Source organism: Nesoenas mayeri (assembly GCF_963082525.1).
Source record: "Nesoenas mayeri genome assembly, chromosome: 1".
Taxonomy (NCBI): domain Eukaryota; kingdom Metazoa; phylum Chordata; class Aves; order Columbiformes; family Columbidae; genus Nesoenas; species Nesoenas mayeri.
Genome location: NC_137541.1, coordinates 46,270,691 through 46,414,869, shown reverse-complemented (window position 1 = coordinate 46,414,869; position 144,179 = coordinate 46,270,691). Strand labels below are relative to the sequence as shown.

Here is a 144,179-nt window from a genome sequence, read left to right as displayed (position 1 = left end):
TTTGAACAGTTTGTCAAGCCAGTAAAAATTCTGGTGGGTCATCGATGACTCAAGAATGACTTCTTCGTATTTGAATGATTCTGGATTTCAATCCACATAAGTTTTTGCAAGCCGAGGGCTTTGGTTCTGAGCCACTCACTGAGCCACAGCATATTGCAGAAGGAAGGGTTTATAATTAAAAATCAGTGTTCGGGGAGCTCTTCTGCAGTTCCGTGACCCAGTTTCTATGTCATCATTTTTGCAGTCTGTACTTTCAGTGTTTTCCATTTGTTTCTGCAGGAAAGGTGAGTTTCTGCTGCATTTTTAAATTTGGGCTATTTATAAGTAGGGCAGTGAAACAAAGTGTTGTTACAAAGCTAAATGGTAACCGCTCTCCTGCTCCTTTCCCTGCAGCTGGGATTAAATAAAACAGTTAATGATTGTATGAGAAGTTCAGAAATACCTGTACAGAAATACATCCTCCCTACTGTGCCCCTACCACAACACCCTAATTAACTAGCTAATTAGCTAACATATTAGCCAACATACCAGCTGACGGTGAGATTGCCAGCACAGTATGGAATTTCTAGTAGTCAAAAGAAGTAGAAAAATATTGATGTTTCTGCAGAGCGGGCATTCAGAAAGGGTTTCCCAGAAAAACCCAAGGAGGAAAAAGTTAATCAAGGAAGAAAAAAAGAAAAATCAGGCCATCAGAGCCATGTAATTAAAACATGACATATATTCCAACATGGCAGGAATCTTTCCTGTCAATTTCTTATTAAAACTATTGATGTCAAAAGAAATTTGACTCTTTTTTTGTGTGCTTTCAGGCAGGAGCGCTCCAAGAATATACCAAGGACAATAGGCTTGATAGAAGTAACTCAGTGCTGGATCCAGCAGAGATGCGCCTTCAGGCCTTTGGCAACATCATTGTCCGTTTTCACGTCCATAAAATGAAGACAGACATCACTCCTTTCTGCCTTACATGGCTACAGAGCTCAAGCAGATACCAGATTACCCTCTACCAGTGTAACACAGCAAATACACTCTTTTCCTAGGGGTAGAAAAACTCCTAGAAGGGGCTGGGGTAGAACAAGGTGGAGCACCTACAAAAACCTTTCACTCTGCATGTACCACTGCAGGCTCCCCAAGCCAGGGAAGGAGGAAAGCCACACACCCCCGCTTGCCTCCACTGGGGAGATAAACCAAGTGCCATGTACAATAAAAAGTAGAGGTGAAGCCAAATTTCCATCTTTAAGATTAACACTCCCCACCAGAGAGATCCCAAAAGCTTGCTTAATATACATAAAGTATAAATATATGTAATATTATTTTTAAAATAATTAGGATAATGAAGACTCCTATCCTGTATGATAAAGGTGAGGAGAAACCTTTTGTACTGCTTTTGTATTTGCCAGGCTGGTGATGACAATCACATTTAGCTTTTCAGCTCATAGCACAAGAACACTCCGTACAGTAGCATACCCACCTTGCAGATGCCTCACACCAGTTTGAAACAGCAGGTAAATACTAAATATAACAGCAACTTTACAAATATGGCAGCAGGGGAATGAAGAAGTTAAGGAACTCAGTTCTGTTTCTTTTTCTGTAAGTCACTGGCAGACACACACAGAACAAAGCTTTCCCAAATTCACTTCCAGCCCAAGGTTAACCAACAAGCTGCACGCATCTGCCATGGTATGTACAGGTTCCTCGTGGAAGTTAGATGACTCACATATGGCCACTGAACCACACTGTAGCGGGACTTAAAACAAAATGCATATTTTCAGTTCCATACACTAATAGACCAGGACTGGTCAAGAGATCAAGAGTCTACCATAGCAGGATAGTAATTTGTTTCTCTTTTGAAAGGAAATGTCAAGGAAAGGTTTAGCAGAAATGGACAAGTATTTGTCTTTTGGAAAATAAAAATTAAATAAGAAAATGTTTTTCTTTTCCTTCATATAAAGTGCAGCTTGAAGATTTTTTTGTGTGTGTTGCAGCAACACTAAGTTTCATGCACAAAGCAAAATGATGAGATTTCTGAGATATTATATACCAGTCAATGCCAGCTAACTGAAACAACGATGTGACTCTTTGTGCATGTCCATGTCTGTCTGACCATTCGGCAAAATTTTGCTTGCACAAGGGCCACAACATTCTGAAAGACAAAAAGCTCTGCTCCTGGCTGGCAAACCGGGAGCAGTTCTATGTAGCAATGGGACTTTTGCTTATCTTTTAGCTCTGTGCACACAGAAGCATGATCCTTTCCACATATTAACAGCTACAACTTTTCACAAAAAAAGCTTTTCATAAGCTTAATTTGAACTTTCACTACTCTTTTTATCAGCAAAGCATTTAGGAGAAGAGTGGTTTGCTCTTTAGGAACTCAGATGATCTTCTGATTTCAGGTTATAACTTTAGAAGATGTGCTACTATATTCCAGGCAATCCGAATGTGTGCGATACTGTACATGAAAGTGTTAGTCGTACAACTGGATGGGCACCAGGCCAGCCAAATTCATCCATCAGGCTGTCAACACCTTACTCTTTTTCTGCGGTGACCTATGTGGAAAATTTTCCTGCAAACAGCTGTTCAGATCGTAGGCAGACAACAGGTTGTCTTAAACTTGCTTTCAAGTCTGCATAAAGGTTGGTGGATTTCTAGTTTTATCTGCAAGATAAACAAGGACAGGAGGTTCTTTTGATTTACATCTACCATTTGTTTTACATTTTCTATTTGCAGGAATTCTTTTGGACCTCCTAGCTCCATCGCCAAAAAAACCCAGACTTTTAGTTCACTGTCCTTTTCCATCTGATGGAAAAAAAAAAAAAAAATATATATATATAAATAAATAAATAAATAAATAAATAAATAAATATAAATAAATAAATATATATATATATTTGAATACTGCAGACAGAACTGAATTTTCTTCCCTTCTTGTCCTTTTCTTTTTCTTAAAGGTTTATCACCAGTTGTGAAAAGATGGCCCAGAATCATGAGACAAAAGCTCAGCAATGCATAGTGTTAATGTGATGAAAATCTATCTGTCACAAAACGGAAGTGTTGTTTTATTATCTAAAGCAGCAGCTTTTCCAACAGCACTGAAAATAAATATTCTGAAAGTGCCAGAGTGACTTAGGACCCTAATCCTTTGGACTTTCAAGAAGACTTAGACCTTAGGCTACAGGCCAGATTATTTAAACATTCCCTGACTCCTTTGCATAACATTTACTTCTGGACAAATCTAGGCTTTGAGAGGTGCAAAAAGAAATAACTGATGGACAGCTGTAGGTAGAACTTAGACCTTCTGAATAAAGCCCTAGATTGCCATGAGTAGAATTCATCATGCTAGATTAGATGTCTGAAGAAAAGACCTGAGCTGGTCAGCAAAGACACACTTGACCTGTTATGGATGTTGCCTTCAGGATGAAACAAAACACCCACTTCTCCCCAGATTCAGAGGTAGCTCATTTCTAGGTATCAACACTTCATTAAATAAATCCTCCTTTCAACTCAATTTTGAAAATAGGATTTAAGTCCCTAAATCTTTTTTAAAATTCATCCTGTAGTTTTTTTGTAGTCTAATACACACTCTTAACACCATATCTAGCTAAGCTGGCATACAGGCAATTTTACTAAATGCAACACCTAGGTGTCATTCAGTATTGTGTCCTTAGTTCTCTAAAAACTTCACCAGAATTATCATCGTTGCTTTATAAAGATGAAACCAGAGAAGGAGATGTACTCTTTACACTATTTGGCAGTAATATTTGGATATCTGTCTGATGAAAAAGAAGAACTCTTCTGGGGGCAATTTAGAGCAGTGTCTTAACTTCACCGTATTTGATCACATTTTGCTAGAAGGTATTGATTGTGGAATTAACTGTGCATGCAGACAGCCTTGGGAGACTACTGCATTTGGCTTAACAGAGCTCTAGCAGCCCCTGGGTTAGCTTGCATCACATATGGATGTTTGATGATCTTTATTAACTTTTTGTTTACTGACTTTTTACTTCTCACTTTTCCTCCAAGAGACATCCTCTTCAGACTTTTATCCATGCACAGAGACAAGAGAACATTTTTTTAAAAACAAAAAGTACATTCAGTAATTCATACTGCTTACTCTTCTTTGCCATTGCATGTGATTCCTGTGACTGTACTTGATAACGGTGTTTCTAGTGCACAGAACATTCCTGAACAAAATGTGGGGGCTGGTTTTATTTGTTTATCCTTTCCTTTACACATTTCCAGAATGTCAACTCTGACATTCTGTATTTTTGCTGAAATTCTTCTTTGTGGTCTCAGAATTATGGATTGCAAGCTTAGTCAGAGCTATAATTGAGGGTGAAGTTAATCAAATACAAATGTTTAGAAACAAGAAGTTTAAATGCTGTGAACAAAAACATCTTTCCACTTTTCTTCAGAGCTCGTTCTGTTCTGTATAAACACATTGCTATGGTTGATTCTTCAGCCGTAGAAAGCTTTTCTGAGTCTTCTTGATGTAAAGGTGTAGCCCAATGCTGGTGGGAAGAAGGTTCAGTTGTGGGTGACTTCACGAAGTCACAGTCTGCCCAGGTTTCAACTCTTCTGAGGACATTATGAGGATGTACTCTCCAGAAGCTGCCTTTCACTCTTGTCCATACTGATTGCACAGAAAACCACTGTCAAAAGGATTGATCTCAACAGACACAATGCTGTGAAATCAATTTAAAAAGCTACTGTTTCAGCATGAGCTGATGTTCATATAATTCAAAACAGACACAGCTCCATGAAGGGAGTGAGAGTAAGGCAACCAGAAAGACCAAACCAGCTACTCATCTAACATGTGAGCCACAGAGATGAGAATATTTTTTTAAATGTAATAAATATTCTAGAATAACTGACACTGCATGTATCAATTAATAGCAGCCCTCTGTTTCATCACGGTCCTGTTCAAAAAGTCCTACAGTCTAAAGAATAAAAAAAACCACATATATCCCTATCACAATAAATCTATTGTTTAGATCAAAAGTAAAATTGTCATTTGCTGTGCAAACAAAAGAAGAGCAACTTCTGGCTGCTTCTGCAACAGTTTTGCCACTCAAAACTGCTATAACTATAAAGCATGGCTCTCCATATGTATACACTACATCTATTTAAAGGCCAAGAAAAACTCAATATGCAATATTTCATTATAATGAAATTAAAATCACAGGCACCTATGAGCAGGGTTTTTTTGTATGCCTTGCATTTATAGAATTGGCCAAGTTGTGGATAATAAAAAATAAACAAAACATTCCTTTCAAGTTCACCCAGAACATTTTACTTATTCTAAAAACCAGTATTTTGTTTCATCTCTAGGCTGACAGGTTTCCTATTAAAATCATAAAAAAGAAGACAACTTCCAAATCAAAACACCATTTCAAAAACCAAATTTTGAACTTACAAAGTTACAAAATGAAATATGCTAGCTTCTCGGGTTTTTTTCTTTTTTTTTATGGAAAAATCTTTGAGTATACAACCTCAAAATTATTAGTTTCACCCCTCCTAAAACTGCATTTTTGGGCAGTTTTGCTATTCACAAAAAAATAGTCATCAGTCTGATGTACACACTATCACTTAGAGCATAATAATTGTTCCATAGAAGCATTCAAAACTCTGGAGCATTATGCTGTGACAAGTGATGCTTCTGTTCAAAGACTGGAGCATTTACTGTGGTTGTTGTAGAAATGCGTGTATTAGTTTTGCATTTGTGGTTCTGACACAGTTTGCTTCCACTAGCGATACATAGGGTTTGTGGGAAGATTGTTTCTGATGATGAGTTTGGTGAGGCTGGGGAAAGATGGGAGTTATTTGGTGCCTTGCAGTGAGTGGGCTGGAGAGATTTTCTTTCATATTATGATCTTGTGATAAACAATCCAGTAAAACTGGAAAGAGATAAATTAAGGCCCGAACACATCAGTCAAGAGTTTATCAGCTAAGCCACAAAACAAATACACTCTCAGTCTTTAGTAAAACAACATTATTCACTGCCTGTTAAAATTAATTTGTTGATAGAAAAGGGCACATCGGTGACCACCACCTTTCAGCAGACCTGCAGAAGTTTGGGCCTGGTCTCCTCTTTCTGACTCCTTATGAGAACCGAACACCTGGCCAGAGAAAGCCCCACAGATTAAAACTGAGACTAATGGTGAGACCACTGTCACTCACACGTGCCCTTTACTTAAGGATAGTAACTTTGGTGCAGATTTTCACAGGAAAAAGAATGAAGCATGGATGCCTTCAGCAAGACTCCAGAACAGTGCTGGCTCACTGGCATGACAACACATGGGTTTCCAGTTCGGGCTGCCAGATTCATATGAGCTAATCTTTCAAATACACAGAGGATCTCTTGTGTTGGGGAAAAATATACTGTTTGAGTATGCTATGCTAATTCAGGTAGGCTTTTGTGGAATGCTGTGGAAATAATTGTATAGTCCTTGTTAAGAGCATTGCTTGTGCTTGTTTGCAGTACTAATTGCACAAATGTTTATGTACAACAGCCAATTTGTTCAGTGTTTTCAATATCTAAGAACCATGTTAAGAATAAACACTAATGACATATTTTGCAAGATACATAATCTGTTTGTTTATGTGACTCAATATCTCTAAAGAGATTTTGATTATTTTAGTACAGTCCTGTGGTGGTTATTGTTGACTTTCCAATAGGCAAATGGACAGTCCATCAGCCAAACACTTGAAGAGGTTCCATATTTAAATATCTCCAAGAGCTGTAATTTTCCACATCCATTTGATATTACATTTGGGTTAAGGCACATAATAATCCAAGTGATATGGTGGTCAAAGCAATATCTTAGTTTGTTAACACGTAGAGGAGCAGCTGGAAAAATAATGATGTATTCTCAACATGAACTTGTACTTGGTCAATGCAAAATAAAACCCTCGCAAATGTTAACAAAACATAAACCTAAGTACTTCTGTAATTAAATTTCTTTCCTGTGAACCTCCCATCTCTCTACAAAAGCAAACAAACAACTAACACAGATGCAATATCTTACTATTTTACAATATACTTCAAAAAGATCACATCTCTTCAGATGACAGGACTTTTCCAATTAATGTTCGCTTTTGAAAAACTTAGCATTTTTACAGTTGGTTAAAATTACAGCCATGCTATCTCATCTTTCCCCCTCTCTAGCGTAACAATACCAGCCTATAAGCCAAGATCCCATACACAAGATCATCACAGCCTACTCTAGCACCCAGAAAAATGAAAACAGCTGCCTAACCTTTCACTCAAACATAATAATATCTGGTATAGCAGGAAAAAAATACCATGTGTGTGTTATTTCTTCACATCTATCCCAAAATAAGTACTTGTAAAGAATTAATATGTTATTAGGAAATGTTATGTATTATGCTTTTATTAAATGCCGATAATGAAAAGGGTTGCTCAGTGAAATTTTTAGTGAAGTTTTACTAACTGGGATTTACATAGCTTCTTCACCTAAATAAAAATATAATACAAGCAGAGCAACCAATGAAATTATAGCATGAAATAGTGCAGGAGTACCCGTAAACTTGAAATTGTTTGTCATGTTCTTTGGGAATAAGAACTTTATGGGAAAAACCTCCAGCTTTATTGTCAATGAGTTTGGATTACTTTGCAGCACCGTGTCTGCAATGCTGGGGGTTTTGGTACAGTTGGTGCTATATCCTGCAAAAATGCAGCCCATGTGTTGAAGCGATGGGAAAGTAATGTCCACATTACTTAAGACCTTGTCTTGTTCCTTGCTAAAGTTAACCCAGTGTACTATCATTTAGGAAAAAAAGCCCCTTCAGTGCCTAATAAACAACAGTGAGTTTTAAGAAAAATATCATAACTTTCAATTTGAGGCTGCATTTTTAACTGCTTTGTGAGAAAGAACTCATCTTGGTTGTTTCTTCAGCTGCACTGTGGATTGGTATTTAAATAACTATAGGAAAGGACAAGATTGGAGTAATTAGTAGGCAGAATATGGGAAGGTTGCACCCATCCATACACAGAAATTACAACTCCTCTCAAAAAAGGGTGTGTTTTTTCCTCTCACACTACAAGAAGCTCAGTAATTAGCATGCTGTTGGCACCAGCTGTCATGTTAACTTGGAGTTTTAAAATTAGACCAGATAGAAAACCAAACCTGAGGTAAAGAAGATATCTTGAAATTGCAAGGTGATGTGGACTCTGTGAGGTACCCAATGTTAATGATTGAAGGGACCTATAATTAACAATGAGAGCACTGCAAAGGATTTGAGTGTTCTATTGCTGCAAGACATGTCACAGACACCAAGTATTAGTCATGACTTTTTTAATTCTTCTGTCCTCAGTGACCCATTCAAGTGTCACTGAGGAGGGCAAGTCTGAGGGTGTCCTCACCCTCATGTGCTCAGTCTCACAGAACTCATTGGCATGATTTCCTTCCTACAGCGATGTTCAATTTGTTTTTCCAAGCTGCCTCTTCTCAGTTTGCAGTGACAAGCCTTGCCCTGAGTAATTTTGTTTGCTGGATATGCTCTCTCCAGGACAGTTTTGGCTAGGAAACTTTCCAAGGATGTGTCACCCTGAGTTTGCCTTGTATTCGGATCTTAGGTAACTATTAAAATCATACCACCAGAGCTGCTGCTTCCTGTATCTAATTAATGAATGCTGTGCACCCTTATCAGAGGACTATCAGTTCAAAGGGAAAGAGAACCTGATCAACAACAAGGTAATCATAAAGCAGCATTCCCTTCAGGGTTACGAAAGGTCATTAGAAGCAAGATGATCAATGCTTTTAACTAAGCAATGAGGAAAGAATTTGAACAATCAGTATGACTAGAGCACCAGTTTCAAACCCACATAGGCAAACTGGTACAAGCTTCTCCATGAATATCAGTGAGTGATTCAAACCTGCCTCACAGAGGAAGATGTAAAGTACAAGATTGCCTTCCCACAAAAGTGTACTGTTTTAATAAACTAAGACAGTTTTAAACTGCATCTTTCATTTAAAGGGCAGTTCTATTCAGATTTTCACCTACAACCAAACCAATAATGTGCTTTATCCTTGGCCGACTGTTTTTCTGCTTATTTGTGCTGTGCAACTACCTATGTAGAACTGATGTTTAACACAATATCAGTTCAACTGTCAGAACTTAAAATAAGGAATTGGGAATGGCTTTTTAACATGAATCATTTCACTGAACAATTTACAGACAGCCTCACGCAGCCTCCAACAGCACAAATGAAAAATAGAGTGAACAGCAGCACAAGAACAGGGACGAGTGGTTCCCCACTCAGATGAGAGCTGAAGGTGGATAAACAAGTTACTTTCCTAGTTCTCTGGCTGTAGGCTAATTACAAAAGTGCTTCAGTGACACAACCAAGCAAACCCAGCTTGTGTGACCCCACAGTGAAGCTCTGTGGGGTCACATTGAGCAGCAGATCAAAGAGCTGATCCACGTTAGGAGCAACACCTTCCTCTGGCAGGGGTTTTAGCACCACCAGGAAGACTGGGCAGTCCCATAAACCTGTGTTTCCATCAACACCCCTGTCTCACCAAATCATGTCCTCATGGTGAATTTCTGTGTATCAACGTAGTTTTATGCAAATCGTGGCTGGTCACGTGTCAGTGTTTAATAGGTATTGTATATAATCAGAACTGAACATTACAGTAAACATGGCTGAGGAATGACATTCTCTATCCACAAAACAAGTTTAATGTCTCCTGTAGACATGTCCAGTCTTTAGCTTCTTCACGAAATCACTGATACAAATACTGATCATAAATGGGCTGTGATAATGTCAGAGGTGGCAGTGAGCTTATTTAGACTCTGTCCTCGAGAACCAGATTAAAGAAAGCTACATGTTCACATTGAGCAACATCGAGCAGATACAAGCTACCCATGGCATTTTAGCTATTATCTTAAACTGGTCTTTGTTAACCTCAGAATTTAATGCTTGCATCTTACTAACAATCTGCTGTGTCTCCAGGACTGAAGAAGTCCTAGTTACATCCACATTCAGTTCTATTGTACTATGTGCAGTTTGCTTCCTCTAATTAAACAGCCATGACTGTAATGAGAAAGAAATTAAGTTTGCTGAAGTACTATGAATTTAAATCATGAGCTGGTCCATTGGTGATAGTCCCTAGGGGGCAAACACATCATCAGAGCCAGAAGTACAAGATCTACATGCAGAATGTGTGTACTCAAAATCCAGCCAGGGCTGTTTGGCTACCAGTCTGTGATGTGATCTGGAATTTGCTACTGAAATCAGAAATAAATTATTTTCCAGGCAATTATAAGACAGAGTATCACTTTATAAGCAAATCTAAATTTTATCTTTCCACTGATTAGCTTTGTTTTTAAAGGGGGAAAATCTTCATTTACTTTACAGTCTCCATTTGTTATTCTATACTCAGCTCTACATTTCTTTAAAATTCCTACCACTAGTTTCAAATAAAGCACTTCAGCTTCTAAGCACTAAGTCTTCTCCAGACCATTTATCTCCTAATTTTTACTGTCTGAATCAGAAAGGCATGGGTTGCCCTTCTGTCTCATGCTGACACTGCAGTTTCATGATAACTGGGGATTTTGGCAACAGAATTCTCCTTTACCCTCTCTGCCAGTCACTTGTTTTGCTCAGCACCAGAGCTCTCTCCTGCCCCACATGGAATGATGCAATTATTTGCACAGGATTTCCAGAGGTGCACTAAGCTAAACTAATAGCTCCCAGAAACTCTGAGCAGGAGGTCATGCTTCTGCAGTTTATCTCCTACTAGCTCTGGTACTCACCATGCTCTCCTTTGAGCTAATTTAATGTGCTAAAATGGCAGAGCAAAACCCATGGTTGGATAGTTTTTTGCTGTTATATCTAGTGAGTTAAATCACCTCACAGAAGGGCCTGACAAATATTGAAGCAGTTGTCCAGGAGGGGGAGAGATCCAGAGCAAAGCTCAGCTCAGCTCAGCAAAGCTCAGCAAGGAAGAAGTGCAAAACCTCCCCCCTTCCACAGAAGTAAGCTGGTACCTTCTCCTGCCCTCTTTTTGTTTGCATTATTTTTAACCTTATCTGGTTCCCTGATCCAGTTCACAATCCCCTAACAGTTGTGTCAACAACTGAGTTAGTTTCTCTCTGAAGGCCACATGTTGTCTGAGTAGTATTTGCTTCAGAAATGTCTATTAAGTTCATTTAAATAAGACCACGTTTGGAGGTGTCACAAGGCATGGAATATGAGGTATCTGGTGCATTCAGCTTTTATCAGGGTTCTGTTAGTCCACCGCATTCTCTGCTCTAACAGAAGAAGAAAAATAACATTAGGTATGATGGGCGGCTGTGGTATATTCCACAAACACCACTGTTCTCATGTTCATCTTCTTACTTAGCAGGTTTAGTCTCTACATAAACTAGAGATAAGCTTGAATTCCTCTTTATCACCAATAAAGTTTTGCAATTACTCATTATAGATGTAAACCATTTGCACTACAGCTGCTAGGACAATTCAGAGTTTTATCTTACAAATCAGTCCAGAAAAAGGCAAATCTGAACAGCAATAAATTTATCAATAGGCTTATTTGTCAATAGGCTGGCTTCTCTACTTGTTCCGAGATGCATTTCAGAGAAGCACTTTCAACTATCAGAAACTTATATAGACTTGCATTTCCTAAGTAGCAAGTTAAGTTTAACACCTTAATTTAGTTGACTGTCAAGGCTGCAGAAATATAACAGGGGTGTACTTACTTGACTAGGATCTCCTGTACCTACAAGAGTTCAGAAGAGGAAGCTTCAGGCAAAGTAGAGTTGAGTTTGGGTGGCCACTCAACTGACATTTAGGAAAATCCCTCAAAGACCAGTCATGAGAACCTAAGCTGTACATTCTGCAAAACCTTTCTCTTCACTGGATTTGTCAACCCCATGGGCTGGTCAGACAAAGATGATCATAACTTCACACTGACATGCAGTGGTCCACATGTCTGGAGAAAAGGCTTATGAGTTTTGCAAGACTCAAAGAAGGTGTCAGGTTTACAGCTGTGAAATCTTTCCAAGCAACTAAGGAAGTTTCCTAAATGTTGGAATAATTTCTTGCTTCCTTTCAAGCCCTTGGGAACTCATATTTTCTCTCTCTCACTCTGAGTGGAAATGCCCTTATATTTGACAAATAAGTCTGCCGCAAACCCTATTCCCCTACATCAGGTGCCAGGAATTACGTACCTCTCCTCACACCTCAGTTAATCATTAGAGTCCTCTCTGTGACATTTATTCATCTGTTTCCAAATGCAACAGAGTTTCTTGGGTGCATTTTACCTCATCAATAAACCTTGCCCAATGTTAGGAGAAATTTCAGGTTAGTCTAGGAAACACTGGGCACTTGCATTTGACAGGGAGTGAAACCAGTCATTCCAAGGATCATGGACCCAGTGAGTTCAGCAGAACCAAATGTCTCCACTCAGCACTTCCTAACTGCCCATCTTCCACCGAGCTCCAACACGCTGACATGGTGGCAACCAGAATTTTCTTCCTTCATAAGCAGCAACACAGCAGGCAGAAGATCCCTACAGATCTCATTGCAGTGGGTTGCTTTGTCTTCACTCTGTGAAAGTAGAGCAAAACTAGATATATACAGAAGAAGCCATCTTCTCTAAAAAATCTCAATGCACTACAAGATCACTAAATCTTTCTTAATACAAAGCCAGTAATGTAATTTATTTTAAGTGTTCCCACTTAAATGTTTATTGACACAATGGTGAAGATCTAGGTGAGATTAATGTGAATATCATTTTTGAAAAGAATAACTAATGGCCTGAGCCTGAGATTGTCAAGTAGAGTCAATGTTTCAACTAGGTTCTGTTTTTACATTTCTCCCATTTGATTTTCTCTGATCTGTAAAACTTAAGTATACCTGGATCCACAACTGGTCAAAATCAGCTGGCAAGTCTGGCCCCATATCTGACAGAGACACTGTATGTTCAAAATGATCCTTTGTAATGCAAGCTGAAGACTAGTAATACTGGGTGGTTTGGCTACTTATAAATTCTCAAGCAAGTCTGATTGCTCCAAAAATTTCAGAAAAAAGCTAGCAAAAAGTTTGATAAATAAACTGAAAAATTTGAGAAGCAGCACAACACACAGTCATCCCTATCTCTGACTGCCCAGCCCAGAGGGCACAGTGGCAGCTGAGGTACAGCTGTCACTCAACACAGCGATCAAAATGCAGATTGATTATCAGACCTTATGTGACATTTACACTTTATCCTTTCAGTGTTTCTCTGATTTTAATGCTTGTGTGTGTGTGATTTCTGAGTAGCTGAGAAAATTATTTGATATTGATTCAAAATGGGATATATATGCCTATATGCTTTATCTTTTGGGGGGCAGTGCTGGTCCTTCCCATTCCTGTCTTTATCCCACCCCTGCTTTGCCCCCTTTAAGCAGTAAGACCAATCCATAAGCCTCCTTTCTGCTTTGCGCTTCTGTGAACTTTTTAGTTGGACTTGCAAACGTTGCTAAACATGATCCTTGGCTCTCATAAGACTTCTCCTCACTAAATTACCACCATCCACCCAGCTGACTTCTTCTTCAGCAGAACTGTAATACATCCATAGTAGTCAGTGGTCGTGAGAAAACAGCAGCAAACCATTCCGCGAAGCAGTATAAAACACTCAGTCGCAGCCACTCAGACAAAAAAAAGAGCGTGACCACAATGATATAGCAAACAAGCAGACTAACATCCACATAATAACAATTGTAAGGTATGGTATCTAGAAGAAAGAAAATAAGTGGGCCGTAGGTCAGACATCTATGTGCCTAACATATGAGGAATCAAGAAAGCATTTTTTATTATTTAGCCCAAACTAGAAAAGAATATCCCTAAGAGCATACTTGTTTTTTTCCACTCTTTCATTCTACAACCAGCATCCAGCATGAAGATGGAGTTAAAAAGGTGTGGCTGTTGTTCTCCTCTAATGCCTCCATTTGCAATATTCTGGTGTTGGCAAGCATGATGCTCAGAGGGAGGAGCAGAGGCTGGATACCAAAAAAGTTTAAGATTTTACAGTTTTTCCCTATCAGTGGTTTAAAAAGACTCAGAAAAGGGTGTGGGTTTTTTGTTATTGTCATCTATCAACAAACTCTATTTCTTCATCATATAATGAATTCAATATCTCAGTGGTAACCTCAGAAAAAAATTCATAGTTGTTCTCAGGGTAAATGCATTTGTTTTCTTTGATTTAGGTAGCCACTGAAATGAACCAGGCATGTACTGGATCTGTTTATCTATTTGCCACTGAAGGATTAGCAATCATACATGTAAGGATTGTCATACATTTTTAGCACAGGCTTCAGTTTTGCTTTGTCAGAGACTTGCAAAACTCGTGCTAAAATCATGTTACTCCTGCTGTGACTGGATATAATGATGTTTTCACATGGGTAAAGTTCAGCTAGACAAAGAGATAAAAATATAAGGTCAATTCAGTGAAGCAATCTGAGCTGGAGTGTACCTTCTGAATGAACAAATCTGTAGAGTTTGTACAAGGCTTTCCTATCAGCTCCGCATGGCACTTCCAACAGAATATCAGCCTGGTGACTGAAGCACAGACCACAGAGTCAGCTTTTATTTTTGGCCTGGATACAGATTTGTTGTGTGACCTTCGTCAACTAGTTTAGCCTCTGTGTTTCCTTATTTGTAAACAAGAATAATCACCATCACTTACCTCATAGGTTTAATTCATGAATACTTGTAAAGAGCCTTGAGATTCTTGGCTGAATGTTGCTATAGAAACGAGCAGCATAACTACAATATGATCCTGTATGATACTTTTATGACCCAAGTCACTGTAGTACTCAAGTACTTCAGCCTTTCTTTTTAACATGCAGTGGTATCGTCATTGAGAGTGAAATAGCAGCAAGGTCCTATTTCCTAAATTTTTGGAGGTGAGGAACTGAAGTACAGATGTCACAGCTACACAATAATTATAGCTCAAAACTGTGCTTTGGTTTAACTTTCAAATTCAGTCACATACATGAGGAAGATAAAGGGAAGATATAGGGAAGACTGAGGAAAGAAAATTCAGACCTACATTTCCCTTAACACGAATCCAAGTGTACACATATACAGATCATATGGGCAGGGCTGCCCAGACCATGACCATGCTGCACTTGTCTGGCCATCAACAGTTTTCCCATCTGCACTTCTTGCAAGACAGCTGCTAAGTGCTTAAGATAATTCAGACATCATACATTGTAAAAGCAGACGATGGGAGTGTTAGACAGCCTAGGAAACCCACACACACTCAGCAAAAGGTATCTAGTGGGTAACAACATGGCTTCACAGAAACGGGTGAGGGATCAAACCAGTGTCAGGTTTCTCAGTTGTCCAGCCCACTTGGGCACAGCATAGGTACAAGTATGGAGACTCTGCTGAAGTCAGTGACATAATCCACACTGACACCAGTCAGAGAAGATTCAGCAGCTAAATGACCAACTCAGAATCAAAGGAAACCTGCAGCAGGTCTCCTACATCTCACATTAGTCCTCTGCCCAACGAGTCCCATCCTTCTCCAGCACATGTGGAACTGCCAGTGATGTCCCTGGGACATTCAGAAGAGACTAGTAAAACTGAGACCACCGTGATCCAGAGAGATACTGCTGCGTAGAGCAAGTGCTTGTACATGCCATTCATGCACCAAAGTCAGTCTGTGCAGCAACCGTGGAACTCATTTTGTTTCAGAAACACGTATTAAATACTTGGAAATGACAGCTAAACAGAATTATTGCTTGTTGCTGTTCCTCAAAATTTGATACTGTTTCATATAGTTTGAACTATAAATAGTCATAATTAATCCTTGCGAATTAACACATGCAATTTAATGTCACATCTGCTTTTACATGTTGACATTTGTGATAACATTTCTATTAATAAAGTTTGTTTACTGACAGGCTTTTTGCTGCTTCTTCCCCAGCCACCAACACTGCAGGCAGCCACTTTAACCATAACACGGCTAGCTGTGAAGTGGTGAAGTATCTCTGCTATAAGCCTGCTTTACTATCTACTAATAGTTTATGGGGTTAAATCATCATATGCCTTAATTTATTGACATAAAAGCCAGTATAGAATCTATAGGGTGAAAGAGTACTTGAGCATGAAATAATGTATACAGCAAATCATTTCAACTGATGCAGGTTCAGCCCCTCGAAGATGCACACGACTGCGTCTGCTGCAGCAGGAGTGAAGTTTGAAGGGACAGTCCAAGTCATTAGGTTGTACCACAGCCAGCAAGTGTTCCCTCTGGCTGAAAAAGTTCCCGAGTCAAGATCATCATGAAGTAATAGATTCTGAAGTTAAACCTCATCATATGCCTATATTTTCTTACAATATTCATAGAAAAGTTTTGAATTATTTTAAATTATATTTTTGAAAAACAGCAACTGTGGATTAAACCTCCTACATGAAGCCTGCATAAATATTTTTTTCTACAGTGCTGTAACATAAGCATTTGACCTAATGCTCCTTTTTCTTAGATTAGACCAACAAAACCTTGGCAGCAGTTTCTGGACATTAGTATGAACAGCTGGGTTCCCTGTGGGCCCAAAGATACACTCTAAAAAAAAGAGTCCACTGTAGATAATTTTCTTCCAGACACTCATCAAAAATATTCATCCTGATTATCCCACTGATGACAGTCCATACACATTAGATGTGCCTTACAAAAAGGCCTTTCTGGAGATCCATCTTATAATAGTTTGCTATGGCCAGCTTTTGGTATTATTTTGTCTGTCTGCCAACACTGAGGTTTGCACACAATGATGACCTTCAGTCCCTTTGCTAAGGAGCAGTGCAAACGACATGTTAGCAGCCAACCCCTGCTGATTAGCATGAGACTTCAGCGAGTTTAGCTGGCAGCTGGTGCTAGTTTGGTTAACACATATGGGGTACTGTTTGAGTTCTCTGTGCTATAGAGTAGCATTTGTATGAATCAGCAAACACAGGGAAATATCTGTATAGATGCGGTATGTATAGAAGTCAATATTGGTTATTTTTTTTATCAGGCAGTATATCTTTGTTTTCGTTTGTGGTTTGAGTTAGACTAATCCACAAGCCTGGATTAAAAAGAATAAGAAAACACTGTTCCTTTAGTTAGCTACTGTTGATTGCTTTCCTTCTACAATGGGAAAAGCATGGCAGAATCAGAGATTGGATCATTCTCATTTGCTCCTACATAAGAAAGGAGAAAAAGGGTAAGTGAGAAGAGGCTATGAGCTCTACCTGTTGAAATTTTGACAAGTGTTTCTCACACATCACCAGTTAACAGAAGGACTAATGCCCAGAAATTTCATAGCCTGGCTCCCACTACTCCTGCCTTTAAAACCTTCTCATTACCACCACAGAGGTTGCCTGTAAGTGACTGACCCTGCACTTTTAGCGTGGGAGGGAACTTCCTCTTTTCCATTGTTTTTCAGGTCATTTCTGGCCAAAGCTGGGTCCTTGGTCTCTTTGGGTGTTTTCTTTTACAGTTTTAAAGGATATTTTTCAGAGGCACCTGCTTTCTGTTAGGGATAGTGGAGGAGGGTCCTCATCTGTCAGCGTTCCATTTCTGCTAAAAAATCTCTGCAGGCTGGTGTAATACTGCTAGTTCAGAAACCAACAATATGCCAACAAGAGCTTACTGGACTGAATCAAGGCACTACGATGAACTCAAGACACAACAATATGAACACAAATGAAAAAAGTCTATGTTTCTTATACATGTCCAGGGCCAAAAGATTGCTGCAAATCTAATGCATCTGTTCCTTACACTTTGTTTATCATATAAACCAGCAAAATGTGGATACAGATTGCTGTAGTTCTAGCCAGGAAAAGTGCAGAGGTAGGGTCAGACCTTTACAGTTTGTTAACTCAAGCATCAATAGGGACAGCCTTGGAGACATTTCCCCAGTCGCTTATGAGAGAGGTTCAATATGTGCAGTGCAGAGTTAGTGTTATGAAAAAGGATGTAAAGTATCTGCTGTATGAAGACATTTAACTGCTAGATGCAAAAGAAGTAGAATCATGGAATCATTTTGGTTGGAAGAGACCCTCAAGATCATCGAGTCCAACCATTAACCTCACACTGTCAAGTCCACCTCTAAACCATGTCCCTAAGAACCTCATCTACGCATCTTTTTAAACCCCTCCAGGGATGGTGACTCCACCACTTCCCTGGGCAGCCTGTTCCAATGCCTGACAACCCTTTCCATGAACAAATTTTTCCCAATATTCAATCTACACCTCCCCTGTCACAACTTGAGGCCATTGCCTCTTGTCCTATCACTTGTTACTTGGGAGAAGAGACCAACCCCCTCCATGCTACAACCTCCTTTCAGGTAGTTGTAGACAGCAGTAAGGTCTCCCCTCAGCCTCATTTTCAAGCTCTTCTCTGTCTAGCTCTGCCTTCTTTCTCACTGCAGAAGGAAAAGTGGTAGTATTACCATTAGCTGTGTAAGGGTGCATTAGCCACTTCAAAAAGTGCAAACTAGTATGTAAAACTGTAGTAACATTTCACATCAGCCTAACTTGAACTGAAAAAGCAAACAGAGATGTCACCTTACAAAAGCAGCTGATCATGACCCATGTAGGAAAGCTACAATATATAATATGACATTACCTGTTCTTTTCAAATGTTTCAACTATGCCATGTTGATGCTCCTAGAGAACTTCTAGTCACTAGAGAAAGAGTTTGACCCCACTTTCAGCTATTCTTTGGCCTTTGAGACTGCTATTTAGTCCACCAGTTCCATTTACAGTATGTCAGCTGTAGGCTAGAATAAAAGCAACAACTTATTATAGAAAGGACCTATAAAAAACATTAAGTGCTAATGCCCTCAGATTATCTCAGCTTTTAGATGTTTAGAAGGTGGAAGTCTCCATCTCTCCTACCTTGGCCTGCCCTACTGCCCTTCTTCCTTCTTTGGGCTTTCTATGCTTGGACTCAAGTTCACATTTTTAAAGATTTCATGAAAGCTGCTGTATTATCACATACTTCACTAGAAAAGCTGAAAAAACTAGCAAAGCTGTGATTATCATCCCTCGTATAGTTATGATGCAATAGCAGTGCAAATAGCAAAGAGAGGAAATGCTTTAAAGAAAAATTTTGTCCGTTAAAACTTGACTTAAAATAAACCAGGCTTTACACTACTTTAGGAACAGCTGCTGAGAACGGCAGTGTCTTCATGTTTTCCAACAAAGTTAGTGAGTTCATTGGGTAGGTGAGGAAGGAAGAGGAAGGGCTGGTGGAGTCATGGCAGCGCACAGCAACCCTCAGGGGAAGGAAAGGCAAGTGGCACTCCAGCCCTCCCGGTGTGCAAACACCTTTTCCCCTTTGGAAATCCAGAGAGAACACAAGCTGTTCCTGCTCCCTGCTCTAGAACCTTTGCTCCTTTTAGCTGACTGGCACAGCTCTTGCTTTTAACTCTGGCAAGAGGTCAGTCAAAACGTAAGTGCTTCTGAGTGTATTAATTACTTTGTTCACATGGCCACTGTGTCTTATTGCCCAATTATTTCACAACTGAGTGCTATGCACTGCACCAGATCCACGCACACAGCTCTCACTGACTTCAAGGGCTCCCCCTCCACTCATAGTTCTGTTGGAATCTACGTTTTTTGTAACTTTATTTACCTGACCTGGAGAACATAATGGTGCTTTTGAAGGTTTGCTTATTTGCCTTGTCTACGCATTGAAGCTGTACTTACACATGTATCTCCTGCAGAATTCATTCATGAGGAAAACCATACAAGTTTACAAGTTAATAATTTTCCTGAATGTCAAAAGCCAGGGCAGATCAGGATGTGCGTCGTGTTGGCAGAGCTGCAAACCAGGCTGCTTTAGTAAACTTCCTGGCCTCAGTAAGACTTTTAATAGTTTTTGCAGCAGGTTAACAAGTAGCCATGGATGTTTGCCATAAGTAATTGTGAAGCACAGGAAAAAAGCATAATTATTAAGAAAAATGTGGTTTGAGTTTTCAATTAAATAGAAAAGGAAAGCATCCAGTGCTTTCTTTTAGCTTTCAGCTTCAGAGTAAAACAGATATTCTGCCTTCATAAGAAAGAGCAGGGATATCAAGAATCCACTCATCAGCACATTTTATATCTCAAATGTTCCAAACCAACATCCAGTAAGATTTTGTTATGGCTGCTGGCTGTAGAACGTGCCTGAGTAGCTCACACTACTTAAGTTCAAGCTTCAGCTACAGGATCAATGAGGCCAAAAAGGCAACACTCAGCTGCATAGAGCAGTGTGGCAAAGTACACTTTAGCTGCTCCACCTTACCATCTGGTAAATAAACAAAACCCACCTTGTGAACCAGACTGTTGACTGGGATGGCTGGCACACTGACACACATTCTGCCATCCTTGTTTTAGGGATAGCAACATTTGGCAAGGGGAACATGAACATCTGAGAAAAAGCTTTTCTCAGAATGCAGACTGTTTTTTCTATCCACCTTAGGAAAATAAAAAGCAGTGAGGTCCTTACAATGACTCTTCAGAGATAGCCACTGCCACAGAAGCCACCGGTGACAGCCAAGAGAAAGGAATTACTCTCCTGGGCCTATGTTTCCTCAGACACTAGTATTCTTTCATCATCCCCCCTCACTCGTTTTCTTTTGGCCATAAATTATTATATTTGAAGAATGATGAGATACAATGTGTGTGTAAGCCACTTAACATTCTGCCTCTCTGGTCTGCCCCTTCTTCTGTCATCCCCAAATCTGCTTCTTGTGGTTCCTTACAGAGTGCAAGTAGAAAGTAGGTCAGACAGACAGGCACTGTCAGATGACTAGTTCCAATTTATGAACATGTTTTTGTCTCTGTAGTACCATAGCAAGTTGTTGTTACAAATCCTTTAAAGTTTGTTTTAGCCTGAAAGGCTATTAGACTTACTCAACTGGCAAAGGAAAAGGCTTTCTGCAGGAATTTCATCTGGTTATGTCAACAGAGCTCTGCCTGCAGAGCACAGCTTCCAAACATGAGGCTTCATTTTGTATAAGTAATTCTTCACCTTTCTCTGTTTACAATGAAAACACTAGTAAATGCCTAAACAACTTAACAACTGGGTTTTATTTTCCATTCTCCCCTCAGCTTTGCCCAAACACTCCAATCCCAAAGTCTCAATCAGTCATTTTAGTTTTCAGTCATAACCAGCACCGCGTGCACGTGCTTCACATATTGATACGCTTCATCCATCCACGTGACAATGTCCCGTCATGCGATGAGGAGTGCACACCACACTGGGCAGTGCTAATGGCAGGGGAGGGGAGTGGGATTTATAGCTCTTTTAACTCCCCGATAAAGCCACCACCAGTCCCTTACAGGGGCAAATGAAATACTTTGAAAGAAGCATGACTGAAGTCAACAGTGGTCCTCCGAACTTCAGCAGAGTTTCCAACAGTGTTCACAGTTCTGGTGAATTAACGGCGAGGCAAACAGTATCTGCTCAATTAGTTCTGTGTCTCCTAAGGCCAGAATAACAGTTTTAATGGTTTGATGTCCAATCATCTGTCAGAACAACTGCCCATTGCCTCTAGACTCCTGGTACATGTGTGAAACATGGTACGGTAAATAACCGTAGGCTGGTACTTTGTTAGACCATATTGTTACATATTACAGCAACAACCTCAAGCAGTGCTTTAACTCTAGTCACAACAAAACCCTATTCAGATTTATTGGCTTAAACAAAGGAGTAGCCACTTCTTCTTGTTCTCTAAAAATAAAATGATAGAGCAGGGCAGAAGTGCAAAGAAAAGAAAGTTCAGGGTGGCCGTCAACATATCAGAGGTAAAATCTTAATACCACTAAAATCCAGTTTTTCTGCTGCATTCAGCAAGACCAAAACTTATCTTCCCATGTTTGGGTTTGGGTTGCTCAGGGAAACTAATAGAACAGACAGTGGTCATCATTCCTCCCACCCATATGGAAGCCCCTAAGTGGTGACAGGCCAACAAATAGGATTATTAAATAGGGATCAGAAGTGGGTACATGTCAAAGTATAGATTTCTCCAATAACCTGACCCATTCCCTTTGGAAAATGTCTCTAAGGAACTGTTTCAACTGTCAGAATACAGAGTAGCCTTTAAATTGGATGAAATTTACAGGGAATGGAAAACTGGACTCCTCCCCATCTATATTCCACACATTGTGCCTAATGTAAAGGCTTACATTTCCCAGTGCTTATTTCCTGTAGATATATTCAAAACACCTACATTTGAACAAATTGTAAAATCTTGCCCTAAGAAATAGGATCTGTCCAATTTTTGAGAGGACACTGAAATTCCTGCAGTGGCTATTACTTAGAATTTCTTACTGTAAAATAAATACTACTTTAACTACTAGGAGTGGGATCCACTTGTCCTGATGAATCTGTCTACCCAGGTGTAAGTTAGGTGTCCATTCTCAACAGCGGCATAGACACTCTGTACTAAGGGAAGAAGTTCTGAGGCTTCAATGGGATAATTCCTCCTATATTAAAATAGGCGTCAAAGAGGAATGACACTTCTGGAGGGCAATTCAGTCCACTTACTTTACACTATTTGCTATAAAGGGGGCACTAAGATTTTTCTTCTAAATGCCTAAAATTATATGAGAATTATCTCATCTTAAGATGTTTAGAACATAGATGATCCAGGGTCTTTTCCCTTAAACTTCTTTTAGAAAATATCTTCTAAGCAAATGTTTCTGTGACTAATCTCATTAACTCTTGGATTCAAGTAACTCATGGATCCAAGTAAGGCCATGAAAATTAGTGCATTATTACCGTGTCCAAGAAAAACAGTTCTAATACTATTAAGCTGCAACTGGTTTCCTTTGCAACAGCAATTTATAAATGTTCTGCCTCACAAACTCATGGCCCACAATAGCTTTTGCATCTTAGGCTCTATCATGACACACAGATATTTGTAGTTCACTGTATCTGTAAGCGTTCAGTGTGAAAGCTTCAACAGTGCTTGGGGGTATTCTCAATAATTCCTTGGTTATCTCAGAGCACTCCATTCAGAAAACAGCGTTAAGTGTAGAAGTCAGCAAGAGACTTTCCAATTTCATAAGGTGATCATAGACAGTTAGTTTAGACTGTCAGTCGTGTGCCTTCAGCAGTTATTAAGCTTTTGACTGATAGTTTTTCAATACTGTCCATTTAGTGTGTTCTTTCTGAACACAAGTATTTTCACTATTCCAAGGCAACAAATTTATAGCCAGATCTCTTTAGAAAGTATATTGCTAGTGGCAAGAAATCCAATGAGTGCCACAGTCTTATAGTTAATAGTCTATTTATTTTGCAGCAGCCACTGGTTCTATACACGTATCTCAAAACTTTGTCCCAACCTGCTGTTTCTAATCACTAACGTTAGTGGCATGCCTTTGCTTATATATTCAAAACTTAATTACAGTCTTCATCTAGTTTTACACCATTGAAACTTGGACTTCCTTCCATAAAATTCCAGACACAATCACAAAATATATCAGCTATATTAAGTATCTCAAAGTTAGAGTAAAAGACTGTAACCATGAGAGAAACCCATTCTGCTTGGTGTTATATAGTCTAATACGGCACACCTACATTTCCAGCAAGGTATGACTGCATCGTATGAAGGTATATTTAAACATACAGACTGCAAGCAGCATATCACTGAAGCTACAGAACTTGGCACAGACTGCAAAGCCTGCCTGAAAAGAAAATTCAGAAAGCTTATCTGTGCTGAATTCTTTGCTGCTGAATCTATATGGACAGCAGTATTTGACTGATGTTAATTAACTTAAGACTAACAAGTATTTCTATGTAAGATGGAGTCATAATGTGATTGTTTTGTAAATATCTTTGTAGTAAGATATGGTACTTTCCTGTGGTTGCCAGAATTAAAGAAAGGTAATGTCAGGAGAGAATGAAAACAGAGTGAAGCCGGGTGGCTTCCTTAATTTCCTGCTAAAAGTGGCATCCACCTACTGATACAAACTGCCTGGCATAAGCTAGAGTGAATGCGTACAGAAACAGATAATTTCTAAACTTCAGTTTCTACATATCTCAGAATCAGTATCTGGGGCTAAGACAGCCCAACATACCTCATTTTCCTTTATCAGTACAGTGTTGACTTCTGTCAACTTCTTGTCAACTTCGCTTCCCAAATTCACCCTCCCATTTCCTCAATCTGAAAAACAATAACAGCAATTTAAAAGTCAGGAGAAGCAAGGGTGGCAATAGCAATAATGATGGATATTTATCATATTATCAACTCAGTACATACAAGAGTTATTTCTCTAAAAGTTCCACTTCCTAATCTTTTGTCTCTACTGCCAGTTACAGCTCCCCTCACATACCTGCAGTGCTGATTGCATAAGTCACTTGGAAGATGAAATCAGAGCTTCAGCATCAGAAAGCGGTGGCATTAAGCAATAGCTGACCACTAGGTTCAAATATATACAAAAGGTCTCTGTCACACTGTTGCTGTTATACAGCCCTCTGAACTTCCGATTTCCAAGTGGAATCCTCTGATACAGTTAACATCAATATACAGCGGTGGGTTATTCAGCTCAATCTGGGGAATTAGACAGAAAACGAAGAAAACAAACTTGTAAAAACACAGTCAATTTAAAAATGCAGCTTTTGAGGCTCTTTTGCTTCTTGACTTTTTTGTCAAGTCTTTCAACTAACTCAAAAAGTGACAACCACTGACACTGTCAGCAGACTCTACAGCTGAAATATTGTCACCTCATATTTGAAAAAGGAACCATGGAAAAGCAAAGCTGAAAATATTTTTTAAAGACATATTAAAAATAACTATTTTGACAGGAAGTTCACAAACAGAACTCAGAAAGAAAAGAAAGTAAAAGAGAACAGACAGGAAAAGATCAGAAAACCATGTTATATAATGTTTCAATTTAACAGTAGCTTGGCTAAATCTAGCACATATAAATCTGAATTTTCCAAGCTTTAAGATTTGAAAAAGTCACAGTCTTTCCTCAGTACTGTCATGAAATGTCCTTTCAATTAGTCCCTTCTTCACAGAAACAAGTTGAAAATACATTTTCGTGCCTATGTCCAATGCTATTCTGTTGATGGAGGTACTCAGGAAGAGCAAGCACAAGGATATCAAATTCCTTTATCAGGCAGAATAGAGAAATTCAGACAAGTATGTATTAAACTCAGTGCCCTAGGGACTAGTGAGGCTTTGCACTGGTTACTGGGTTCTGAATGGTATGATAAACTCTTGGGCAGGTCTTATAGAGTGAAAACGTGATATTCAATGTTCGAACATACATTTTCATGTTTAGGTCTATAAACGAGATGTAAACTTCGCATCCAAGGGAGCTCAAATCTGGGAAGCTCATAATCAGATACTGTTTTAAAATTGCACATAGTAAAGTCTTTGAAAACTTATTATACAATCTCCTTGTAGAGATTCCCCTGTCTTGCCACAGTAACTCAGGAGGGTGTTGGGGAAGAAAAGGCCTTATTTGGTCATTAAGGTATCAGACTCGCTCCTATGGCCATAGCCCTAATTCCCACTGGCTTCTGCTTGGAACTGAAACTGGTTCAAAGCCCCTAAATATCAGGTATAATACGGCTCAGCCATGAATGGAGTGGCTGTGTTCAACTCCCTTGGTGAAAATGTTGGAGTAATCTAACACCAGATGACCAAGTCACATAATTTCAAAATAAATATTGGGTGTTTTTAAGTTATTTTGTCATTTGAAGTCCTCAGTGGCAGCAGAAAGGAAGCATGACAGAAGATGGTGATATTGTTAAGATTAACATTCCAAAACAATGAACTTACACCAAAATCCCATGACTGCTAGAGAAGTTGAGAGCTTTTTAAAATATATTTATGGTTTTGTTGCCTTCTGGTTCAATCTTTCAGGTTTGCACCTTCTACAAATACAAGTGCGTGAAACTTTCCATCTTAAATATCTAATTCCAGGAGCCAAGGCTTTAGAAACACACATAATAGTCTGAGATTGGGCATAATGCACATTATTGCAATTGCCATCACTGCAACTTCTTCCTGCAGGGAACTTCTGTGCCTCTACTACTATCCAACAGTAGGTTTCTTCCCAGGTCTATCCAGCCACTGCAATGGAAATGTAGAGGTAGAATGACACCTTTCATACATTACATGGACAACTGAATCCACAAAAAAGGCATTCCATAGCATATTAATTAATTTTGATAGAGGAGTCTTACAGTGTCCCTTCTGCAATTGTAACAAACCTGCTGAGGACTTTGAGCTCAAGTCTGTGATATTCTGCTGAGCACCAGAGAGCCTCAGAGTTTCCACCAGCAACTGGAAGATATGCTTTCCCCTCCTTAGCACTAATGACACCAAGTCCCTACCTGACCCACATACCTTCTCCAGGAGTACCCACTGATGCTCTTTGAATCTGCTGGAGAATGGACTAGTGAGGTAACTGAAAAAGTATCAAAGTTACCTTACCCTTGGTACTTCATCTAAAGAGCTGAAAGCTTGCTCAGGTGTAGTCACATGCAAAGACTACCCATATAACAATCTGACAGACATCATGGGTCCAACTGAAAACATGGGTCCTTTTTTCTGGGTACTGGACAAACTTTATCAAAGGCTTTATCTTCATGACTGAAGGCCACAAAACAATTCTGGCTTGGAGACAATATCACAGTTTGTCATTTGTTTTTATACTGTGCGCAAATGAAACCCACTTCACGGTAGCTCACAGTTGGCCAAAGGCTAAGTAGAAATTCCTATGACATGGGGTAGACAGCAAGTAGAAAAAGACAGAACTCTGAAATCCTACACAAGTGCCATGGCCACTACTCTATAATTGAAATGACATCTTGTACATGCAAATACGGAATCAGACACCTTCTGAAGCTACTGAAGAGAAAAGATACCTTTTATTGACAGTCAAGACAAGGCTCCACTACAGGCTACTGCTTGGCCCAAACAAATGAAACTGTTTTAAGGAGGAGCACAATGTAAATTTGTAACATGAATTTAAGCTTGTGATACAGTTCCTTGGTCTATTTCACTTTATTGCTTTCTCCAAAGCACATTTACAAGTAGTCTTGATCCCTGTTGACTGAGTTTGCTCACACCTATGTGCACCTTACAATGCCACTCTGAAAAAATACACAGGATGCCTTCAAGAAGTGAAATCCAATGCTTCAGAAACTAATTAGAGCACAGTGTAGCTGTTCAAATCCCAGAAACAGAGATGATCAGCCCGTAGCATCTTTACCAAAAATACCTACTGTGCATCTGACAGCATGAAGTCCACTTTTCTAATAAGCTCAAAAAAACCTCAGGAAGACAGACTGAAATGCTGAAAACTTTAGGCATGGATGAATTTGACACTTTATCCAGGAACAGTCATTAGACAATAAAGAACTCTTAACCAGGAAAAATAACTTTCAGCCAGGACAAGTCAGTGTGCATTCCTGCTCTGCTTCCAGTCCCCCTGAGAACACCAAAGGGGCAAAAAGCTGGGAACGTTAAACCAGTTGCCCCAAGCAAGGGAAGTTCTCTCTTGGCTTGTTGCCATTGCAGTAAAAGGCAACCTATTGCAACCAGCTTTAGCCAGCTACAGCACAGGCGTTTAGAGCTGAAAGAGTCACCTCAGGCCTCCTACAAAACCAATGGAGAAAACAAGCATTTAACAAGTGATTCATCTGATTTATTTTAGATAGTAACACTGGGATGAGATAAATTGTGCTGCAAAATGAAGAAAAAATCAAGTCCTAGGAATGCCTTTTTCCCTCCATACACAATAAATGAAGTCCAGATGAGGAATTATCTGGTTTTGGTAAGATGGATCCTGCCCAGTAAGCCTGTGGCATACATTCACTCCTTCCAGAAAACTTTTGTTATAGCTGTTACTGTTTCCATCACTTCCAGACTGTAGGGCAACCAGGCTCCCTCCACAAGAGCTCTTGATAGACCGTGGAGTCACGGGATATTCCAAGGTATCAGATCCTACTGTGTGGACTGACATGGACGTGGAAGGTACATCTTACCATGTAGAATATTCCATATGGTAAATGGGAAAGAAACGGATCAGACAAGATCTTTTCTGAATTGGCAACACAAACTCCCTCCCATTGCAGAGTCATATAACAGAAAATGAATGACTGAAAACGGCACTAGTATATTTCTAAAGAAAAAAAAAAAAAACTGCATTGGTACATTTAAAAAAAAAAAAAAAAAAAAGGATACTAAGCTGCATTCTTGATCAGAAAACTAAAATACTAGCAACCCAGAATCCACAACGCAGCATGAAAAATAATCCCCTTTAGTTGAGGGCCTACAGTACTTTCCCTGCTCCATTGGATAGCAGCATTGAATACCAATGGATGAGAAGGTGTGCTACACATCTTCTTATTTAGAAGCAGCTATAAATGCCAGGGCCAATACTTATACTGACCATACTATAAATCAAGTTTAATAAGGGTCTATTTTCTGAAAATCCGGGTTTATGTTACTTTGTATTAGATGGAAAGCCCCTAAAATTAATTGCTAAAACAATTTCTGTATGTGTGATTAAAAAATCAATTAGGCTGGTTAGGGCATACCATCTGTCATGGTTTAACCCAAGCTAGCAATACAACCACGATAGCTGCACACTCACCCCCTCCTCATTCCCCCAAATAGGGGAGAGAATCAAAAGGGAAGGGAGAAACTTGGGTTGAGATAAACACAGTTTAATAAAGTAACAAAATACTAATGCACTATCAGTGTGTGTATGTGTGTGTGAATATATATATATTAGAAATAGAATATAAAATAGAAGATACTCAATGCAATTCCTCACGAATTCCATCCACACCAAGCAGCCAGTCCCAGGATGCAGCACCTGGTCCTAAACAGCTGATCCCAGAGAGAGAAGAGAGAGAAAGGCAGAAAGGCCCAGCAGCCTCTGCAAAGGGTGGGATGGCAAAAGGGTGAAATGAATGCCCCAAACAGAACTCCTTGGGCTCCAACAAAAAGAGCGAAGAAGACGAAGAAGCGAGAGAGAGACCGGAAGATCCAGACTCTCCTTAAATATGAAGCATGACACTAATGGGATGGAATAATCTTACAGATCAGTCTGGATGTCAGTCGAGCTCTGCCCCATCCATGCCCCCCTTCCTTGATGCCTCACACCTGTGGGCAGAGCACTCAGAATGTCCTTGGCTCTCAGACCAGAGCAATTAAAAACATTAACTCTGTGCGGGGGTGTTATCTCCTGTTCTCAAACTAAGTCAAATAATGGCCATGCTAGCTATGAAATAGAAAGGTTTCTAACTCCATGAAGAAAATTAACTCACTTCCAGTCAAGCCAGCATACCGTCACAGTGCTCTCCTTTATGCTCCCACAATTTGTACACACGGCATGCGGAACCAGCATTTCTCTGACTTCAAAGTTAGTAGAAACAGCTTATTTCTCCACCTGAACAAGCCCACAAGTGACATTATAGTTGCAAAAGTTAGGTAGTATACAATATGTGGTATCACTATTTCACCTATTAAAAAACAAACTTCTCATTAGACAAGGTTATTCTTTGGTGATCACTCATTCTGGGCACCTTGGTTCTGCTTATACAACAAAGTTTTGCCCATCTTACACCAGACAAGATTCCTCCACTTGTTAGGACAGCTTTGCTATTTTATTGATGGCTTTCAGTACCATGTTCAGTTTTGGCCTTCTCATCACAAGAAAGACATTAATGTACTGGTATGAGTCCAACAGAAGGCTACTGAGACGACTGGCAGCTGAAGTACATGGCATACATAGAGATGATAGAATAATTTGCTTTGTTCAGTCCTTAGAAGAAAGGGCTCAGATGAGACCTTATTGACGCCTACAACTATCTCACTGGAGGATATAAGGAAGAAGGAGCCAGACTGTTCTCAGAAACTCACAGTGACAGAACAAGAGGCAATAGACACAAGCTGGACAGGGGAAATGCCAGGTAGATATAAGAAAAAAAAAATGTTTTACTGTGAGAGTAATCAAAAAACCTTGTTGTCCAGAGAGGTTGTAGAGTCTGTGTCCTTGAAGGTGGTCAAGACTCAGGCAGACAGGGCCTTGAGAAACCTGATCCTGTCAAACCTGATTTGTCCAGGAGACAGGACTAGGTGACCTTCCAGAGGTCCCTCTGGTGGGAATGGGAAAAGGTGTGGAGAACACTAACTACAGTCTCGAGGAAGCAGTTTCTGTGGCTTTAATGCACTGCTCCCTCATTTTCTTGAAGGGTACTCACTCAGCATTCTACAATATTCAAAAGCAGCCTCACCTAGTTGCATGCCAAATAAGGGCACATTAATATATTTGGCTCTACAAATAGACACCTCAGACTGCCCATAAACCCCATCACCCTTCACAGCAAGTGATGACACATCTGTCCTAAGGACATGGAACCATCTTATCTGCACAGACACCTGAATCAGTCAGGCACGCAGCCTATCCACATAGCAGTAAGGACACTCTTGAACGAGCTATAAAACTCTAACACTACTAATTATTTTTTCCTGCTGGAAAATTACTGTTTTCATATGTCCCCAGATTCAGCAATAATGACGCCCTAACAAGTGCAGAAGGAATAGTTAGCACATTTGGCTTCAAGATGAGAACAACACAGCACTACAGACACAGTTACCAAGATCCTCTTCCATGCTACATGTATTTTGCCAATACAATCTGAATCCATGAAGAAATATATTGCCAACAGAAGGAGCCAAATGTGAATCCACTCTGCCAAAAGAACATGCTAGCTGCACTATGCCAACAGCCTGTTCACCAGCCAGATCTCCTCATGCAGAGAAGGCCATGGATTTCCACTGTCTTTCAGAACTTCTGTCAGATTCCAGTATTAAATGGATGGATTAACATTTTGCAACCAACAAGGTGACACTGGTTATCTTCATAACTGTTTTTAGTCACTAGTCAATACTAGTCAGCATGTCCATTTACACCATCATCCATACTGAACTTGTAAATACCGAGCAGAAAATATCTGGAAGTGCCAAGTAAAATGATGTTAAACTCTATAAATGTGGACTTGCTTGAGAATTCTGTGAGGTTTCATATGCTGCAACAGACATTACAGCCTTAGTGCTCCAGCTGGTACACCCAGCAGATACCACCCTGAAGTTGCGTTAGACGCCGTGCATTAGGACAAATCAAAAGGACAGATATACTGTGCTACCAAAAATGATAAGCCACTGCTTATGTTTCACACCACAATTTTGCCTTTTGCCCAACAATAAAACCACCTTGCTGGAAAACTAAGTGGGTATTTGAAAGTTCTTTTAAAATAAGTTTACTAAGGCAATGAATAAGGAACTTTACAGGAATGTATGGATCCTGTTTAAACTTTTTTTGAAGGGTTTGAAAGTCTAACAAGAAAGAAAATCAGAGAGATTAACCTAAGAACAATCTGGTGCTCAACCACATAAAAGACTCAGATGAGGCATCTGATTTGCCATTTTCCCACAACATTTAATGTTCAACCTTTAATTTAACAGAAATGTTTTGTGTTTTCAGCTTCTTTTACCTTCAATAGAAAGCTAAGTATTAGAAAGTACTCTACATTTTTTGTTTCTTAAGAGGGATTTTATTAATGAAAGTTATGGGAGAGAAGAAGATGTAATTACTGTCAAACTAACAAGTTAGCACAAGGAAGCTACAGTTACACTGGAATCCTCCCTACAGAAGCTATAGTACATTAATGAATCTATAGTATATTAATGAATCTGTGACAATTTTGGCTAACCCTCCTTTAACACATTCATAGCAAGACATTTACAGCAAAACAAACAAACCAACCTTCTGTCAAATGAAACACTCTAGCAGATCATCTTCACCCCCTAAGGAGAAGATGAGATCAGGTACAGGACAGAAGTGTAGCCAGATGACCCAATGGAGGATAGGAACACACTCAAATACTGTGATGATATATACAGACTAAAGTGTGGGCTCTGTTGAAATAACAGAAGAGTCAATGCCCGCCTTGCCTTAAGGTAGCTATGGGATTTATATGCAAAGAAAAATAAGAAACTAATCAATTATCCATCCCATTTCTTGTGCTTGTACAAGGACACAAAAAAAATGCAAACATTTCCGTGATGTCCACCAGAAATATTGTAGCAATGTCATAGAAAAGTTGACCTTGTAAGTCACATGAGCAAAATTAATCATTTGTTCTCTGTGGTAAATACTATACAGTATTTACAATTAGCATTAATACAGACTTATGAGAACTTCTGGTATGTGGTAAAACTGATACTGGACAGACATACTCAATAGTGAAATGGTTCTGTCCAGCTGAGTTACAGCGAACGATTCCTACTGTAACGAACTCCACTTACATGTTCTCAGCTCAGGATCCTAAAGCTAGGAAAGCTCTCACCTTCCTAAATTCGTTCTGATTCAGGTCCTATTAGTAACTTAAACAAGTTGATCAAGACCATTAGGAGAAGAAAGAGACATGAAAACAAGGGCTGACTTAGAGAAACTACAGTCTGCCACCTCTGAGGTAGCAAGATGTTTCAGAGATCCACCTTCATTATGTGGCAAAAGAAATTCTGCACATTTTAGGAGAAAAGCTGAAAGAACATATTTCCACGGTGTACTGGCTAGAGCTCAAAATGAGATGGATTTACTAGAGCAGCAAGCTTGTCAAAAACTTGGGTGAACTTCATGATTGCTTTGAAGTCATTCAGTAACTGGTTAGGAAATATGAGGTATCCATCACCAAACTGCCTAGAGAGACCATTTACACATATTAAATTTCTGAAGGTAAAAATATACTCTGTAGCCCTGAAAGATGAAGTAACTTCTGTAAAATCTATTCTATTTTTAAAGGGATAATTCAAACTTAATAAGGAAATTTAACAAATACCACTTGCCTTCTGCAGGTCTCAGTCTTTGAGAGGGTTCAGCATAAGAAAACAAACTTTAAGTTTCTCTCCAGGTTTCAAGTTGCAACAAACTAGCATGTTGAAGAAAGCTTCCTATTCCTACTATCCAATATTCTTCTTTAAAATGCTTGTACAGGTTATAAGGCAAACTATTGCAAAGGCCTTAGGTAATTAGCAAACATGTTTATGGAAATATTAAAATGTAAATTGAGTCATGTTTCTAATTTAAAGCCTTTCAGAAATCCTCTTTAACCACCTCATTTTACAAGTTAGTGAGAGTTTGGCTTTTGACTTGAGTGGTTACAGAATTGGCTCATCCTGACATGAGTTAAGACATCCATTTTTAAGGAATGTGTTAAATGACTCATGGTCAGTAGGACTTGCACCTTCGCTGAAATAATTTTCCTTTAAAAAGCAGTTATCACACAGTCATATGGAGCACAAAAAAATACCATAAAAGTAAGTACAATGTAAGCCAGCCCTCTGGCTCTTCAAATCTTTGAGCTTTGGTGTAGTTCCGGTTGAAAAAATGTAGCTATTCAAGTTTTATGTTGTTCAGATCAACAGAGATGGATATTTTTCCCACCTACTTATTCTTCCCACTTTAACACTGTTGTGAGGAGGTATTTCTGATACCACCTACGCCAGAAAGAATCTGGTCTGCAGCCCTTTTAAATCTCAGTAATCCAAGAGACATTTTCAGATAATTGTTATAGGCAAATCTTTTTTGCAATACCTGCTGTTCGTGGTTTTACCTATGCACCACCACCAGGTCAGTTCTGAAAATCACCACTCTAACCGGTACTTCTAGGACACCTTCTCAGATTTTAGGATAAACGCTAAGACCATGCTCCAGCCAGGTCTAGCTATAGGCTAGCTGGGTAACACAGGAGTTCAGCTAGGAATTCAGATATTTTTGTTTGTTGAGCTTACTTCTTTAAAGCAGGTGGTTCAAACTAAAGAATTAATGGAATGACTCAGCAGACTAGAATTCAATCAGATCAATTTAAAAAAATGGTATTCCTGTGGTACATAACACATATAAAATAAACATTGTCTCTCTTGAGTGTTAGAAATGGCTGGTATATTAAATGGAACGCAATCTAAAACTGTTATTTTGGCTGCAGGAAGCAGTTTTCCCATTATGGCCTTATTAAATTCCAAATAGGAAATGTAGGATGGATGGAAAAAGGATATTTTAGAAGACTTCTTGGGGTTAATGTTACTTTAAAGCTCCACCCCCTCTCAAATGCCATTTAGGGCACAAACCAAGCAGGTGCAGGTTACGATGAGATTGAGACAACCAGTGTGATATTCCTTCAGCGTGTTTTCTGGCCTGGGGTGGGGTAAATCTTGGTGGATGTTTCCTTGCTGAATAGTACATGCAGAAACTGTAAGTCCTATTAGCATTGTCTTGAGCAGACAGCTCTTTTTACAAGAACTTTGATAATCAAAGCTAAGCTTATCATCTGGGTAATTATCTGGTTTTTTTCCCCTTTAATTAGTGGCATTTCTGGAATTGTGATGGTGGGGTATCACTTCTCATTTATGCCTCTGGTGACTGAGACAGGCTAAGGGCTAACTCTGGGTTAATGAATGCTTTATGTGCTGTTCTCTGAGTGCCGACTGCAAGCTTTCTCAGTCTACAGGCTTCCTCTCTTGTAAGCTTTTCAGGGAACAACCATGTTTTAATACATATCTGCACTGCTGTCAACTAAAAGCCTGTTTAGGCCTCAAGACCTCAAGCTCAGGATGATGAAATTTTAGCATCACAACAGCCTGAAATGGATTTGTAAGCATTTTTTCCTTCTGCTTATAAGGAGTGTCTGAGACTGGCTTTTCTTCAAATATTAAGGACCTCAGCTGGAAGGACCTATTTTTACTAAAGAATAGTCTGTGTGTCTGAGAACGACTAAAATTGTTTTCTAGCTTTAAAAAGAGCATCTATGTAAACTTCACTAAAACTGCACGTGTTAAAAAGAAACGCTTAGAAAGTCATTTGAGAAGCTGCTTGTCTTATGATACAATAGAGTAAGCTTGAAACACATTTTAATTTATGCAGAAAGCCTGCTTTAAAATGGCATACTGCACACAGCTGTGCCGCTTTAATTTTGCTCTGGAAAGATGAACAGTGTTGTTAACACCTGTTCACGCCTTGTAGTATGGTATCTGAAACTGGCAGTGCTAGGTTCTCTAAAAAGTCAAACTCCATTTTGTTTTTTAATTAAAACGCTTTGGTGTAACTTAAAATGTTTGTATCATCTACTAACTTTGATCCACACCGTTTCTGACAGAAAAGGATTAAATATGCTTATTGTAGAGTGATTACATTCTCTTTAATTAAGATACTACTTTATTTGGTATTCTAGAATACCATCATGCATACGGGCATAAATGTATGCTTAAACACTTAAACCTGGAAATCTGACTTTAGTGTCATCAGTAGATCACAGTTAACACAGGAGTACAGGACATTCATGCCCTAAGGCTGTTTTTGAGCCGCCTGCAGAATCAAATATAACTCTGCGTTATTGGTCTGCTCCCTTTGACCTCACTACAATCGTTCCTTCTTATCATGCGATTTCTTTTCCTGTAATTTAAATATCCAGGAATCCTGTTTCCAAAAGTCAGCTTTATCCATTGGGCAGATAGAGCGTTCTTTTACGGTGCAAATGGCAGCACAGACAGCATACCAAAAATAGCTCAGAAAAGGGCACTGATTTTTTTTAATTTTTCACCACGCTCCACTGCTGGAAACAGCCCAATACCAATAACGGTGATCAACTTTTTGTATATACTAAAAGTAATTTGTTGCAACTGTAATATATAATTTTATTAATTCTATTCTATATATTTCTATAACAACAACTTTCAAGGCAACAACTGTTGGTGTACAAGCTGTTATACAAAGTACAGTAGCTAATTTGTGGATGTCTGTTCAGTTCTTGCTCTGAAAAGCATAAGGATCTTTACTTTTACCTTTACCAGGGTTTTATTTCTGGTTGCCACATCTCTCCTACCCTTGCTACTTTTCTTATGTTACTCCACTTTGTCTAAGTGCTATTAACAGCCATTTCTTGGCAACTTATTGAAACTTTTTGCAGTCTTAACTTTCACAAGGCCTTTGACACTGTCTCTGTTTCACATCCTCACAGACAAGCTGACGAATGTTTGGGGTAGATCAGTGGACAGTGAGGTGGATTGAAAACAAGAATGTTCAGGCCAGAAGGCTTGTGAACGGTGGCACCAAGCCCAGCTGGAGGCAGGTCACTGGTGGTGTACCCCAGGGGTACGTACTAGGGCCAGTGCTGTCTAACACTCTCATTAACACCTTATATGAAGGGATAGAGTTACCCCCAGCAATTTCCCCGATAATAAAAAATTGGATGGAGTGGCTAATACACCAGGTGGGTGCACTGCTTTCCAGAGGGACCTCAGCAGGAAGGAGAAATGGGCAGATCAAAACCTCATGAAGTTCAGAAAAGGGAAATGCAAAGTCCTGCACCTGGGTATGAATAATCCCACACTCTAGTACGGGCTGGGGGCCAACCGGTTGGAAAGCAGCTCTGCAGAGAAGGACTTTGGGGTCTTTCCACCCAACATGTTGACCATGAGCCAGCAACGTGCCCTTGTGGCAAGGAAGGCCAAGAGCCTCCTGGGCTGCATTAGGAACAGCGTTGCCAACAGGTCATGGTATGCGATCCTTCCCCTGTGTTCAGCCCTGGTGATGGAGTGCTGGGTCCACTGCTGGGCTCCCCAGTGCGAGAGAGGCACTTACAGGGGTGAGTCCAGCAAAGGGCAATGTAGATGATTAAGGGGCTGGAGCATCTGACATGAGAGGCTGAGGGAACTGCAAGTGTTCAGCCCAGAGAAGAAACGGCTCAGGGGGATGCTATCCATGTGTATAAATAACAGACAGAAGGGAACGAAGAAGAGGGACCCAGACTCTTCTCAGTAGTGCCCAGTGACAGCATAACAAGCAATGGGCACAAATTAAAACACATGAAATTCCATCTGAAGGAAAAAAAAACCCATTTTTGTACTCTGTGAGGGTGATCAAACCGTGGACCAGGTTGCCAAGAGATGTTGTGGAGTCTCTATCCTCGGACATACTCAAAACACAGCTGGACATGGCCTTAAGCAACCTACTCTAGCTGACTCTGCTTGAATAAGGGTTGGACCAGACAATCCTCAGAGGTTCTTTCCAACATCAGCCATTTTCTGAGTTCTAAAACAGAGATAGCACTAACAGTTTTTTTTACCATTTCTCCTTGTAAAGCTACGTGGGGCCAGGATGGAAAAGAATCACCTCAATTGCCAGGTTGTAATCTTCTCAATGTTAAAGTGTTGCTTTCTTAAACTAATCAGTCCTAAATGAAGTTAGGGCTCCCATTCTCACACCTCCTACTTGAAGGTTATGTGGTTTTAAAGACCTTACTCTAACTTATTTTAGCCTAGTTCACACCCACATGTTCTTATCCCCACATTGTTCTTCAGTATATTTTCCTCTCCCATATATTTATAGAGATGTGGGCTTATTTAGCCATGAAAACAAAGCTTTTATGGGCTCTCATAATATGCTGCCTATTCCAGTGATCACCCTTATAGCCTTTCCCTGCACCTGTTCCAGTTTTAATTCATCCTTCATGAACACAGAGGAGCAGAATGGTATACGTCATTCCACAAAAAATGATATTCATGCCTTCCTCTCTGTACCATCTATTCCTCACTCTTCGTAGGTAACAGATTGTTTGATTACTTCTGTCAGACTAAACAGGAGAAATTAATACAATGGAAGACTCAGGTGCTTCCCAGCACTGTGCTTACAGTCCATGCTACTGTGGGTAATAGATGTGAGGCATCTTTCTGCATCCTCATGACAATTGTCATCACAATTACAGGGCTATATCATGCTGGCTGCAGCCATTTCATTAAGATCTTGCTTCTAAGCAAAAATTAAGTCTTCTTATTATGGGTGTATTACCACCCATGTGCATTATCTGATGCTGCAGACTGCTTTTTTCAGGAAATCTTCTGTAGTCTCTGTAAGATGTTCTAAGAAGTAGAAAGATCTTATCCATGCAAGGATCTGATTCAAGTTAGTCCAGCACATACCGAACTACTCAGCAGAGAGTAGGTGGATTTGGCTTTCTTTAAACAAACAGTAAACCTGCATTTAAAATCACACCTATGAGAAAAATTTTCAAACTTGTTCTCTGCTTGTACCTCGTTCTCTAAGGAAAGTGTCCGGGTTAAAATTTTCAAAAGTAGCAGAAGTGACTTAGGCTCATCAGTCACTTATGAAAATGGGACTTCAGGGCTTTGAAATTTCCGTTCTAAGTAAGTTTCTAAATTGGAGAAGAAACTGAAACAGAGCTTCAGCAGTACAGCAAGCCATTTGATAAGCCAAAAATATCCATTAGCAAATCAAACATAACTCTAAAGAGCTGTAATCTATTTAGAAGAACTTTGGAAGGTAGGAAGTGATGGAAGGAGGGGAAAAGCTAATGCAGGGATCACTTATAACTTATGACATAAATGAAATATGATCCCGTGACATCTTGAAGTTTGGGATATATTTATTCATGAGATACAAGCTCATCATCTTCTATATAGAGTTAGGACAGCCTTGTAATACTACATTTTTCTGCCTACCCTCTCTAAAATTTTGAAAGACAGTGAGATAAGACAGTTATAAAACAAGTGAGAGAAATTACTCTCAAACTGAGCAATCCACTGGTGTTTTTTTGCTCTTTACTTCTATTTGCAGATACATTGTTTTCAATAAGACTTTCTTTCTTTCTTGGTATTTATTATGGCATCCCAGCCACTAATATGTGGAAGCCTATTTTCAAACCCCTATCACTATTATTCCTCCTATCTTCCATTTCTTGGAGTGAACACACAATGTGAAGAATGGTGGGAGGTGGTATTTTTTGTTTGAAAGTAATAAAGTCTACATACCTAAAATAAGCTGAAAAAATTATTCCCATTTTCTGTCATTTGTAACCACAATTCCACCCTCAAATATTTTGCTACTTAGAGTGATTATGTATGTTCATAGGAAGGAAGCAAATGGCAATCAGGTAGACTTACCATAGCTAAAATTACAGAATTAATATCAGTTCACTGAGAACTTACCCTCGATTTATTAGCAAATCTTATTCTCAGTATATTGATATATATACACTGGTACACATTCTGCTCATTTTCAGCAAAGTGGATTTGCCTCCTTTCTCGAGTATGAGTTTTCATTGGCACTCCATTACAAATACAGTCACTCTCAAGAAAGGGACGCTTACCCTTTACTTGAGATTATATTTTTAGAGTGTCAGTTATAAAGATATACTAAAGCAGTAGATCCCTTTTACTTGATAATAAACATAGCCCAACAGCTGAAAAGATATATTTACAATCTTCCACCAGAATCCTCCCAACCCCGTACTGCTAAGAAAAACAAGTGGGCCACTGCAGCATGTCCCAGAACTATTTTGGTACTGAGGGAAGTGCAAGTTCCAAAGCAGTGTGGAAAAATGCCCTGCCAGCTGCTCCCCTCTCTTACAAATGTAAGCTTAGGTGTCTTTCCTCATCAACTAGCAGATGAAAGAACTTTCAGATAAGTTGCTTCTACATCACTAGTGCCACATCCATAGAGATTTTTAGGTGTCCGAAAGCTCAAAGGTTCAAATGAATTGCTGGAAGCTAATCAAGTATCACACCTCAGCTGAACTACAGTAATTTACTTTGCAAGTCAACAAAAAAAATGGAAGGTAACTCACAGCAGCTCAGCTCCCTTCACTATGGACTATGCTCACTCAAATTGCTTGTGCCTGCCGCATGTGAAGAGCACAGAGCATACAGACCTACTGAGGCACAGCAGCTTGTCACCTCATGCCAACTGGCTCTGCTCCGAGTAACATTTGTATTTATAAATATAAATCTGCTTCCAAACCTCTGGCACCTGAAAAGTCATTGGTGCTCTAACTCTCACCAGTGACGTTAGCCGAGTGCTGGATGTTTTGCTACTCTGCACTCCAACATTTTGGGTCAGCTGAGCATGTCAAGGGTCCACCTCATGCCTACAGATCATGGGCTACCAGGCCTGCACTTTGCTGACCAACCCAACAGACAGGCCTGTAGAACAACTGCCACACCAAGACCAGATTAAAACTCTGGGTATAACACACACTTTCACTTAGAAGCACGACAAAGCAGAAGGTGACATCCCCCACCTTTTAAATGACTGTCTAGAAGCTCAGGGAAGTATTCAGCTGAGGGGATTCAAACCCAGATTCTTACATCGTTCTTGGAAGCATGAAGACACTGGCATTTTTAAAACGGATTTATAAAGGACGTCATGCTTCTAAAGAAAACTTTAAAAATGTGAATCTCCAATGAGTGAAAACCTTGGGAAGCAAAGAGAAGTCAGGTGTATGTGGATTTTTTCTACATCTCGTGAGCTCCTGGAACCTGATTCATATATGTGGCATTAATGACAACAATAAGTACAATTATGACAATAACAATAGCTGACACAAAGTATGCTGAAACTAGTTTAGTCTGGAGATGAAAAAGACAAAGAAAACAGTTGGATGGTCTATATGAACTGCATATAAACACAGCTTATTGGTCAAGCTGAGACCAAAACCCAGACAGACATGATCTGGTTGCTGATGCTGCAACATTAGTGCTTCCCTGTGAAGAAAGCACTCGTAAGATCAAGCAAGTAGTCATAAGATGCAACATCAGCTCTTTCATTTTGACTGGTTTCTTTCTTCAAATAAATCCCTTTCATTAGTATTAGTATCTCCTCTTTCTTCACAATGAGTTGCACGCTGCTTCTAAGTTGCAGTCAAAGGTAGGACTGAAGCTGACTTACACCAAAACCCATTAGCTATAAGCAAAGTGCCACTGCAGAAGCTTTTGTTACCACATGGTACCAGGATACTGCCCAGATTTGTAAAGCTGAAGCCAGCCTCAATGCTCCTGTAACTTGACTGCCGTTGCCTAGGCTAGCTAGATCAATATTTGCAAAGCAATATCTCTACGTGTTGCTGTCACGCCTTTAACTGTAATGTAGATGCAGTCACAGGTAGTTGTCATTAATTGTCATTAGTGCTCTGAATTCAGACACCAAAATTGGCAATCTGCTTTCTCAACTGTTTGAGACACTAAATTTTTGTGAGTAGGCTAGGTTTTATAAGAAGCTATGGATCAGAGTTGGAAGGGCATTGCAAAGGAGTAAATGACATGAAAAAGCAGAGAAGCAGAACAGGAATTTTACCTATCTCAGTGCAAAACTGTGCCAAACTTCCAACACACCCTGAAGACCGCGACTTCAAAATGAAGGGATGCTAGACATTCACTACAGCACATTCTGATTGCCTAACCTAATGCTCCTATGAACTCACATTATATCAACATTTGAGGGGAAGCAGTTAAGCCACGAGAAACTTCTATTAGTCTGCTAAGATAAATTTTTCCTTTTGACCTTTTTCTGAAAGCAATATACCATTGTAACAATGTGTAATTTTACTTTGCAGTGCAGGTATAAAGTCCAGGTAAACGATAACATTTTATACACACATGCAGCCTCACCGATAAATTGTTTTTAAAAAAAATACTTTGGTGATCCAAGCATTCAGGAGAGAACCAAGGTTAACAAAATGCTGAAACTTAAAAGTGTATTAGAATTTCTGGGAATTTTATGCTCTATTCAGTTTCAGCCCTGATGTTTTTGGAAGCAATAATCAAGAGGCCATGCTCCAGATGGAGAGGGAAGAAGTTACAAAATACTACAGCCACCTTCCTATCACCTAACCCTGAGCACACATCCCATGCAGAATGGCCCTGTTGGAAGAGCTACTGACTCCAAACCACCTTCCATACACCCCCATTCATCATAACACAAATTTGTTTTAAGCGTATCCAGGCTGTTCTCAATGGTTTGGGGGTTTTAATCTGCCAATAAGCAAATTCTATCTTTAGTTTCCACCCCAGGATCGAAAGTAAAAGCTGGGAGCTTGTGCTACAATTTCCATCTGCAGTGCCTCTTGTGGGGGCAGCACCACTAGAAACTTCAAGGCAGTCTGCAGCTGAGACATTGATGGCTACATTTGCACAATGTGGTGACAGTAGATATAAACATTGAGCATATTTTACGTTTAATTTCAGAGCATGTGAGCTGTGGGTATCGAGAAGATGGGACACAAATATCAGAGAGGAAGACGAGGAAGACCTAGAGTCAGTGACTGTCACCTCACCTTTGCAACAACTGTACCTACAAAATATGTTACTACACAAATTCGGGATTAAAATTTCTCTCCTTTTTGTTTTTTCTTTTCATAGGGGGCAGGGGGGGCATTTAATTGCACACAAATAGAAAACAAACAAAAGAACTCAAGAATCAAGCAGCTTTCTGAAGTATGGAATCTTTCCCTTTCTTAAATACAAATATACCCTACTGGTTGCAGAAAGGACTATCTTTTTAAGTTAAAAAGTGAGAAACAACATGCATCTTGCACTGAGACATCTGTGGCTGATGCAGGAATCAAAATAAGGAAAGACAACACACAGAAACTAAGGAGTCTTTGCTGTGGGCTACTGTCAATTGAAAGCTCAACTTGACTGTCACAAAGAACAAGCTGTCGGCAAACTCATCACTGATGGTGGTCCGAGGGCTGCCTGGCACTGTTTAAACAATGGGCAGGACCAACATGAGAATGGAAGAGGAACCCAAATCATGCTGGTTGATCCCATCCCATCTGTGGTTCCTCCCAATAACATTGTTATGCAGGCTCGCTAGAAGTCAGACCCACAGGCACCCAATTCTTATTGATTTCAATGGGAATCAGGCTCTGAAACGCATTTGCCAGCCTCAGTTTTGCTGCCTCTGCCCTCCAACAGCAGGGAGAGGCTTTTGTACTGCACTGTTTCTGCCTCAATACCTTTCCAGAAGAAAAGCAGAAAAATACATGCATTTCTTAGGCGCAATTCACCTTTGTTATGCAAGAAAAGAGACACACAGCCAGCACAAATAGACATATAGAGAGGTATATCATTATGTGTGGCTTTTAATAGTAGGTGACAGCACTGGCTGGTTACCACTATATTATCATAAGTCCTTCAGAAACTCTGACAGCATAGTCCAATATTAAGTAAATTCCTATTCTCTCTCTCTTTCCTTCAGACATCTTTGATGGAACATGGTTTAATGCTAGAGTTAGGTTAGCTTATGCTTGGATTAGATGACCTGAGGGTTTCTTCCAACGGAAATGATTCTATGATTCTATGAAACTAGCTTTTTTATTGCATTTAACAGCTATTTTATACGCAAAATGTATTTGTGTATAAGCTACCTTGGCTGTCAAGAAGTTTGATTGTATCAGTTTATAACAACACAATGGAATGTATCTAAGGTACATTAGAATTATGTTCTGTTAGTGTTCAACCTCCTTTATGAGAGACAATTGAAGAAAAGGGAAAAATAGCATATGGCAGCTATTAGCAAAATAAACAAAGACTAGATCTTATTCTGAAACCCTGCATGCTATTCAAGTGCTATGCAAGTTACTTTAAGAGTAAAAAGAGGTTTATTTTGTTTTGTTAAAAAAAGGCGTCAGTTCCTCCTGGGACTTGTGGGGGTTTTTTTTGCCTGGCAATGGGACATCCTTGCTGGCATTACCAAGATCTGATACGCATTTAAAAAAAAAAAAAGGCAAAAAATCAACTGTGCTAGAAATCATGAATGTCAAAGAAAAGTGAGAATATTAGCACATGCTGAGTCTTTTTCCCCACCACATTCGCAGAGACACTTTCCAAAAACAGGTCTTATCCCAATCAACTCTAATTCAGAGGAGACGTTCTTCTTTTTACAGAAACAGAGAGAAATGTGCAAAATTACAGTCAGTACTTATATTTCATTCAGTCCTTAAAGTCTTAAATGGTTTATGGCCATACCCCCACAGGCACCACTTATTTTTGCATGCCACAGTGTCATCACAGATCTTCAGCAGTGGCAGCTGACTGACAATTTATCTCCTTTTGCATAAATGAGACACAGCTACTGGTCAGACTACTGTGCTGCCATGGGCTACAAGTCAGGACAAACATCCTTCTTTCTAGGCCAGGGACTTGAAAAAGTGGGACTTAAAATGTCTGTTAGGGTTTATGCTATATTTTGGCATTTTGAGTCTGTATCTAAAATAGCCTATATCAGAATGACTAAAAGATATGAGTGAAAGCAAACCTCCCCCATCCCAGAAGAGGTTTCCACCCTGCAAACTAATTATGGAAAAAAATATGAAGGGTGATACTCTAGGAGTCGCACTTGAATTACATGGTCTGATCTGTGGGAGGTTACTGTACGCTGCAGTGTTGTGCCTTGAAAGCGATGCTTTGGGTTTGTGAATTCCTGAACACAGGAACACCCATGTCCACCAGCCTTGACATTGCTTACAACCATTTGGTATACTGTTGTCCTGGGTTTGTTAAAAACAAGTTTCTCTTTTAGTGAATTTGCCTGTCAGCTAAAGCCTTCATATTAGCTGCATTTTCCTGGAGAACCAGACACATGTTTTGGTAAACATAGCAATGGAATGCAAACTTATTGATAAGGACAGATGGACATCTCGTGAGAGGGGCAACGAGAAACCGGTGACCAAGAAACTGACCAACGGTGTATGACATTCCATTCATGTGAATATTTCATATAAAAGTGGGAGATCACGAGGATCTTGTCCCTTTTCCCTTCTGCTTATGGCCGACATTAGGAGAGGACCTTGCTAGTCATCCCTGCGAACTGAGGCCTAGGGAGAGACTGAATCCAGCTCCAGTTGGCTGCAGAGTGCAATCCAGGGCTTCGGGTGCCAACTCTGCAGTTGCTGAGACTTTCAAGATTGGTTTTGTATATTTTGTATTATTTTCTCTATTCTTATTAGCAGCATTAGTAAAACATCTTTAATTTTTCCCACTCTCTTCCCTCTGTCCTTCTTTCCCTCCCGATCGCCTGTCCTGAGTGGGAAGCGGGGAGAGGGAGGGGCAAAAGGGGGAAGTGGGGAGGAGAGGAGGTTAACAATACATCTGCCAGGGTTTTATTGTCACCCCGCAATCTAAACCCTCGACTACTGTACACAAATCAGAACCATTAATAACAACTGACTGATAAAACAATTCAGAAAAATACCTGCTTTACCTTCTGCATCTATTAGAAACATTGTACCCAAGTACGGACATCATTAGACACACGAACTGACATGCCCAGCTTGCAGGCAAGCAAATATTCCTTTCTCACCAAGGAATAATAGCAATTAAAGTTTAATCTACCAGGTGATAAGTGCCATCTAAGTAATCAGATGCTTCATGTTCCTCCTGAAGACAATGTGATTTAAAGCCTGTTTATGTACAATGTGTGGAATTAACTTGTTTGCCTTCTGAAGAGATTCATATTTTCTTACTGCAACTCTATGGATTACTTCTGTGTAATAAAAAAACCCAGAAAGTAAAAAAAAAAATTAAGAACTGAGTACATTTTCTGAGGCGTTCTCCTGAGTAGTCATCACTACGAACAAAATGTTGGCTCTTTGTTAAGGAGGAAATATCACAAATACTATATGCAAGAAGATTCCCAAAATGGTAGCTGGCAGCAGCAGGAAACATGCTTTAACTGATGGAAAGACCAAAAATCTTAATCTAGATAGGCACATGAAATACCGTTTTTACTATCTGCAGCTAGTATGCACCATAAAAGTATCTTTGTGCTCTTTTTTTTTTTTGCTATTCATGTCAGCCTTTCCCTTCCATCATACCTGATTTTCCTTTATATTCCATTCTTTTTCTTGATGCTTGCTCTTGTTATTTTAGTGTTCAGAAATTCTTTCTGTAGTTCCACTTTACCTTACTTTCAGATCAGCCTGGAGCTCTCTGCCCACCTGCTGTTCTCAAACCACCACCATTATGTTCTAGAAAACAGCTGAGCCACAGCTTAAAACAAACAAACACACACAACAAACAAACACCACACACAGGGAACAGTTAACTTGCAACTATTTATTTCAGTCCTCTTTTGCACAGCAGCAGGCAATTTGAGGTATTTCCACTGCTAGAAGAGCTGGGGGGTGGCACACTTTTTAAAGGAAAGTTTCAAATTTTTGTATAGTATTTCAAATCAAAGTAAAAATGGTCAGTTTTACTAACATTGCAACATAGTTGATTAGGATTTACACGGGCCAGTCTGGCCTGGGTTACTGTTTGAAAGTATTCCTTACTAGTAAAATCAGTATCATGGCTAATGTGAGTCTACATGATCTACTTAAGTCATTTAATAGTTCATTTCTGCACAAGATTACCATTAAAGTCATAGAAATAATGCTCCTAGATAAGCCAGTGATCCTGTTGTTTCCATGACCACTTGTAAAAAAATCCTTCAAAGGAGGTTATAAGAAGCCCTGAAGCGACAAGTTCTAGAACTTGACCATATGGGAATTTTCTTTTTAATTACAGAGAATATTTTTATTTTTACATTGAATTCTCAGACTTGATTTCAGTTATTGCAGGTTTCTTCAACTACATCCACATTACAAGACATATTATCGAAGACAGATGTGAGAAAATTGAAAATGAAAGACTTCCTTTTATTTGAAGTTTTATAAGATACCCACGTTTACTTTACTGAGTAAAAGCTCTTCCAAAATACAGATACAGAAACAATTTGGGTAATATAAAACAGTACAAAAATGTGAGAAAACCACCATGGGCCTAATCCTCCAGGTTTTCCTTTATGACAATGAAAAATACAAGAATAGGACTGGTTATTTTGTAGTAGGAGGTGGGGAGGGGAAAAGTGTTACCAAATATTGATCACTTTTAGGTGCGGTGAGATACAAATTATGCTTATACAACATCTCTAGCTACATCCATTTAGTTTAGCTTTCTATTCCCCTTAAAAAACACATACAGAATATATTACTGCACAATACTACCAAATAAGTATTTTACCCAGCAGGAAAAAAAAAAACACAACAAACCATCATGGTCATCAAATTATAAAGGTCATCAATACACATAATAAGAGATGAAGGCAGAAAGTGGATCCTACTTCCAGTCTCTAGACTGCACACACAATGAAAAATTAGCCTGGCTAAAATTTTTAGTAGGAAGCATTAAGGCAATAGAGGTATACAAAGCTATACAGCTCATCAGAATGAGTTACAGAAGAAAGAAAATAACCATCTGACCACTTCTGCCTTTTTTCATCTAGAATTCAAGCTCCAGTTTTCCCTCCCAAGCTCTGCAACATCCTTGCACTATCCACTAAAAACAGGTCTTGAAAGATCTCCTGAAGGGGAAGGAACAGCATTAACACTGGTGACCCACGCTGTGTTGTTAGCAAAGGATTGATGTGGCTTTCGTAGGTGACATAGGTGACCGTCCTGTGTGCTTTTCCACATCCAAGTCACAGAGACATAATATCGTATTTCAAGAGAGTTGCAGAAGACTTAGTATCTATGTAAAAGAAAAAGAAAACCTTGTACATCTTTTCCAAGCTGCGCATTTTTATAGGGAAGCGTCCAAAGATGTGTATTTGATGTATACCAAAAGGATGAATACCCTTTCAGGCTATTCAGAGAAGCTGTCTGGAACAAGAGGGAGAGCAATGAAGCATTAAAATAAATGAAAAGTAAATGAAATACAAATGAAACATTAAAAATGTCAGTCAATCAGCAGCTTCCTGGGTTTTTGTTACTGTTGTCTGTTGAAGTACAACCAACTATGAAAAAAGTTAAAGTAATCTTTGAACAGTCCAGCACTTCCACACAGTGAATCAGGGATAATTATCCTTCTATTAGCAATGGTTATGCCTCATATCACTTCCTTACTGCCAGTATAACTTGATCAACTACAGAAAGCAGCAGGTATAAAGGGAAGAAAGAAAAAGCAGAAAGGAAATCAAGAGATACAGAACTTTTTAAAAGTAAGGTGACTCAACGTATATTCTATATGTTTTCTCCCAGTCTCAAGCTTTTAACATATTTATGTCCTGCATGAAGTAGAATCTTTTCTTCCTTTTCAGAAATAAAGTTCCAAGCTTCAACAGAAACCAGGCCCCGACCAGTGCCCAGCTCCCCAGGAGTCCTTCCTTGCTTGCAGATCTCGCTACTGGTCTTGTTCTGTTCTCCGCTACTCTTTTCTGTCCAGCTGTTGTGCATCCTTTTAGCTTTGCAGGAGTTAACTCTGTACCTCAGCAGTCCTCACCTTCATTGCCCTCTTTGCTTTGATCCTGGCCCTTGTGTGAGTTCTGCAGTTTTCTCCCAGCCTTAGAATCTCAGTGAGGAGCTGCTCTTTGTTAGCACTGTGTAGGGTAATCCAGCTACCTACTGCTCCTTCTCAAATTAAGTTTTTAACTTATTTTTGTGCTCCTGCATGGTGACAATTTATTCACACAAATCCTATTCACACTCCTATGCCAAAACATTCAGCTCCATCTCTCTTTGCCCTTAAAATATACATATTAACCTCACTGAATTCTCAGGAAGACTCATTCATTCCCTGCCACAACCTTATATACCTACACACCCAGGCTGACTCCACACATTGCCTTGCATGTGCTGTTTCTGAGCACGTTCTTTTCCCCACATTCACTCAGTCACACCCTCTTCTTCCTCTAGTATTGTTCGACTTTTAAAAGTACAAATATATCACTCTCAAGGCTGGAGTTTCAAAGTTTTGCTAGATGTGAATGTTATAAAACAAAAATGTGGAAGTTCAGTGTGTTTTCTTGTGGCCACAGAAAGAAAAGGTAAAGTGGAAATGTGCATTACTGTGCGGTTTATGCGGTAGAATCATAGGATGGTTCACCCAAAAAGAGAAACATGGAAGGACATCCTGTTTGAGTTTATATCATATCCACATTTAACAGGTACTTCACAGTATCATTACAATGAAATAATATTATCTAAGGAGTTGGATTCCCATTCTGCTTGTATCTTCCAAGTGAAATGAGTTTAGGAGTTTATTTCCTAATTCATGTAAAAGAGAATTAAAAATATGTCAGCCTTGGTTTTTTTTTTCGGAAATACCACAAACGTAGTTTGCAGCACACTGGCTGTACAGGAGGAAAAGGCTGCTGACTATGATGCAAGTTTTGCTCCCAGCTTAGTGAGTTGTCTTGATGTACGTCAAAATCTTACTTCTATTGTTGACTTATGCTGAACTTCACCTGTAGAGGAGTATCCTTCTGTTCACTTTTCTCCTAAATATTTATTTCATAAAGCATTACTCAAAAATAAAATATCTGAAAGCAATTTTTTTATATCATTTTATATTTCAAATTGCCTTTAGTATTTTAAGTCTGTTCATTCATAAGTATAATGAGGTAACACAATGTCCACCAAGTTAAAGCTCAATAAGATTAATGCTCAATAGCTATAGACATGTAAGATCTCTTCAGATATCTGCCAAGAGAGCCATTTTATGGCTTCATCTGTAGAAGGATACACAAGCACAAATTTTATAGTACCTTAGGAGATGAGACTACTGAAACTGCTTCTGTGCATCAAGCAGAATCATTGTAGCAGGGAAGTTGGCAAAATAACTAATGCTACCTTAAAATAAACTAACATCTCTGTATAATGCATACAAATTGTATTTTAAAACTGTTTAGGACATATATTGTCATCATTAATTTTAAATCTGTGTAGTAAAGCACTTGTACTACACGTTCATTCTTTGTATTTTAGACTTTATTATATAAGAGGTCTGTATATTGAGTTCAACTCAGGACAAATCAAGTGACAGACATTACTTCATAGTTAAATGGGACTGTTCCACTGCTGTTGAACTAGGAAGGCATACAACTGGAGTCCACATAATACAATTAGTATGCTATTTTGCAATGTTCCAGAAAGAAATGGCCTTATGATCTCTAATACTGGGGCAATGCTTACGGATCAAGCTCACAGCACTCTTACCAGGCATAATCCCAATTCCACAATGGGATCTATTCAGGGCACTTTCACATGTTTCAGGTCCCAAAGGACTTTAGCAGACCTTTGTGAAAGTCCATCTGGCAGCACCCTATGTATGAATATGACACAAAACTGATACAATGGGGATAATGCTGCTCAAGGCAAAAAAAAAAAATATATATATATACATATATATTTTATATATATATATATAAAAGGAAATGTCATTAGGATAATCAAAGAAAATCAGAAAAGGAAGGAGTAGTAGAGGCTAAAAAGCACACACTCAGAATTTATATCATGGAGTTTTAATTCAGATGTTCAGTTTTCATTGATGTTACTGGATTCTGGTGCTACTAACAATGAATGTCTAGATATTATCTGCACTTACAATTTTGGTCTTACTATCAGGGGAAAACTAGTACCCAATTGCAAAGTCCAATTATCCAGTTGCAAAATCTGGTTCAAGCCACATTCCAAAACAAGTATCTTTAACAGATTATTTCAAAAGACGTCATCACTTCGAACAGCAACAAATTTGCAGTTGCAAATACAACTGATCTTTTAGCATTTACATAATCAGGATATGAACTGTGAAACCTACGCCTTCTAACCACCCAAACTTGATTCATCCTCAGTGAAATTCTAAACCCTATTCAAAATTTAATTCGGACCATTATATCCTCATTTCTTTTACAACTCAAAATGACAAGATCTGTAGTAAAGCACTGCCCTAGGTGTGTCTTTCTTATAAGTTTCCTGCCAATTCTAGCAATCCATGGGATCCTTGGTCTCTACCCAGGATGAGTGTCTCCATTATTCAAGCAGAAGGAAAGTGTGGTAAACAATGAACCACAGAAATCCGCTCCATAATTGCCAGCAGAAAAAAAAAGAAGCTGTTTGTGACACATTGTGTATTTCCAGTGAGGCATTGCTACTGTCAGAATTGTCTCTAATATACATATAAAGATGGCTTATCTAAACTCTAAAAATAGTTACAGTAAGGCTCAGGAAATAACATAACAAAAAAAAAAAATCAAAAGAGGTCTCATCCTTTTACAACTTTGGCCTTTTATATACCATGAGAAATGTTAAAACTGACTACACAAAATAAAATAAGAAAAAAGGTGTTCTCTAAACTCTTGTCCCAGAGTTGTACCATAGTATATAATTTGCACAAATGTAGCTAAAGGACCAAGAGACACTGTCTTTTAAAAAAACTTTTTTCCACCTACCCTTTGTAGACAGTGAAAATATGAAGCACTCATTCAGAAGAATCAATTTTTATTTAATCAGAAATGCTACTCATTTATGACTCATTTATCTCAATAAAAGCACTATTTAAATCTATATTAAATGGAAAATGAAGCTTTTAAAACAGAATTTTAGTACTGATAACATGCATAACACTGTTGACACTTTGTAAGTTCTCTATGCTCCTACTTGATCTCTTCAGAATGAGTTGGACTCAGCACCATCCCTGAAAATTCACATGCATGCTCACACAAATAAGGAAGCCTTGAGATAAAGTTGAAAACAATCTTTGGAAACCATATGATAAATATAGAGCCACAATGTCATGATATAAATCAACTAAGATTACATGAACAGTTGTATCTAATTTGGTCAGTCAGGTAAAGCTATAAAGCTTACACAATTATGGTGAATGTTTGAAAATTGTTGCGTTAATTATTTAATTTGGTAAGACAACAAAGGAAGTAACATAGCAAAAGTGAAAAGAAAGCAACCTTCAGATGACTGAAGAGACAATTGCAATAAGATGACATAGCCACAAGCTGAAGAGACACAGTATATCTATACTAGCAACAGACAGACCAGGTAAATCCTAAAATGATAACAAGACTTTGCTCTTCTTCCTAAGAAAGACTTAATCACTGCAGTAGAGAACTCTTTTTTTTTGTGGAGGAGTCCGAAATAGCTGGATCTGTTCCCAAATTCAGGAAATTGAGAACTTTAATAAAACAATGGACAAACTAACTCCCACTGTGGTTCAACTTTACAAGCAGTAACAAGGCAAAAGGTAATAATTCACAGCATACTTAGATTAAACATCACTCCCATCAATATTTTAACAGTTGTCATCAAGGGAATAGTAAAACTGGAGCCTTATTACTCTGAAAGATATGAAGCTGTTAACACACATCTCAATAAGGAGTTGTATTTCAGAATCAAACACCCCCAGGCTTTGATTTGAAATTGTCCACATTTGTTGTCTCTCAGGACACAGTTCAGCAATGATTGATTTGGCTTCTATTGAGAATTAGCAGTAGTTATGACAATGTGGTAACTAACACCTGATTTACTAACTTTGGGAGGAACTCCACGAGGAAAACTTGGTTTTATTCTGTGTAACTGCATTTCTTTTTCATTTATCTTCCTAAAATTTGGGAGAGATGTTTTAAATTACTGTTACGAAAAGCTATAGTGCTAGTGAATGCATTCTCAAGACTACCTGCATGCATGTACTGGACTTCCCTCATACTAGTTGTGTGAAGGGAAAAAAAACCAAATCTTTACGAAAGGTAAACAGTCAAGTTTCAACAAATACTTATCAAAACATGCAATTTAAATAATCAAAATTTAAATAATAAATATGGATTGTGACATAAGGAAAAGCATTCACTCAGAGCACTAGTTAGAGAAACAACTAGAAGTTTACTTCTTGGCAGTTCCTAATTTGGAGCTTACTGGGTCTCAATGCTCCAACCATCTGTCCACTCCAATCTTTCTCAAGTACAAATTCTGCCTCAGAGGACCTGGAAAGTTTTCCAGAGACAGTTTGTCAAAATAAATATAATTCCTCAGCAAAAACTTATTTTCTAGGAAAAAAGAACTTGGATAAGTCCTAGCTAGGTCTAATAACACATGTTTGTTTGACTCCATTCCCCATATCAATGCCATTTTATTGTAACCATACACAGAAAACATCCTCTACCTGCTCAGAAGCTGAGCAACCAAACTCCAAGCACATGGAAATCACTAGGCTAAAATCCAGAGCCACCACAGTGATTTCCTACTGCTATCGACATGTAAGTTTACATGCAAATCTTCTGATTGCCCACAAACTGTCCTTGCACGATTCTCTATATGCAAAACCAGAACAGGGACACATCTGTGCCTTTGACTCCAGCAGACTCTTATGCACAGCCAAAATTCTACCTTCTTCTGGCCCTCTTAACTCTAGGAGGTTCAACTGTTAAATTAAAAACCAACTGTGATGCATATATTTAGCAACAGTATCTAAACCACAGCCTGAAACAAAAGCACTGAAATAAAAGTGATAATACCAGACCCCACTGTAATTTGGCTGCAAAGCTGGTAAAACATTCAGTCACCATCCTTAAAAACAGAGCAATAATCAGCTGCATGTCCAGGTGTTTTCAGGTAGCCCATAGTCAATCTTACACTCTTGTAATAGGTTATAGAGATGATCATGACTAATTGTGATTAAAAATTGGTGTGGTACCTATTATGAGTCTACCCCACCCATATCAACCTGTAGATTTGATCTTTTTTAAAGGTTGCTTTGTGTAAGAAAGGTTAAGCCTGACTAAACACACCAGGGTCAAAAGTTAACATTTTGGAATGAAGCCTTCAGACGAACACAGTGGAGAGGAACATACAGGGTTTTTTATTGCTTTTTCTGCCACCACACCTTTGCAGTAATCACTTTTTCCAGTAAGTTGGTTGAAGCCTGCAACACAACAGCACTCAAAATATTGTACAGATATTTCAGAAGTCGCTAAGGTCTACTACCAGGATTTACCTTTGAAATTCACCCATATATAAGATCAAAGTTTAATCACTGTTTATTTCTCAGACAGAATTACCTTCAGTAATTATCTCAAGTATTTCTTGAACTCACAACTATGCAAAATAGTTTGCACTCCTATTTATTATATTAATAGCATGGTTCCTCATAAAGCATAGCTTGGCCAAGCCTCCAGTGTTTTTCTGCCACAAATTACTATGTTTTTCTACACGGTCAAAAAAGATGTGCATCATCTTCTACTAGATTTATATAGCGCCATATCAGAAATAGACAGGAGTAAATAGTATCCTGGCTACTCAAACATACCAAAACAAACATAATAAATACATTACCTGTTCTGAGGGACTTGATGCCAAGCCTAGCCAAGCAGACTTCCATTAGATTAGGAAAGAAGATTGCTTAAATGCCAGTCTGTCCTTCCATTTTTGATGTATCTGTTAATAATACAATGCAACTACCATTTTATTATTAACCTGGCTTCTAAGAGAGGAGGTCTGCCAGAAAGAACTGCATGGTTTTGAGGTAATCCCACTATCAACTCTTTCCCTCACCTCATTGCTGGAAAACACATTCCACAGTAGATTTAACTAAACCAAACTTGTGCCCATCTCTTGGCAACCCAATTCACAGTCTCATTTCCTCTCTACTTTAAACTAGGACTCTGGAACAGTTGATATTGGGTACAAGATGGCTGCTGCTTCGATGGGATTGATAACATCTTAACCACAGGTAGACTTCCAAAATAATTCAGGTGTTTTCTCAGTTTTGAGTCAATGAAGTCCTATTTTCCCAAGAAGTCCAGCTCCTCGAAACCAAGACATATTTTACCCTATTTTATTCAGGAAACTAAGAGAGGATCAAGGAAGAGCCTACTCATACTGCTACAGTCTTCATGGAGCCACATTTGTAATTTTTAAATGTTTTCAGGTAAAGCAGGATTTCCCTGTAATCACTGGAAGCCATAACTTTATCACTGAACAAGCCTAGTAACTCGTATAGTCTCTCCAAACTACATCCACTTCCATAAAAAATAAATAGTCTACCAGAATTAACTCAAAACTTGAATAACAAGAGTATTATGGCAGTGAATTAGTAACTAGGGAGGAGAAAATACTAAGGACCAAATTGTGAAATGGATTGTTCACTGCGAGAATATTTATGAACATAAAACTAAACAATAGGACATCACACTAACAAAGCCCTACAGGCTAAGGAGCTTAAACCCAAGCTTAAGATGACATAATGTCAGAGAACATCTGAAATACACAACGATGTTCTTAATTCATACTTACTTATTTCATGAAGTCTAGCAAAATCCTTGGGGTTTTAGCTTGTGTCTAAGATAAAGATAAAATAATTATGCATTACTTAAAATCTTCTTCAGGTACTTCTAACAAAGTTGAGTATCATCAGTCTAGCTTTATTGTAGAAGCCAAATAAAATACACTAAACATTTATGTAAAATATGACTTTTGCTATTTTGCTAAAAGAAGCTCAGTTTAAGCAAATCCAAAACAATCACAATCCACTGAACCCAAAAAAGCAAACAAAAGCATACAATTAACATATAAAAATAAGTATGCTCAGACACCTACATTCAAATAAACATAGCTCTATTTAATTGATATCCCCCTTTTCATTCACTGGTAACCATTGTTTATCCTCATTTGGAAGGACTTAATGCAAAATCCAATCTTTACTGGGAGTATCAAAGGAATGCTAACTATACTCTTTCATAAAAGGCAACATTATAAAGCTGGGTTGGCAGATAGTAATAGTATGATTGCATACAGTTCATAGAAGTTGTTCAGTGACAATGAACCAAAGGAAAACTATTTGCTGGCAGCTGTAGTGGTGCTCTAGATTCACCTGAAAATAAGGGAGCCCTGTGGATGGGGAATGCAGCCCTTATCATAGCGAGCATGGATGTGTATTCTTTTTAAAGTGCATTTTACATCAGATTCAGGTGAAGATCTGGCTCTAAGGGAAAAGACAACGTGGGACTTACTATATAAAAGCTGCTTTATGCAGAAGCGTGATTTAGAAATAAATAAGTGTTCCATTTTTTAAAGTTAGTTCTCTCTGTTCAGTGTTTACCAGAAGAGCGTGTGTATATGATTTGGCAAGCCTTTTGCATATTTTTTTACACTTAAAGGTATTTTAAGATAAATGCTGGCATTTTCATAACTGCTACCTCATTAGAAAGATGACATTTTAAGTTTGCAGGGAAGTTAGCTTGGCTGAGCTCTCATTTGCTTCCTTACAGCTCACCAGAAAGTGGTATAAAATCTCAGAAGAATCACTGCTCCCTCCTATTGTATCTTGGGGGATTAAATCCCCTTAAATAAGAACTAACCGGACAAGTACTTACCCTTTCCTTATACCAAACCTTCTTATATTCAACTATGCTTCAGATTTTTTCGTAGGTTTGGGAAAGGTAACAACCAGGCTGGTTGTCAGGTTAACCTTGCCAGGCTCAACACTACAGTTATTGTAAATTCTGCTGAAACGATGACTGGGCCAAGAACTGCAGGCAGCCTTTCACCGGGCTACAATGCAGCCGAATGAGGATTTACTGTTCCAAAAGCCCACACAATGCAGCACTAGAGGGATACATTCCCAATACGCTGTTCACTCCAGAACTTTTGGATTTCTGTGCTGGTTTAACTGCTGAATACTGAAGAAATGTTATAACCGTGACACAACAAATGATCTTCTAGAATTATGATAACTAAAGACACTGGTTTCCCTAACAGAAAGTAATTAATTTTATGTGCTCTTTGCAGAGGTGAGAAAAAAAAAAAAATCTAAATATCTATTACTCTTTAGACTGAAAGTATGTCCAAAGCAAATATTTCATTTTTATTAACCATAGTAAACTAAGAGTAGAAAAGAAAGTTGCATAAAACTTGCCAGAACACAGTTATTGAACACTGCAGTTTCTAATCTCAGCAATAAATGAAGGTTAAGGGAACCAGAAAATCTAATTACTCTGTAAATTTTTTAATGTGTTCTCAAGAAAAAGAAAATTGTTCCCCTGCGTTTAAGTAGACTTCACCCAAAGCGTAGCTACAGGTAGGTGGAAAGTTAGTTTTGTCTGAATGTAAAGGTTTTTGAACTTCCTTCAAAAGTCTTTGCATCCTGCATTGTTTACTCAGCACTGGTTCACACTTGTACTCAAGGCATCAACAGTTACTTCACAATTACTATTGCTGTAGTGCAAAATCCAGTGACACTCTTCCAAAAAAAAACAAACAAAAAACCCCACCTCTGAATAATATAGATCTTTGGTACCACACTGTAGCAGTTCCTTTCAGTAATACATCCCATGTTATCATAATTTGATACCCAGTATTCATACACTACATTAACAAAATATGAAACAACACATCATTACAGAACTACTGCAAATATGAGTATGTTATAGCGTTGTAAATGTTAATTATTTACTGATGATTTCACTGTTTCACATACAGTTGTTGCTGCATTCTGTGTACAGACAGACTACACAATTTACAAGATCGAATACTTAAAAAAAAAAATACAAAAACCTTGAAGATTCAAGCCTCTGGATGATTCTAAAAATGAAGGGCCATTTAAGAATCACATCTTCAAACAAAAAAAAAAAACAACCAGGCATTAAAGATTAATTCCTAGCACAACAAATCTCCACTTTTCTCAAAAAAAAAAAAGGCAGCACCTCTCAAAACAAAACCCTTCAAGGTCCAAAACCCACAACACCCTACCACCTCACTCTTTAGGATTCATCTGTCATTATTTTTAATATGTTTCTATATTTACAAAGTTGGGATTCTTCTAGTTTGTAAAATAAAAGCCTAATTACATATAGGCAGAAGTTCAGGCTTTCACAAAAACAAAGAGAGCCCCAATGAATTTACAAATCATTGGAGTTGTTACTGTGTTTTGAGGATACGTGGACTAGCAAACGTAACTATAGCCAGTGTAATGACTGGCTCGTTTCACAGACCTCAGTCTTCCAGCTCCTACTCCAGTGATACGTGATGAAGAAACCATCGAGTTTCCCAACAGAGATAGGATTTGTGTGTTATGTTCTGATTTGGCAGTCAAATGTTTGGTTTGTTTTTTGGGGGTGGGATGGGCGAGTTGTACAAAAGTGGAAAATCTGGCCTAAGCTCAGCTGATCTTTGGACACTGAGCTCGTTAAGTATAAATCCTACTTTTGAATTTCCTCCAATTGCGTAAGAGGTGAAGCATCCCAAACCAAAAAAAAAAAAAAAAAAGAAAAAAAAAGAAAAAAAAAATTCAGAAAGAGCCATATTGAAGACTTAAAATGTGTTTATCTTAAAAGGTAAACCCTGAAATAGTAGTTCAAGGAACACTCCAAAGCAAAATGAGTTCTGTCATAATGGTCTATTATATAAAGCAAACCAATGGCAAGACTTTTTTTACTATATGCATTATATGAATGCTCAACTGTGCTGTTTGTAAAGATGTACCTTTAAAACTACACAGGAATACAGCAACGACAGCAAGGTTGAACATGTAAAATCTAAGAAATGTTGGTGCAATGACTAACTGCAATCTTAGTTTGTAGCTCTTGAGTTTTATTACACCATACCTCACGCCCTTTTCTATATCATGGACAAGTTTATCAATACAGGCATCAAAACCATGTTTTTATTCCTCAGCATTCTCAAAGGTTTCACACCTCAACCCTTCAAACTTTGAACTAAAAATTTCAGATACTATATGGGTATTGGTCTTTCCCTCACCAAAAAAAAACAAACCAAAACAAAAAACAAACAAAAAAAAAATCTAACTATGAATCCATTAAATACCTACTAAAGTTATATGTAGCCTGAGGCCCAACTGGTGACAGGTAGTAACAAAAATATACAAGTAATCAATGTGTAAAAGCAAATTAAACTTGTAGTTTCTCAATCTTTGAGTGTTTGACTTTACTGCTTATTATAACTTAAACGAATTAATATAATTGAATACAATTGTGCTTTGCTTCCTTTAGCTTCTATGGTTTTCAAGTGTGATATTGCACTGACTCATTGCACTTAGTTCATGCTCTGAAGAACAGAAGGTCTAAATTTCACTAAGAACCAGCAATGATGAACCAAGCTACTTTCAGTGCATACCACAAAAAGCATATTAAAAGTTCGACTTGCTACAGATAAACAAAATTGTTTAAAAAAAAATTCAGACAGAAAAATATGTTCTGGAACAAGAAACAAGTAGAAGTTTAACACACATTGGTCGGCACTAAAAGCACAAAGGAGCTTACCAAACATCAGTAAGATTCGGATGAAAGAAGCAGTTTCTGAAAGAGTTTGGATAGGTGAATTCTACAAGTGTGTAAGTGCACACTACCTCCCACCTGCCAACATAAATATGCAGTCTCCATGCACAAGCAGTGCGTGCTTTCATGACTCCTTGAAATCGACAGCTTCCAGGGGCATCAAAAAGAGTAGCATTTGCTTGTTTTGCTTTTGGAGGATTTTTTTATTATAATGAAAACAACCTGGGCTTTCATCTTGCTAAATCATAATAAAGGTATGTGGATAGTAGAGTTTTTGTTTTGGTTTGTTGGTGTGTGTTTGTTTTTTTTTCCTGGCCTGTCATCAGTATTGGGAAGGTCGTTGGTCCATCTTTTACTCCTAAATAACGTTATTAAATTTAAAAAAATATATATATAATAATAATAAAACAACTTGGGCTGCCTGCTCTCCCAGCCGGCATACACCAGCACCTTGCAAAAAGAAGCGATTTCGAAAATCGAATTAACTTGCGTTGTCAAAGCTCCGCTTCTACTACGCTACGGGAGCCACATGCATCCTCTCCCGACCCGCTCCCGGCAGCGCAGCGCCGCCCCGCACGCCCCCGCCGGGCCCACCGGGTGGCACAAGCCCGTGGGGCAGGCCCACCCCACCACACCTTCCCCCACCCCCGGCTCGGCGGGGCAACCGCGGCCGGTTGGACACTGGGGTGCCTCCCAAGCCGCCCCCTGGGCCGGTTCCTGTCAGCCCACGGCTCTGTGCGGGCGGGACCAGCCTCGCACCGCCTCACGTCAGAGGCTCCTCCTCCGCCCGCTCCCCTCATGGGCAGGCACAGCCCCCACCCCCCGCGGACCCCGCCGGTGACTAAGCACGCCCGCCGCGGCGCCGTGACCGGCCTTTTACCTCCCGCCCGCTCGCCGGGCCCCGCCTGCCGCCGCCTCCGCCGCGTCCCGTCCCGCCTCTCCGCGCCCCCACCCCGCCCGGCGCCTGCGCGGTGCGGCGCGGCGCGCGCAGGAATGTGCGTTACAGTTAAATAGTGGGCGCAGGGGCGGCCGCCGCGGCGCTCAGGGCCGGCGGGCGGGCACGGCGGCTCAGGGACGAGCCGGGCCGGGGCGGCGAGCGGAGCCTCTATGGCGCGGCGCGGCTCCTGGGGCGGTGGCAACGGCGCGGCGCTGCTGTGACAGGAGCTTGGACGCTGGGACTGGTGTTCCTCCCGCCCCACTCCCGAGCAGGGGACCCGCGCCGGCGTCCCGGGAGCGCGGCGGCACTCGGAGAGCGGAGCCGTGGCGGCAGCGGCGGCGGCGGCCGGGGGCAGCCGGCGTGTCACCGCCTCTATGATGAAATTTAAGCCGAACCAGACGCGGACGTACGACCGGGAGGGCTACAAGAAGCGGGCGGCGTGCCTCTGCTTCCGCAGCGAGCGGGAGGACGAGGTGAGCCCGCCGAGCACGTGCGGAGGGGGGCACCGGGCCCGGCCCGGGCGGGGCTCCCGTTTCCCCGAGGGCCCTCGGGTGCCGCGTCCCTTTGTCTGGCCGGGGGGCGCGGGCCCCTCCCAGGGGGACACTCCCTGAACATACGGAGTTGTGCTGGGGCTCTCTCCCCCCGCCACCGGAGGAGGCGGCGACGCCGGCTCCCCGCTCGTTGAAGAGGAGGGGGGCGGCGGCCCGAAACCCGCGCCGGGGGCGGCGGCGGGCGCACCCCCTGCAGTGCCGGGCCGGGGGCGGGGCGGGCGCGGCGGCTCCGCGGCCCGACTCTCGCCCACCATCTTGGGGCGGCGCGGTGCGGCGGGGCCCACGTGCGCGGCGCCCTCCTTTGTGCGCGGCCGCGGCGCCTCCGGGCCCCCGGGACGGAACCGGACACCGGCTGCAGCCCCGGGGTTCTCCTTTGTGTGCCCGGGACGCGCCGAAAGCCGGTTCATGTGTCATGGCGCACTGAGGGTGTTGCCCTCAAAACGAGCCCCCTACCCTATTTTAGCGGTATTAAAAAAAAAAAACCACAACAGTCGTGTCGTTTCGAAAACCTGCGCCTTGGTGGGTGTTTCCCACCAAGAGAGTAAAATGTCGCTTAAAAATATTTTTTTGTCGGAGGAGCTCGGAGGCAGGAGGGGGGTGTTGCGGTTTGGGTTGTAGAGGAGAGCGCTCAGCTGGGGTTTTATGTTGCAGCAGAATCGGGAGGTGGCAACAAAGTTGTCCTGTGTTCCCAGCCAAGGTCAATGGCACCGGCTGCTATATGGAAACTTCGCTGATGGTTTCATTGCACAATGCGTTTATGGACTGTCTCAGGCTGGAAGCATGCACTTTCCTCATTTTTCATTTGCGTTTTGTTAATATCTGTAAAATAACTACAAAGATTAGGGCTTGATTTTTTTTTTTTAATTATTTTTATCCCTTTACATGCTGCAATAAATGTGTCCTGTCTAAACTGTCAGTACAGCAAATTTCTTCCTTATTTTTAAACGTCTAGTAAGAAATATAATGCAGTAAGCAGACGCTTGACCCCAAAATACCAACCCTTGAATTTAGGCAAAAAATTTTACATGATGTTCTGCTATATGCCGTTCCCTATGTGGTGTGAATATAGCCTTGGGATCACACTGGGCAGCTTTTCCTAATATCATGAACGAGAAGGGTGTCAAGCAGAAATGTTACTATCAGTCAAGGTTTTCTTTGGGTTTAGCAGCACTTCTGATGCTCCACCATGCTTCCGCATTTACACGTCTTCGGTATTTGTTTTCAGATGCTACTCCAGCTCATATTTGTTTTGATTTCAAACACCTTGGCCACTGTTACTGCTTTCTTGCACCAGCTGTAGTTAGAAATTCATTATTGATGTCACCTTTGTCAGTAATTTCCGCTCATTCTTCATTTCCTGCTGCGATTTCATATGTTCTCTTTAAACCTTGCAGCCAAATGAGGCCACTGGCTGCTTCAAAAATTGTTTGTGCCTAAGGACATCCTTTGAGGCTGAGGACAGTAGTAGTGGCTGTGCTGTGTAAGAAGGGTGGATGCTGACACTTGTTGCACTGGAGTGATTTGGGGTGTTGCGGATGGCACACCTATATGGCTGCCATGAGGCTGGACACTGTGCAATTAGACATACTTGAGGATGAAATAAATGGGATAACACCGAGTCAGACTTGGGACCTAGATTAAGCATGTGGAAACAGTTCCAATCACTTTCTGACTAGTTATTTCCAGAAAAGTGATGGCAACACTTTGAATTTGCTTGACTATTTCCCAGGTTCCAGCTCTATCAGTATCAATACAGAACCTGTTTCTTAGAAGTTTGATATCTGACTACCAAGTTTGATGCATATGATTAACTTGTATCACCAGCTGGGTTCCCCTCATTGGCTGGATGAGGCTTGCTTTTGTTGTTCCTGAACGCTGTTATTTTAATATGCTTCTGTGTAGGTCTAGTTTGAACGTCAGTGTTTCCTTTCCAATTCTCTGGAGACTGTACCATTGATTTTCAGCTGACCTACATCTCCAGGGATCTTTGAATGAAGCATTGCTTCAGCTATGGAGGAGCACCAAGGCAATACTTGGTGACTGAAGGGAGAAGAGGGGAACAGCAGACTGAGAAAAAAATTTTGCTTCCATAGCTATTTTAACCTGTGGCATTACTGTCCTGTAAGCAAAGAATTGCTAGAGATTGGAAGAGAGACAATAGACAACTCAAAGCAATCTTTAGTGATATATTTGGTTTTAGGAGTCTTAAAGCAATAATTTTTTTCTCCAACTGGAGATTCTGTCTGCAAGACTCTCAATACATCATGTTCTACTTTTCAGCTGGTTGGTGTCTATATGGAGGAATAGGTGTCTGCAACAATTTTCTGATACAAATCTTAGGATAGCCTGTCTTCCTTCTTGTGTTCTGACTTCCTGTAAGGCCAGTCCATATCCAGTTGTGCCTGTGCTCTTTTTTTCCCCTTTTCTTGCACTTTTCACTCTGACGTGTCTATAGACAGCAGTCATTCCTCTCTCAGGACATTTTGATTAACTTGAAGCCTTGCAAGCTTCATCTCCTAAAACCAGTTTTCTGTTTGTGATCATCAGGGTAGCTCTTTCATTTCCTTCAATTTGACATCCCTATTTTTTGAATGTGGGTGACAGTTGTAGTTGCGTTAGGTGGAATCTCACTGCGTTGCATAGAAGGTACTAATAGTTCTCTAGCCGTACTATAAAAAAAACCCTGTTACAGGACCAGTCTTTATTGTGATTGTAAAGCTAGTCATCTTGTGATTAGTGGTGGTATCAAAGTCTCTTAACTTCTTCCCACCTCATGAATTCTCAACTTCTACCAGAAATTCTTAGTGTCCTGCGCATTAGATTAACAATATGTTCTTAACAAAACGTGATGCTTCTTCTGTAACTTCAGCATGAGATTTCCTGTTAATATCATGACTTACGGACACGGCCTCTCAATTTGGAGACATACAAATGTCAGTAATGTCTTTCTGTGATCATCACTGATGAAGATCAGGACAGTCGCTAAAACATTTAATATCTCTATTGTTAATAATGTTCTAGCAAAATCTGCATGTTATAGCTTCTTGGTCTGTTTCCTATCTGTATTGCGCTTTCTATGCTACCTTTGTAGCTTTGTTGAAGCCTGTGTTACAGCTGAGTTTCACAGACAGTGAAGCAAGATATCAGTTGAAAAACTGTGGTAACAAAGGATGTTTTTGCTAAAAGCACACTGTATTTCCATTTGGTTTGTGTTCATTTCTTTATTTCTTAATTTTAAACATAGATGGGCTTTATAATAGTGCAGAGGCAAAACTTAGTCTGGTGGTCCTTGCAAACAGTTTGAAATACAGCCACAGAACTCCTGCTCTCCTGCTACAGCACCTTGTCCAGATAGCTTTACCAACAGTCTTTGCTGCCAGACTTAAAGTTGTTGAGTCAGTTCTCTCGGATGTTATGGGCTGGAAACTGGGCTTGCCTGCAGTCTTGCACACTGTCAAAAGCTTCTGCTTTGCCTTGAGAGCTGGTATTGTAGCTGAAAGCATGTGCTTGGGAGATGAATGGTGGTTGTCCAGGTGCACCAGTGCAAAAAGTCCTTGCTTCTTGTTTCTTGATTCATTTTCAAGTGATTCCACAAATGCCAGTTAGTGCTATATAGCCCATTTGGTTTAGATTTTGTAGCCCTCATGCTGTGATGTGTTAAAAAAAAAAAAAATCCTGGGGAAGCCCAAATAGCCAAGTGATGTGGCCAGTAGCTTTGGATTTTTTTGAGTGTTTTAGAAGATGATCTCGTAGACTATTGTCATTAAACTATTGCCTGTTTTCGTCTCAGTGCTGTCATTTGGGCTGAAGAGAGAGCAAGACGGCTGGATATGAGCCTAAGTGCTGGCTCCTTCTGTCGTTCTTAATGGAAATGAAGCAGTAATTGCAGGCTCTGTCTGCCATTTGAACAAAAAAAAAAATGCTGGAAATGACGCAGGAGCAATCCCATGAAAAATGAAACAAGTCTGTATGGGCATGTAATGTGTGGGGGCTGCAGGCTTTTTGCTTTGAGCAAGCAAGAAGCTGTTAGGTGTGCACAGAAAGCTGTTGGTGTTCGGCAGATTGGGGTTGGCTGGTGGATTTTTGTGTGGGGAAATGCAAGTCACTCTCGAGCGACCAGGAGATGTGGATGGCAGCTTCAGGATGAGCCCGCAGGATAACCTCTCAGTACAGTGAGGACCAGCTGCTTCCAGGGATTGGAATTGCTTCTGCATTCAGGACTCTGCAAACAGTGGTTTTACATAAAATGCTGATGTCTTGGTGTCTGGGTGAAGGGTAGGGAAGGAAATTCTTGCCTCTCAAAGCAGTGAATGAGGCAAGCCTTTAAAGTAGCAAGAGTAAATAGTAATAAACATTTTTTTTCCTAGTCATTTGGATAACTAAAACAATTTTTAAAGCTAATTGAATTTTTCTTCTATCAACTACATATTATACAAATAAATGGACAGTTATTTTTAAATACCTTGAATATAAAACTTGAGTGTGTTGTAATTATTTTGGCATCTGTAACACTGCTTTATGTAATTGAATGTAGTATTGAAAGCCCTACTTTAGTGTTCAGCCAGCAGTTGATAGTGGCAGATCTAAAAACTAGTTTCATATGCAAAAAAAAGTCTTCAAGCTTTTCAATTTTTAATTTTGCCATTTTTGTTGTTCAACTTTGTACAATAGATGAAAATAGATGGGAAGGGTTTCCTGTTACTGTCGAGAAAGTAGTGAGGATAACTATTGTCACCCACTTGTGGGAAATGCAAATTTTTGATTTTTTCCCCTGGAGAAGGGTGTACACTTGCATGTTAATTGTTGCCTTTTAACTTTGAGTTAAAATGATTGGCTACTACTGTTGTATCTCCTTTTTGGTCTGATTTAGAGAATTCTGTTTCTTAGGCTGTAGAATGTAAAGTTTTAAGAAACTCTTGTTTATCTGCTTTGTTCTGGTGGTCACCCTTTTATTATTTTTAAAAACAGTAGCTTTGTTCAGTTTCTTAAAGCTGTTGCTTCATAAGAGCAACAGTTTTATTAAAGGATAAAGTAAAATGTTATTTTTATTTCAATTAGACTAAATCTGAAAACCAGAAAGACCTGTTGTAATGTAACTTGATCTGTAAAACCTTGGCCCAGAAGTGTCACCTGGCTACCCTGGCAAAATGGGATATTCTAGGAATTTTTGTAAATAAACTTGCAGAGTGATGAAAGATCTTCCATACTTAACTCAGAATGTGGCATGTGGTTTCTTCGTCCTTCAGTGTAAGCTCTCAGGTGTAAACACACAGATAGTGTGTGGTTTAAAATATAACTTGGAGTATGACCATGGCACCCTATTTACGGTTGGCATGCTCCCCAAAGCAATGTGTGGACTGATACAGGTTACCTGTCTTGCTCTATGATTGCCTAATACAGTATAGGCATATTTTAAAATACCAGAGAATACACATTTCGATGTGTGCTCGGTGCACTGTAGTTTTCTCTTGTTCTATCTCAAGTCCCTGCCCTATTAACATACAGGAGTAATAATTGTCATGAGATGGTCTCTGCCTTAGTTTTGCCTCTTGATATTTGGATATCGTTTCTGTGGTGTAGGAAGGGGTATAGCTTGAAATCGAGACTTATAAATAACTTCCAAAATGGCTTTTTATGGTATCTTTACAGAGACAGTGTCTGCTTGTGGCATATTCCTGCAGGCTCATATGGGGTTCTGCAGTGGCTTAAGCTTGTGTTGATATTAAATAAAAATAATTCAATGTTAGATTGCTGTGGTAGGATTTATATCAGGTAACTGACTTATAAAACACAAGTGCCTTGTTATCCCTGCTTCTACAGAAAAACAGCTTTTTGCAGGCATTGCATGTGCACTGTGGCTTCATGTTGGGATCTTTTTTGACAAACAGCAACTGCATGCCAGCAGTGGAAGCCTTCAAGTTTGGTGAAGCTGTAGGAATTCAGCTGTCCACCATGGCTGGAAGCTGTAGTCTTCACTCCTACCTCTTTAGATACTGAAATCAGTCATCCATGAGCTGTTTTTTATTGCAAAACCTCAATTACTTTTTACCAGTACCTATGGTATTAGATGTCTATGCTATACAAATGTGGTTGCTCAAAATGGGCTGAGGGGAGAAGAAAACATGGCTGTAGCTGTTTTAACACAAGGCTAAGGTGTCCTGCAACAAAACCTGGTTTATGTTTTGCCCTGTTTAGCAGATGCCAAGTGTTTAGATACATGAGAAAGTATAATTTATTTCTTATTTGCATCATCCTATGTTTACTTTGAGGACTTAAACTGGTGGCTAAATTTGTTTGATTTTTTTTCCCAGTTAACTCAGTGGTTCTATAAACTTCCAAGTTACTGGTTTCTGTGAAATAGCAAAGTGGCAGACTGCTTCAGAAATATGTACAAATCCTAGCTAGAGATATATATGCATATATATCTCTAGCTAGGATTTGTAGCCATGTTTTCTTAAACATCTTTTGTAGATGTGAGAGTTCATGGACCACGGGTTGGTGTGTAATTTTTTTCCAGTCCTGTTTGTAGAGCGCTTTAAAAAGTTTATTTTAATTAGGTGGCTTTCACTGGTTAATCCACCTTGAAGAAAGATATTTGGCTTTGGCCAGCCACTGATTTCAGGAGACACTACAATTTGACGTAGTGCTTAAGTACTTCAGTGGAACCAGTCCTATAAACGTAAATATTTTAAAACAAATTTTGTCTTCAAAGATTAATATGTGGTGGGTTTTTTGTTTTGTTTTGTTTTTCCAAGTATGTCAAAGACAAAAAAGGATGAAAGGTAACTGGTACTCATAAAAAAATAACCTTGTCATGTCTTTACCTGCAGCTGAATGGTTCTCAAAGACTCGGAGCTCTTGTTTCTGACAAGTGCTTGGAAGCTGATCCCTTAGTCAAACAGATTATGTTGCTGAGTAATGGGTAAAGCCCAGTTCTCCTGCTCAAGATTAGGCCGTGGTTTCAAGTTACCAAGAAAGGGGCAGCAAAGCGAGTTTTAGCTCTTCACCTAATACCCTACGTGTTTTCTGCCGTGGTCTGTATTGACAAGCATAAGTGAAGAAGGACATACTGTAAAGTGGATTTGGGACTTGACCCAGCATGAAAAGTAAAACATCTTTTATAGGCACTTGAGGCATCAGGGAGGGAGGGTTTCTTTGTTTGCAGGGTGGTTTTGCAGCCAGGAATCTCCTTTTGCAAGATCCGCACCCTTCATCGCACCACGGGACCTGTCAGATCTGATTCTCAGAAGCATACCAAAGCTCGAGGGGCATCTAATGTTACAGGTGACTTGAGTGCCTGTTGACATGAGGAAATGCATTCTGACTGATGTACCATAGTAGTATAGTGATGTCTGATCCTGATATGAACACTTTAGCCAAAGAACAAGACCAAGTACTTTAAATAGCCAGAGGAAGGTACTCAAATTCTGAATCACTATATCAACATGCTAGATCAAATACATGGATTTCATGGGAAATAAAATTTATAGAATAGTAGAACTTTAATTGGAAGTTAAAGCAAAACTTCTGTGAAAAGGCTGACGTTTTTCTCCCTATTGCCATATAGACTTAAAATCAGAAAATCCCACAAGGAAAATCATTTGCAGATCTGATTTTGAAGTATTAATATATGCATATGATTCTTTATCATTCTTCTTCAGAATGCCAGTAAACTTGTACTAGTTGCTGTGCAAGCATCATTCTGCTGCTTTGAAAACTGATCTTTACTTGAAGTTGGGATGATATTTCAGACTTTATTTAATAAGTTGTACAGACATAACCCAGTTTTCTGAGTTGCTTTCAAGATGCTGTGCTCATGGTAATGAGTGTTAGGATTCAAGTACTGCTAGTTGTTAGGCCATTTCTCTGCTGCTCTGCCAGTTTCTGTTCATTGAGACTAAATCTTCTGTTTAAACTCCTTCATAGCTGGAGACTGCTTTTCAGTCTGTTGTCTATCAACTACTTTGCTAAAGGCTCTTGAATTGGCTTAGGCTGATCTGAAATTGGGTAGTTGCACTTACACCTTTCTGCCCCAGTTTGTGTGGTGCTGACCCTTGTATAGATGTGTACAGAACAGAGCTGAATGTGTGCAGGCTGAAAACTAAGCTTTAATGATCCGAGCTGGTTTTCAGGCAGATCATCTTCCTGAACTCATTGTGTCAGTGTAAGGGAGAAATTAAAGGTGTTGCAGCCTTGACTTATAATTAAAATAGTTTATTGAAATGCTGTCAAGTCTCATCCCGAGGTTTTTTACTACTCTGCAATAACTTTGTGCACATTATATCTCCAGGTTAAGAAAAATCATGTTGAAAATTATTGCAGTAAAGAAGGAGGACTATAAGCAATTGCTCTACTGAGAATATTTTTAGGAAGCCAGAAGTATGTTCCTTACTGAATGCTACCTGTGAGGCATTGCGCTGGCAAGTTGTAAAGCTCCATTGCATTTTTCAGCTTTCTGGAGTCCAAAAAGAGACAATAGCATTCTTGAAAAAGGGATACAACAGTAATCTAGAGGTGAACTGAGAAACTGTTTCAGAACTACAGAAATGAGGCAGAGATTCTTAAAAATAGCAAGAAGTGTTAGATAAAGAAGGCCTCTAGCTACAGTAGAAGGTGGAAATGTGCTCTCTAATTTGAAACATGTGCTTTTGCCTAAAAATTCATGCATTGAATCCTGCAAATACGGTCCATTTGGCTATTTTAGTGGTTTGATAAGGTTTGAAAGATATGCTTTTTTCCATGCTGCTTGGTAATGTTTCTGTGTTGTGGCATTCAGAGTAGTTCCCCGGTACTTTTAAAGAAGCTCCTGAGCTGAAAACAATTGGAAGTTGGAAGTGTTAGGAAGCAGTGAAATCTTTCTGCTCATGTTTTTCCCTGAGAATCTGCTAATGGCCATTTTGAAACAAATCATGGTGCTGGACTGACCCTTTTGGCTGTATTTGGATGAAGCCATCTTTATGACTCTTTCAGGTGATTGTAACTTGGGCAGACCAGCCATCTAGGCTGAAGTTCTCCATGTTGAGTGTGCTACGTTAGACTATATTAACTTACATCAAAGTGTGTCCTGTTTTATTCTCAGAATAGGGTTGTAGTGTTATTTCTTTGCTTCTTAATGTTTCTGATGCCTATGAGAACATACAGTACATCTGTTCCTTCTAAGAGCATTTTGACACTTTGTTTTGTACCTGAGAGGTATTAATACATCTTGATGCCCTTATGATCTCTCCTATACTCTGACCAGTTTAAAGCTTCTGAAATTGTTCACGTATTCTCACCTTCATGAAACTTGGGAACTAAATAATTTCTCTTCTATGTACCTACATTTTCCTTTCCTTCTCCGTGCAGCGTTTAGTTGTATACCTGAGTAATCCAGTGTTCTTTGCAACCAAGCACATGCTCAGCGGTCTTGTGGGGCGAGGGATTGATTCCCTTCCTCTTGAAAGTTCTTCCTCTTAACTGCCGGTTTTACCAGAAAAAAAGGCAAACTTAGCTATCTCAATGAGGTAATTCAAACAGCAAGTTGCACGTAGCTAGTGGATTAGTGGGGGTGATGAAAGGGGAAAAAATGAGGTGTGCAGTGGGGAAGAGAGGAATAGATGTGGTTAGACTAGGAGGAGAGAGCTTACAAAGCTGTCTAATGACAAATAATTTCTGTAGAACTGGAGTGGTACCTTTTCAACTGTAAGTACGTTTTTCCTTGCAAGTAATGTGTCCACTATGGAAAAATTCACATCTTGCAGTTGATTTATAGTGTCTTCTGCTGCTGTTGTTTCATTACTTCAAGCTGTGGATGACTCTGCTCGGAAGTCAAAAGAATCCAGCTGTGGGGGTTTGTTCTGTCTGGCAAGTTCCAACCTTAACCTTCCTTCTTTTTTAATGTAAGCTGACTTTTAATACAATTATTTTTCTAGGCTATAATGCCCCACAGTTAAGAAAGATAGAAAGCAATGATATTTGATATAACCTTAAGTCGTTTTCTAACTCTTTGATTTCTTGATATGAAAAAAACAAACAAACAAACAACATAAGGAGGAATAGCTTTTAATTACACACTGTATTACTCTGAGCTGTTGCCATTTTAGTCTTCTGGAATATACGGCTGCTAACTGTTTCACGGGTTTCTTTTGACTTGAGAATACTACAGGCCAAAGCTTTGGCATCTTTCCTTAGAATTTTTCAGTTGTTTTGTCTGCAGGCTTAGCATTTATAGTGAGCAAGTCCCATGATTCTACATACCCTGTAGTTACTTTTTGGTTTTTGGTTAACCGTATCTTGGTTAAACATATCGATAGGTGCTTATTACAAGTAGGCTGGCTAGCAGTTTGTCTTCCTCACTGCACTCAAAGGTCATTGCTATTCCTGGACTTGAAAACAAGGTAAAAACTTGGCTAGTAAGACCCAGTGGAGGAGTTTTCATGTTCTCGTCTTAGCTGAATTCTGCAGCTTTACTGCTTCACTTGGCAGTATTACGGAAAATAACTGCTTTACCTTAGTTTTTAGAGTAAGATAAGATTGTAACTAGGCAAGCAGATTTGATGATATTATTCTGTACTTTGGAAATCTTTTAAAGAAGGGAGTTGGTTGTCAATAGTAAGGCTTTTTCAGAAACATGGAGAGGGCAGTGATTACTTAAAAGTAATACAAGAAATCTCAGTCCTTTCTCTGCATTCAGAGATATGAGATACAGATTTCCCTGCATAGTTCCTTTGTTTTCTTCTGAACCTAATGAGGTTATGATGTAAATTTTGGTGTGCATAGATATGAGATTCCGCAGTCTTTTCAGTAAACTACAGGAATCTGCATGAACATGAACCTCCTCAAAAAAGACTGGATGTCCAGGCAACCTAGATCTCTATTCTCCTGCTTTGCTTGTCTTAAGGGAAGATGAATTGCTGGCTTTTTGCTGCTGATTTTGCACCTGAGTGCATTGTCAACCAAGGGCGGCTTTTTGGTGCCCTCATTTTTAAGTCATCTGTGTATTTACAGCCTAGTCATTCAGGTACTGTGGGATGTGTTTGCTGGCCACTTGCAGGTGGAAACACCTGAAAACTACATCCACTACATGGAATAAAAAACAACACACACAAAAAAGTGCAAGTGAGCACAAGATTGCTTATTACTATAACTGAAAGAATCTGTGTGGAGTGCTTTCAGCCTTACCACACGATCTTATAATTGCTAGCTATCAGCTCTCAGCTTTTGGAGAAATTGATTACAACTGAGTACATTTTTGCTAGGATACCCCAGGATGGATGCCTCGTACCACAGCGGCTTCAAATTTTAATGTTGCTGGGTGGAAAAACTTGTGCATCTGAAGGTCTCAGGGATATAACTTAGTGTGATCCCTTGAATTCAGACTGTGAAAGCAGTGGGAACACAGGAGAATAAAGCGTAGAGGGAAAGATGCTTGAGAAAAAGCTTCAGTCCCGGGTTTAGTGGAGACTTGGGTAGTTGCCAAAATGAACTCCCAGGCTGTAACACTTGGGAGTTTATTTTATATATAGCTGTAAAGCCTGTCTACCAGAGCTGATGTATTTTAATGTTGCTTACTTGCTAGATGCATTTGTTTCTGCTTTTTAAAAGGGTAATTTAAAGCTAATAGATACACAAACCCAGCTCAATAGACTATTGATCAGGTTAGTGGTAGTCAGCTATTACATAAAGGCATAAAAAATTCCTTGCTTTATGCTACACTGCCAGAACCAGCAACCTGATTTATCCCTTAGTAGTAATTAAGAATTTTATGTTTAGCCTTAACTAGACAATGAATGCTGATTAAAATCATTCTGCCAAGCTGGGAATGATTTAATGTGATGTAATCATCCTTTTGTTCATCATTGTTGCTAACTTCCACATGACTGCAGTGAGTGCTGGTTTCATCAGCAGAAAATAATGTGTGGTGTTTATGTCTGTGATCCCACAAGTGAATTCATAACTTGATTTTTACAACTGCTGATGTGGTGGTTCTTGGTACTGATATAGATGCTCCACATAGGTGTCTAAAACCTTTTTCTAAAACTGTATCTGGTGGAACTGTGTACCCTCTTTGGGAATCTTTGTTAAAGGATCCTAGGAAACTATAACCTTTGGTTGTAAGGATCAAGTTGAGATGCATTTGTGTCTAACCTTGTTGCCTTTGCTGGCTGTTTTTAGATAGCTGAATAAAATATTTGACTGAAAATGCAAACACTTAAATGCTAAGAATGGTTCTGTACTAAATGAGGTCTCTGCCATGTTCCTTATTTAGCATAGGAAAAACTTGGGGGAAATCAGCACAGTGGAGAATCCCTCAGAGTAGGAAAAGTCTTTACTACAAATAAACACTACAACAAGAAAATACCTGTCAGATGAGGTTCTTCTGGGTGCTTCTCAGCATGGACACGCATCGTTGCACTCACAAAGGTGTGCAGTCATCTTAATTACACTCCCCAGGTTCTGTAGGTGAACCACACTGTATTTCCTTGAGTGCCAAAGGAACACAGTGTAAGTGATGAGCATTCCCCTGTTGCCCCCATCAGGGAATAATTTCACTATATAACCCAATAGGAGATTGAGTTTAAAGACTGTAAGAGTAGGTGGTGAGGACTAGACTGTCACTTCAGTCAGTACTTTAACCTTTAGACTGAGGTTCTTGTTGTTAGTCTTTTAATTGCTTCTAAAGATTGCAGCGTTGACCCTGTCCCTTTGCTCCCCACAGCTGTCCTTTGACTTCAGGGTAGGGCTTGGGTAAGTATTGCCTAGAAACTGAAGTGTGCTACTGCACAGATGATTAAGTAGGTCTTACTAATCAAAATGTCTCAGTAAATACAAGTTACGCTGTTTATTTCCCTGTGGTCCTGAATCAAGGTCTTATTTTCATCATCTTCTAGGATGCCTCGTATTGAGTAATTGCAGTAGTTTGTTGGACAGGTGGCTAAAATGTTTTCAGCTCTGAAGGACGGGTCCTGCAGACAGTGGTTTTTAAATTGGCATCTATCAATAGTGTGACCAAGTTAGAGTCAAATTAAGTCAAATTAAAGTGTCTTGGAAAAAAAAAAACCTTGTTATTAAATTTAGAAATCACTTAGAATGCAATGTGTTGCAGTTCTTCTTCTTACAGAAATGTTAGAAGAAACCAAATTGGACAAGAGCCAATGAAGTATTCTCCTTATAATTTAGTTATGCAATATTGTAAGCATGCCATGCTAGCATAACACTTCAATTACTGAAAAGAAGCTTGTCAAAAGCTTAAAATTAGAAATATGTTCAGAAGCCCAGTTTTCTGGCCAAAAGATGTTGTTTCAGAAGAATTTTTTTAACTTCTGTGTGATGCAAATGTCTTAATTTTCACACTTCACCATCTGTATGACCCTCAGACTTAATCAGTATTGGGGAGTATTATTAGATTTTTGTGGTACATCCTCATTCTTGTGCGTATTGTATTATTTTTCATATTGTGTCTAAACATCTGATGAAAGTGTTTATGCAAGGAGATTACAATGACGTAGTTGTCTTAGTTTTATTAAATACTGGATGCTGATAATTTTCCTTCATCTTTCCCCACCCTGCCCCTCCACTTTTTATAACTCCTGCTTGCCTGTTATGTCTCATTTCTGAAGTCTATAATCCATCTGGCTAGGTGAAAAAGTGCATTGCTGAAAAAGTAGATAGTACCAAGATTCCTGACTTGTGAGCTATATTTAACAGTCATTTGCAATTATTTATAGGTGCTGTTGGTAAGCAGTAGCCGATACCCAGATCAGTGGATTGTACCAGGTGGAGGAATGGAACCAGAAGAAGAGCCAGGGGGAGCAGCCGTCAGAGAGGTGTATGAAGAGGTAACAAAAACAAAACAAAAATATCCAGCTGCTTTTTGCTGTTGCTATCTTCAGATGGGAATCGAGGAGGAAGAGGGAAATCTACCTCCTTTTATCAAGGATTTGACTAAGATTTCCACGATTGTGAAATTCAAAGAACTGCAGTTCTGTGTGTTAGAATTGGGGCGTAGTGTGGCGAGGTGAACTAATTAGCTTGTTTCCCAGTGTGCTTTCATTTCATGGCTAAATTTCTGTCTGCCTTCATAAACACTTACTGGAAGTGGAACTGTGACTTTATGCCAAATAACCAGGGTAGTGTAGCATTTCTGTGTTTGTGCAGAAAACACTTGACTCGCAGCTCTTCTAGAACAGACTGAAGGTGAATGAACGATTAATGTGTAGCTACATAAGAAAGAGAAATAAACAGACCTTTGAGGAGATTCCAGACTAAACAGATTAGAAACTGATGTATCTAAGCAGTTGAGAATTCAACAATAAAAAGGGCTTGTTAAGGCTCTTTATTATGAATAAACCACCGTAGGTATAATCTGCCTTTCTACCTCTGACCTTACCTCTAGGCAAAACAGAGTTTCAAGTCTTGATGAATTAATGTGGTTTCCCACTCTAGCATGGTGCTTAAATTTCAAATTCAAATTTTTTTAACTTGCTATTTATGTTTCCTAGGCAAATTCTTAAAAATGTTAAATGTTACTTGAATATCTAGCAGCCAGCACATTATGCTACATAAAACTTCAGGAAAACCTACATTTGATTTAGCTAGAAATTATGCAATGCATAAGTGACTACAGATCGACTCCTAGAATGTTCATAGAATGTCCTGAATTGGGAGGGACCCACAAGGATTGAGTCCAACCTGCCCCTGCTTGTGACAACCCCGCAGTTCACACCATGTGTCTGAGGGTGTTGTCCAGTCTGCTTGAACACTGTCAGGTTTGAGGCTGACACCTCCCTGGGGAGCCTGTTCCAGTGCTCCACCACCCTCTAGGTGAAGAACCTTTTCCTAATGTTGAACCTAAACCTCCCCTGGCACATCTTCCTGCCATTCCCTCGGGTTCTGTCATTGGTTGCTAAAGAGAAGAGATCAGCACCTGCCCCTCCTTCTCTCCTTGTGAGGAAGCTGTAGACTGTGATGAGGTCTCCTCTTAGTCTCTTCTCCTCTAGGCTGAAGAAAACAAGTGACTTTAGCTGCTCCTCATATGGCTTCCTCTCCAAACCCTTCACCAACCTCTTCTGGACACTCTCCAGTAGCTTTATCCTTTCCTATTGTGGTGCCCAGAACTGCACCCAGTGCTCCACGTGAGGCTGCACCAGTGCAGAGCACAGTGGGACAATCACCTCCCTGGCCCGGCTGGCAATGCTGTGCTTGATGTACCCCAGGACACCGGTGGCCCCCTTGGCTGCCAGGACACACCATGGGCTCATGTTCAACTTGCGGTCGACCAGAACCCCCAGATCCTTCTCCATGGAGCTTCTCTCCAGCATCTTGTCCCCAAGTCTGTATGTACAGCCAGGGTTGCTGTGTCCCAGGTGCAAAATCCGGCACTTGCACTCATTGAACTTCATGTTCATGGGGATTGCCCAGTTCTCCAATTTGTCCAGATTTCTCTGCAGAATCTCTCTGCCCCCAGGAGTGTTGACAGCTCCTCCCAATTTTGTGTCATCAGCGAACTTACTAAGTAATCCCTCAAGTCCTGAGTCTAAGTCATTTATAAAGACATCGAAGAGTGCTGGCCCTGAGATGGATCCCTGTGGAACCCCGCTGGGATCTTAATTCCTTATATCATACTTCTGAAATAGAAGGTATAACGTTTCGCGGAATGTGGATGCATGCTGGCAAGTGAGTGAACTACAGACTTTCTGGTAGTCATAAACAGTTTTCTCATCCCAGTTTGACTACCACTATTCTTAAAACGCTAATTAGCAACAACGTTACTGTATGTACAATTTTTTTTATTAGCCATGCTACATAGTGGTTTATTTTCCTTACCCTTAAGACTGTTTTGCTGAGTTTGAGGTTTGGGAACTTGATGTAGATTCAGCTTGCCCCAGATGCTGCTTGCACAGGACCACTGGCTTAGTGTTCTGAACACTGGTGATTTTAGTTCCTGATCTGACTTAAGGCGGAGTTCAAGATGAGGAATAGAGAAATCTCATCTCCATGTCAAACTAGAGCTAACTGAACTGTAGTCAAACATTTTTTTTTCTCTGGTGGTGAAGAATACAGACCATCTTGAAGGGACCTGTGTGTAGCTAGTATGTCATCGTAGAACCATCTAGTTTGGAAAAGACCATGAAGATCAGAGCCCAACTGTAAAGTTAACACTACGAAGTCCACCACTAAACCATATCCATAAGCACCATGTCTACGTATCTTTTAAACCCCTCCAGGGATGGTGACTCCACCACTTCCCCGGGCAACCTGTTCCAATGCTTGGCAACCCTTTCTGTGAAGAAATGTTTCCCAATATCCGATCTAAACCTCCCATGGTACAACTTGAGGCCATTTCCTCTTGTTGTCCTATCACTTCTTACTTGGGAGAAGAGACTAACACCCACAAAGTTGCTGTAGGAGTTTGACCAACTATTGAAAACTGCCTGAGTGGTCTCACTTCTCAGCTTGTGGGAATGCAGTGCTACACACAAAGCTCTTGGACTGACTTTAGCACAGTAGTGCAGCAGCAAGAGTTGTGACTGGGAGGGGTCTGATAACTACAGGGTGTTTCAAAAAGATGGACCCATTTTGAAATTACTGTCTTTGAAATTGGGTCCATCTCTGATGCTGCGCATGGTTCTATCCTGAGAATATTCTGAGAAACACTTCCAAGTCCTGGCTTTGCTGGAGCTCTGCTCACAAATTTCTGCAGTGGTGCAATGGATGAGCCATGAGTGTTTGGGAAGGTTAAAGCTGGGATAGCTAAAGAATGAGTATAGAATGTTACTGGATGATACATCAAATAGTAAAAACTTAGTACCAATTTCTTTGTTAATGTAAAAGTCCAGCTAGAGTGCATACACTGCCCAGACACTGCAAACTACTCCAGTTCATACAGATACCAAAATGTTAGTTGCTTCTGAATGATGTTTTTCCCTTTGGACATGCTTTCACACCACTAGGCCAAAAAAAAAAGAATAGAGCAGATGAGAAGGTGAAAAATAGGAGTACCTGCTGTTATGATTTGAAGCAGCCCTTCCATAGTTCAGTTTTGTTGTTGCCCTCACTTTATCAGGGGAAAGCAAAAGCATGGTGGTTCTGGTCAAGAATTGCAGTAATCAGCAACCTACACTGTTTTGAATACTAAATACAGATGTCAGCCTCCTTCACGCATACACTTGTACTCTTTTAGTTGTGTTTTGTTAAGTACTATCACACAGCGACATGCAAACGTGTGGCTTAGGCAAATGCTTTGATTTCTTTTCAGTGTATTGTATGTTACACTGTTCTGTAGCTGCTTAGAAAATGTGTTGCCATCAAACATTCAGTAAGAGGCTTCATAATAGAAAAGCTGCATATGTTGTAAGGACAGGTTTATACACACCAAGAGAAACTGTATCTAAAAGCTCTTCAGTGGTGCTAGCAGAGTCATTTTGCTCCAGGTTAAACCAATTTTTATTCACTTTTATTACAGTGGCTGCAGTTTTTTTATAGTGGTGTGGAAGAAGACATAAACTGCCAGCTATGTTCAGCTCTGAGCTGTGCTTGCGAATGCATAAAGATTTTTTTAAAGGCTAGGGGCTTTAATAAGCAAAAATCATTTGGTGACGCTTGTTCTACAGCTTCGGAGTTTCCAAGGTTTGATAGCTTGCATAGCTGATGAGTGTTCAAAGTTCATGCCCTAAAGTAAAAATTTCTTAAGCTACAGGCTGAATCTTGTGTTCTGCCATGAGACTGCAAAGAAAAGCCAGGATGGTATTCAGTTTTGACTTGAGCCATGGAAATTCATCCTAACCTTTCTAGAGATGGCTGTCCTTTCTATTTTTATACTAAGGTCAGTGTCACCTGGCAGCTGGTTACAGTGCGATGAAGTGAACCATTAAGAGTTTTGTGAATGAATAAACTTCAGAGCAGCCACACTCTGGCACTGGTTTGGACTGTGTTCCTTCAGTCACGCAACCTGTTGGTTTCCAGTAATTTATTAAAATGGAGAAATTGATAGCGGGAGGAGTTGTAATGGCATTTCTTAACAGTAGGAGTGCTCATAGTTCACAAAATTACAGCCCCCTGGCTCTAAATATCTGTCACTTTTACCATCAACAGTCATGTATTTTAAATCCTTGTTTTAAAACCCAAGCAAAGATCTTTGTAGTGAAACCTGTATGCACTGCAGTTGCTCTGTAGTCTGCCTGTGTGCATGACTCCAGATTTTTTTATCCTTATCTTCTGTTCATGTTAGTGATTTGATTTTTTTGCCTCTACTAAATGTTGAGTAAGAATTTCATTTGTCTGACACTTCACAGGTTACAGTAATTACAGTAGCCTGTCAAGTTCCTTAAGTACAATAAATTTCTACAAACCTGGAGGTAGAATAACAAAATGAAGTTACCGTATAAAGCATTCCCAGAAAGGTATTAAACCTCATCTAAATGAGGAGCTACTATGTTACTGACTTTGGAGCTTAGTGTTTAATTGGGTAGTGTGAAAGATGGAAATGAGAACTCTGTGCAAATCTGTTCAAAGAGAAATACGACAAATAATGAGGGTGGCAAGCTGGTGATGTTCAGCCTCTTAAATGGAAGGAATACCATCCCACTCCCCTTTTTCTCTATCTCAACAAAAAAATGAGGCTCTTGCTTTGTTTGTACTTAGCAGTATATTGAAATGCCTACTAAAAATATATATAATTCCTCCCAGACCTGCATGAATACAGCTTCTTGGAAGAGGAGGCTGATCCTGAGGTTAAGCTGCTGTAACAGTGAAAATATCAGTCATATTATCTAAGATTTCTCACAGGAAACAGAGGAATCTGCTCCAGTGAGCATCTAATATTTGAGAAATGATTGGGTGGTACAGACTAGGACTGGGTAGAGACTTTAAAAACAAAATAAATAAATAAACCACCTTTTCAGCTGAAAGATTGTGGCAGGTACTATGAAACCTTTGGGGTTTTATAAGAGTATCCAAGAAAGGTCAGGAATAGTCTTGCACTGTGCCTTCAGGAGCACAGCCATTAAAGTACTATCTGACATCCCACAGTTAAAAATAAATCTTTCAGATTTTAAGCAACTTTCTGCTCTGGTAGACTGTTAGACTAGAAATTTAAGTGCAGTGTGACTCTTGCTCCATCTACAGGAAACAATGGGCAAGTCACAGTGCACACCTGAGACTGCAGAACATCTGCAGCTGCCAACAGGGAATGACCTCCAGGCCAGAGAGATTATGGGATGAAGTCGCTGGTTTTCCCTCTTGTGGTTGGATTTAGGCTAATACTAAAATAAATGCATAAATTCAGATTTGACACCTTACCTACATAGGAGTCACAGACTTTCTTAACAAAACGATCTGAGAGGATTTAGCACTTAATTCAAGAGCTTGTCTGCTGAAATAAGTGCTCCCAAGTTTAGACTGCCTCATTTATTGAAGCCTGTAGCTTTTTGGTTACTAAAAGAACTGTATTTTGACAGTCATGGGCACATCATGGCCACAGAAAGAAATATTCTTATTAGAGACAAAATGGTTTGAAGTCTAGAACATAACCAATGTATTGGATTTGAAGCTTATGACTGGGAAAGCGAGGACTTTGACTTTCTAGGGAAAAAGCTGAAGCATTTTTTGGTCTGCTAGCATTTAATTTTGACACTTGAAGGAATTACAGTAAGGTAAGAATCTGGAGGAAATATTGTTTTTAGCAAAAGCACTTTAAAAAATACCACAGTCAGTTTAATGGTACTTCATAAACTATCAAGATGACTCAATTGAATATATTACTTCCAGAGAAACATCATAGAATTGTTTGGGTTGGAAACGACCTTAAAGATAATCCAGTCCAACCCCCCTGCCATGGGCAGGGACACCTTCCACTAGACCAGGTTGCTCAGAGCCCCGTCCAGCCTGGCCTTGAACAGTCCCAGGGATGGGGCATCCACAGCTTCTCTGGGCAGCCTAGTCCAGTGTCTCACCAACCTCATGGTGAAGAACTTCTTCCTGATATCTTATCTAAACCTACCTTCTCTCAGTTTAAAGCCATTGCCCTTGCCCTATCACTACATGCTCTTGTAAAAAGTCCTTCTTCAGCTTTCCTGTAGGTCCCCTTTAGATACTGGAAAGCTGCTATAAGGTCTCCCCAGAACCTTCTCTTCCCCAGGCTGAACAACCTCAGCTCTCAGCAGGTCTTCACGGGACTCTAGTTACTACCTTTTTATTCTTTTGCATACAGAGGTTTCGAAAGACACTACAATCTGCAGGGATGATGCTACATTTTGGAAGCACATCTTTGCTCAGAGAGCAACTAGACATCACTGGTGGTAATCACATGTACATAGCAACATCTGGTTCCACAAAAGCTTCATTATAAGCTTGTGGGAATTTTCACACTTAATGTAAGGGCATGCTTCTAATTGTGTCATTCAGAATTACTCAGCTAAGAGTATTTGTTTAAACTCCTGGTTTGCTTGGGGGAGAATAGAGAAGCTGTGAAGTAAATTGCACTTAGACTAACATTGAAAATATATATACATTGTGACTGTGGGGTACTAATAAGTTAAACTTCTCTGTGAAAGCTCTTTAGTATTGGTAAATTTACCTGGTTGTGGTGTTTGTGCCACGTATTGGGTATCAGTGAATTGTCAGATTCCCATTAGCAGTGCAGAGAAGCCATCCTGCATCTGTCCTTCAGCAGTCCTGTTGGCATAGACCTGCTTTGAAGAAATCTTTGTAATACTAAATAAGGTATTGGCTAGGCTTAGAGATTTATAAAACCATGGAAGATTTTGTTGGGGAGGGCTGTTTTTTGTGGTTTGAGGTGGAAGAAGAGTTGGGTGGTTTTTTTTCCTTCCTCTGGTGGAGCATAGTACGCTCTAGAGTAGTTCCTTGGTACTTGGAAAAGCTTTTCTTAATGCTTGAAAAATCTGCAGAGTCTGCACTGGGCTTTCTGTCACGCTGTTAAGCTGTATCTTGCCATATCTTTAAGAATATTAAATGGTCTTGTTCTTTGCAACTTTAGGGAAGAAATTAAGAAATTACAGAACTTGTACAGCTTAAACCGCACACTTGGACACCTGAAGTATTAAAAAATTACTAATCCCACAGATTCATGTTGTTGCTTTCGATACAATAGGATGATAGAAAATTGCCTCTTTTTTTTTTCCTTTGTTTGCCACAAAATACAAGTCCTAAAGGATATGGTGATTCCTAAATATTGCTGCATGAGAAGGTAGGCAAAAACTGGGGACAGAAGCATAAGTTTGTAGCCTTTTTGTTTCTGTTTCTCTTTTTGAAGAGATACTGTAATGTTGAGGAAATCAGGACTGATCAGTAAAACCTGAACATTTCTTCAGCCTGTGTTCCTTCAGGCTAATAAATGCTTTTTCATTGCCCGCTGTAAAGCACAATCAATCTGTAGTGCCTGTGGTGGTGTAACTTACCTTTTCAGACCCAAATAAGGGTCTGTCACTGTGACAATTAACATACTGTCTAATCACTTACCCAGCAGGTCCGGTTATGTATTTCAGCTTCATGAGCTCTACAAGGTATCTCTGTCATCACAGCACATGACCAGAAGAATACTGTATGTAGTTTTGTTTTCATTTTAGGTCCAGCTCTTGCTCTAGATAAGCAAAATGCTTGTTGAGTTGCATGGGCTGTGATCAGATGCTTCCTTCATCAAAACTGCTTAATAAATAACACCAGCCATCTGCTTTCTTTAAAAAGAAAGACACAGAAAACATTCACTTGTAAGATCTTGATTAGACTTATTGCTAAAGCCTGCCCAGTTGTCTGTCAGAGTTACTCACTAAAATGTAATTAAGATCCATATGGTCCTTCATATAAAGACGTAAGACATCAGTAACTTTCCTTGGTTAAAGCTGGATACAAAGACTGAAGGCTAGAAAATGTCATCTTTGAGCCAAGAAGCCCTATTTTAAATATCGATTGTACAATAACACAAAAAAAAAATCTAAATATGCCTTTGTCTACCAGTAGACTACATATGCTTTTATATCTTAAGCATAAAGACTCAGATTTATTTAGAATAAACGGATGATCATAAGCTACTTCTGTTGGAGGTGGCATCATATAGTACTTCTGGAAAAACAAATCCTAGAGTCTTAGTAGAATATAATGACCACCTGAACTTTATCGATTAAAAATTACTAAGCACAGGCTGATAGACATAGTGGTTGTTTTAGAACATTGGAGTGAAATTCTAAATGTAAAGCCTTTTCTGATGCTACTAACCAGAGAAGTAATTCAAAACTGGTAGTAGAAAATTTGGTAAGTAAGTTTAAAAATAAATTTATATCCCAAAAGCTACACTTTCATATGAAAACTAGCATATGTGAAGTCATTATGCTGCAGGATCCACCCAGTAACTTACAGTTCAATTTGTTATTGTATTTTGAAGACTTTGACTTAAGTTTCTGTTTAAAATAGCAATGGAGTTTTAATGATTCCTTCTCTAAATTTATTATTATACTATTTTAAATTATGTCTTGTCCTGTCTACTTCTCTGGATTATTTCAGTATTAGATGTCATTTATCTTTTCAATAAAATAAAGTACACAAAGATGGTAAGTAAAAAAGTATTTTGATCTGGATGGAAAACTTGAAAGATTATGCATTCTTCACCCATTAGAACAAGCTTCTGTGTTGCAATGTTCTAAGTAGTCTAGAAACTCTAGAAGCAATGCAGTATTGTCTAATTAAAACATGTTAAAACACTTGCTTAAAAAACCCTAATAATGGGGAGTAATTCATTTATGCTGCTGTAAGAGGCTGGTACTGATGTTTTAGTCTTTTTGAATGAAAAAGCACATGTTAACACTTTTTCCTGTTTGTTTTGTAGGCTGGAGTAAAGGGAAAGCTAGGCAGACTGCTTGGGATATTTGAGGTGAGCTATTTCTTTTACCTTTTAAAAACAAATGTTCTTTTTTATTTCTTTTTTTTGTGAGAGTAGATAAAACTATAGAAATTTAACATCTACACAACACAATCAGGCATAAGTTAAGTTTTACTTGCCTTTAATTTTGCAATGGTACTGGAAATGCTGTATTACATTAGACAGGTGCTTGCCTTCAGTTGTTATATGATATGTGAAGGTTTCAATAGGAAGATTTCGAAATACTTGGAACTTTCCTGGAAAGATCAAATTAGTACTCAGGCAACATCTAGAGGGTTTAAAAAAAAGTGAAACCAACATGGATAGATCTAGGATTTCTGAAATACCACCCTCTTTTAGGACACTATTTTGACTTTTCATCTCTGATATTTTGCTGAAGTAACTTGTCACCTTTCACACACCTAAAGTGATAGGTCTGTGTGTGAAGTATCTCATTATGGTTTTGATTCACTAAAAAAGGTAATGCTTTGGATTACAGACAAATCTAACCTTTCGCAATACTATGTGGTTAAAAACTTCTATTTCATAGTGTAAAGAACTACTGACAGCACAAGGGCACACACAAGATACAACTCTCTTTCAGTGTTGGCATTGCCCAGTTTTGCTCAGGTTCTAGACAGCAGTAGACTGTAGAAACGTAGGTGTGAGTCTTCAGATCATAATACAGCCAAAGTTACCATATTGTGCTCTATGATGGGTGCGAGTGGACATGCCTTAGTCTGGTAGTTAGGTGTGAATCTTCACAGTTGAATTATAAGAACAACTTCCAGAGGCAGTGTGCTCCTGACAGGGATTTCCTACGTGAGATATTCTTTAGTCATGTATGACTAGTTGATACAGGGCTAAAGGTGTTCTGTTGTGAAGTATGGAAACAATGGCAAAATTAGAGAAGTTCCTGTTTGTAGGTAGTGGCAGTTGCCCTTTTTTCTAATTTGTTTTGGGTTTGAGTACACCTGGGTGATCCTACACATTAGGAACCTGTCTGTGTTTTAACTGTGCTGGTTAGTCTGCAGAAGTATTCTGTGTTTCCCAGCTCGGGCCAAAAAAAATACAGGATACCAATCATCTTCATGCCTTAAAATGGGCTGCAAGGGATGATGCCTCTTTGGTAATTCAGCTGTATGTTCTTGTGAAGCAATTACCACCATTTAGACCAGAGGAGATAGAAATCTGTGTTCAGCAGCACTTTTCTAGGTTACTTTTAACTTAAATCAAGGACCTACATCAGTTTTACAACATGGCCCCACCAACAGTTGTTGATACAGTTGTTGCTGCCACATGTTGCTACCTGGGGTTGTAACTAAGAGAAGATGGAAAGGATATTGCTGCCAAATCCTCATATTCTAGAACTACAGCTGGAAAGGATGGCTGTTGTAGATGTATTTACTCCATTTAATAATGGTTATTGACAAACAACTGTCTGGGAGTATTCTTATTTCCTAGCAAAGCACAACAGTTTATACTAAGTTTGTAGAGAAACAGAGGTAGGTATGAATGGTTATTTGTGCAAGGATAAAACCTGCTGTATGGGGACCTACAGCATAACATCTCTTGGTTATTAATGTAGTGTAACCCTAAATGGACCTGGTGCGGTGGCAGCTTGGAGTGCTCTGCTGGCCTGTTTGGAGTTAAGAGTAGTGTCTACACAGAGCTCACGTGGACTGTCTGCACCTCAACAACCTGCCCTGAGCAGACCACAGTGTTGGAATTGCCTTGTCCCAAAATCTGGTGGTTGGTGCTGCTAACGTGGCGAACCCATGAAGCGAACAGATGGCAGTGATTTTTGCATTTGTCATGATTACAAACATAGGCTGTTTAATTTGCCTCGCTTACTGAGTGAAACATTATATCCAGCACTGCATGGATGATCTGGCCACAGGATGCAGCTGTTCCATCTTGCAGAGGGTTTTTTAATAACCTTTCACCTAGGAGCGTGAGTTGTGGAGATGGTTTTAGCAAATGCACTCTACTGTGGTCACTCACAACATAAGTAAAAGATAAGCAATGTGCAGAACTAGCAGTCAACTGCTAGTATGAGAGAGATTAGGTGACCAAGAACATAGTTTGGTCCCAACTTCACAATCTTCAAATTTGCTTGTGCGTTTTTTAATGACTCTGGTAAAATAGAATAGCTATGCTTTCAAATAAAACTTATTTTTTCCCACTCTTGCGGGCTTACTCAGTACAAACATTTATTCAGTGAAAATAAAAGCCAGGTTTTGCTGGCAAGTATCCTTCAGGGTAAGTAATTTCCAATTTTATAGTTGTGGTAAGTCTGTAAATTGGTTTTTTTGTTTAATTCTGTGAATTAAAATCTCTACTTCTAATATTCAAGCAGAACCAGGATCGGAAGCATAGGACATATGTTTATGTTCTTACTGTAACGGAAATACTGGAAGACTGGGAGGATTCAGTTAATATAGGTAAACCCATTGTCTGCCCTATTCTGCTACTTTTTAAATGTATTAAGCAAAATTCTTGCATTCTCTGAAGCAATTCTTATAATTCTGGAGGGGGGGGGGAATAGTAATTCTGTTCTATAAACTTAAATTACTAGAAACTCTTATGCTGTTCTTCTACACTTCTCTACACATATAACTGGGGTTGCTTCCAACACATTGTGCTACTGTTATATTATATTAATTAGGGTATTCTAAGTGTTATGATGGAATAAACATCACTATTGGTTGCTAATACAGCTCTTTATTTTTGGGTTATTTTAGGCTGAATATTATACTGATAAATTTTTCTTTTAAAAAGTTAAATGTTTTGCTGTCTGATACTCTGGGGTGTTTTTGAAAGTCTTTGAAAAAAGAAATCTTTGTAAAGTTTTGAAGTTCTTTTTCCCATGGTGGGGGAAAAGAAAAACTAGTATTTACTTAGCTTAATTTTTCAATTACAGTGCTGATTTTAAGAGGTATTTATTCCTACATACACATATTTGTCATACAGATACCACTGTCATGCAGTTCAGTTAGATTAACATCTTTTGTGATGCTGTATGGATCTTCTACTTTTAATTTAATTAAGTAAACATCAACTTAAAAAAAAAAGTTAGTTCAGTGTATTTGTCCAGCTGAAATTTTAGTTAATTAAGAATTGATATAAATTGCATCCTACCTTGGTTGGTTATGCTTTACCCATTTCAGGAGGTGGTGCTTTGGGAGTGCGACATTCATAACCTTAGCACTATGAATCTGTCAGCAAGTGGCATGTAATTGTAAGAGCAGCTTCACACCTGTGCCCAGTTTTTCAGGTGGAGAGAGAACGTTTTGTTTCTGATGCCACTGAGTGGTGGGGGGTGCCCCCTCCCACCTGTGTGCCAGGTGCCCTGTACAGCAACACTGGCCACTGATCCATTACTTTAGAGCAGGGCTGTCAAGCTCATTTTTACCGGGGGCTGCGTTGGCCTCGTGGTTGCTTTCAAAGGGCCAAATTCAGCCTTAAGTCAGCAGTTTATATAAGTCTTAATAACATTCAAGCATAGTACTTGTAACACTGTAGAGCCAAATGAAAAATAGAATTAATCCCACTTGTAACAATACTGTCTCTGACCTTGTCTCTAAGTATTTCCAGAGGCCTCTTATTTTAAAGGGCTGACTTGTATAAGCAGGATGGTCTTAGAACTATTTTGCCAAGATAAGTCTTGGAACTCAATTAAACCTATCTCTGGCATAAGGTATTTTATTTTTTTAAAACTTATGGCTAACCTGAGTAACTCCATACCATAGATATGTTTTCAGTATGGAAACAGCTTTCTACATCAGACCAAGCCATCCTTCTGTAACTTCATGCATGTGTGCATGTTCATTCTTCAGGTTGGTTTTCTGCTAGGCATGACAATGTAGGAAGGCAATATTACGTCACCTGAATAATAAAACCTTTTTTGTAAGGACTAGATATGACCTTTGTAGCATATGAAAAGTCATATGAGCTTCAGCCCAGCATCTGCTTCAAGAGAGTTGTCTGAAAGGCTTTATGAACTGCATATCAGTAAGCTTGAGTCAACCTCTTGTGTTCATCAGTGCTTTCAATGTCTTTTCACCATGTCCTTTGCCTGAGAACTTGCATTTCGAAAGTAAAAGGAATGAGGAAAAGTGAATGACCAGATAGCAACAAATGGTGCTGTTACAAATGTGTAACTTTTTTTCTTTATGGATTATACTTCTTCAGGAAGGAAAAGAGAATGGTTTAAAGTAGAAGATGCGATCAAGGTCCTTCAGTGTCACAAGCCTGTTCATGCAGAATACTTGGAAAAACTGAAACTGAGCTGTTCACCCACGAATGGAAACTCTGTGGTTCCCCCTCTTCCAGATAATAACTCCTTATATGTCACTTCTGCACAGACTTCTGGGTTGCCCTCTACTGTGAGATAAACATTTGGATTACCTTTTTATTCATGTCATCACAAGGGGAGACATCTGTGATCACATGCAGGCATCTGTGTAACTGTCAGTTCTAAGTGAAATATGTGAATGTGTCATGATGTCAAATTTCTTTGAACATTTCTTTTTTTCTTTTTTAACAATGTAAAATAGTATTTCAGCAAACCAAAGCCATATATGGATTTTTTTAAGATGCCTTAATAGGCCACTTTAAAAAAAAAAACCAAACGTGAATATATAAATTTCCATATCTGCTAAAATAAAATATGTATCTTGGTGGTGTTCAGCTTATTTAAGACTAGCCAGTTTTAGTCAGTAATTCTGCAAGAGTACTTGCTTAGAGAAAAAGCTTGAGCAAATAGTCTTATACTAAATTTTATTTGGTATCCACAGATTAAGCGGTAGCATATGGGTGAATGGGTGTGCTGAAGGCAGAGATGCTCAAGTGTGCCTACAATAAAGGACTAAACCACATTCAGCCCCTCGACAGCAAAGGGCACCGACACTAAGCACTGCGTCCCTCACCCAAAAGGTTGCCTTGTCCTATGCAATCTTCACATAACTAGAGCAAGAACAACAACTTTGTCTTGCAGCTACCAAAACTATCCACTATTGTTTTGTTTCATTGCTTGGTCAGCTGGTGAACTGTCAGAAGACTTATATTTAAAGTGTTGTAGATCTCCCCCCCCCCCCCTTTTTTTTTTATTTTAGCATTTTGATATGTGTGTTGTTCATGGTGTAATTACACTGCAGGTTCCAAAAACTTCTAATCTTCAATGAGAAGCATCTTCCCTAGTGTCCCCGCAGTCTGTTGTCATTTAAAAGCGTGTAGTGGGAAGTAAGACTTAGCCCAGGGTCACCCTTACGTTCCAGAGGTGTCTATTAGCAAGCATGTGTTGAGGTGTCTTGCCCAGCAGGAGCTACTGGTGGTACCTCCTGGGCTTGAAGACAGGTGGGTTGATATGTACTTAGATTAATGGATAAATAATATTCAGAAGGTATCCTGAAAGCCCCAATTGTAAGTTAATTCCTAAATATTTCAGTTTTACTGTTTAACATCAATTGCTTTAGTTTCTTGAATTAAAAGCTGTCCTCTTGAGAACCTAGCTGGAATAAATGAGGTGCAGCTGACAACTTTCCTGTTAATTATTTTCTCCTCTTTTTCAGCCAAAAAGATAAAAACTAAATCCACTGTTTAGTCTTAATGTTTTTACCATAGGATTGGTCTGTGTATGTGTGTGTATGGTTTTCTTCTACAAGAACACAATCTAATTCATACGAACATCCTGATTCTGAATTTTCTAGGATCTAAACCCAACTGTACCTCCTCTATAGTCAGCCAAAACAGAGCTTGAGGTAGATTACCTCACATGTGAAGTTTATTCTGGGTAAAGCTCTTTCTCTTATATAGCATTTGAACCTTTGTAAATAGTCCAACTAGTAAATAGTGAGTGTAAAATGGAAAATAAATGTAATTTAAACCTTTTGTTACTCAATACACAAATGGTTAACTTCTACTTTTTTAACATAAATTGTGTAAAATGCTGCTATAAATTAAACTTTTTTGTGCTGTTACACTTTTTTAGGAGAAAAAAAATGTTGTTGCCACAAGTTACTCGTTAGAAAACCAATCTTGTGCCATATGTAAATGACTTAAAACTGGGGAGACAGAGGTTCTGATCCCTTGAAGCTGCTCTCTTTGAAGAGGCATAAATACTACTGACAAGAGGCATGAGCCACGAAGCTGAAGACTTCGGAAGTGTTGGGTAGGATGCTGCTTTTCCATCCCTTTATCTCCTATTCCAGGTCACTTCCAGAACTGGAAAGAACATGCAGCTCCGTTCAGTGCACCTGAAGCTGGAAGTGTTGCCAACAGCTGCTCCATCCTCTCAGTCACGATTTGAGGGGCTAGTGTTAATATTCCTGTAGTGTGCACGTGTGTGCACGTACTTTACACTCAACTTGCTCCAGATGGGGCCATGGTTTGCTCAGCTCACCAATTTAAACCAACCTGTCTACCAAAAGCCCTGTTTTGCCAGGCAAAACAGAAGAAGGTGAAGTTGAGCATATTGAGGAACATCTAATCTCTGTTAAAATCATCCTCACAGTGTATAAGGGCACCTCTGGCTCTAAAGCTGCCTTTAAAGAGCAGATAATTTAGCTCCCTTTTTTGATCACTTTGATGCTTGCTTTTTTGTTCAGTAGTCATTTTTACACTTTAAATTGAGCAAACTTGAACAGGCTTTCTTGTAACAAGATGATATAGAATCTGTGAAAGCAAAACCAAGAATTTGGGGTTTCATTTCATTAAAAAAAAAAAATGCTTCTGTCTCCATTTCAGAGTCTTGGAATAAAACCAATCCAAGCTTGTATGAGATTTAGTGGTAATGCATGATCTTATTTTGTAACTCTTGAACTATGTATTTGATAATAATGTAAAAATGTACAGTATTGCTGTTGCTAGCAAACTCAGAGTTGATTGCCTATAAATATTTTGGTTATTTTTTGGTCATACACATTTGAGCTGTTCAGTAGTGCCAGACAGAACTTGGTTGTTGTTTTTTTTAAGTACCATTTGTTGTATAAATCTCTTCAGTCTCTATGCAACCTTCAGAATGAAGCTCTATTGTTTAGTTTGACTTCTCCTTTCAAAGAAAAATGTTCTGTGAATTGTAAAAGTAAATTGAAAACACTTCAGTTACGCTACAGGAAACAGCTGTAGTGAACAGGCAGTGGCTTCAGTCCTAAGGAAACCTGACTCTCAACTTCACCAGAAAGGGTCTGTGTGAAAATAAGAACAGAAGACTGAAGGGGTTTTTTTTCTACTACCTATCAATTCAAATGTAGAAGCATTTTGTTTTTCCATGCATCTCTATTTAGATGGGCCAAACCTATTTTGTACAGAGCATATCTGGGATTTTTCTCATGCCACAAATTCTGTACAACTCTTCTAGACTTGGTAGAAAGGGAAGAGACAGGTTGTCATCTGCAGCTTTCAACGAGTCTAGTGCGTACTGCTGCTTTTCCTGGCTGGTAGGTTTTGAGATTGTGTGTTTGCTTATGGTGGTATCAAATAGAAATAGCCTTAAAGTTGAAGATCAGGTGGATCCAGAATTAAAGCAAAATGGATGTGGTTTTAAACACAAGAAATACTGAGGTATTGCAGAGAGGCTGTTGAAGTGAAAAATCTTATTTTGGTGCTTACTGCACCCTGATTTAGCCGAGCATTGGTCTGTTAATGTGCTGTGAAAAAAAAAGAGGCAAACACTTGGGTTTTCTTACCAACATTGTTTGTGAAGTGAAAACTGAAGGGAAGGTGGGGGGAGGGGGGCACAAATTAAGTTGTAAACATTTTGACCTGCTTGCATGGATTTTCTTTAAAGATTGATGTAAGAATTTTGACTTTTTATATTTGAGAAATACCAGAATAAAATATAAATTAGTCCAGTGGATGATGTGGTCATTCTGTCACCCATACTGCAAAAGAAATGTTTGTGCAAGAGTCTTCCATCTCATCTAAACTTGACTTAGTTTCATTTAGTGTCTCCTAGTGTTTGCCTTATCTGTGCACTCCAGCTTCATCCAGCACTCTGGAAAAGGCCTCTGTAAAGCTGATCCAGCATGTCCCAGCTCATGATCAGCTCTCTCCCATGGAACTGCTGCCCACACTAATAAGATTTCTAACTCTTCTTCCTTTTGCTGTCCTGTAGCTGCCAGTCACAGCACAGATGTTTTCATGTCCATACAGCAACAGTGAGAGCAGCTGCATCAGATCAGACCAATAGTCTGTGTAGCCCAGGGCCTTGTTTTTAACAGTGCCTGGAGGCATTAGTAACAACAGGACAGTGTATTTGCCTTAACTGCCCTTGTCTGTCACCATCTGGGGCTCAGGATCCTCCCCAGCCAGCCACAGTTTATTTGGGGCTATTAGAAGGGAGGGATTTCTCATCCTTGAACCTGGGCACACAAGAGCGTGTGTGTCAAAGCACAACAGAGGAAAAAGGCAAAATGATTTGACTTTTCCAGGATTCAGAAGATAATAAGACTCTTCAAGCTTTTTTAACATGTTTGGGTTTTTTTTTTAATCTTACCCTCTAACTTTCAACACTTGTGGCCTCAGTGCTGCTGTGGCCTGGTGTCTGTTACATCCAGGCTGTCTGTAACAAGCCCTTGTCCTAAGAGACTTCGTGCTGCCATTTAACTGCTTCATTCTCCTAAGCACTTCCTTCTTTCCTGCTTTCTGGGTACTCCACTAGCAAAACCTGTCTCTGAATAAGGCAGGAAAACATCCACAGCAACTGAAGAAAGGGAAAAATATCATTAGAATCACCTCACTGTCTTATTCTGAGATTAGCCTGCTTTTAACAATTGTGTGTGGGACATAAGACCGCAGACACCCCTCCATACACTTAGCAGTACCCATCCTTTCACATTTATAATGACCTTGCAACCCTGTCTACAGCCATCAGGGACATCATCTGAGCTTGGGTACCTGTGTCAGGCAGGGAGGTGAAGATGCTCCTTCACAGCAGCTCTGAAGACAACAGCCCAGCCTACACCAGGGTATCTGAACGCAATTTTGCAGCAAGTCCTCCAGTCAGAGATAAGGTTCCTAAGCTTAATAATTCATGTTTTCCTTTTTAAAAAATTAAAATATAAATACTTCTGGTACATGTCACACTTGCCTCAGTGTCTTCAGCTGGGAAGGCTCACGCAGTGTGCTATTCTGCAGCCGCAAGCCCTGTGCCTCCCAGCACTCCTGACCTGGGTTTCTGGAGTCTTCATTGCCTCAGTGATGGGCTGATGATCCGTGACAACTCCCAAGCAACAAACTGAGCACCCAGATGAGCCACCTCGGGATGCAATTGCCTTTCCTAACACAGATGTCACCCAAGGGTAGCATTCAGCTGACACCTCCCACCACCACCCTTCAAATGAGAGCAGTTTTCACCCTGAGTTTTCTGCCCTGCAGATGGATGGAGAATAGTCCTACTTGCTCACACCTAACCCCTTACCCTAAGTGTTGAGGGGAGTTTTCAAAAGCAAACACTTGAAGCAGTAACCTTGATGCTGCTCTTCTAAGGTACTTCAAAGCAACCTAACAAATAGGTATTTGCTTTAAAATCTTCCTGCGTGCTTTGTCAGAAAAGACTGCAATGCACGGTGAGAAACCCGTCACAGCAGGCACAACTAACTGAACCGTGCTCATAACCTAACAAGGTTTAGCAAAGCTTATACATCTATCTGTGTGACTGCACTAGAAATTGTGCACACTGTGCACTGAAGTAGGAAAGTCTTGTACTAAAACAGGTGGATTTAAACACAGACAGGCAAAAAAAAAAAAAATTAATAATGATATAATGATATAATTAATAATAATAATAATAATATCCTCATTGAGCTTGTGCACCAGAGCAGTCCCTCTGATGGCTCTAGGACAGAAACTTGCTTTTTTCTACCCATACAAGAGAGGAGGGGTAGGAAAGACACAGCAACTGGAAAGTGAGTATTCAGAAGTTATCAATGTTTCTCTTCCTTCTGTTAATAGGTGTTAAGAACTGCTAAGAAACTATTGCACACTGATGGCAGCCCGCTACAGTTAAATGAAGCTCAGTGTCTATGTAATGAATAACCACTCTTCCTTTTATTTCAGTGTCATATTATATTACAGTCAAGACATGTTATTGACAAAACCTACCAGACATTTCATTTTAAAGGTAACCCTCAACAAAAAAAAAATATCCCAAGAATGTACATAAATTGAGATGTCACATTTTTTTATGTTACTATTCCATTAAGATGTTTCACAATAATCTCAATGTGCTGGAAATACACTTTCTCAAAATCTATAGAAGCAACGTTTCACTTGGTTTAGACTAAACTCTGCTAACATACAAAAACCGCATTCCATCAGCTCCCAGTGATAACACACTTCACACCCATGACAGAACATGGCTACACATTAGGAGGTCACCACAAAATGGTTATGCAGAAATAGAAGCCTTCCAAACCCTCCTCTTGATCTAAAGGAAACTACTGCAGAAGTGTTTTGCACGTGTGGTTTTAGAGCCCGTGTGATCACGCAGGCTCAGCAGCTACAGTGAGTCTCCACGCTCTAACACACAAACCGCAATGTTACCGCTCTCTGTCAGGATTTCAGGAGTTTTGACACATAGCACCAGGAATGCTAAAGGAAACCCATTTATTTAAAGTTTACTGTACATTTATCCAATGGACATCCACTAAAAATGGAGATAAAAACTCAAAGATAGCTGCATTTGCTCACCAGCTGTAATGGTAGATGTAACAGAAGTTGCAGGTAATGGCTCTGAATATACACCTGCTTAACTGAGGAAAACGTATCTAACTGGCTTCAAATAATTTAGTCTAAAAGTGTCACACATTCCTCAACATAAGATAGAATGAAATTCCCAGCTCGGCTTTATACAGGACTCTTAATCAGGTTTAAAAGTTAAATACATATTATTTAATACATATAATCAACTTTAAAGCAATTAAATATACCTGAACAGACCCCAAACCAAACAAATTTCAATTTTTAGGAAGCCCGTTCAAAATTTCCTTCCTTACAACTACCATTTGAAAACACACTGACGTGTTTTAAAACGCAGTATTTTAGCCATCCTTTTACACCACGAATTTCAGATATACCATCACTATGGACGCAAATGGTCAAACTCAGACAGCAGGGACTTCTTTAATAAAAATCTCCAATTTGTTGAGATAGTTAAAAAGAAACAAAAGAAACCAAACACAAAACAGACACATACTGGCTACTGTGTACTCAAACAGTTCTATAATCCACTCAGTCACTAGCAAACTGAGGCAGAGGATTTTCTTATTAATATATTAACAATATTCCACCAAGAACTTAGTTTTAATTACATACTCTAATTAGCTGCCAACTCCAGCTGAGTTTTAAGCCCTGAACACACAAATATCTGGCCATCTGCTAAATGACCTTGTGTCTGGATTCATCCCACCTAGTTGGAAGTTGAATTGCCCAAGTTCCAGCTCAGGTCCTGTTTCTCTACCCAAGGAGAGGAAAACCACTTTCAACAGGGATACTCAGGAGGGTCTGAGTGTCCCCTGGGGGTGCCACTTGTCCTCAGACTAGAGACAGAGCTGAGGAAAGCCGTGTACATAGCCTAAGGTAAAGCTTTAAGAGGCAGGTGAAGTGAATCCAGGGTCTAGGGCACAGCTCACGGATTCTCAGCTGCAAAATTTGCCCACGTTAACAAGCACACATGGGACATAGGTCAGAGAAACCCAAACACATGCTCATGTGTAAGGAGAAGGCAGGGTTAACTGCTTACCCGCTCTGAAGAGCAAACAATTTGTTACAAGCCCTGAACGCAACTTGGGCTGAAATTCAACACAGAAACTACTTTTAAAACAGGTTTGGTTTTTTTTAATAACTCGGTCCGGTGAAAAAGCTGAATTCTGAACCAAGCTGCAACCACGTTACAAAGAGTACTGTGAGGGACAACACCAGCTACCAACCACTGAAAGCACTGTCTGTTGGAAAATGTAGCTTTAATAGATATTCCTCATCTTACATAAGAGCACAATAAATACACCACATTCTATAGAAATTTCAGATGACACCGGAGTCAGAAGAGGTGGAAGAGGGAGAATACCAACAGGCTTCCATAACCATACCCCTGAAGTGCATGACAAAACACTCCCCACTGCAACCACTGCAAGCTGTCACTTGCACACTTCAGGCTGGCCCTGCCAAAAGCTTTTAAGATCTTTCTTTTTTTCTTTTTTTTTTTAAATTTATTTTATTTTTTGTGTGAGGGAAAGGAAGAGAATAGAGATACAAGAAATCAAGGGAAGCAATAAGATAGGTTTTCAGAAAAGATGCTGGACATCCAGACAAGATGCACACACACAAAAAAATCAAGGATGAGAAGGAAGTTTTTAATGACTTTCCTTCCCTCCAATAAAGAAGCTTTGCTGCTATTTAAGCAGACCGGTTGCTCAAGCAAGTAGCTTAATAAGGCTTGCAGAGCAAACCAGTGGTCTGAGGCGCTAGCTCTAAGTGGATAAGCAAACATCAGTCGATAGCAGGCTGGCAGCAACAGTGGTTCTACACCCTGGTATCTCCTGTTAAAAGAGGGCAGGAATTAATGAAGTTCGAAACCCACGTAGCCCAACATCTGATGACAACCAGCAAAGAGAAGTTATAATGAGTGCTGTCATTTGCTCTCGGCCTCCTACTTGATTATGGTTATTCCCATGAAAATACATATCAATGCACGACTAAAATTATGGTTACAACGGTTACATCAGAGACTGGTTTCTAAAAGTCACTCCAAATGCAATTTCATATTAAATTGGCTGGGTAGGTCACCCACACAACACAGGCTAATAAAAAAGTCAGTAAACAGAAGCAAAAAAATCTTGTGAATTCCACCTCTTTACTGTTTAATCGGTCAGACTGGTGAAGACAAATTGTCAATTCTGATTTCATTTTTTTTTTTAAATACGATTGTCACATTAGAGAAATGAAAACACAGCAAAATAAACTGTACAAAGGCAAAGTAGAATAACAAAAAATATTTTACTAAAACATAAGATTTACAGGAGATTTTCCAGACAAGCCATACAAAATGGTCACAAGCTTTTTCTTGGAGGGATTTTTCTACACTTGACAGCAGAATCACAATATTATTAGTGAAGGTGATGGATGTTTAATGTTCCCATTTTTTGTTCAAACAATGAAGCTTGTCCATCTACAGCGTCTACGTTAGACTGGGCTAGAGGGTATATTCTAAAGTATAACTGGTTAGCTGCTTTTACCAATGCGATTAGCATCACCATAAAAAGGGAGGAGGAGCCCACAAAATTAAAACAAAAGCCCCACAGCTAACCCTGCCTACCTTCATTCACAGTGCTTATACTTAAACCATGATGGGAAAAATGATTAAAAGCAGAGATGTGCTGCTGCTTTCAAACAATTTCACAACAATCCAGATGATACTTCTAGCCTCTGCTCATGCGGTACAATAGTGAATTAGGACAAGACACAGATTTGCTAATGTGCATTTAATCACCAAGGGACTGAAGATGTCTGGGCTTTTATTCTGTAATGTTTCTAAGACTGTGTCCATTAAATGCAAACAAAAAAGGAAGAGGTCTTGGCAGAACAGGAGAAGTGATGCACACTTGATGTTCAAAGCGCATTTAAATATTGTTCATGGCATATAGCCTAGTCCATGCTCTGGCTGTAAAGAAAGAGAAACACATTTAAGGAAAGATCTCTCTTTAAGGCTTTACTGAAGTCATTTTAAATTCTTCTTTTTAAAGATAACTTTTATACTGCTGCTGCAAGTATACAAAATATATCCGTTCTGAGCTTTTAAGTACAATTTCGAACTCCCATAATACACAAAAGTTGACAGCTGCTAAAATGGCCTGACTGCAGTGAATCCAAATGTGAAGAGACATAATGCAACATTCTGCCACAGAAGCAGGTGGGGAAGAGATGTTACTTTCTGAAACCAGACAATCTTTTCCTTAAGCTTCATAGAAAAAGCAGTGGTGTGTACTTTTACTTTACCACAAGTCCAAACTAGACATGCTTGCAATTTAGGAACGTGAAAACTCAGGATAAAAGAAATCAAGAGAGCATTTTCCCTCCAGCAGGCCTCACAGACTTGAAAACAGAGCACCGCAGGCACATTCAGGGTACTTAGACTATGACTACAAGCTGTAGTTGTTTCTGCAAGTTGCAGACATCCAACGGGAGGTCAGGATTTACATCCCCCAACAAATTAGTAAGTCAGCTACTTCCTAAAGCTAGGGAAAAAAAAAAAGGCATAAGATACATCACCTGTTTCTATGGCTTGGGCTTCATTGGTCTTCCATTGCTCAGCTACATCATTTGCTAGTGGATCATCTGGATTGGGAGCGCTTAACAAAGCCTGGATTGATAGCAGAACTGTACGAATCTGCAAAGCTGGGGACCATTTATCTGAAGAGACATTTATAGCAGTATGAAACACCATATTCATCACAGTTTACAGAAGTAAAAAGTTTTCCTCTCCCAGATTAAAGAATAAGCACGGTATTCTTTAAAAAAAAAAGAAAAATATCTATTTGGAGGGTCAATCTACAAGTTTCTGTACTTAATAATATCAAGAAAGGAAAACAAGGTAGCACTTACCTTTCAAAATATCTAAACATATTCTTCCCAGCTTGTCTACATTAGGATGATAAATTTTGGTCATGAAACGTACTTTAGGAGCTGCCATTGGATATTCTTCTGGAAGGAATAGTTCAAGTTTAAATGTCCCACCCTCAAAGGGGGAATCCTGTGGACCTGCAATGACCACGTGAAAATAACGTGCGTTGCTTTCATCTGGCTCCGCTTTTATCCCAGGGACCGGTTCTGCCAGCAGGCGCTGGGTTTCCTAGAAGAAAAAGAAAAGGAAATGTAAGAAATACAACCCATTTAAAATAAACATCATCTCTACAAATTCATTATGAGTTATTTGCCTATATCAACAGAAATGATCGTGTTAGATAAATACCTCTAAAGTCAAAAAACACCTGCAAAAAGAAGATGAGGATGTGGTAAACTGGTAGACATCTCCTTTCAGATGCCTCGACTGCTGTTAGAGTATGTGCTTCTGTAGTGCAAAGTAACAGGTAACAATTAAGCTGTCCTCAACAACTTAACTTTTGATTAAACTACTGCGAAGCTATTATTTTTCAATATACTTAAAAGCACTTCAAAGAATGTCACAGTAAAAATATCAAAACCATTTCTCATTCTACCTTGAACAGCAAATCTCATAAGTAAAAAACCAAAAGGGCTAATCACTCACAGAAAGCATTCAAGATTTACTCTAACGAAGAGTGGACTGATTTGTTATGATGAACATTTGTATCGGAATCAGATTCGACTTTGAAGAATTCAAAGTAGTACTCTGCTGCAACACTAAAGGTGTTTATAAGAATGGTTTATATATTTACAAATATATATGCATAAATAGCTTTACTGTGAGCCCTTTCAGCCTACAAACAGCCCTGTTTAAAGTGACCCTAACGAACAGTAGGAGATAGGGAAGTTGTTCTGTAAAATGAGGAAAGCCTGGCATCCTACAGAGATTTGTCATCTTTGTTGCCCAATTCTTCTACCCACAGCACCGATTCCACCCTGGACACCACTCTGTGACCATAGCTGAGAGTTGCCCACATTCTGACCACCCAGCCCACTAATGCACTGAGCAGACAGACCCACCAGGGCCCGTACGTCTTTCTCCTCTGCTGCCAGGCCCCACAAGTGTTATAGGCTCCATTGTGTTCCTTCTGATAAAAAAGAATCCAAGGCCAAAACAGAAAACAGGACATTAAGCAAATGACAACAGGTCCAAAGCCTCATTTCCTCAGGTAATTTTAGCCTATTTCCTGCTTTTCCTCTAGCATGCTTTTACTGTGTAGAATTAACTTTTTCACCACCTGTGTTGGCTTTCACAAAGAAAAATGATCCTGTTTCTACTGAAGAAAAATGGTAACTGGTAGGTGTAATATTAATTTATTATTCTAGTTTTATAGTATATTTACTCTGCATGTCTATAGTAGCACTAATTCAAGCACAAACCAGACAGATTACCTCTACTTGGCTTAATATGTTCTTCAAACATAACTGGACTGTTTCAATACTGGCAGTTCACAGAAATAAACTCACACAGCACTTAAGTGATGTGGCTGTCGTGATGCAATTAAATAACACCTCACACTAGCCAAAAAAAAAATCCAAATACACAATATAAAGAAGTGAAGCCAGTTATTCATTTCAAAATTGTCAAGGTCCTACAAATCATAATACTGAACTTATAACTATGTACACAAACATAAAAACAAACTTATCTGGTCTAATTCCTTGTTTTGACTACATATTGCCTGCTTATCTGAATAGGCATTGGCTGCCAAAGCAATACACCTTACTGGAAGGCCATCCAAACTTCTTCAACCTGTCTCCACTCGCTTCTGCAAGTGTATTTTATTTTCAACTATATACATAAATTTATATCATACTCGGCACTTGTATTCTGCTGGCTATTTACCTGTGCAGTAATTCTGTAGAAATGCAGCAATCTTTAGCTCAGTGGTATAGAAAGTTGGTGAGTAAGAAACCACAGATTATCCCTGTAAATGCATAAAACATTCTCCATTTCTTTCAGCAAGGTTTCAGCATGAGTGCTGCCACAGGTAAATGGGACAATTAGGATTTCCACCTATGAAGGACCATGTACTTATTACAGTTGGACAGTTTTGGCAGGGGAAACGGCATCTTATGCCAAATGCAAATTAATATAGCAAGGCAACTTGAAATTTAAAAAGAACAAACTTAATGAAAAGAACCAATTTTTAAACATCTTCCTAACTGCTGGCACCTGGACTTTGCCAGACACACACCAGAAGGCAGATAATGGTTTTGGTTCTTACAGGCATTTTCAAATATAAGACTGTTTTTTTTTTTAAATTATGACTATGATTAAGGGTAACACATTTTAATAGTTGAGCTGATCTCAGGATTTGTTAGCCCCCACTCAGTCACTCTGGCCCCGAGACTGCCCCCCTAATTACACCAGTACACTGACTGCAACCATACTGGGCAACCAGTCCTGTCTTAAAATAATCCAGAATCAGCAGTTCTCTGGCAGCAGCATCAGCACTTCTACCTGCCAGCATAACAGAGGCAGCAGCGCCTGGCTGCAAGCTGCACATTCTGCCACTAAATCTAGTTGTCAATAAACAATGAGAGATCCCACGTATGAGAAAAACGATCCTTTTAGTCAAAGTACTGCATTATGATGAAGGGGCTATACCACTGCTAGTATGTCATCACGTTCTGATAGTCCTTCACGCCTCTCAGTCACACAGATGCGGCTATCTCACTATAAAACACCGCAGAAAAAGGGAGTGCAAAGAAAAGCATTTACATTGCATCCAGCTACGCCAGTGCTGTGGCTACTCAGAACCCATCCACGCCCCCTGTGGAACATTAATATTAGATTAAAAATGCTTTAAGCATGTCTCGCTTCCTGCGCCGTGAGTGGGGCTCCACTGCTACCGGCACAATTGAAGCTGTTTCCAAGCAGAGATGAGGAGGAACACTCACAAGAAAGAAATCTGTGAGGAAATCAGTCGACACTCATCTTTCGCACCCAGCAGGCTCTGATGCAGCCATCATGCCGAGAGAGCGAGTACCATGCTAAATTTCTCTGACACGCACAAAATGATAGGTCACAAAGCCTGTGAACGTACATCACTACCATTTTATGCAAAAGCTGAGAAGCATCTTTGGTTCTAAAACAGTATAACATACAAGCTTGTTAGACTATGCAAAACACAAGAAAAACATCATTTAAGTACAAACATTTCATGTTCTTTTAATAAGTACATCAACACCACCTGCTGAATTCTGACAGTAAATATGGCTATTGCCCTTTGATTATTAAGAAATTTATTATAATATCTTCAATACATTTGGGGACAATCATGGAAAAGTAACAGAAAGGGACAAATGTTCTACGGTCTAAGCATACAAAATGCTTAAACATACAAGTAGGTCCAATTCTAAGGTAATATCAAGCACTCAACTTCCACATTTTACAATAAGATGCTCACTTAAAGACACACCAATATTAAAATCAATTTCATTTGCCATAAGACCTGAAGAAATAAGTCATATTTGAGATATACAGTTGTCAGTACACGAGGCAACACTATGGACCAGGTCAGGAAACTGAACTGCTTAAAGGTTTTGTTTGGTTTTTTTAAGTGTACATTACCAAAAAAACTAATCACCCCCCACCTGTAAGTCATGCACAAGAGAGTCGTGAGATATAGACTTAATCTACAAACAAGGAAATATTTAACTACATGTTGATATTATTTTGCAATTTTATATTATTTTCCCTAGAGGATTGTTACCCAATGAAAAACAGTCCCTCAAACACAGTAAAATACGTAAATAAATAACTTCTAATTAAAATTCTAACTTCCCACCTTTTTTAACTAATCAGGAGGATCAAGCATATGCAATACTTGATTTTCCAGTATCTTTTTAGGCAAAACCTTTCTAACACTTTTTTAGCTGAGGAAGTGAGTTTTGTGCAATCTGTTACTTCCCTCTTTCTCCCCAAAACTGCCTTTGAACCCTTTGTCCAATTTCAGCTTTTCTGTACATTTTGTAAACTGTCAGTGGCTATAAGAGAAACCAAGCTCAGTGCTACCCAAGAGCTAAAGACAAGAAGAACATGAAGATACTATATACTGTTGGGCCAGTTTATTCCAATTAAATATGTAGTATTCTTGCCTAGCAAAAAAAAATCCTGCCAATAACACTATAAAGAGCTGGGACATTCAAACATTAATACACTAAACAGGAAAGAAAAAAAAAAACCAAAAACAAATCCACAGAAAACAAGGTTCTGCAGTTCTGCTGATCACAATACATGTTTTTACAATACAGCAATTAATTTAGTCTTCAGGGGAACATGAATTTACATCTAAGTAAATGTTCCAGAACAGCACTTTATAGTGTTTCTTATTAGCTCTGCTCTAGCATGCTGAAGGAAATTTCAGAGAACAGATTTCAGGGCATTTTGAGCTTTAAAACACAATCCCATGCTGCCATAGGCAGTTATTTCTATTTGTCATACTCAGCAATGATTTTAGATCGAGATCTCTCTTGCTCCTGCTTTTACTCCACTTGTTCCAAGTTAATGTCATAATTTCCATTGACTAAAGAAAACCAGGAAACCAAAAATGAAGATACATGTCAATCAGTACTTAAAACAAACAAACTAAACAAAAAAACCCCACAAAACAAAAACCACACAACCACCAACCATTCACAACTGGCTGAAGCTTCCCCCCAACCCCATTTTATCTGTCTCATTTTTAATTAAGTGGCTAAAAAATACAGAAGCGTTGAAGGTGTTTTGACAAGCAAAGCTTTCCTTATTAACACAGGTGGCCTGAAGCAGAGTGACAGATGACGCAGATCAGACAGATGGTGTAGCTGACATTCTGCATAGCTATTCTTCTATGAAGACATTAAATTGAAGACTAATTGTACCCAAGTGGGGGGAGAAATCCTCAATCTGTTTTTACAGTAACCTATGAGGACAAGAAGCCTCAGGGAGAGCACAGTGATCTTTAGAAGAGACCAACAGAGCAGGAGGTGGGGTGAGGGTTTTTTCAGGGTGCTGAGACTGAGAAGCCATACAAATACAAGAGGACGATTTGCATGGGGCAACGTTTCACTCTTTGAGCTTTTGCTTGGTTGTCCTGCTCTCAGCAGAAGGAAAAATAAAAAGTTACTGCAAAGCAGACATAACCCCCAAGATTCTCCTGGTTCATACACCCAGAACAAGACATTAGGGATGGGAATTGAACAACCCCGAAAGATGCTTCCACACCGACATGCATGAAAATCAATTGTTAGAGCACACAAAGATACGAACAAGCACGGAAAGAAGGAATCCATTAGTAATAGGCTACTATTTTAATCACTTCCAGTCTTGCAGAAGTGTTTACAAAAGCCTCAAATTGCCAAGGCCTCAGTGAAAACAATAAAAAGATTTCTGTATGCTACAATCTGGAAAACAAAAAGCCACTTCAGAACTCTTACTTGGTATCAACAGACTAAGGCAGGATCAAACAGTGGTATATTGGCAAATAACAACAACCTGAAAACTCATGAATCCAAGTATTTGGAGAAACAAACAAACAAGCCAACCAGAAAATTATTTCTTACATAGTAGAACCACTGCAGCTGAACCAAAATCTCTAAAGTTTCACCTGTCTGTCAAAGACCACTCCAGTAGTGAAGGAAGAAAGTGTTGCTTGGGATTAGACAATTTTTAAAACTTTTTCCTTACTTTCTAAAAAGGAGTACTATATTCTTTGCTTGGAAAAATAATGGCAATTCTGTTCCCTGTACTATGGCAATAGTTTATCACCACCAGTTTCACACTGCCTGTCAAGAGATGTTGGCTAAAAAAGTGAAGAACAAATCAATATCTAGCACCTACAAAATACAGGAACGTTAAGGCTACCGTATGAAGGCCACTAGAATTTCAGAAAGAAGCCTGCTTGCAAGGTCAGCACAAACTAGCTCAAAGAAGAAATCCAAGCTCCAAGTCCTGAGCCAAATTTGCTTTGCCTAGTGATTCAGCTGTCTGCAAGCTTAATTTCCTGACATCCCAGTTTTCTTATTTCATATTCAATATTACTGCTATATAGTTTCCTTCAACAAGTAAAAAAATCTGCATATTAAACCACAAGTTAAATACAGTAGTCTTCAGTGAGATGTTATATTTGAAGGAATACACTTTTTGACAGAATCTAGCTTGGTCTTCTACTCTACACAGTCCCTTAATATCAGTTGTGAAATCACCTGGTGAAATTCATAACATCCATTAGAACAAAGGGAGCTTAGAGAAATCCCAGCATCTTAAAGCCTGAACATTTTAAGCTGATAAATGAGCAGCTGCTGGAGAAAGGAAGAAAAAAAAGCTGTGCTGCCTTTCCACTTCAGCCTATTATACACCTTCATTTTTGTCTGTATAGCTGTCTCTTGACCTCATGGTGAAACATAGCACATAGCCCTGATCTGGAAGGGGAAAAAAACAAAACAAAACAAAGAAACCCACATGCAACAGAGAAGAGCCCTTGATGCAGTTCACCACATGTCCACACAAACAGCTGTGCCAACAAAAAGGAGGGTGCAAACACATGCTGTCAGAAGGATGGGAGAACAGACTGCTCCTTTTGGTGAAAGGGCTTGTTTAAAGAGTTGAGACTGCAGCGTCAGTCACAGCGAGAAACTAGCGTAACGGATTACTATTCTGTAACCAACCTCAAAAGGAAATGTAGAGGCCACCTCCTCATTCCAAAGGACGAAGCTTAACTACCAACAGGACTAATTTCAGTAACAGATGGTAAACTGCTAAATTAAAGTCCCCAGTCATCTATAAAAGTCTTAAAGACCAAGTACTCTGTGTATCTTCTTACTTGTTATGAACAGTTATCTAGCAACCTTTTATGGTGTTGAGACTACAGAAAAGCATCCTTACAACTAGCAGTTTTATGCTAGTACCTTAAAAAGAGAGAGATATCATTAAGACTTTCAGATGTCAACATAGCTGTGATAAAACTATTCTGCAACTTCAAAACAGAAAACATTAATAAGGTCTCTTACACAAAGAGAAAAATACTGCAGGACTTAGAGCTATTAAATATTTAAAATTGTACAATACCACATCTTTATGCAAAGTCTCAGGGGAATTATTTTTTCCTCGTATTTTCAGCAGTACATTTACGAGCTCAATTCTCCAGACAGCAGTCAAGTAATTTACCTTCAGCATCACCTACTAAGATGGAGGCTACACCCCTGCAACTTCATCAGACAAAGGCAAGGTATAAGCCTTCTCTAATCTACTCCAGACAGTGAAAAACAATAGCTAATATCCACCTTTACCTGTAGGTTCAACTAACCCTAGGTGGCTTCATTCTAAACAGATCAGGGAAGACAGAAGACAGATAAGTATCTTTGTCTTAATAAGACTTAATCTGCAACAGGAATTACAGTTTACAGCTCAACTGCCAGTGCCTGCAGCTTCCCCCTTGCCAGAAATCACCATCCCGCAAATCTACTGAGAAAGTAAACCCTATCTGCATTCTCAGTTCAATTCAGAAGAAGTGAGTTTGGCTCTCTTAGCTAGATCTTTAACCCAAAAAATGTTGGCAGCAGAGTTTCTATGCTGTCAGTCATCTGGCAGGGGGCAGTAACTTCCAACAGAAACTGATGAACAGTCAGCATTGGCTGCGAGTAAAAGGATCTTCAGCAGCACAAATGTATAAAGATCTGCATGTCTTCTTGATACATTTATTCCATAGGTGCTACACTCAAGGGTCTCTAAACAGCTGCCTACAAAACAAACCTCTTTGGTAGCCCTGGCCACTTATAAAAGGAATGGCAGGATGCAATGCTGCATGACTAGTCCCGAGATGCACTAAAATAAAGTTACTGGTAAAAGGAAAGAGGCACCCAGATTGAAAGAAACACACATCAGCTTGCCTCACTTCTTTAAGACATAGAACTTGTATCTAGTATGGACCATTTAGGCAGATGTATGGGGTGCAGGTGTTGGCAGCAGGGGGTCTCCAGGGGTGCCCTCTGTGGGAAAAGGTCAAGGGTTGCCCCATGCCACACACAGCCACCATCAACAGACTTGCTGCGGGGTACAGGCTGATCCCATCGGACAAGCTAGTGGCACATCTGAGATAACATATTTAAGAAAGGACAGAAAATGTTACACAGAGAGAACAGCGGGGCGGGGGGGAAATGTGAGCAAAACTAGTCTGATCACCAAGGTCAGAGACAGAGGGAGAGGAGGTGCTCCAGACACCAGAGCAGAGATTCCCTGCAGCCCATGGAGGACCACAGTGGAACAGATATCCACGCTGCAGCCTATGGAGAGGACCATGCGGGAGCAGAGGAAAAGCATGAAGAGGAGGGAACAGCAGAGAGGAGCGGTTATGGATGGACCACAAACCCCATTCCCCATCCCCCTGCAACCATCCGGTTCAGAGGAGGCAAAGGAGTCAGAAGTGAAGGACTGAAATTGAGTGTAGGAAAATGTGGGTAAAGATGGTGTTTTAACTTTGTCATTATTTCCCACCATCCAACTCTGGTTTATGTTGCAATAAATTAATTCATTTTCCCCAAGTCAAGTCTGTTTTGACTGTGATGGTATCAGTAAGTCAGCTCCCTGTCCTTGCCTTGATCCATGAGCTTTTCCATCCTATTTTCTCCTCCTACCTGGTTGAGGTGGGGGGCAAGAGAGAGTGGCTGAGTGGGCATCTGGCAAAGGTCAACCCACCACAGCATAAATCACAAAGTAACTTTTAATTTGAAATGTGTTTGAGTTGTTGTATCCAGAAGCACTTTTACAGAGGATGTGGTAGACAGTTTCAGACTCCGCAGATGATATTGCAAATTAGAGTTTTTCAAAAAGAAATTACAGACTTCAAATGAAAGCCACTAGCTCCATTTTCTGCTATAGTTGAAATGATAACAGTTATCACTTGGAAGGTACCACACATACCAATTTATGTGGGAGAAGATGTGATAAGGAAAAAAAGATATATTTTTCAGTTTAACTGATTGCTCATCGGTGTCTTCAATATTTGCTTCCTACAGAAGATCAGACGTTTGTTGCCAAGTCCTCCAGGAAGGTTTCTAAAGCAGATGTAAAGTCACTACCAATAGCAAAAAGCAAAGAGATTTTAAAAAATAAAGTTACACATAAGTACCACTGTCAATGACTAAAAATTACTGCAAGTCCTTTGATTCTTCATTAGCTTCAGTTGTTGAGTTTATAATTGAGACAAACTGCTTTTCTTCTCACAATTTCAGTCTGGTCCTTGATCAACTTGACTCGCATCTGTAACTACTTGCGCCTTTTCCTTTCCTCACAAAATGCAAGGGTTTCCCTGAATAGGAAACCCTAACTTCTCAGCAGCAGTGCTAATGTGTACTGTCACTGTTCATCTGTCATCAGACCAAGCATTTGCCAAGTCAAACAACAAATGACATCACAGAACTGATTTGGCTTAAAAAAAATAACCTTTACTGCAGATTTCTCAGCCAAATGACTCCTTCAGTCCAAGTTTGCTGCAGCAGCACCAAAACTTTTGTGCCAGCACAGGCCAGGCTAAATCTGTTTATTCAGTGAGGCTGCTCAACACCAACTGCAGCCTGATCACCTTGAGAACTTCTGGTTCATCTAACTTAACTAGGTGGTAACTTTCCTGCCTTGTGCTGGCTCTCTGCAAAAAACACAGAAGTACAACAACTTCGGCATTTCAATTCAGACTACATACAACATATATTTGTTTCATATTTTTATTGTGATTGCAGGAAACCCTTGCCAGCTACCAGTGCCATTATCTTCCAACTACATCTATTAGTTTTGGGTATGAAATAGAAACTGAAGGTTTTATCTGCTTAGGCAAAAACTTAAAGCAGCATATTGGCACGCAGACAAATTACAATTACTTGCCAAATGGCAACTCTTTCCTGTTCTGTCAGAGTGGGATAAGGGGGAAGATCACACTGATCTCCTTCACCAAGAATGGGTAAGTTGCACACAAGAAAATAAACCACATATATGTTTTTGCTTTGATTTTTTGAGGGTGGAGGCAGCAAGAGAAAGTGAAACATACCAGTCAGAACTGTCTTCTACATATAAAGATAAATCTGCCTCAGAAAACCACAAAGACTTAATTAAAAAAAAAAAAAATCACATTTTGGCACAAATTCTTCCAGAGTCTATCAATTCACTAGGTACAATTATGTAAAGAATTAGCTATAACCAGCATTATTGAAAATAAATTTGGTACCTAAGCAGATGTATTATCAGAGAGATTTCAGAATGTTGAGATTAAAATTATATCACTGTAAAACAACAGCATTAGAGAAACTCTCCTGCAAATAATGTCTGCCTTTTAAGAAAAGAAAGAATTAGCAATGAAGCCCATTAAACTGTAATGCAAAGGTCAAACATCACAAATAGAAGGCTGCACTTGTGGTTTCCAGTCGCTGGCCTCCACATGAATTTTTCTCTTCCTTGCCATATAATCCCTGCATGTCAGCATCCCACATGCCTGCACTTGCTTTACTCATTATCGGGCTAATGTCTCTGTACATTAATGCTTCCACCACCCTATGGCTTCCCAGATCCCATCACCAGCCCTGACTGTAACCCAAAACCCACCCCCCCACTCGAAAAAAAAAAACCTGAGTGTCAACAAGTAAAAGACATCAGCTATAAAAGAAAAAAACAAACAAACAAACAAACCACCACACATGAATAGCAGCACAATAGATTTAGAAACCATTAACTAGTACGCAATCTATGGACAACTGTCCAGCAACTTGAAACTACAGCCTTGCTAAGCAAGTGCCGCCAATTTTGGATTCCTCATAATCTTCTCTCATGGCGCTTCTGGTTTTCCAGTTCCCATCACCATACAAGCAATTTTAACCACTGCAAAGTCACTTTACAGTGAGATGAAGGCAAATGTACTCCAGGTAACAGCATCTTCCCAGAAAACAGAAATTAAAAAAAACCCACACCAACAGAGTCAACCCACTCTTGGAAGAAGACCTTGTTGCCAAACAATGGGAACATGAATAGGGGCGCTCTTAAGGTCAGCATCACTCTTCCCTGAGGATGACCTCAGTCTCGAATTTTCCACAGCAGATTACAGGCTTTTGGAATTGTGAAGTTGAAATCCTATACAAATTCTTAGAGGATTAGCTATGTACTAGCATAGATCAAGCTTTTTATGGTGCATCTCCAGGTATAGTAAACTCAGGCATAACTGAACTCACTGAACTAATAGTGTAAACCATTCCTGCAGTTACACTAACCAAGCACATTTGAATTAGAGTTTTGCACTAATATACAGTGTGGAAGCACCTATCAAAGTGTTGTTAAAGCAAACAATAACTCAAAGAGTTTTTGTCCAAATGCCATATATGGCAAAAATTTGCCACTTGTTTCTCACTATTAACCCATCTGTCCAAATGTAACTATGAAAACATGGGTTTATTTCGTAATATTGTACAAAACAAATTTTGATGATATCCATTATGTTTCATGACTTTCAGCATAAGTATCACATAGAACAACCATGTGCTAAGTTATAAAAAACCATAAGCACCAGTACTCAGAAAGCTTGGTGTGCTATAGATTTGTACCTCCAAGTTTGCTCAAGTACTACACAAGAAGGTGGCCCAAACAAGATTTTGGCCTCTAGCTGGATTATTTACTGCCTTTTCCTCAGCTTTTATTCTCTAGTGTCTACTGAAAGCTTCTTTAAGGAAAAAGCTGTGAAAAGTTATCAGTGTCCTCTTTAAGATCTTTTAATAAGACTCCATGTTTTCCTTTTAAAACTGGTACCTTGGCCTAACTTGAAAGCTTTCTTATCCTCAGGGCCCAAGTCTCCTTCTCGGCCTCCCTCCCACACCTCCACAGTTCTGTCCTGCCAAACTTCAGGCTTCTAATACCTGCCTAGACAGCCCCCGATTACCACAGCCACTAGTTGCCTGGCAAGAAGACCCAAAATGGGTCACAAAGTAGAGGATGTGCTATCTGTCTACCTTCCTGCATTTGTTGGGAAATAGTAGGGAAGGTGGTTTTAAAAACAGTACCAAAAAAACCCCTCTGAAAATTCCCAAAATTTTCACCTTTCTGCCACATTTGAAGTTATCCACAAGATCCAAACAGCATCCAAGGGGCAGAAAGATGTTACAGGCCAAATATAGTGCTTTTCTGACAAATGCCAAGGATCAGCACTGTCCAGAAGTAATGTTTTCTATGTCTAACTGCCACACAAAGAAATGCCAAATACCAGCAAAAGGTATTAAGTTTACCTCCAGTCTTATTTTTTTTCATCCAGGAAATTAAAAATTGGTCAGATATGTAAAAGAAATCAAAAACTAATGGCAACTTAAATTTTCACGTGGAGACAGATACTCATGTCCCAGAAACCCATAGCTTCCAAGACAAAGTGTCAAAGACAAAGTGTCAAGACAAAGAAACTTCAAAGTGGCTGCCAGTAATACTGTTCAGGAATTTCTAGAAAGTTTCAGAAGTTGCAGACTAAATATCTGATTTATATTTAAAAAAACCCATAAAGCTTATTATACCAACCTCTAATATAGAATGCTGTAGGTCCCTGTCACTACATATACGATGAGAATCTCCATAAAGCCTCCCAGAAATTTTATAATTTGACATAGCATTTTAGAACTCAGCAGTCCAAATGTTACTCAGATTCTCTAAAAATTTGCAAGCACTGACAGCAATGTGGAAATAGACTCTCACAGTAAACAGCAAGGAAGGAATATTTCACACAATAACACACTACCATGCAGGGGAAGAAACCAAAACCTCAGTAATTTAATGCTGAGAAATTCATTAATCAAAAACATCTGAAGGAGTCTCAGATACTGCTTCATGGTTTACTTCATCATATGAGCAGCTGCAGTGATTGTAAGAGAAGCACCACTAACAACTGGCTACACAGTTAACACAGACCTGAACATCAAATCATGAATAATGAGATCACTGCAGCAGTGAAAACAGCAGAAAAAGCATTTGCAAAAATGACACAAGGCAGCTTTGCCCATCTCATTCAGATATACCGACTGCACTTGACATGGCAATGAGGTGGTTTGAATGTCAGCCAAAAAAAAAAAAAAAAGAAAAAAAGTCAGATGCAATTCAACTCCTTACTTGACTGGAGCTACGTGACTTTGCAACACTGGAGTGAAACCGTGTAAAAAATGTTTGAGAGTAAAAATCACTGGGCTTATTTATTGTGTATATTGCAAAAGCCCACTTTTAATATTGTGCAGTAGTAAAAAAAGTTTACAGCATCAAAACCACACATCTTGGCAAATGTGCAGTACTGCATTTTTATTTTATCTTACATTAATAGATTTTATTGTCAATGTGATTCTCAGAGGACCCTTGGTTTTGGACTACTGAAGAAAATAAAAATACCTCTTCTCTATTCACAAGATTCTGAGTATATCTTTACAAGACTCAAAACTATATCATCAACTTCTACTCATCATTTGTGATGTGCTAACACTAGGTCATAACTCTAAAGCAAGTCATCTCTTGATCCTACAGAACACTCTCCCCCACGCTTGTTTAAAGTCTGTGTTTCTAAGTAATCTGAGGACAGCAAACCAGGAGTAATTCTGTATCTCCTGTAACAACCACTTCGCAAAATCTATGCTGACACCTTTTAATTGAATTTGGAGGAAGTATTGGAAATACAAAGAAAGCTCTCTGCTGAGACGAGGAAGGCGACTGCTCTCCTACTGAGCTTGATGACAGCCTGCACATAGCAAAAAGCAGGCTGAGGAGCACAGGGCCGCTAGTCAACCGGAGCACCAGGCCATCTGCCAGCAGTCGGTCAAGACGAGAAACGCCAACTGCATTTTGAGCGGCTAGCTAGATTCTGTACTTCATTACAGACCAAATATGCGCTCCTATCCCAAATCCACCATCAACGGTCTCCCTCTGGCAACAACACATAGGATCGGAAGGAGAAGGTCTTTACCTAGCAGTAACCTAAGCCATTTATTTATCACCAAATTTATTAATGTCCATAAGGAAAATTGGATCTTCTTGTTATTTGAGTTATTTCACCTTTCTACAGGTCTTTCCTATCTCTCTCTCTTCCTTTCCTGATCTCTCAAATTCTCCTTAGCAGCAGAGTTTACTCCCTTCCCTCTCGTTAGGGCAACCACCAGTAAGAAATTTAACATCAAGATTGGCAGGATAGCAAAGGTCAAAACAACTCTCACTACAGACTCCTGAAGACCCAAGCAGGCACATTTCTAGGCCTGCACCTCTGCAGCTGCGATATTTCAAAATATGACTTTGCACATTTTTTGAGGCTGCAGTAACTAGTCAGATTCAAGTCCTGGACCTTAAATACATCTTTCAACCTACATCATGCAAAGCATAGGAGCTAAAGAACTGGCCACCTAACACAACCAACCCAAGATTTAAAAGCTCTAGGCTGGCTACACACAACTTACAATACATTCATGGAAACACACAACCCACCATACACACCACCCTATAATAATAACAGTCCTGAAAACTCTAAGGAGGATCTGGAGCTTCCCCATGTGTCACTTCTGCTGCCTTCTACCTCCCCTCTCCAGGAGAAGAAACATTCCTCTGTCATCACACATCTTTGAAGTAAGATGTGTGAATTGCTCCAGGTTTCTTCTAGAAAAGCATGAAAAAAACCCAAGAGCACCAAGAAGGAAATTTATGCACAAGTTTACAAGGGGGTGCATTTATTGGTTGTATTTAGGGGAACTGTCAAGAGCTATTCAAGAATTTAACAAGGACAACAGTCTCATGACAGAGCTCTTACCACAGCTCTGTGAGGAATCCCTGTTCCGCTGTATTATGAATCAGTGTTTCCTCTCACACCTGAAATACATTCAGCTTTGCATGCCATGCACTGAGGCAGCTGGATGAGTGTCAAACTCATTCTGTAAGATTTGTCTTTGTAATTTTTACTGCTTACAATTCTGAACAACAATCATAGTGTAGCCTGTCTGACACAAGATAAAGGCTACTCCTGCCTTGTTTTTACCTCATCTATTAGATTACTTGACTTGTTAGAGAAAATACATTTTATTTTTTTCATCCACTATTTAACATATCGTACACTAAAGTGTTCTACAATAGTTGCCAACATTGCACACCCAACCAAGAGACCTTTACTGCGCTACAAATTATTTGTAGCAATTGTTCAGCTCAACAAGTAATCTAAGGAACCTTACTGGAATCACTTAATAACTTCTGTAAAAGGAACGATCACCAATTTGAGGGCTTCAATTCACATCACTGCAAATCGAATGGGAGACAGCAGCCCAGCACAAACACCCTAGAGGATCAGCCTACTGAAAGGACTCACAGGCATTGCAATGCAGCTGCCTGTACCACTGTTGAGTGACTCCAAATCATTGAAGCCTTCAGCTGAAATTTTAGTCAGGTGGTCAGCTGAAAGCGCCTCGAAGTTGAGAGCCCTTGCAAAGCTGGTAAATGGAAGTCGAAGAAAGACACTGAACTGCCAGCACCAACATGCCAAAACCGTACAAGCCGACAGCTCAGGACACACGTGGAAGAAGCCAGGCTGGCCCGGCTGTACCGGTACGGATGCCCCCGACGCGCAGCCCAAGCTCAGGTTTAACCCCTCGCTATGCTCAGCCCCTGCTCGCACAGCAGAAGGAACCCGAGTACCGTGGCGAGGGCTGAGCCGGGGCCGGGCCGGGCGCCCCCAGCCAGGAGCCTCAGCGCCGGCGGAAGGCGAAGGGGGTGGGGTGCGCCCGGTGCCTTCCCAGCGCTATGCCCCGAAAAGGGCGCGCAGGCTCCCGACGCACGGACGGCAGCGCCGGAGGCCGCGCGGTGACCGTGACGGGAGCGGCCGCTCCCGCCCGCCGCCCCCGGCCCGCCAAGAGGGCCCCGCCGCTCCCGCCCGCCCGCGCACGCCGAGCCCGGGAGCCCCCGCGGGCGGCCGCACATCCACCTGGAAGCGCCGGGGAAGGGAGGCAGAGGGGAGCAGACCCGGCGCGGCCCCTGCCCCAGCGGCTCCCACGGCAGCGCGTCACCCGCCGCCCCACAGGGGCAGGATGAGGCCTGGGAGCGGCCCTGCCCCCCGCGGCCCTGCTCCCGGGCACCGGAAGCGGCGCTCGGCCCGGCCCGGCTCGGCCCTGCCCGCCGCGCAAGCCCCGGCCCAGCCAGCCCTCCAAGCCCAGGGCGGGCGGCGGTACCTTGATGATTCTGCGGGGCAGCCCAGCCATCTTGTCTCGTCAGGGTGCAGGCTCGCGGGCTCGCCTCCGCTCGGGGATCGCGCAGAGCCGGAAGTAGCCCGCGCCGCGCTTCCGGTGGCACCGCCCTCGGCGCAGGACGCCGGGCAATGTAGGCCGCGCCCGGCTCCGGAGCGGCCGCTCCTCCGCAGCTGCTGCCGCGGGGTCTCCGGGCGCGCCCCTCTACCGGAAGGGGTCCTTGCGCTGTCTGTGGGCACGGACGCGGCCGAGGGACGCTGTGAGGGAGCCGGGGTGGCTGTGAGGCGGCGGGAGGACCCGCCCGCCCTGTGCCAGGGGCTGCGCCGCCTCAGCCGGCAGTGGCGCGACGGACGCGCCGCCTGTGCGCACAGGCGTGAGCTGGGGCTGCGGGCCCGGCAGCGCCAGGCCCTGCGGGATAAGCGGGTAATGGCCGGGGCAGCGTGGGGGAGACTGAGGGACGACCTCGTTAATGTTTATAAATATGTAAAGGGTGAGTGTCACGAGGATGGAGCCAGGCTCTGCTCAGTGACAACCAATAATAGGACAAGGGGCAGTGGGTACAAACTGGAACACAGGAGGTTGTACTTAAATATGAGAAAAACTTCTTCTCAGTGAGGGTGACAGAGCACTGGAACAGGCTGCCCAGTGGAGTCTCCTACTCTGGAGACATTCAAAACCCGCCTGGACACCTTCCTGTGTGACCTCATCTAAGTGTTCCTGCTCCAGCAGGGGATTGGACTGGATGAACTTTCGGGGTCCTTTCCAATCCGTAACATTCTGTGTTTCTATGGTACATGCAAGCAGAGCCCAGCTGCCAGGGCTGCTCACCGACCCTCTGGTTTACCCGCTCCAGGATGGCACCGGTTCTGTGCAAAGGCAGAAGCCGCTTGTATCAAGTGTGTGAGCTCATCAGTCAGCCTGACACAAGTAGGATTTCAACAGCGTGTCTTGCGCACCATGATGGTACAACCTGTACCGTCTCCTGATTTTAGGAAGTGTGTCACTAAACCTGTTACAACACCTTACAGCGTCTTTGTGTTAGTAACACCTGGTTAGTGAACCTCCTTTTTTAGCAGAAAGCAAGATACTGTATAAGAGTATAATTATCACACAAGCATCGTAGGACACTAGTAACATCTAGGATTGTGCATTGTTGTTGATGGGAAATAAAAACACAGAAAGGTGTTTTTGCCCCAGGTCACCAATGAGGCCGGCAGTGCAGCCAGGAACAGGACCCTGCACACATATGATTCCCTCTTAAGTGTTTTCTCCTGGATTAAAACCAGCACTTCTAGATCATCTACGTAACTTCTGTACACTCTGGCAGAATGGAAAGTTCTGCGATACTATCAAATCTGGACTATGTAATTGCTGAAACGCTCCTATCATAGATACTACAAATGTTCTATATCCTAAAATCTAAACATTTATAGTATTACAGGCTGGTTATGATAACATGAGGCATGTGTCAGAAGAGTGGTGTGCTTTACCTTTCTCACAATACTTCCTGAAAGCTTCCCTGGTTTTCCTTCTCTATCCCTCTCATTAAGCCGTTGGCACTATAGAAGCCAACTAACAAGCACAGGGTTGTTCTGTGCTATTTGATATTCCCAGCTGTTGAAAGCACCAGTAATTCCAAACTTCACGTCAATTCATGAAAACCCATAATTGCTGTGAACTCTGTGTACATCCTCAGCCCTTTCTGCACTCAATTTGTCTCCCAGATGTCTGGATGTAACTTTCCCTGAAGTCAGTCAGACTAACAATGAAGTCATGCACACCAAGAAAAGTGCATAAAAACACATTTGCAGAACTGGGGCTTAAAGCATTTGTCGATAACACGCCCTCATTCTGCAGTGGATACGATTGAGTTTATTTGCATACATTAGCATGTGAAATATCCGTGTCTTGCTAGTTACACACAGGACTGTTCTTTAATACTAGATTTTTTTTTACTTTATTATTACAACCTGTTGTTACTAGTAAACAAGACTAAGTAGATACTTTTGTAGACTCGGCACCTTCGCAGTACTTACCATGTAACCTGAAAAAGTGAAATGCTGATCTCTAGAAAAAAAATTGTAAGGTGGAGGAAAAAAAATCTAAGACAACATGTTTATCAGTGGCGTGTCAGCCTGTTTTTTTCCTAGCTCCAGAGGTATTCAAGTATCTATAGCACATATGGTGCCTTAGAATAAACAATTATAATCTAGGCCGCTAGAGCTCTCTTAAGGATGTACAGTGACTTATTGTTTGATTCTGGGGGCAGTAGTCTCAGTGATTTACTAGTTGGTTGCTTCAGGGTTTGTTTGTTTTTCGAGATAGCTGGGATCACACACAGAGATGTGAAAGCCTCTTCCAAATGACTACAGAGCAGCTTCCCACCCCTCCACAGGAACAGTCTAAATGAAGAGTACAGTTTTCAAGATGCTCTTTGTATGGGCAAATGTAAACCCAAGGCCTGGGCTTATATGGGGAGTTTAGAATGCGCTGGTCTAAAATGGCTCTCGAGCAATCCTGGTTTGAGTGGAAGAATTTTGAGACCATATTCAGTGCCCGTTTCAAGAACTCAGATATTCACAAATGCAGGCTTACTTTGCAGTAAACTTCACAAGGCATAAATACAGTAATGCCTTCTCAAATCATCTGTCGCTTGGGAGGGCAGTTAAGTCAATGTAAATAAATTAACAACATATAGTGATGACCACAATGTAGCGCTGACCTGCTTGTAAATAACTGCGTACCCCTGAGCAGATGGGTAGAGAATCTAATTGCTTTTGAGGAATGGGTTTACAGTGAACTTTGCATAGAGAGTCAGGAGAAAAAAATCAGGACAGAATGTTAGTGAAAAGAGGAAATTAACATTAATATAATCTTGAAACTTCCTAAATAACTGAAAATATTTGTAATCATGTTGCTATGATACCCAGTAAGCACCAGGAGCCTTCATTTTGATTTAGGAAGTATGCTGACATATGTAGAAGGAATGAAAATATTTAGGTTATTTTTAAAATTGTTGTCTCCATGTTATGTCAATGTCACATAATACAATAGGCAGTTTAGGGACCAAGACCAGAAATGGACCCTACACCAAATGATCCTTTTTCACCCTTCTCTCCTATGCGAGTAACCCTTATGTGTGCTTGCCAGCACCAAACAAATATGAAGATACAGCTGGAGAGGTGAAGCAATTCTTTGTGAAATATATTAATTCCTTGTGAGTTTTATGAAAGTAGGAAGATGGAAAAAAAATGTTGCTTTAAATCCCACTGAGATAAAGACTCCATGACTCTAACACTTCATTAGACATCAAGGAATCTCCACTGGGCCATCTCAAGACCGAAATAATTGGAAACCAATGTATTTTGTTACACTGCTTGCAGAATTACTTATTTTTCTTTGTTTATGCCTTCTTCTACTGTTCTGTTTGTTTGTTTGTTGGGTTTTTTTTTGCTTTTATCCTTCTTCAAGAATACTGGCCATTAAAGGACTGGCTTAAGTGGAAGAAAACATGTGCTGAAAGATGCTTTTAGGCCCAAGGCAACTAAAGTGTCATTCAGGTTCTTGAAAGTGCTGGAACCTTGCCCTGTGTCTGTGAGATGCAACAACAGAGCAGAGCATAGTTGGCTCAAAAAAATGCTTATGAACGTTGCATTCTGTGTCCCCTTTCAAGTATTGGAGAGCAGGAATCTTGCTTCAATCTGAAGCTGCAGCAAGTCAGTCTGGCAAGCTGTTAGGTTTTAATATTTTTCATTGCTCAACAACTGGCCTGCCATGTCCTGGGAAAGGCGCAGATTTCATGACATCCCTCTTTCTGGCTCCTTTCAGGAAGAGGCTTTTGAAGTACACTTGCTCAGGATATGGCAGTGAACAACAACATGTTTTACTGTTGTCACATCTACAAAAGTGCTGGTTGTTCCCCTAAGTCATTCTCTTATTGGAGGGCATGGGAGGGGGCACAGAAAGGGGAGGAGAGAGGGAGAGGGAGAGGGAGAGGGAGAGGGAGAGGGAAAGGGAAAGGGGGAAGGGCAGGGCAGGGCAGGGCAGGGCAGGGCAGGGCAGGGAAGGGAAGGGGAGAAAGTAGATCTAAAAATCTAGCTTTCCACAGTGCTACATGTGTAGTTTGTCAAAACTTGCAGAGTGTTTCAGCAATCTTTGTTTTTTTTTTCTTTTGTAAAATAAAGGTTTGATGGAAAAAAAACATTCTGCTTTCATCCCAAGTACTGCGCTTAATGAAGTCAGGATCCTCATTCAGACAGCTGCCCTCCCTGACTCAATCAGGTATTTTTCTTTTGCTAGGTTGAAGGATTAAGATGCTATGTGTTTGGCAGTCATTTAGATTGATATTTTTGTTTAAATTAAATTGAAATTTTTCATTAGACCCATTGCCTGGAGTTCTGTCTGATGCTTTCTTAGCACTGGCAATTGCTGGCTGTTTGTTCCCTTAATATCCTGAAATAAACACTGCACCTCAGGCAGAATGTGAAGAAATCTGGAATTATTTTATGCCTGTATTTTGTTAGATGTGTGATGATAAATTGGATGGCTGTGCTGCCCTTAGATCAGTCAAGGCTTTGTCAGATGCCAGTTTGACTCCACAGTTTTGTGTCGGGGCACTGAGTGTACAAATAGACCTTAACTGCTGTGATGGCCCCAGTGGGGCCCTCAAACCTCATCCTCCGCTGGGCTTGAGTGTTCAGTCCTTCCTGAGTGTCAGGGGTTCCTGCACCAGCCTCGCTCCCAGCCCATTATCATCTCCTGCCCAGTGACCCCCGGACTATCTGCAGAACTCATTGCAGTGATCACTCTGCTCTGCTCACCCACCTCTGGTGCAGTGGGGCTGCACCTCAGCAATGGGCTTGCCTTGGGGTGCCTGCGGCTCCTGGGTACCCTGCCCAGAGGGAGCGGTGCTGCCCTTGCTGCTCCACGGTGCTTTGCTTCCAAGTTCAGAGCACCTGAAAATGCGGGTTCATTTTGGAAAAGCAATCTTGCCATGTTACAGTTGCTGCTGGTTGGCTTTTATAAAGCAACATTCATATTGGTGTTTCAGTAAGACGGGTGTCACCTTTAGTCCCCATTTAAATCAGAGATCATTCCTGCAGCCCAGCTCCACCCAGGCTTGCCTCCTCAGTGCCTATTTAGGGTGTAGTTTCCTGTCAGGATTACACCACTTTGTATCTGTGTTGCTGCTAATGAAGGCTCCTGCCCTCCTCCTCTGCCACACATCGCTGCTCCCTCAGCTTACGTCGTGATCTCACTGAAGATGAGCTGATCAAAAGTGGGAAGAGTTTCTGGGTGAGAAGTGAGCTGATGTGAACCATAAGCGGTCATGCAGCTGTGTAGGATGTGACCCCATACCTGAGCATGTGAGAAAGGGACTTTCTATAGTTCATTGCATTAAGGATGGTGTGAAGCCACATATTTGAGGTCAAGTTATACCAGACAGCTGAGTCAATCTGTCAAAATGAGGCCTTCTTACTTCCCCTTCCCATCTCACTCCTTTCACCCTCCTTCCTCACGCACAGCATTTCCCCCACCGTTCACTGCCGGGGCTTGTGAGATTCTGCTGAGCTAATGCAATGCACTAATTTGGCAGAAAAACAGCCACTTGGTCTGGTCTTCTGCTAGAATGATGAATTGGTTCAGCTTACAGTGGGCTCCAGCAAGCATCAGAGACAACAAAAGGCAAGCGACAGAAGTGGGAGCTGAATTGCCCTTTTTACTATCCATGAGTCATTAACCCAATTCTGTATGCCTCTTAACCTTTTGGAGAAGCTGCAGGCAGCACTGAGCCCCTGCTCCTTTTCCCTGCACTCTGCCCTATGTTCCTGATCCCCTCCCTCCATTGCGATATATCTATCGGGGTATGGAGGTTATTTTTAGCTCAGTTTGAGGATTACCCCTTCCCACAGTAGTGACTTGTTCTGCTGGCTGAGCTGACCTTGCCCCACCACAACAATGTGGAAGCCAGGATGGAGAGCACGATTCTCCTTCCCGCAAATCTGTAACCATCACATTGTCACTGAGATTACAGCAGTTCTGAGAACAAAGTTAAGCAACCACCTTACTCACCAACAAAGTACTCTATAATATCACTGTCGACAGAAAAGGTAAACAAATGCAATTATGCAATTAATACTCACAGACCGATTCAACACAGCTGCTGACTGTCTTCCTGTGACAGCTTTTGCTGTCATTGAGTTGCTCACTGAGTGTGTGCATCCAGACCAGCTGGGTCTGTGGCTGACTAATCTCACTTCCTCCTCCTCCTACCCCACGTTGCAATCTTAAAAAAGTCTTACTGCAATTACAACTCTATTTCAAACCCTAGATTCATTATTTTGCATAAAAGCATTTTTCTATCTTAGTCAAGTATGGCAGAAAGTCTGTTCAGCAGCAAAAAAAAGGATGCATGCACACATACAGAATGAAGTCTCACAGAAATACCTAGATTTTATATTAAAAATATTCTTCAGTAAATCCCAGAGTATTTCACAAGAGTTGTTATTATCCCTATGTACAAATGGGGAAACTGAGGCACAGAAGTGCAGTGTTTTTCACTTAGCACTAATTGTAAGAGTCACTGGTCACTTTCTGAATGATCTTAACTGGCAGTACTGCCTGAAACTGTACTGAGAGAAGAAAAAAACCCCACCAGTTATATCGTTTACCAACTTAGAACATCAGAATGGGATGCTATGAGTAGGAGCATTTGCTGTAGCAAATCAATTTTTATTTTTTTTCATTAAGTGTCTGCTTGAATACATGCATAATATTGCTTACTTCAACTACAGTAATCGACAAGAACACAAATTATTTAGGCTGTGTATGACCAACACAGGCACTTCAGTTTTGTCGTCTGTTATTTAGAGTTGCGTCATGATTCCTCACAAGTGACTGAATGGACAGATGACCGGATGGCATGAGATCTAGAGAATGATGATTGCCTGTTGACAGAAGCATTGGCATTTACTCTAGGTCTTTACTTATTGCTTAAAACACAGAAAACTGTCTGGCTACAGCATAACTTGAGGAGACTTGAAAATTAAGACCATAACTAAACTACGTCTCATTAGAAATTTGTACCCTGAATTTATAGAGTGACCTCACAAAGATTAAGATATGTTATTTCAGGATTGAAGGCTTGTCCATCTCCATTGTTAAAACACCACATTTGCAATAAAACAAACCTATCCATTCACAAATTCAGTTCCACTTCTAGGTCTGATTGTATAGTACCTTTTCTACTCCAGATTTAAAGGAAACAAAGGCAACCAAATGCTTAGTCCTTGAAGGTTTTGAAACATTGGCTTCTATGAAAAAAAAGCAATGTTTATTATATTCATTTTGCTAATGAGCAGCCTGAATGATTTTACTAAGAAAACATTTCATAAATATGCCACTGCAGCAAAAGAGCTAGAACAGTCAAGTCCAAATCTTCCATTTCCAGTGAGGGGAGGGAGGAGTGTGTGGGTGTGCAACTGCTTACTCAAAAGCCATGCCAATCCAGATGCCAGCTCTGATTTATAGATTTATTCTTAAACAAAGCCAACCAACGTAGTCCTGCTTTCATTACTACATGGCATTTATTGCCTAACTATAGAGCAACTGTTTCATCAGTTAGAATATTTCCCAGAGAAGTTTGTAACTGACTGCTTGAGTAAGAACAAATGATGGTTTTTCTTCAGAAGAGAGCAACCTGGAAACACAACTTTCCAGGTCTTCAAAGACATGAAGTCCCAGAGGTCTGCAACTTCTCACCACTGGTGCCTCCACAGTATCCCCGCCATTAGTAGAGAGAACAATCTCCTTCCGTTGAACCTGTACAGAGTGAGCGATTCTCCTCTCCGTTGTCTACAACCTGCTGAAGCAAGCACGGCCGCTGGCAGTTATTAATAACCCTATCCCCAGACCTGCTGGAGAAGTTTATCGTCACGCTTCTGAGCTGTCCTGAAGCAATTCCCCTCTCCCTACCAGAAAGTTGTAATCCATCAGACCACGCTTCTAATAATAGTCTCGCAGAACATTATGTGTCAGGGAGGGGATAGACCTCATCTACTCTCTCCTAAAAAAAAATCTTATTATAGAAATTTTCTAAAAATAGCCTGGAAACTTAACAGGGAATGTGCTTTAGGGTTTTGGGTTTTTTTTTTTTAAAGAAAAAGAAAATAAAGTTCTGTAGTAACTTCAATTGCAACCTTTCAGAACCAGGATTTAAGTTAAAAAATCTGCTATTACAGTGATGCTTTAAAAGCACACATTTCCAGAACAAGATCATTATAGAAATACCCACATGTTACCTCTAATTTAAAACTAATTATGCAATGAGGGTATAAAACCAAGGAGTCTAAAAAATCTAGTGAAGGCTGTTTTGTGAACCAAGATTCCAGAGGGCTGTCAGGCGTTCCCAGCGAGTTCTTGCAAGGGATAGAAAATTGCTAACTATTTCTGATGAACCCTACAAGTGATATTGCATCAGAATGATATGAAAGTGGACTAAATACATGGTACCACTAGGCAACAGATACCTGTAATCCTCCAGGTGGCTGCCCCCTGTCTGGATCAGAAATTCCCCACAGAGAACCACGTAGTATTTGGTATGTGGAAAAAAATACAACAATTGAAAACAAAGAGTACAGGCCAGCATGTGCTGCAACATTTATTTGAAAAAAAAAAACAAACACCCAACTTGAATTCAAGATCTTTTGCTGTTTATTACAATCTCATTGATGAATCAGCTCTTTAGCTGTTGACAACTGAATACCACCAGCTTATAAAATCCCACCGTTAGAAGACTTGTTCGTCACATTCATCAGTAACATCAGAAACTCTGCTCTTTCAAACTTGTGTCTGAGGAGAGAGAGTGCACAAACCTGTGAGTATGTGTCTGTATGCAATTCTCAGAAAATACATATGGCACTGAAAAGTAAAAAAAAAAAGGCTCGATAAAAGCAAGTAAATCGTTATAAGAAACAATAATGTAGGAGCATCACAGAAGGCTTATATTGCAATGATGACTAATATACTCGAGTATATCAAGATGTAGTATTTTTTATGGAGAGCATATTTTTCTAAGGGGCTAGCAAGACATTTTCAAAAATCAATTTTTCTAATAGATGCTGCTCAATATAGAGAAGTTAAAACAAACAAACAAAAGCCTATCTTATAGTGGGGAAAGAAGTGGGTGTGATTTGCAGTGGTGTCCAGCTGTGGAGTTAATTTCAAGGTATCCACTGGACAGCAAAGGATTTTTGTCTCCTGCATGGATGAACAAAATCCTTTTGAGAAGGCATCTAAGAATCAGAGGTGTCAACCACAGTCATCATCACCACTGAGTTTAGGTAATCTTTTATAGAAGGTCTGACGACTAGGTCATGAGCACCTTCAAGATAAATCAGAGAAGCCTTAATTTTACTTCATATTTCCTAGGAAAGTAGAATGTCCTTGTGCCACAAATTCACACACAGACACAGACGGAGCACACGTGGCAGCGTTCTATGCTCAGGGACCACGGCAAGGTGCATTCGCATCCAGGTGTGTCGCACTGCGGCTGTCCAGGAGAAAGGCAAGAATCCTGAGCAGCAGTCCCCTCCTTGTCACAATCTGCTCCTGGTCATTAACTTGGCAAGAGCCACTTTGAAGTAACTCTGTTCACCCCCACTGTGCCTGTGGACAACATATTCCTGAAGCTCAATCCTTAAATTATTTTAAATTCCAGACTGCATTTGCTTCAGATAGTTTATAACCATTTATTTATTTTTGTCAATACTGTCCTTGAGCTTAAAATCCTCAATGTGTTTTCTTTGTCCATCAGTATAACCCCTCTTGTTTGTATTCAGCTTCAAAAGGCTATTCTTCACCCAAAGGCGGCCCTCATCCTAGTACAAGGAATTACTTGTGGGAATGATGATCTGATACAGCAGAAGATACATAGAACTGTGTTGCCTCTGTTTGGGACTTGAGCCCAGACCAGCTGCACGCAGAAACTTGATGGGAATAATGGAGAGAACTGATCTCCACAAAGGTGAAGGAATCCTGTAGCAGGGATGTGATCTTCCACCTTGGTTACATCTCTCCAAGTAGTATGGAGATTTTGGCCCATCTCTGCTCCCTCTCTCCATGGCTTACTGAATCTAATATTGCAAGAAGGCTCAGATTGGATGTCTTTCGTCTTCAACTGTTGGGAAAAACATCATGGGATCATAGAATCATTTTGGTTGGAAGAGACCCTCAGGATCATCAAGTCCAACCATAACCTAACCCTAGCACTAAACCATGTCCCTAAGAACCTCATCTAAATGCCTTTTAAACACCTCCAGGGATGGTGACTCCACACTTCCCTGGGCAGCCTGACAACCCTTTCTGTGAAGAATTTTTTTCCTAATATCCAATCTGAGCCTCCGTTGGCACAACTTGAGGCCATTGCCTCTTGTCCTGTCTCTTGTTGCTTGGCAGACCAACCCCCTCCATGTTACAACCTCCTTTCAGGTAGTTGCAGACAGCAATAAGGTCTCCCCTCAGCCTCCTTTTCTTCAGGCTAAACAGCCCCAGTTCTCTCAGCCGCTCCTCATCAGACTTGTGCTCCAGGCACCTCACCAGCTTTGTCACCATCCAAAGAGAAACCTTTGCCACTGCTAATGGAAACAATCAGTTCTTAACTAGTGATTTCTGGCTATACTTCTGGAAGTTATCAGCATAACTACAACTCTGCAGCTACAGAACAAAGTGAGACGTTGCTGAAATTGTGAGGCTTCCACCACCGACTGTGTGAAGTTGCTGTACCACAGCCAACAACCAGAAAAGACGCAGTGGTTTGAAGACATGTGGAAGAGGTTGCATTAGCCAGGACTCTCCAAAAGAGCAATTCTGTGAAAGCAGCAGACACAGCTGGCTGATGTGATGTAGAGATGCTTCATGGGTGCGTGAAAGCTCATGGTATTGGAGCCATTGCAGATGCTAGAACAGCAGGTGAGACAGCTGATTTTTGTCTCTACTTCTTATATTTATCAATATTGTGTAAATATAACACTGTCTTTGAAGCATTTTGTGACTTGGTCTCCAAAAGAAGCAAAGCAGGCAGCCCCAGAGCAGCAGCACACCTGGGGCGTTCAGGTGACTTTCTGCGTGCCTTAAATATTTGAGATCACAGAATCACAGAATGTCAGGGACTGGAAGGGACCTCGAAAGATCATCTAGTCCAACCCCCCTGCCGGAGCAGGAACACCTAGATGAGGTTACACAGGAAGGTGTCCAGGCGGGTTTTGAATGTCTCCAGAGAAGGGGACTCCACAACCTGCCTGGGCAGCCTGTTCCAGTGCTCTGGCACCCTCACTGAGAAGAAGTTTCTTCTCATATTTAAGTGGAACCTCCTGTGTTCCAGTTTATACCCACTGCCCCTTGTCCTACCATTGGTTGTCAGCGAGAGGAGCCTGGCTCCATCCTCCTCATGTGCTGTTTCATGTACATAAAAGTCAGGCCTTGCTCATGAAAAGGTGTTACAGGTACCACGGAGGTTTCGCAGGCTGAACAGAGGGAGCTGATGTGTTATTTAACCTGGAAGGCAAGCAGGCGGTGCTCACCAGTTTATGAAATAACCGGTAACATTAGAAATTTCCCTTCCAATTGTCGACCCCAGACAGGTCCCTCCCGCCGGCCCGCCCGAACTGCAGCTCCCGGCGTGCCGCGGGGCGAGCCGCCCCGGAACCGGAAGGACAGTTGGTGTCGTTTCCGGTGCTGTGACCGTTGGCGGGCTGCTGAGAGGACGCGACAGCGGCCGCCGCACAGGTACCTGCTGAGCCGCCGCGGCCGGCGGGAAATAGGCCGGCGGGCGGTCGCGGTTCCCTCGGGCTGTGGTTACCGCGTTCGGCTGTTGCGCTTTGCGCCGGGAAGGTGGTCGCGTCGGCGGGCCGGCCCGCAGGGACAGCGCTGCTTCGCCTGAGGGTCGCGCTGTGCAGCGCTTCTGCCCCTCATCTCCGTAGTCACAGATCGGTTTGGGTTGGGAGGGACCTTCAAAGCTCATCTAGTCCAACCCCCTACAATGAGCAGGGACATCTTCAATTAGATCAGGTTGCTCAGAGCCCCGTCCAGCCTGGCCTGGAATGTCTGCAGGGATGGGGCATCTACCACCTCTCTGGGCAACCTGTGCCAGTGCTTCACCACCCTCATTGTAAAAAATTTCTTCCTCATGTCTGTCCCGAATCTCCCCTTCTTTGGTTTAAAACCGTCACCCCTTGTCCTGTTGCAACAGGCCCTGCTAAAAAGTCTGTCCCCATTTTTCTTATAGGCCCCTTTTAAGTACCGAAAAGCCTCAATAAGGTCTTCTCAGAGCCTTCTCGTTTTTGTAGCTAATGACGACACGTGTCCGGCTGATGCAGGGGAGCAGCAAGCTGGGCCTCCAAAATGGGCCAGAGGAAGAGAGTTAATGTAGTTTCAGAGATGTTAAATTGCTGCATTTAGCACTCCTTTTGGTTTTTGTTGTTGTTGTTCGGTTTGTTTGTTTTTTGTTTTTTGTTTTTTTTTAAAGAGCCTGCAGATCCGTTTTTATTAACAATAGAAGTCTCAGGTTTTGTATTCCTGCTTGTTGCTGACAGACCTTTAAGGTTTTCCTGTGTGCAGCCTCAGGGAATGTCCCCAGCTAAACTGTAGTGGTCCTGGAGGCGAGGCCGAGAATGGGACAGTGCTTGGACCCTGTACTTTGGCAGGGCAGTCTGGATCTGCTGTGTTCCTCATGCCTTTTTTGTCAATGAGCTTTCAAATGCAAATTATATATAAAAGCAGCTATTTTATAAATAGAATATAAATATAAATATAAAATATATATGTTATATACATACATAAAAGCAAGTCTTTTACATATATATAAAAGCAGCTCTGTACAAGCCATGTTAGTGTTCTCTTCAGCAGCACTTGTCACAGGGAAATACAATTATGAAATTATGTGTTGAAATTGAAAAATGCACATTTCTGGTGATGTTATGAAGCACTAGATATGAAATAGTTTTAAATAAGTCTCTTTTTTTAATTTATGACCATGTTTTTAAACTGTCTCCAGTTATGATTTTTTTAAGCATCATTATAAGTTTCTCATCAAAACTTTTTTTTTTTTTCCCCTGTAAACAGTGAAAAATTAAGATCTTTATACGTATCTTTCTGGTTCTGTGAAATTTGGAGTTATATTTAAGGTATTATAAATGGTGTTTTGTAGCTTTTAGGTGTATTGCTTTTGAGATGGATGAAACTAACTGCATCTAGACAGTTTGTTAACTACAGCAAGTGTTATTTATAAGTACATCTATTATTGTACTGGGTGGTGATAGTTATATTGTGAACAAGAAAAACATGTTTCAGGAATAATTCTGTGGGGTGTGCAGAAGGAAGGATGTAAAACTTATGTGGGTAAGTACCAGCAGAAAAACTGTGAGAAGACACAAGCTTAGAAACTGTTTTTAAAGTTAGTGGTGTACCTCTCAGTAAATAAAGTCTTGTACCCCATTTGACTATTTCTGGGGTAGGTGCCAGTATCTTAAATAATGAGGACTTCTAAACAACTGACAAATAATGAAGAATGCACTGCACAAACTTTATTTATCCTTAAGATATTCAAGAAGTTAAGCTGTCAGTCTTTTTTACCCTGAACAGTTATGAAATGGGCTTCTTTCAGAGGGTGTTCTGCAGAAAAAAAAAAGGATACAGTTTCTGTTCGAGTTCCATCCTGTCCAGGACTGGTTTCCACTCTTTGCTCAGCATGGCAACATCACTGAGAACCGCGTGGTCCGCGTTCTTTTGGATGCGTTCAGCAGCAACCTGTAAGCAGGCCCCGCTGCAGAGTGAGTAGTGATGAAATTCTAAAAGTCCTATATTGAAATTTGTTCTCGAGAGCTTCTTTCCTCTTAGATGAACAGAATCAAGTCTGATATTCCATGTTCTCTGCTAATAATTAAAGGATATCTTGATTTGTTGTGTTTTTTTTTTTCTTTTAAAACTTCTGTGGTCCACATATGACGCTTAGCTTGTAAACACCACCCCTCTTACCACTGATTATATTTGAATTTATTTTTTCAGACTTACAAACAGTGGTGAGAAAAGGCTACAGTAAAATCTCATTACTTAACACAAACCAAGAACAAGTAAAAACAGTTTTGTCATGTTTTAGATGTTAATAGGAAGATGTAGAGGAGGTGGTAGAAAAGACAGAAACTGAGAAAATATAATGGACATGTGACATTTTAGAAGTTAGTGGGCAAGGAGGGGAAAAAATCTTAGGAAGAAATGTGGACTATTTACATTCATATTTTATCATAACTCAACTTCTTAATCACTAAGAATGGTTTAATTGGAACAACTGAAGCATGGAAGTGCTAACAGAAATTCTGTATTTAAGAATTCTATGTCTAAAATATATATTTAAAAATTTTAGCTGTATCTGTATTTAAATTTAAGAATTTTACATCTAAAATATTTCTGAGAGGAAAACAGCTGCATATAAGTTTCCTCTTGGTTCTTTCAGCTTTTCCAGTTGTGATACACTAAATGCACTCTCCCTCCATTATGAACAGCCAAGAAGAATCACATTTGTATTAAAACTAAAAATGGTCTAAATAAACTAACATGTTAGAAAAAAGTTGAAAAGTTTATATGACTTATTTGAAAACAGAAGGCTCAGAACATGCTGAAACTTAGTTCTTGTGATTGTAATTCAGATCTTAAAGTGTAGTGGTAAAAGAAGCCTCACTGGACTCAGAAACTTATATGTGGATTTGTGTCAGGTTCTGGCAGTAAAGGAAGGGGTTTGCCAGTAAAAATAACTACAGGCACCTCCCAGGCCTTTTTTAGGCATGCGTACCTACATGGTTGTGGAAGGCAAGATGCCTATGATTCCTATATAAGGGACTGTTACTGTTTAACACCTTACATTAGGTTTACGGTTGGACTCGATGATCTTAAAGGTTTTTTCAACTTAAGTGATTCTATGAAATAATGAGAATAGAATTGGGGGAAAGGCTCAGTGGGAAGGCATTTTGGGTGGCCTGTGGTCCAAGCTCCTGCTCAAAGCAGGCTCAGCTCTGCAATCACACCAGTTCGCTCAGGGCTTTGTCCAGCTGGGCCTTTGAAACCTCTGAGGACAGACTGCAAACCTGCCTGGGCCCCAGTCCCACTGGTTGGCAGCTCTCACGAGCAACACATTTCTCTATGTATCTACTCAGAGCCTCTCGTTTCAAATTATGAATGTCTTTACTACTACTTGTAATTCTTGTGGTTACTTTCCTTGGAGCAACAGGAACGTGGGGAGAGGGGTAAGGTTCTCTAGTGTTACAGCAACCAATATATTACGGGTTTGTGTTTTCTGTAACTCATGCAGCAGTCGCTAGCAAGGTACAAATTTGGTTTTCACTATGAAATTATCTTCTTCCCTGTAAGTCATATGGTAAATGTTCTTTGCATGTATAAAAATTGTGATCTAATGGTGAAATCTCTAGGTAGTTTGTTCATTCTGTGATTTTTCTTGGGATAACAATACAATTGGGAAGGTAAATGTAGGCCATAGCTACCTAGATACTGTATTTTTGGTTGCACTAGTAATCTGTGTAGTAAAGTAAACTTCTATTCAGGCATTATTTGGACTTTGTTAATCTAAAACTGAGTGTGATTATAATCCCTGATTAAGACTTAGAACAGAATGAAAATGTAAACATTATTTAATGTTTGGTTTTACATTAGTGTTCTTTACTTTTTTTTTTTTTTTTTCAGATGGAGCTGTGTATCATGTTTGCCATAAATCTACATACTCAGTTCTCCCTGAAGATTACAACTGGTACTTGAATGTGCTTTGATGTGTAGTATTTTCATGTGATGTTTATTTCAGGGCTACTTTCTCTGTCGTGAAGTTGCCATATAATGGTAGCAAACACATCTTCTGCCAGTTTTGGATACAGGTAGTAATTTTAACTCAATTACTGTTTCCAGTCACAACGATTGTGAAGTTAACATTTCAAAAAATAAGTGTAATGAAAAATCATGCAGGACTCACTTTAAACATGGTGATGACTGCAGTACTCCTGCAGTTTTGTTTGTGGAAGAGCAAAAGCAGCTAAGAACAGTCATTTTCATTGATGCTTCTTGTTAAGACAAAGTCCAGGTATTTTTGTGCTGCTGCATGGGAAACTTGCATAGAAACCGGAAAAGATGACACAGATATAGTGCAAAACACACTATTTGTGTCATACAAGGTTTTAGTAAGCTAACATGTCATGGGAAGGGGAAGGAAGGTGAGAGAAGTCATATTCCCTCGAGGAACCTCTCAGTAGGACTTTTTGTTCATCATGCTCATCATCTTTTACCAAATATAAAAGTTGGAACCCCACACAAAGCTTTGTTTCCTATGCTTTCTTTTGTAGATGCCATACTTCTTATGAAGGCATGTTGTCCTACATATCACTGATGATCATTATCCCTATATGGTCTTACTGGTTTATGTGTAACTATTCAAAGTGTTAAATGTTTTTTCCCAACTCATATTTCCAGCTGTCTTTAATACTTTATTTTAGCCTTTTTTTCCCTCTTAAAAAAACAAACAAACAAAAAACCACAAAAACAACAACAACAAAAACTGAAGATGGCTGAGAGGAAAAAAAAACCACTTTTGATTTGTGGCCCTTATTTTATAGAAGATCCTTAAGAATTCATAAATGCAGGGTCAGAACTGGTTTTCTTTGGGACTTGGGCCGTTCAGTTGCTCAGCATTTCTGAAAATGTTAAGATATGTATTTATAAGTTTTTATTTTTATAGCAAAGTGGAACTTGCAGTCACATCGGATTTGAAGACAATTGTCTGCTACCACCCTTCACTTGAGATTCCATATGAGCACACAAAAGTATGTCCAAATATATACATTTCTATTTCTTATTCATGTAAAAGCATAAGTAATTAATAATTTTGGGTCTTTAGGGGATCTTTTTAAAATTTAAAATAGTGAGGTACTTTTTATTACAAGATCAGCATGTCCATGAAGTGAGCGAAGGATGAATGTGGTTGCTGCCATGAGGAGGACCTTATTCTTAGTTGAATTGAGGGAAAGTTGCAGAGTAAGAAATGCTCAGATATCACAGAATATGGTAACTCCAAAAGAATTATATGAGGCACTCAAATATTTGTGCACTACAGGGAGAACTGGTGTCTGTCCATGAGTGTGCTCCTCAGAGGATGTTTGGAATGCAGGTTATAGCTTACACATCCTGCTGTGTACAGATGTTGCAGCATGGGCAAGAGGATATAAAGAAGTGCTGCTGCTGAATGTTTTCAACTCAGGCTTTAAATTCCATGCAGCACTCTGGGTTCATAAACACCACAAACTACTTCAAATACTAAGTTTTTATCTATCAGTAGTACTTTCAGTGTGTTCTTAACACTGGTGAAACCTAAGTCTAGATAAACTTTTCTAGTGCACACTTTTTATTTCAATTTCCAGTACTCACGTGCTAGTAAAATACAGCAGATGGTAGCTATGTTGCTGAAGTACCCAATGTGAAAATCCTCCATTGAAAACTTAAACCATTTTAGCACTCCTTGCCTGCAGGTTACAGATCAGTACTTTTGAATTTATCAGTTCCATGTCTCAGGAAAAAATGGGTGTTAAAGACTAAAACAAGGAAAAATATTTGTAATGGTGCTAGTAGTTAGGTTTCAGGTCTTACAGATGCACAATGAGGAAGTGACATTCTTCTGCAAGGTAAAAATCATTTAAAAGCTTTTCTAGCAATGATGATTGTAACTGAATAAATATCGAAATAAAAATGAATGCTTTTGTATTAGCAGAACTGAAGCTTATGCTTCAGCTAGTGAATTGTAAGGATGAGATCAACAATAATGATGACAGCAGTGCTGATTTTAGGGGTAGGTTGATCAGCTGTAGCACTTGGGGTAATTAGATGTTTCTAGACATCTGCTCTGGGGCAGGCAGTAAGCAGCCGTTGCAATTACAGGTATTCTGTATTTCTTCGGTTTCAGCTGTTAAGAGTAAATTGTAATGCTATCTATGTAGCTTGGCTTTATTTTCCTAGAAAAAAAAAAAGGGCAGAAAAAGGAAATATATACACTACTGTTTTTACAGCCCATACCACGGCCAGATCCAGTGAATAATACAGAAGAAAACCTTGATCAAGTTTTGAAATCGAGATTGAATGAAAAAGAACTAAAGAACAGTAGAGGTCCTACAATTGAAGAGCTCAGCAAAATGTTTTACACAACGAAACATCGCTGGTATCCCGTGGGACAGTAAGTATTTTCTGTTCAATATTTGCTCCTTTTGGAGGTAAAGGGAAGTACAGGAATAATTTTATTACTAGATTTAACCTAGGATAAGTCATGTGAGACAAGATACTGTTAGCACATGGAGTACTACTTCAAATCTTCAATGCAGTGTTGTGTAAATGGAAGACTATTTCATAAGCTTTTTAATGCTGCTCCTTTGGTAGCCTTTGCAACTTTTTCAGATATGTCACAGAGTAGAAGTTTCTCGTGCCATCTATGTTAGCTGCTGGTTAAAGTGATTTATTAAAGTTGCATAAGAGAATCTAGTATATAAAATACCCTCAATGGATATAACCAAATGCAGCTTGGAAACATGCACTGTCATTTCCTTAACAACTTTTCAAGAAAAACTTCATGGGATGATTCTCAGACTTAAGAACAGTAGAGGTTTTTCATTTGAAATGGTGAAGGGTGCACTGCAGCGTGCCTTGTACTCAGAAAGCGAGGAGGAGGAGAGGTGCAAAAATACATGACTGAGCTTAAAGAGGAACTATATATGTCCAGATATGCTAAGACAAAAAACATGGTATTCTAGTTTGTATTACTCCTTTCCAGTCTGTGTTACTACACCTTTTGGTAGCTGCTAATTTTATAGCTATGGAGACTTGATACAGGTAGAATTTTGTTTACTTTTTTTTGGCCACAGAAAACTTTTAAATTGTGTTTTGGGAATAGACAAATGAAATGGTAGAACTTTCTGTGGATGGCCAAAGGGTAGCTGTCACTTTCACGAGCATCAAACAGGATCTTCCGTGGTTTAGGGTGGGTAATTAAGAGGAAAGTAGGGATCATTTTTGTCATTAATAATTTGGGGTTTGTCTGCAGAATATTATGCTATTTAATGTACAGTCTGGCATAATTCCTTTGAACATAATGTCTCTTTGTTCTGTAGCAATATTCAAGCCATAGGAAAAGCCATCCATGTAGTAAAATTAACGTTGCACAAAGGATTAAGAACAGCAGCCTCTGTACCTATTCAGCTGTAAAGCTGATTGGATTATTGTGTTCTTGTAGTAGATGCAGCAGTAGAAATGAGTAGCGTTATGTAACTACATGAACAACAGAGACGACATCTAATGAGTGGTGATGGGTTGTGCTGATGTATCTTGTGTTTTGCTGACTTGTATAACCTCAGATCAGTCACAGGGGCAGAAATATCCAGAAAATCAAAGACTGTCCAAAGCTTGCGTTCACTGCAACCTTCTTTTCTTCTAGGTATCATAGAAGACGCAAGAATCCTAATCCTCCTAAAGACCGATAATTAAGATAACTTCTTCTTCAGCAGCACTTTGCTATTAATCTTCATTGGAAATAAAAATTACAGAAAGTTGACATGTTTGGCAATTTTGTGTGAATGCTATAATGAAAACATGCTTAACTTGACTATTCTACTTCAACTAGTTGACGGAAAAAAACAACAAAACTGCAGTAATGCAACAAGGATTCAGTGAAGGGTATTGTACATGACTGGTCAGCGAATGTGCTAGTCTCAGAACTGGATGGAACAGGTGATGAAGTGCTCACATTAAACTCAGAGGCTTATCATTGGTAAAGTAAATGCATAGAAGTGTTGTGTCAAAATGGGAAGTCTGGAACCAGACACATTGGAGTTTGGTGTTATTTTGAGGGATAATTTTTTTAGAAATCTAGTGACTGAAATGCAGGTGAGCTTGAATACCGAGGTAGTAATGAAATAGTATTGATGAAAAGTATATGAGGTATTTATTAACATGGTGAAATAGTTTTGGTTTTTCTATTACATTTGTAAGATACCTGATTCCATGTTTAATTCTACATCAGCCAAGTGATTGTCTTTAAGGCTGTTGTCATGTACTGAGAACTGGCCAATTTGGTTAAATTTCATCTTCTAAGGTGTCATAACTTGCTCTTCTACATCACCCAGGATTCCTGAATATCTGAGATAACTTCTGTATGCATTCGTGGTTCATAGGTTTGGTTTTTTTTAACCCTACCCCAGCTCCCATTCAGTGAGGATACCATGTTTGTGCATAAATCAGAATAGCCATAGCTCAGGAGTTCTCTGCTTCAGCAAGGTAACTGGTGAAGACTCCCAGCTCTTTTTAGTTTACCTACAGGGAAGGACTGGCCATTTATCATATAAAATGCTTCAAATTAAAGAGATTTCTGTTGATTTTACTTCATAGATTTAGCATGTTGTAGTGCTTAAATGTTTCTGCTATTACATATTCTATGTCATCTAGAATTTTCTTTCTTGGGAAAATAAGATTCTTTACTCCAGTCAACAGTTTTAGGCATAAGCCCTCGGATAGAAAGGGCTAGTGTGGGTGCCTCTGCAGAGATCCCAGTGACTTCATTAAGTCTTCATAGCAGATCCTTATAAATAATCAGAAAATAATTATCCCATATATGTCATACATTTTGATTGTACTTCCTTTCCAAAGCAACTTGGATGAGATAGGAAGGTTCTTCTTTCTTCTGTTAGTCTAGTGTAATTTTGCCAGCATGTATTATCTATGCATATAAACCATATAAAGTCTCTAATCCTTTTTTAGTATAAAGAACACTTTTCTAAAGTTGATACTGAATAACTTTTGTTTTCCTTGAATTTTCTTTAATAATGAAAAAGGCAATGTTGGATACGTGTAACATTTCCACCTTTAAATGCCTGTGGAAAAATTTACATAAAGCTAGTCTAAGTATCTCGGTATTATTTTTTAAAGTTTTTAAATCCAAATACCAGTTAGCCGATAATGGTTTATCATGGCAGAGCATGAAAATCGTTTTGTATATTCTCCCTGTTACGCTTGCAAGATATCTGAGTCCGTGTTTAAGCCCACCCCAGCCAAGTGATTCTTGGCTCCGTGTTCTACGATGTGTTGCTTGTTTGATAACAAACATGCTGCTACCATGAAGGGATGTCTGTTGTGCCTGTGAAAAGGATCGCTGCGTATTCTGCAAGTTCAATTGCATGCAAATAATTTCTTTTTCTGCCTGGAGTATAACTTTTAAAAATAGATTTTAGTAATTTGTAGTACAATAAATTTTAGTATTTTAATCAATTCATGGTGCCTGGTACTGACACGCGTCCATAAGTGAGAAGTTTACATCTCATGTTTAGTGTTTTGTTATGCTCCACTGCATAAAGCTGAGCTCCCTCTATATTTGGAAAGCTGAGACCTAATTTTTCACTTTTCCAGTGTAAGAAAATATATTCTTGGATTAATTTAAACTTTCAATTATTTTCCTCCTCTCTCCTCCCCAATACTTTTGCTTATCGCTGCCTAATACTGTTAAGACATTTTGCTTTACGGAAGCCGTCTCACATTTGTCTATTTCTGCCTGTCATTCCCCATTTATGACTAAGCATCCACAATCACCGAAGAAATGTTAGATTTTTCAATGGTTCCCAAACATTTTTTGATGCATTTCAGGCATTTTGAGGGCTAAAAATCTATGGTGTGCTGGACTGCTGTCTTTAAAGTACTTCTGCTTCTGACCAGTTACTGGAAACTGAGTCTAAAACATGGTCACTACACATACTCTCTGCCATTTTATTATTGTGTTAATGCATAAAATCGGTATTCTAAAATCTTTCCCTGTGTTACAGTGCCACTCTCAATCTTTCTATGTTCAGTTATACTAAATCTTTCTCCCAAGTAATCTAATTAAAATCTTATTTTCACCGTAATTTTGAGCTGTCCTGATTTTCTAGGTCTTGAACAACTACATAAAGCTCTTTATCTGTTTCTCTTTACTAAAAAGCTCCGAAGTCCATCCATTTGATTCTTGTCCCACTTCTACGCAAAAGAATAATCCATCTGAAAGTTAGTTTGGGGTTTCTGTTTTCTGTTGCTCTTGTTCCTTGTAATCAAAAACTTTAGTTGCATAGAATTCACTGAATGTTAGTTCTGCTCTTGTGTTCTTGTATCCAATTTTAGGCATTTTGCCATTTGCTTTGTATCTAGTAGTTTCTATGTGTTTCAGACCTTATTAGGCTCATTGTTGTGGATAATACACAGTTGGGTACATCTTAGCGATTATGTCCTTTTTTTAATGTCTCACTAAAAGTTTTCTCAGGCTTTGCTAGCACACCATTAGAAAACTCTGTTTCAGTCAGATGTCAAAAAGTTTGTCCTCAATTCAGACCAGTTAAATTGCAGTTCAATTTATCATGATGTCCTAGTGAAAAGAAAGTTCTTTCACTTCTAGGTAGACCTGAACTTTAAAGGAAGCATGCTTTTAAAACAGGTTTTTTGCCTTTTCTCCATGTATAATATGTTGTTCTGAAGATTCTTGGTACTACCACCAGGAGGCAATCTTGCACAATAACACAACTGGATTTGCCTGAAACTTGAGAGTACTTAACTGTATCATCAAATTTAACACTGCGAAAGAAATGCATTAGCTGCTATTTAATTAAATTTGTGAGAACTTGAGAAAAAGGAACTTCCTAGCAGGTGTACAAGTGACTGGATTCAAAGAGCCAGGGGTTCTTTTGCAGGACTTATCTGTTTGCTTTGACTGATTTGACTTTTGTAATGTGTAGTCAAGATCTGCGTTCACGCTTAAACAAAAAAAAAGCCCTAGCTTCTCAGTTTTGGAAAACCCTGAGCCAACAGTGGAGCAGTAATGGGACTCAACTGCCAAATACACCCACGTCACAGGTGTCACATCTTTGTGCTTCAGTTCCTCATGAAAACAATGGCAGGAGCAGTTATCCATCCACCCCTTCCCACCCCTCTGGTTATTCAGTCCTATAGGAAACCTCCCTTCTTGTCCCTTTGCTGTTGTAATAGGTCTGAATTTCAGCTACCATGTCTGAATTCTGCTGTACCAGAATAAATCACTGCTGCAGCTCTAAGTCATAGTAGTAATTGGTGTTTAAAGCCAACGCTACATTTCTCAGTTATTCCAGTCTTTGTGAAATTTAGCATCTGCTCTGCTATAATTTCTCACATGCTCATTCCATCCTTAAAACTAGTACAAAGTTAGATAATGAAGAGACCAGGCAGATGTAGACTGCATTCCTCTTCTGCCATACAGGATGTGTATTTTGTTTTAATACTACACTAGGATAACATTTACTTAAATCCCACCAGTAACTAGAATAAATGTCAGACAAATTGTGTACCTAGAATACATAACAGTTGGATTCATCTCTAAGATTGACAGAGCTACTAATTAGACATCTAAGCCTGAGTTAATTTTTGTTGGCTCCATTTACAGTCAATTGATGCAAAAAAAGTACCTACACAAGGCAGTTATTGTTCTCTGGAGGTGCTTTTTCCTTCTCATCTAAGAAGGGAGGATGAAGGCTAGCTGAGATTCACATGCCTGTATCAGAGCAAATGAAAGCAGTCTTTTTTTTTTTCCCAGTTCAAGAGAGCATATATATAAAAGAAAAACACTAAAAATTAAGATAAAAACATTTATGCTCTTTCTGCTACCCTTCAATAGCATGTGGTCCATATGTAGAAATTCTGTTTTCTGTATAGAGTAATTCACACATTTAATTCCTAATATCGGATAAATTGTGTATAGGATTTTAATCTCCTTATATTTAATCAACCCTGCAGTGCTAAATGATAATACTTAAGCTGTTATTTTATTGTTTCAGTCAGTGTGTAGTCACAGGAGAAATAAAATAGTAACTAATTTTATGTATCTATATAACACTTCTTCTAACGAGCTTATGATCCCCACTGTTACCTCTAGGTACTTCTAGAAAAATGAACACAATAAATGATCATTTACTGGGTAACTTGCACAGAGTTATCTGAAAATTTAAAGACAATTTACACAGAATGTTAGTTCTACTGTTTATAACTACAGCTGTTCAGACACTGCACACCAGAAGACAGGAGTTCCATGGAAGCTACGTGAACCAAGCAGCATGTTTGGTCAGCAGTTTTGCATTGTGTGTCTTCTGGAGAAGTAAAAGCTTATGGCCTGGAGTACCACTTTATCAAGTGTCATAGTGTAGGTGAAAAGTTATAATCAAAGTATCACGAAGTTTTTCGTCACCTAGAGGCACTGCAAGAGGTTGGAATGGCAAATAGAACCAAGAAACTTTGCCAACTACTCTTTCTGAAAAAAAACAAGTAATAAATGCAGAAAACAGTTGTGCTTATATTCAGCTTTACTGCTTGTCAAGATAAAAACCAGTCTTGGGTCAGAGGCAGGTTACTATTTCAACAAGGTCAGTTTTGACTGCTACTGAAGTTTTCAATTCCTCGGCAAAAGAACCTCCGTACCAGCAAAATATGAGATACCATAGGAAAAAAAAAAAAACTGGAAGAGCTATTTTTTAGCATCTCTTCTGCCAAAACTAATACAAGTTTAGCCATGCAAGTTCCACAGGAAATTCATGTGACCAGCAAAAAGTGACTGTTAAATTAGGCTACTGCATTAAGCCATTATTATTTAGAATTAAAATTAACTTAAATAAAAGATGAAACTATTAAAGCATGACCCTACTGTAGAAACATGTATTTCCTACTCACTAATGCTAATAAAACAGAGCTCTATAGTTCACGTAAAGATTGTTATTTTGTTAAATAGCACTAGTCTTTCTCATTATTCAAATTTATGTTATATTGGTTTAAACAAATCATAAGCTAAGTAGCATTTTTCTGAAGTCACCATCTACCTGTAGGAGTTATAATGGATCAGAGCTGTGCTGCAGCAGTGATCTTCACCTTCTGCTTTTACGACGCACGGCGGACTTCAATTAAATAATAAAGTAATGCCAGGAAAAAATGGTCCTTGATGCCTAATTACTTAACAATTAGTCAGTATACCGTAGCATAAAGGTTCACATCCCTTTTCATATTTTTTATTATTTTGTAGTTTTTAATCTTGACTGGTTTAAATATGTGTGTTGTGGTTTAACCCAAGCTAGCAATATAACAATGATAGCCGCTTGCCCACTCCCCCGTGTCCCCTGAACAGGGGAGAGAATTGAAAGGGAACAGAGAAACTTGTAGATTGAGATAAACACAGTTTAATAAAGTAACAAAATAACACTAATATACTACTACTACTAATAAAGTGGAAATAGAATATAAAATAAAAAGATAATGCAATTCCTCACAAACTCTGTCTGCACCACGCAGCCGGTCCCAGGAAGCAGCACTTGGTCCTGAACAGCCGGTCCCAGAGAGAGAAGAGAGAAAAAGGCAGAAAGGCCCAGAGGCCTCTGCAAAGGGTGGGACGGCAAAAGACTGAAATACAGAAAGTCCCAAACAGAACTTCGCTGCACAGGTCTCTGTCCTGGCTCCAACACAGAACAAAAGAGCCACCTGGAAGATCCAGACTCTCCTTAAATATGAATCATGATGCTAGTGGGATGGAATACTCTTACTGATCAATCTGGATGTCAGTCAAGCTCTGCCCCACCCATGCCCCCCTTCCTCGCTGCCTCACACCTGTGGGCAGAGCACTCAGAATGTCCCTGGCTCTCAGACCAGAGCAATTAAAAACATAACTCTGTCACAGGGTGTTATCTTTTTGTTCTCAAATTAAACTCAAACAACAACCATGCTAGTTATGAAAAAGAAAGGTTTCTAACTGCATGAAGAAAATTAACTCATTTTCAATCAAACCAGCACAATGTGTTTGCCTGTTATTTTCCAATAATACCTCATATCTTTATAAAACTCCATTTCCCCAACACCGTTTTTCGTACAGTTGAAATCCTGGCATTAGTTATGGGGAAGGTTTTTTTTTTTAGCATTAGATTAAGAAAAAGGATTTCCTATCCAGAGTAAAGGCACAGTGCAAACAAAATTCATGGTAACTTCACCATAAGCAGATACAAGAAAAATGGCAGAGAATTCCCTTTCTAGAGCATGTGTTTGTATGTTCAAATCGACTAAAACAAGCATGATATATGTTGGCCGCGTATGTTGCAGTTCATTGACTTTATGCAGCCATATTTGGTATAAAGATTTGAAATGAGCCCAAAGATGCCACAGGTAAGGCTGAAAGGTGACACAGTGGCCTGTGAAGAGAAGAGCAGTGGCAGTCCTGATGGAGAGCTGCTGTGGTTAGTACCTACAGAGGGCTTAGCCACCCCAAGTCACTGGAACCAGGTGAGTGTTTTGCTTCAGTATGACCAAGAATTTAACTCATGACTTCGTGGCAGTGATACATAAGAAGCCTTATATTTTTTTTAAGAGTGAAGCATCAGAAGAAATACCTCAGGCAGGTGGTCCCCAGCAGCAAACTGATACTCGAGGTCCCTCTGAGCATGTTGTTACTGCTGCAGGCTGGGGAGCAAGCTCAAGCTTTGGCTGCTGATCCCTACACCTGTTGTTACTTCCCCCTGTTCCACCTTGCCCTCTGTGAAGCACACCCCTGCAGGGGGAGTTCACACCAAGCGCTACTCCCAAGATCACATCTTGTTTAACTTTATGTGCTGTTCTGAACTGCTTGAACTGGCTGTGCACCCCCAAACATTACCACATCTCCTCACCTTCATGCTGGGAAAGCACCATTCTCACAGGCTGCAGTACAGTTTCACATAATTTCAGATACTTCAGACTGAAAGATACACCAAAAAATCAGAATTACTTGCTGGGTCCACAGGGGTGCCAGAAAGAGTCCAAGGAGTACTGTGGGACGTGAATATAGGAGTCTGCTCTCCAGGGAACTAGCCTCAGCTAGTGTGACTATAAGCAAATCCTCTTGGCATCAGGGACTTTTTTTATTTAGAAATACAAGCATATCCTCTGAAATCAGGTAGTTGGGACTCACATCATTTTTAGAGAAACAGAGCTCAGATTGTCTTTGTTCTGACTGCTAAGTCTGAATGAGTCTGGTACAGGCTTATCGAGACATGCAAAACCAGCAACTCACATGGATAATTACTGTTCTCTCTAAATAACTTGAGTCATCAAGATTGTCCAGCCCACTTCAGAGATGCCCCAGTTGAGACTCCTGGAAAAATAAAAGGATTTTTTCTTCTGGATAAACAAAATGAAATATGCAGACAAGAAAGTGTATTTCTGTAACTTCAAACAAAATCTGGATTTAGGAGAAAGCATCTTCTTCAACAGTCCACATTGGAGTAAATGAACTGTACCAAAGGTCACTAAATGTCAATGTTCTGTAATTCGCAGCCTTCAGGGGATCAAAGAAATCTAAAGAAACGGTTCAAGTTGAGGCATTTGGCAAAACAATGAGGTGAAAGGCTTTCAGAGTTTTCTGGAGAAAAAAACGATAATTGGACATAATTCTTAAAATCTTCTATTAGGCATTACTAAATAAAAATGCTGTGTTTCCGTTTCAGGGCTAGTGAAATGTCAACAAAAGGAAATAGTGGTATAAAAACAAAAAGCTGTTTTTCAGTTAGGACATAAGGGGTTTATTTATTTAAAGATGCGTGACACTGGTAAATAAGCTTTTCACCTTAAATAGCCTGCCAGGAGTTGTTTTGGGTCGCTGGTTTTTTTTTTCCTTTTCAGCTGCATTCATATGATAAATTAATTTTGCTAGAAATACACTACTATCTGAGCACAGATTTTAAACAGTTAATGTCCTTACCTGGCATAGTCTTACCCCCTTAGAGCAGCCAAAGGAACTGATTCTGAAAATGCCCAAAGAGATTAAAAGATCTACTTCAATTGATTGTTGAAGTATAACTGTCAGAAGCGTAACCAATCAGTCTTGTCTGGGGAATTTCACTGTTGCTGCATCAGCCAGTCCAAAGGGATTTCATTAGCATCTCACTAGTACCCCTGACTAAGCACAAATTTTGACTAGATTGTGAAAGCTTCTAGAAATAATCTATTTTGAAGTGTTAAGTGTATAAATGCAAATTGAGTGGAAACAGCTGTTATTCACATTCTCTGGACACAGGATTCCGCTCCATGATTGATAGAAAAAAGAAAAAGGCCACTGAAAGAACACTAAGAAATCAGAAAATATGGATCTAGTGAAAATATATGCAATGGACCACACTGTTGGGTGGTATAAATTGGTACAGCTTCACAGGTTTGCCACCATAACAATATATAGACCACCTGCCCGGAGTACCTGAAGAGCTTCATGTATTTCTTGGAGAAAGGGGGCGGTTCTGAAGGAATGAACACGCTGAAAACAAAAGCATATGAACAAATTCATATTTCAGCCTTTTATGCAACAGCAAACAAAGAGACAGGGATTCTCAGAAATACTCTCGCAGAACAAAGCCCCCATTCACAACAAGATTTTGCTACGGACTCCTGTTTGAGATTATGTTCTGCAAAAATTACAAAAGCTCCTGAAAAAATGCAAGTAGCATATTCTAGACCAGTGTTGCCTGAAAGTGAAGGACCATGCTGGAGGGAAAAGAAAGCAGTGTGAAAGCTTACTCCTTCAATGAACCCAAGTTCTGTGTTTTTATTAGCCTGACAGAGGCCCTCCGGCACGTCCTCTGTACATGTCCCCCTTCACTTACTTGGAGGAGATCCCCATTGTGATGTGTTCCACTGGAAAGCTCCTGCTCCTGGCTGCCATACCTGCTTCGATCTGCAACATCACCAGCAACCACCTAGAGTAAAACGAACAGTAATAGACTGGCCTCAGAGAAGATTAAGCATGTTTAAAAACGTACACAAAATGTGGCTGCTAATTTCATTTGGACCAAACCCACTCAGTCAAACCAGTGCTAGGAACCTGGGCTGGGGAATTACAGGTGCGATTGTTTTGCTGTGTTTTCCTTATAGAAGGGACAAAGAGTTGATACAACCAGCACAGCTAAAGCTCAAGCACCACTGAAACACTCAGTTCCTAGAGCCTGTGGAGCGATCCTCTCCAAGATTAGTTCTGTTTGACTTGAGATTGCTTTGTGCCTGCCAGCACAAAAAACCTGTCAGAACACAGACAAACGTGAGACAGAAGTTTCATTCTTGTTCCATTTTAGATATAGATTCTTGCCTGCTGTTCTGTCTTATGCAAACAATGCATCCAATAGCTAAAAGCATCTTTCAGTTCCTTCCCAGAACAGACTGATCCACCGCAGCAGGTTTTGCAGCTTCCTTCCATCTAGCATGATGTGGCCTGAAATGCCGTGGAAAAATCTGCTGTGCCTCAGGCATCTTTCTGGATCAAATTTATTCCCAGAGGGATAATTTATCAGAGAAGTGAGCTCTGAAGAGAATGCTAAAAATAGTGTTAAAATTTTGAAATACAGGGCAATGGCACTGAAAGTCAGAAAAGATGTCTAGCCCAAACTCACACTTTATAAAGGCTTTGCATATTTTGTAATAATTATGGTTATTATTTCCCCTCCTCCATTCATTTAGAAAGAGAGAGAGATAATAATAAACTTCAGCAAATCTCAATTTGGTTACACAGGGCCATCTGTTAATTCTGGTATATGGCAGTAGAGGGCATCTAAGGACTTCAAGTCACATATGGTAAAGGATTAAAATCAGATGGCTGAAGGACTACTCTCATCCTCAACCATTCACCCCACCCTGTGACAGAATTTGCCACCTCATGACCAAACAGCCCATGAAGCTGCTCCTAAATGACCACAGTTTTGAGCCACGCTGAAACTGGGGTGGATCTTAACACACCAGACTGAAAGCTGAAGTTGTTCAGGAGATACATGAGCTCATTTCTCATCCCTGGTGCAGGCAGCACTCTGTCAGAGTCACGGGAAGAATGCCTCAGGTACAGTGTAAGGGGCGAGAGTAACTGCCTCAAGCAGTCTATCCAATTTTATCTACTACTGTTTGAGCTTTAATTTCCACATACCTGGCAAAACTGCTTACAGGAGGGGCAAGCAA

At 39.9% G+C, this 144,179-nt stretch overlaps 3 protein-coding genes across 8 annotated transcripts; 2 read left to right on the top strand and 1 right to left on the bottom strand.

Moving 5' to 3' along the window:
* Positions 1 to 59,968: 59,968 nt before the first annotated feature.
* On the top strand, positions 59,969 to 87,941 carry NUDT4 (nudix hydrolase 4). Of its 3 annotated transcripts, none has more exons than XM_080363237.1 (5): positions 59,969 to 60,331; positions 74,116 to 74,226; positions 83,226 to 83,270; positions 85,618 to 85,702; positions 87,453 to 87,941. In XM_080363237.1, exons 1-5 carry the CDS (start codon positions 60,233 to 60,235, stop codon positions 87,653 to 87,655), a joined length of 543 nt encoding a protein of 180 aa, XP_080219363.1. In that variant the 5' UTR covers positions 59,969 to 60,232; the 3' UTR covers positions 87,656 to 87,941. The 3 variants fall into 3 exon arrangements, with proteins under 3 accessions (XP_080219363.1, XP_080219362.1, XP_080219364.1); XM_080363236.1 differs by having other exon boundaries at positions 85,615 to 85,702; XM_080363238.1 differs by lacking the exon at positions 59,969 to 60,331 and adding an exon at positions 67,674 to 67,693 and having other exon boundaries at positions 85,615 to 85,702.
* An 8,151-nt stretch (positions 87,942 to 96,092) lies between these two features.
* On the bottom strand, positions 96,093 to 114,192 carry UBE2N (ubiquitin conjugating enzyme E2 N). The gene is made up of 4 exons (XM_080344841.1): positions 114,099 to 114,192; positions 97,860 to 98,106; positions 97,527 to 97,667; positions 96,093 to 96,918 (listed from the first exon to the last, which is right to left on the bottom strand). The coding sequence occupies exons 1-4, from the start codon at positions 114,126 to 114,128 to the stop codon at positions 96,878 to 96,880; spliced, it is 459 nt and encodes a 152-aa protein (XP_080200967.1). The 5' UTR covers positions 114,129 to 114,192; the 3' UTR covers positions 96,093 to 96,877.
* Positions 114,193 to 125,849: 11,657 nt separating this feature from the next.
* MRPL42 (mitochondrial ribosomal protein L42) lies at positions 125,850 to 133,752 on the top strand. Of its 4 annotated transcripts, XM_080357605.1 has the most exons (7): positions 125,850 to 125,897; positions 127,233 to 127,294; positions 127,774 to 127,939; positions 129,861 to 129,924; positions 130,900 to 130,984; positions 132,221 to 132,384; positions 133,636 to 133,752. In XM_080357605.1, the coding sequence occupies exons 3-7, from the start codon at positions 127,858 to 127,860 to the stop codon at positions 133,679 to 133,681; spliced, it is 441 nt and encodes a 146-aa protein (XP_080213731.1). In that variant the 5' UTR covers positions 125,850 to 125,897; positions 127,233 to 127,294; positions 127,774 to 127,857; the 3' UTR covers positions 133,682 to 133,752. The 4 variants fall into 4 exon arrangements, with proteins under 4 accessions (XP_080213731.1, XP_080213732.1, XP_080213730.1 ...); XM_080357606.1 differs by lacking the exon at positions 127,233 to 127,294 and having other exon boundaries at positions 125,853 to 125,897; XM_080357604.1 differs by lacking the exon at positions 127,233 to 127,294 and having other exon boundaries at positions 125,864 to 125,897; positions 127,752 to 127,939.
* Positions 133,753 to 144,179: the final 10,427 nt, after the last annotated feature.

Excerpts from the sequence above, each read along its gene's own strand:
- NUDT4 (XM_080363236.1), top strand. The coding sequence starts at position 60,233 with ATGATGAAATTTAAGCCGAACCAGACGCGGACGTACGACCGGGAGGGC. Across the intron at positions 60,332-74,115 it reads GCAGCGAGCGGGAGGACGAG|GTGCTGTTGGTAAGCAGTAG; the intron begins GTGAGCCCGCCG and ends AATTATTTATAG. Across the intron at positions 83,271-85,614 it reads GACTGCTTGGGATATTTGAG|CAGAACCAGGATCGGAAGCA; the intron begins GTGAGCTATTTC and ends CTAATATTCAAG.
- UBE2N (XM_080344841.1), bottom strand. The coding sequence starts at position 114,128 with ATGGCTGGGCTGCCCCGCAGAATCATCAAG. Across the intron at positions 98,107-114,098 it reads TGCCCCGCAGAATCATCAAG|GAAACCCAGCGCCTGCTGGC; the intron begins GTACCGCCGCCC and ends TTTTTCTTCTAG. Across the intron at positions 97,668-97,859 it reads ATGTTTAGATATTTTGAAAG|ATAAATGGTCCCCAGCTTTG; the intron begins GTAAGTGCTACC and ends ATGTCTCTTCAG.
- MRPL42 (XM_080357604.1), top strand. The coding sequence starts at position 127,759 with ATGGGCTTCTTTCAGAGGGTGTTCTGCAGAAAAAAAAAAGGATACAGT. Across the intron at positions 129,925-130,899 it reads CTCCCTGAAGATTACAACTG|CAAAGTGGAACTTGCAGTCA; the intron begins GTACTTGAATGT and ends TTATTTTTATAG. Across the intron at positions 132,385-133,635 it reads CGCTGGTATCCCGTGGGACA|GTATCATAGAAGACGCAAGA; the intron begins GTAAGTATTTTC and ends CTTTTCTTCTAG.